The sequence below is a fragment of the Solea senegalensis genome, linkage group LG2, assembly GCF_019176455.1.
Source record: "Solea senegalensis isolate Sse05_10M linkage group LG2, IFAPA_SoseM_1, whole genome shotgun sequence".
NCBI lineage: Eukaryota > Metazoa > Chordata > Actinopteri > Pleuronectiformes > Soleidae > Solea > Solea senegalensis.
Window position 1 is genome coordinate 24,657,092 of NC_058022.1, and position 144,179 is coordinate 24,801,270.

Here is a 144,179-nt window from a genome sequence, read left to right on the forward strand (position 1 = left end):
TCTATTGTTTGCCGCTGTTATGCACGGTATTGTCTCCCTCACTTGAGGTGAACATATACAGCAACAGTCTACACCAGTGTCCACCAAAGCTATATTAGAGCAGAGCAGAGCACCAAGGATGATGGGCACACATGGGACAAGGGGCTCTGTTGTGTTAACTTCCCTCTGCTCCACTGCAGCTGAAACGGTTTCCTATTTTACTGTTTTTTATTTTGTGAGGTTGAAAGTCTCTTGAGAGTGTTGAATGTATTGTATTTTATTGTTGAAGTCGTGTCAAAGAAAAAATGATGTCACTGATTGGGACAGACAATAAAGTCTATCTATCTAAACAAAAGACACAACCATAAGACCGTTCCTTAGGTCCCATCATAGGTCCTTGACGGTATTTTGACACACAGTTTCATGAAACTGACAATGCACTTACACCCCCAATCCTTTTATTGTCATCTTTGCACCAGTGAAATCTGATTAATTGACCTGCCCTAACTGTGAGTGAACTGGACTGTGATTGTTCAAAACATCTCATAATGGGCCAGGGATCCAGAGCCTAGCGTCTAGAGCTTTTATCTCTGATTTACAGTCCACAAAGCCATAAGATTATTATAAAATTATTGATCAACAATGCCAAAAAATATCAAATTTTTCCATAATTTCTGTCTCATTCCACTTTTGATTATAAGGCCTGTGTCTGCATTTCATTACCACGCTGTCCTACTAAGCAGGTGCCAATCACTGCAGACTGACTCACCCCAAGCAGCTGGAATTCATTAAGTAAAAAAGCCAAACACGTTCTTGTGCTGACGCAGCCCATATTCATCCAGAAACCAATGTGAGTCATTCCTTGAGGCGGCAAGAAGTTAATCAGCAGGGCAAAAACAATGAGCTCAGGTCCGGCAGGTAGGCGGGGCGGATGATAGTTGGTGTCCGAGCGAGCGAGCACGAAGGACACACATTGTGGGTCGACTGTGAAATTAGAAAATGCACCAGGATAGAAACAAGGACGTCCAGGTCGCCGCAAATTTTCTGACACCAGCTTTCTTCCTTTTTTTCAGGAAAAAACATCGATGTTTTACTTTTATGCAAACCCGAATACGTATTGCATTTGCACAGGGAGAGTATATTAGTAAGTATCTGAGGCAAAATTGTCAAATGGCGATAGAGACATGGGGGCAGTAAATGGTAATGGTTTGTATTTATATGGTGCGTGAAGTGGGAAAGAGTAAGCGCCAGTACTCCCCTTATCCATGTAATCTGTTGGCATTACAATATCATATTCATATTACTAAATGCTAAATTATGAAAATATTTAGTAAATAAAAGATACCAGAAAATGTTGTTCACAACATCTCATTATTTACATATTTAGTCCATAATAAAATAACTAAAAACTAGACTTATATTACACTTTATTTTTAGATTAACCATTTCCTGTCCCAGTATTGAGCCAGTGACCTTCCAGTCACAAGCCCAATTCCTTTCCTCTTCGCCATGAGCTTCCCTAAGTAATGATGAACCCCAGGACACAAAGTAGCAATAAGTCAGTGAATAGTATTCAATTATTAATTATTAACAATATTGAAACAATGTTTAGAAACACAATAAAACACTGAATCATTTTAAGAAATATCTTCATCCACATGATGAATATGACACTCCCCAAAGCGACTGTAAATGTTGTAGTGCACATGCCAGGCCTGTACGTGGTGTTCTAATGCTGCGCTACACCAGACATGGAGAAGGAGATATTGAGTATTTAGCAGTTCTCTCTCTTACATTGTGTGATAAAATAGACTCAAACCTCCACATTTGGCTCCAACCAGCAATTTATTCTGATGAATAAACAAAACAAAATGAGATTTCTCTCCGCCAACTCCACATCAATAAGCTCCTGCATTTGCACCGGGACACAATACAGCAGATACAGGCCAAGGTATAATATGAAGCAGATGAATATAAAACATAAAGTGTGCCTGGTCAAAAGACAATCAAAATGAGGTTTCTCACAGCCAACTTCACATTAATAATCTCCAGCTTTTGCTCAAACACAGAGATACATAATTAAGCTAACTACTAGTTAGGGAATCATTTTGTGACATAATATTTCCAGAGATTACACTTTCTGCAGTAAAACTTGTGAAATTTTAGTGGACTTTATTAGTATTTTGCCTACCAAGGGGACACTATACAACAGACTGACAGGTACATACTGAAAGTTATGTAGGGATCACCCCTCAAGTCAGCAGGGGCCCAGCAGAGGTTGCTCATGTCACATGTAATGCAGTGGTCCCAGTGGGAAAATAATAGTAATACAATAAAAACAATATTGAATGTAAAATATGGCAAGTGGAATCGTTTACTCTGCTTCACGTTCCCATAAAGGATGCACACTAGGGCTGCACAACGTATCGTTTGAGCATTGTTATTGCGATGTGCGCATGTGTGATAGTCATATCGCAGGACGTGTGATATTTTCTCTGTGAATCAGTGACTCGATTGAGCAAAAAACTAAAAGAAATTGGAGAAACATGTTTTAGTTTAGCTTTTTTTATTCTTCTTTGGTACTTGCTGTTGCAGCATTTGTACTTCAGCCCATTTCTAATAGCAGCCTCCATCTATGTGGGAGCAGATCTAAAATATAATGGCGAGTGCATAGCTTGCACAGTTGGATATTTGCACCTTGGCCCATTTTAACCACTAATGGAGTAGGCCGAGTGTCACTGCAGGGCCAGTCCAGCTGTAAAACTCTCTGTGGTCAGCCTCTTATGAGATGTTAGAGGACAAGGCTTCAGCCATGGCCCGTACCACGCTCACCACATATTCCCTGCCACACAGATGTGACATAAATACAGCATATTGACCAGAGTTATGAAAACGACAACAGGAGCTGAGCCATGCAGTGTTTGTCAGTGGCTCTGGGGGCGGGGCGGGATAATTTGTTTTTAAGAGATAAGATTAGCAGTGGAAATGAAAGATACAAACCTGTAGGTCAACAATTCCCAAAGTGTAGGCCATGCCCTCCGAGTGGGCTGTGACAGTACTGCATGTGGGCCATGAAAGGTCACACCCTTGGTAAATTTTTGTGGGAATAATAATACACAACTCCTTATATGGACATCCTGGGGGTGTGTGTTGATAGGTCACATATTCAGGATTTACAAAATGTGTTTTTGAGTCAAAGTTATGATTCATTTTATATCAATATATATATGTACTGTGTATACTGTATATACATTTATATATATATCAGATGGTCAAGGTTGTGATGAAAAGAAGGATATAAGAAACTCTATATTGCACATTCTTATGGCTTCTGTAGATACTGTACATTTAAACATAGTAATGGAAAAGAGCAGCCAAAATGCTCTGTGTTCTAAGGGTTAAATATAAATAAATATGTTTTTTTAATTTTCAGTTTTGTAATTAATTTTGATGTTGCTGTAAAACATGTATGATAGATTTAAAGAAATACTTATAAGGACTAAAACAAAGCCCCAACTGTTTAGATTATGTGTTATTTTTCTTTTGTCTGACATTGTGACATTTTATGTATAAGTATTTGCACTCAATGATCATTTTTTTCATTCAGAGTTGTAGATTATTATTCATTATGATTGAAAATGATGCACTTTGAGAATGAGCACCTTGTTATGAAGCTAAACCTTACAAATATTACATGGAGCTGTAATAACCACATGCATTTGTTGAAAGATATGCAGAGTGTTTTATGCCCGTGTACACATAAAAATAGTAACCTATAGGAATTACTGATCCTTGCTAAATTTTGAGCAAACAGGCTCAAATGTTTAAAATTGTTATTCAGTAGCTATGTTTGTATGTGCAAATTTCATGTTTTGTAAAATTATCCTTCATTAAATGTAAAACAAAGGAGAAAAAACAAAGGAGTTCTTGTTGCGCATAGGTTATTATTCTATTATTTTGTTATTTTTACTGGTCCGGCCCCCTTGAGTTCAAATTGTGCTGTATGTGGCCCCTGAACAAAAATGAGTTTGACACCCCTGGTTTATATGAACAATGATCTGAATGTTGATCGGCATATATCAGCCCTCAAATTCAGAATTTCCAAATTGGATTTTCGGATTGCAATCCAGGGAGCAAAGTCTAACTGCATTTCCATCTGTTGCAATTTGTGGTCTAATTATGACAAAAGTGTTCCTGACTGAACTTTATTTAGCATAGTCACACTTGTGATAACTGTGTTATATGCCTATTTTAAAAAAATAACATACTAACATTTCTGCTCATCATTGCATTCGAAAATAATGTTAAAATTTGACAAGATTGACATTTCGACATAAAGGTCAATTTCTTCGTTAATATCTTGTATAGCTGACTGCTACTAGAAATACATTTTCAATCCCAAGATGTGTTCAAATTTCTAATCTAGAATCTAGTTCTAATCTACACTCACTTGTGTCCATTGTTTCTTTCATCTGCTCCGGCTTTCCTGTCTGATTGAATGTGTTCACCTCTTGTCTGCTGCTCCGCCAGTGCCGTCATGTTTCACAGACACACATCTCATCCCCACTCTTCTCTTGTCTTCTCTGTGTCAGGTTCTCCATCAGTTTCACTCTTGTGAGGCATGCTTTTCCCTCTAATTATAAATGACCCTCTGAGCCCTGGCCCTCTCATTCAAATTGTGCTATCACCTTTGAGGCAATGGCTCCTTCACTCCTCCTTCACAAAAGCAGGGGTTTTGTCAGTGACTGTAAATGTTACCAGATGCACAGACAGTTGCCGGGAGAGTTTGTCAGCTGTAGCTTCATCGCTTGGCTGGAAGTGTTTCTAATGTTTCTGGATGACTGTTCGCCAGATGAAACTTGAAAAAAGACATGGCATAGCAGCAGCTGTTTTGTCCTTGTGTTCCTGGTTAGACCTGCTTTGGTCCAGTTATTCACTGTTGTAAGATTTGTCATGTTAACTTAGACTGTAGACCATTAATGGTAGTTGTCATTAATGGTTTTATACCATAGGAGCTATAACTGAAAGGTAGATGAATAATGGAAGACCACTATATATAAATTTGCTCAGTTTACTGAATATTATGCAGCCAACTGCATACATCAAGGAGAATGTCTTTTAGTGCATTGCTTCGTATCTTTATTTTATTTATTCATTAAGAGCAGGAAACTGGTGGTCTTCACATACCAGACAGAATGTTGTTGTTTTCTGACTTGTTTGGCCAGTCAGGTTGCTGTAGAAATAAAGCATGGTCCTTGCATAAATTACATCTAAAAGGCTTATTTTAATTCAAAAACCCAAATAGACGATACGCTTATACAAACACACTAATGGGTAGTTTCATCAAATTCTGCCAATAAACCCTCGTAAATGTTACAACTTGGCTTGTAATTGGAGCATTGTCTGTTTGAATCCCGACAGGTCAAGGGTTGGGCTACATCTGAGTAAGATATCCAAACCCCTTTGCCCCCCATTGATTGGGTTAATTGGCCACATCTATGGGAGGGTCGCATCAGGAGGGGACCTCCTATGTGTGTAGTTTGAGAGTGTAGATCTAAAGACCAGTGCACAACACACTTAAATGCATGCAGAGCTGTTCTGGGCTCCTCCCAAAGTCATATAAGATGCGTAAGTACACCGATTAGCCACCAGGTGGCTAGCCTGGTTTCACAGAGAGCCACAAGAAGTAAAAAAGCAAGGGAAAATGTCCTAATAGGCCCACTGACGTCATTTTTTCTCATGTTTTATGTGTTGGAGGAACAGTTTAGCCCTTCCTGAAACTTCAGTCACCCATCCTAATGTCAGCTGGCTTTCAGTTTCCTTGTATCCGCCCTCATATATCATTACGTTGAACACAGACATTGTGTTACAGCTCATAAAAATGCATCCAAAGACAATTAAACTCCACAAGTTCAGCCAGGATAAGTCATTTTGATGCCAAAAGACCGCCCTACCGTGTGGGTTCCCACAGTGACCTCATGTTGCTCTAAATTTGTTGATTTGGCTCCTTTTTCTGTGGTTAGTTTTCATAAAAACCTCCCAGGAACTTTGTTGAATGGCTGCTTTCAAAGCACAAGCTGAGGAAAAACCCACAAATGGAGCGAAATGTCATTAACAGTTGTGGTCACACCCACGTTTTCATTAATTTGTCCAGAAAAAAAAGTTCTACTGCTTCTACAAAACTGATTATTTTATTGTGTAGAGTTAATGTGATGTAAGTGCAGATGAAAAGTAATCACATGACCACAAGTAGGCTCTCTTCACATCCTTGTGTGTGACACTATGGCTGCAGCTCAGTGGTCAAACTTGCTCAGAGACAAAGTGATAAAATGAAGTGACCCAGAAGTATCTCATGAACTCACCTTGTCATCTTTTCTCAAGACTATCCAACCCTAGCCCAGGTCTCACCTGTTGGAGATCCCTGACCTCAGCTGAGGCCAGGTTTCAGGTAGAGGGGACAAGCTGCTTTGACTGCCTGTGAAAGGTGTAAAAATGAAATGAAAGAAAAAGGTCCTGCATTTTTGCCAGCATTACATTTGTTCCAGCTCCTCTCCACTCCACACATCTGTGGTCTTAATGAAGCTGTCGACAAACTGTCGTTCACTCATGAGTGGCTGTGCCTTGCAGCAGGGTGGCTAACATTTCGCCGTCAGGGAGTCAGCACTGCAGGGATGATGTGAGTTCTGCCATAAAGTTTCACAATTGCTGCGTAAACTATTTTCAGCACTTTAGACATCCTTGTCTTTTTCTTTTTTTTTAGTGAAATAAAGTTGTTTGGATAAAGACAACATACAGTATATGCACAAAAGAACAAGACTATAATTTTAAATGTGTCCAATATGTGTAGTTTGATATTGTTCAGTACAATAAATCTTGTATTTACATTTTACACTTATTTTTATTTTATTTTAAAAGTTTCCATGGCCCCATAAGAGCTTTTGTTCTTTCTGTTTTCTTTAATCTTGGGTTTTTAGTTTTTTATGTCTGGTTTTCTGTTCCGTGTTTTTTTTTTTGTTTGTTTCATTACCTTGTGCATGTTGTCATTTTACTTCATATTCGATCCTCCCTCTTGATCATATGCCCCGCCCTAATGTGTTACAAAAAAAAAAAATGTTGATCAGTGTTTACGAAATCTGGAAATGATGTTATCAAATGTCTTGATTTGTCCACAAACCAAAAAGATTCAGTTTTAATGATGTCTCTGTTATATAGAGCAAAGACATGAGAAAATATTCACATTTAAGAAGCTGAAAATCACTGAAAAAAACACTTAAACCCATTCGTCCATTATCAAAATAGGTGACGATTCATTTGGTAATCAATTAATAATTGATTCAACGAATAGTCATTGCTTCCCTTACGTTTTCAGTGCTCGCCTGTTCCACATATCGAAAGGTGTGTGTTTTTTGATTGCCATTCTCTCCTGCATTAGTTCGTTTTTGCCTTTTGCCTTTTTGTTTCATAAAAAAATAATAGTAATCAACCTGCATTTGGGTCCTTCATTTTCCACTTCATCACAAAAGTGCATTTTCATGATGGGAATTTCTCTTTTTATTCGACTTTAGTTGTATTCTTCGCTTTTAATGTTCTTCTTATATAGGTTTGAATTTAATGTTTAAATTCTAATGTCTTTGTAATTTATGTTCTGCCTCTGCAGAGCTCTTTGAAGTGCTGTGTGTATGACTTTCCTTGCATTCTCTCCAGATAACAGAAAAAGCAACAGCAACAGTCCTGTAACTGAACATTCCAGTTCCAGTTTTCTTTCCAGTTCCAGAAAATATGGAAAACATGAATGCAGTTTTAAAATTACGGTTGTTTTTTTTTTTTCTGAAAATAAAACAGCTAGGTACTACAAGTTAAAGTGTTGAGTATTTAGTGTGACTTGTACGCTTACACTTTAATAACAATAGCATTGACCCTGGCTTTCTTATATCTGTAGTAGAACCTAATTAATGTTACTGTTCAAATCTGTATTCCTCCCACTATTTCATGTCAATATCTGTGGTGAAAACGTTCTATTACACCAGGTTTATTCAAGACATGCTTGAGCAGGGGTGGGCAATTATTATTTTATTTATCTAAAAAAGCAGTAAATTGTATTGTTATATCAAATTACTACACTATATAATGAATACTATTATACTATACTACTGTGACCACACCCCCATGCACGTCAGGCTTTTCAAAATAAAAGCAACACAGTTGTATTGCATGCGCAGCATAAATACTCGTTCATCTGTGTTCATGTTGGGTGGATTAAACTCATTGACAGCTTACTAACACATACACCCTTCACTGTATACCGTATACCAAGTCAAATTCCTCAGCTCCACTCCGATCACATACCCAAGAACAGTGTTTCTGAATTTCCTCCAAGTACCACAAGAGGAAGCTCAGTTGAGAACCACAGTTGTAGGAGATACTTTAAAGCAATCTTATTTAGCTGTTTTCCCATTTATTTCAGAATAATTTGTGCCAACAATCACCCTTGCACATCTATTTATACAGATGTGGTAACTCGCTTTTTGTGGTTACATTATTTTGCCAGAAAAAAAGAATCACAGAAGGCAGTTTTGGGCCCCTGAGACCTAACTGCCCTGAGTTTGCAGTGCTCATTACCAACTTGTGATTGCTCAAGGTGTGTGCTAACAACAAATAATAATAGCAAAATAGGTAGCAAAACATCCTGAGGGCTGGACCTGGTTCCTCGCCTATTTGTCTTTGTTTCCTGTTTACATCTTGTATTAGTTTTTTTTCTGAGATGGTTTTCTGTGTGTTTATTATTTTACTTATAAAAAAGAAGTCTCGGGGTGGAATGAGAATAAAGATGTCAGAGAAAGTCATAGAGCAATGGACACAAGGGATGTTGATCTTTGTTCATGTGATGTCATGTATGTCAGCAACATGATTAGCGACTACAAATGTCCATTTATTGTCCCTGTCTAAATATCGTTTGTCAAATTAAATTCTGAGGTGACTGAGCCAAGTCATTACTGGTTTTATTGGAAATAGGATTCCCAGCTTTTGTGGCAGGTGTATAAAATTCCCCCCCAGGAAATTATAGATTTTAGTGTATATTGAAACCATCAACACATCAGATGGGCCAAAGACACTGGTCTAAATTATGAATAAACAAAGTGGAATGGAAGGTTGTGGGTTTGATTCCCGCCTCTATTAGTCTACATGCCGATGTGTCAAGACACTTCACTCCACATTGCTCCTGCAGCTGTGAGTGTGAATAAGTGAAAAGATGTGTGATTAAAAAAAAAGGTGCTGCACGTAATATGCTCTATGAATGTATGAGTGAATGGGTGTGAATGGGTGAATGGCAAAAACTGCAGTGTAATGCAGCTTTCGAGTGGTCATCAAGACTAGAAAAGTGCTATATAAATACAGACCGTTTACCATACAGACCATTTACAGCAATTACAGTGCCAGTCACTTCAGCACGGGGTGGAAGAAAAAACCTCTCCAGTCACATTTTCAACATCCACATGGCTCTTGCAACAGAGGAAAGAGCTGCTACTGCTGAAGCTAAACATAAAACCATTGTTTCACTGAACAAACAGGATGTTGTTGATTGTAGAGGAATTTTTGGAGGGAAAATATCAATTTGATAGTGGCATCAAAATGTTTAACTGACTTCTTCTCTTTAAATGTTATTGTTTTGGCCAATATTAAAGAGATAGGATTTCTTGAATTGTGGTGTATGAGATATTGACACATAGTCAAAGCTGACTGCACTCTGTAAACAAGGCTGCCAGTGTAGATGGAGATTTTAGCCACCTGGCTCACCTAAAGTACACCTGCTTCAGTCTAAAATATCTGTTTTTTTATGTAAGAAATCATTCATTGGCTTTCTGACAATTAGAGTTAATGCCAATTTTCAATTGGGTGCAGCAAAGTATATAAAATGCAGTAGTTATATATATATATTTTTAAATACATAGAGGTGAAAGCACCCCCTCTCATTTTTTTGTTAAATCTAATAATAAAATAGGATATTTTGATGATATATATTTTTGGTCAATTTTCTTTGCCTGACACCAAAATTCCCACACTACTGTGAAATGTCTTGGTGGGGAGGTTTCTAACCATTTTTCCAGTGGAGCTCATTTGTACTGGGAGAGGTGAAGGGATTGGAGACTTTTTGTTTTTGCCAGATACATGCTGCCAAATGGGGATGAGTAAGCAGAGGTTGTTCTGGGCCATAAGGAGTGTGACCGCACTGACGTTAGCCAGCGCTGTCCTTTTATAGAGGGGGAGGTTAGCATTGAGCCAAGGGAGGCAGACTGAGCGAGCCAAAGCTAGCAGTGGTGGCTGTGGCCCATTCTCATCCGCTGGCTGCTAAGCCTGGACAGACACCCACAACCACAGAGCTTGGAGCAGAGCGCTGCACTGTCCCTTTCATTTAAGCAATCACTCTTTCATTTCCCCAGTTCTTGTCCCTCTCAGTCTATACACATTTGTCCCACATCCCCCATCTTTGGCTCCTTCTCTTTATTTTTTTTTTTTCCTTAGCATTTTTTGGCTCCCCTACTTGTCAATCTGGTAAATCTATTAAGTATTACAAAGAGGCTAAAAAATGTGTCGTAATGGAATAACACTCCTGTCATGGATGAAGATGAAGCTTGTCTAGTGCAGAACAAATAAACCGGCTATAAGGCTGCACCTGGACTGCGTCTGCCAGCGAGTCATGACAAGGCCGCAGAATGCAGCATTTTTCTCTCATAGCTCGGTTCCTGACGGGAAAAAAAAGAACTCGACGGTTGGCCGTAGCTTGAAAATGTCTCTCTCTGTGTGCCTGATGCACTGATGTTTTTTAAACTGGATTTGTCCATGGCCATTCACAATGTCTGGTCTTGTTCTTCAACACTCAGCTTTAATTTATTAAAAAAACAGCCTTGTGAGCAATAAAAGCGTTTTCTACCCTGTTAAAAACAAAAAGTAGCTTAACGAGAGCATTTTTTTTTTAAGTATAATGCCACTTATATAACAGTAAAATCTGTTTATGTGCATGAATTATTATATTTTTTTATAGGAAGACATTACTTTCTATCCTATAAGGTTGCAGTAACTTTTGGTGATATTTTGTTGTTGTTGTTATTATTCTGTCTCAGTTTGGTCTTCATGAGCCAAAACAATAGTTGTATGCTACTTCATCTGAAAATGAGCTCTGTCACGCAGTACTTTCAGAGACAAAATCGCAGAGCCATTGTGTTCTGTTATTATTGTGTATTTTAAGACAGTTGAATGGTTAAATGTGGGAAAACTTGTTGAAAAGAAGTCCGTTGCTGTCACCTACTGGCGACTGTGAGAGCTGCCTGAAGATGTGTCATTCTTTGATGATGTCATCAGTGAGAGCCCTCAGCTGAATCAAGGCATGGTCAGAGCTGCTGCGTTCTGCTCACGATAAAGTGGGTCTTTAACGGCATTGTCGGTGCGTATATTGCTTGGCAAGTGTTGTTATTGTTGTCAGACAGTGTTGCTGAACATTAGACATTCATGTTATGTTATTTATGTTTTCGAATTATACTCTGTAAAGTATGTTTAGCATAAGGCTATGCTCACAGCTAATATCCTGTAATGTGATACAGTGTGTTCAATGTTGCTGTTGTCAAGTGCTCATGAGGGCATTGTATTTTACTTTCAGTTTTACCCGACTCCATATGACCTCAATAAAGGAGTACAAGTTTCAACTCTCTTGTCACGAGAGGAGTTTATTCTGACTGTCGACTCTAACAAGGCGTTAGAGGCAGGGGACAGTACACATTGGGTTTTCTGAAACTTTTCTTGGGTACGTCTTTGTGTTTTCAGTCATAATCCAGCCTGTTTGTAGCCGTCTCAGTTCACTAGCACAATATTGCCGTTTATGTATGCAGAAGGGTGTCCCCATCCTTGTTAGCCTCTGTTATTAAATGTGTAGGCTCTTTTGTACATGATTTACATGATATTTACAAGAGAATGTGTATTGTTTTGTTCATATACTGTTTTTTTTTCGTGGTCCACTCACGTTCTCTACAAGCAAACCATGTCTTCTAATGCAGCCAGAAAGAATTCATCTTGTTCATAGATTTTAAACTTGTTCATACATTTATTCTTAGTAGGTTAGATTATTGTAATGGTGTCTTTACAGGTCTCAGTAAAAAAATCAATCAAGCAGCTGCAGCTCACCCAGAATGCTGCTGCCAGACTCCTGACCAACAGCAAGAAAATGGACCATATCACGCCTGTCCTTAAATCACTGCATTGGCTCCCAGGATCGAGGTTAAAATCCTGTGGTCTACAAGTCACTGAATGGTCTTGGGTTTGAAGCATCCAGACCCCTCAGGTCATCAGGGACAGGTTTACTCAGCGTCCCCAGGGTCAGAACCACCTGAATCACGTGTGGAACAAGCTCCCGGAACCTTCAGCTTGTTTAAATCAGGGTTGAAAACATTATTGTTTACTGCAGCTTTCTGATATTGCCAATGTGAACCACTTTAACGTTCACATCTGCTTGTTTAATGATGTTTAATGATTTGAAATGACATTGCAATGTTTTATTAATTTTAAGTTAACAGATGCTTTGTCTGTTTGGTGTTTCTCTGAGGTAATGGTGGACTGATTAGATGAAATGGGAAGAACAGGTAAGAGAGCACTTGTCGAGTCTTGGAGACTCGAGCTGAGTTTTCACATTGACGAAAAAAAAATTTTGTTTTTATTTCTATAATTGATTTTTTTTTAAATTGATTTTGTTTTAATTTCCACTGTATCTACTTGCTTCTGTAAAGCACTTTGAATTGGCTTGTGTAAGAATGGCGCTATACAAATAAACTTGCCTTGCCTTGCCTATCCGCCATTCAGTGGAGCACAAGCACAATCACAAGTGCTATTTATTTGTATCTAAAAGCAATGACATCCATGTGCTCTGTAGACTGTTGAAAGGCACAATAACATGTGCTGGTAATTTGCAAATAACATTGCTATGGTAACCAATAAACACAAGTTCAAATATTGTTTTTGAAGTGTTTTTCGGCATGACTTGAGAGCGGTCATAGTCATTGACCTATGAGTGAGTGAGTGAGTTGGCAGGAGATCAATCCCATTCCATGCAAAAATACTGTTTTTTTCAACAGATGCCTCCTACTGCGTGAATGAACCAATCACTATCCAGTATTTTCCATGGCCATAGTTTGTATGAAGCTTTAGTGTGAGTTCACTCAGGAAGATTAAAGATTAAAGATCAATTAACGCTGCGTTTGTGTGTGTATCTGCGTCATTACCTCGTTTATGAAACCCTAAAGTTTCAGAACAAACAGTTCAGCCACTGCTGAGAAAATAGGGTGTTATTGTTTTCCTGGGCTCTGCGAAGCGGAACGGCACTTCATATGTTGATGATGTCATCAGTATACCTCACCACTCCTCTCGCCACCGTAGCGCCTCCTGGTGCGGGCACTAGTCCGGGCACATCCAGTTGCGTACATTCAACCGCAGAAGAAGAAGAACTACTCTCGTTGTAGCTGCTGAGATGCAGAGCATCCACCGTGCCAGAGGGGGAGCTGTGTATCTGAGAGCTGGCCTACCAATGACGTCACTTCCAGGTACCTGGCCAATCACAGGACAGTGGGAAAGCTCTCGTTGGCTGGCCAATCACAACACAGTCCACGTTCTGGGGGTGTGATTTTGGTCTGAAACAGCCCGGCTGACGAGTGAGGAGATATTTTGATCGGCTCGTTTGCAGCGACTAGGAGGTTTTTAATCATGAAAACAAGTTAATATATGTAAGTAGACCTCCATAACTAACATCTATGTGCGATTCAATGTCACCTTTAAGAGATTGCTTTCACTTCTCCAACATAATCAATTGTTGCAGTCAATTCCTAAGGCTGGTATGTGCAGATCTGCTAGTCTTTATATCCACTAGCCTGGCAACATATTAACATCTATTTTAACCTTTGATCTTTCTGCACTTTTTTATTTGTTTTTTTAATCTATCTTTAGTCAATTAAAGTGTAAAACGGGTATATGTGTTTATCCAGGTACAACTCTTTACTTTTTACTGTATCACATTGTGATAAAAATCAGCATATACTGGCTCTCTGGTCAAACATCAGCTACTAAATTCCATTTTTCGGATTTCTTTGTCCATGCTTGCCTGACTGGTACACACTTTTGTCACCCACTTGTTCATTGTCCCAGTCTCTTCCTCCTAACCCAACACCAGAGTTGTCACTTTGTTGCACTCTCCACTTTCTCCACTGCATTAAGTGTGGTGTGAACTCTGTGTCAGATTTCACTACACCCCCCACACACACACACACACACACACACCCTTCCTCCCTCACTCAGCTCTCACCCCTATTTTGGACATTTTTTCACATTAGGCAGAGTTAGCCTCAGAAGAGTGGGTTGAGTTACCGTCACACTTTCATCAGATCCATAATGCATAATCCTTCGAATTATCAACGAACCTCACTAAAGAGGCTGGACCTCAAGGGGGATTTAGGTAAAGCTCCTGCAAAGTCCTTCGATCTCAATATCACCCCGTCAAAGCACCAAAGACACTATTAGGACTTTATCAACACATTTCATGTGTACAATGTGTAATAAATAATATGAAGCAGGTTTATGTTGCTGTGAAGTGTTAACACAACCTGAGAATGTTGACTGTTCTCTGAATATTGATTAATTTCAGCTGGCACTCATTTCACATCATGGGTAAAAATACATAAACCTAAACCTAACCACAGGTTTTTCAAAACCTAACCTCACTCATAAACAGGAAGTGGTCATCATCATCATCCTTGTTTCCTCAATTGAGCCAAAAGCACATCAAGGAGTTACCATCATGGTGATATGTAAGTTTGTTGACATGTAAATAAGTAACATCATTTTGGCTCAGAAACATGGGCTCCAGTGGCAGAATTTTACACCATAGCCTGGGAACAATCTTAGATAGTTAGAGAAAACGCAGCACTCCAATTTATTTCCTGTGGGCTGCCACTTAATATCCTGTTAGAATGTTAAATATATTTGGGTTTTTTATAATATAATAATATATTTTATTTTATTTCTGCCTGTTTTTGCTATTTATAGATTAACTTTGCCTCATACATTTGTATTTATTGTGAAGGACACATGATTTCTCATCAAAACAAAGACTTTTACTTTGAAATTCAGTGAAATATCATCATGAATATCTTTATTGTGACACCATGACGGAACACTGTGTTCGAATTTGAAGCTCATACTGCGCACCTCAGTGGGGTGTCTGTACATACTTTGTACATCTAAAAATGTAGTGTGTAACTTTGAAGTCTATTCAAACATCTGTTGCGGTCAAAGTGATGTCAAATGAGTTCACACGGGACAAAACATTCAAATAATGTTACATAATTTCTGTTCACAAACACTAAACAGAGGCGGAATAATATCAACAACAACAATCTCTTTAAGTTACACACTGAAGCTTTGAGCAACACACATCAAACAGACTTCCACTTCTTTATAGATTTTACAATAGAATAAAACATTACACAGTGAATAATTCATATGAAAAACAATAATGATGCAGCAATTCCAGTCCACATAAATGAAAGCAAAATGAAAGTGCGGACACAAAGTGTTATATGTTCCTAGGCAAGTCAAGAGTTAATGGTATTCTCTTTCATAAGATGTCAGTACACTCGTTTTGCTTTCTCGATCTTATTTCATTACTGTAATCCCTCTGTATTATTTCTCTTCTGCTTCTTTTCTTTTCTGCCTCTGAAATGAAGCTTAGTTTTCAGCCCGACGAGGTCAAACAATATCAAATAACAAACGAAGCTTATAGATTAAATACAGGAACAAATCAGGGATCACATGTGCAATTAAAGGCGTGTCTTGTTAGGAAACATTAGTCAACACAATTAATATTTTTTTCTTGAAATAAAATAAATTATGAACTAATTACTCATGGAAAACCCACAAAAAGTCAACATATCAATTGTGACCTATATTGTTTCAACATTATATAGACATGAGTACTCTCAAAAACATATATAATAGAAGAGAGTGAGCAAAAGTGTTTTCAAAGTCCACGTTTTATTTATTTATTTCTTTTACAGGCGAGGTAACTTGATGTGTGTTAACTAATGCGCCTCTTATCTCGCAGGCTAAATGCAATTGTAGTGTGGGCCAGATGTGGCCAGCAGGCCTGACACCAGTGATGTACACCGTGACAGCAACGGGGCAGATTGTTCTGTGGAGCCAGTTAGGGCCTCGAGATCAGATGCTCCTACATTCTCGCTACTTTTCTCTGAGGACGCACACGCAAATACTCAGAGGTCAGTCATCCATACAGATTAAAACACCCACTGAGCTCACTGTGGATGGGCTCTCGTCTGACGCCGAGAGAAGCTGTCGCTGTTTCACTGTTATTTTTGGAGCACCTTTGTCTGATCCTTATCAGACTCTCACTGCAGCATCCTGCACACGAGCTCCAGGCAGGTAACCTGTGTGCAGCTCTGTTCTGAGTAGATAACACCACATGACAAGCAGAATGTTGAAAACAGTCCAACTCTGATTTACTCAAGACGTTTTATGTGTTTGAGTGGCTCAGAGTCAAACACTTCTCATGGAGTCATTGCCTTCGGACACACACTCTGAATTCAGCTTTTACTTACACAGCCAAAATAAACCCGCAGGAATAAATGTGACTTTCAAAATCAACATTTTATTCAAAAGAGTCATTATAATATGATGTAGTCTTTTTAGGTTATGCTCATGGCTATTAATTTCTTGCATAATGTCCATGAGCGTTTGAATTTTTACACAAAGAAGCATTTAACCACTCATACTGCTGAACAACCCAACATTTCTTGCAGTAGAATTAATTTCTTTCTATCTATCTATCTATCTATCTATCTATCTATCTATCTATCTATCTATCTATCCAAATACATGTTGAGTAGAACAACCACTTTCTTTCTGAACTGAATCATCTATATTTTTTGGGTGACAGTGTTTCCACCTGTTTCCACAAAAAACATCAATAATCCACTAATCTGGGTTTTTGTAGGATTTTCTTACATAATGAGGGTTTTTTTTAGTTTGAAAAAAAAACGGACAAGACTGGGATATTAACGTGTGTTGTGATGTTTAAAAGTTACAAGTTATATTACTTTCATCAACAAGATGAACGAGCTGTGGCCTGAGAACAGTACATTTGCTGTTTTTGCTGAAGTCTGTCAGAAATAATGAATTTGAAGCCTCGCTGAGTCTTGTGAAGGAAAACACTCAAATTAGGAGCTTTGAGTAAAACATTAGCATTAGAGGTGCATGGGGAGTCAGAAATACATGAAGCCGTCACAGGCTACACACAGTCTGGTTTCCATCACTTCATGGGGACCTTACATTGACTTCCATTAACTTCCTGGAGACGTACTCTAACCTAAAACGGAATAATCTACGTTATGAGGACTTTTCCCCCATAATGTGACTGTGTAGAGAGGAACCCTAACACACACACACAACACATTTGCACAGCTGTTCTTCTTAGCACTCTGCATTGACTTTCATTCATTTGGACAGCCTAAACAAAGTGATCCTTAACTTTAACCATAACCAGGAAATGCCTAACCCTATAACTTAACCTAACCACAATTCAATGTTTACCTCTCACCATAACTAGAGCCTCAGTAATGGTGTTGTGCCTCATTAGGACCAAGTTTTGGTCTCCACGAGGACTAGTGGTCCTGACAAGATCATTATTTATACTCAAAAATGTAAAATGTGAACAAATTGATTGGACTAGAAAAGTAAATTTTCCTTCATATCCTTCCTGCATTGTTTTTTCTGTCTTGACAGGAAGTATAGGTCTTAAATGACTCTTATAATGGCCTATAATGGTCTCACGATATTGTGGTGAACCTGCTGAAACCCAGCATCAACTCAGCTTTTTTGCCTCAGCACTTTCCTAAAAACACTACCTTGGCAGGCGAGTTCAGCTTGTAGACTGGCTCCAGTGAAGTTTATAATCTGCTGGATTTTTGATTTCAACTGGACTACATTTAATCACTTTTCTCTTTTCTTGGCCAGCACAAAGGTTGAAAATGTGAGTGGACCTGGCTCGGGCTGCCTCAGGCGCTGCATGTGATTCAGGGTGTAATTTTAAAAAGTGACCAGGAGAATCAAGACAGAGAACTGTGCAGAGAAATAATAAAAAGAAATAATACAACACTGGGATGAGCCTGAGTAAAAAGCATTAAGTCGACCTCTTGCGTCTGGCTTCCTCTGGGACCTCTTGCAGAGAGCATCCGATGGTAATCTCTGCATGACTCAGCCGCAGCTCGTTCATGTGTGGTCCTCTACTGCCACCTGCTTGTCACATGTAGGAAGGGGAAAAAACCTTTTCTTTTTAGGCATTAAAAAAGGAGGCAAAGTTGCATACACACTGTATTTGCCATCATGTTCATTGCTTGGCATAAAAGGACACAGCACCCACAGTCACATGGGTTCAAAAGTGCCTTAATAAAATGATTGTAGCACAGTGAGTGGGGTTTGGACATCCTTGGATGAGGAATAATGAAGAGATTTCCACACACACTCAGACTCTAATGATAAACACATGTGAGTCTTCCCACTATCTGGGCCAATTATAGACAGCAGACACAAAACAATCTATCACAGCCGTATAGAAAAATGACCCCTCTGATACAAAAAAGCACATGAAAAATGACACTGAATGTGACACGGTGAGAGCAGATGGATTATGAACTATAAATGTATAACAAATGAACGGAGCAGGGGGGCTCAGGACTGCCAGACCTGATCCATCCATCACTGCCCTAACAAGAAAGTGAGCTGCGTGTTGTCATTTCAAAGAGACTGATTTCTCTCTCTCCCCCTTCACAGAGGAGGAGGGGGATGAGGAGGAGAGGGACACACACACACAATTCCCATCAAAAACAGATATGAGGGGGAGCGCAGTTGCAAAGATAGTCCATGGGTTGTTTGTTGTGTGGCTTTGTTAGTTCATGAACTCACGAAATGGCTTTATTTCACCCTGTCCTGTGCTTCTTTATGTCCATCTCTGTTGGTGATCGTAGTGGGTCGGTTCATCGCTGTGGTCAAACATCTTATCAGCTTCACTCTTGTATTCTGTTTCCACTACGTGCCACTATGCAGGTAACATTTGTGAGTATAGTGTCTTGACAAACATGAAATGTAGCTCAACTTCACCATCAGGATGAATTGTAACTTTGGTCATCTCCCCTTTTTCATATATCCATTAATTGTCTATCACCCAGACAGGTCGGGCTAACATATGAAGACGAACAACCAGTCTCCTACAGATATGGGCAATTTAGAGGGTGTGGGAGGAAACTGGAGAACCTGGAGAAAACCAACATACACACAGAGAGAACATGCAATATACCAGCTGACGGACAAGTAAAGTAAAGTAGGTGCATGTGGTTATTGATTAGTTTGATGACATTTTATAAATCATTAGCATTAGCATATGCAGCTGTAACACATTCAATCAAAAAGGGCAACATTGATTTGTTGGCAGTCAAAAAGTATCTTTACTTCATGTTTTACAGTTTGCAACTTAGCTTTTTATGGCATTTAAAAATCCAGTCGGCAACAGTGGATCAGTGATACATCTTTCAACTGGATGGTTGCGGGTTCAATTCTCAGCTACACTAGTCTACTTCCCGATGTCCTCGGTGTGGGGTTAAGACACCAATAGTAATAGTAGTAATAGATAATAAGTAGCAACAGCATCTTGCCAAATACTTTATCATTGTTGGTCCTGCAGCTGTAATTAATACATTTAATGAGAAATAAATATCAAAAGAGAAAGTCCATCCATTTTACACTGTAGTCACACAAACAGTACATGGCTAAAATGGAGCTCACTTACTTTAGATGTGGCTGTGTCACACAATGCCAAACTGCCAAACATTTTGGATCAGTTGCTTTAATTTCCTTGCTCTGTGTGGGGCAGAAGTTGAGAAATGTTTAACTCTCAAAGGCACCAACTCATCAAACCACGTTCACACATTTATGCTGGAACAGTAAACATCGTCCAAGCAAGTCTCATTCTCACTGTTGCCAGCATTTGTGCAACGCAATGTGTACATAAGACTTCTCTTGAGGGATCATCTGCTTACCTCTGCCTTTCCTAAGTGCATCAGAGAACTACGGTGTGCCCTTCGCATATCAGAAAGGATGCCGTTCTTTTTTGTTCACATGATGAACTTTTGCCTCAAAATGCATAACACATGCTCCGGCTGCTTAGTCTATTCTGCTACAGAAACAGGGCAGAGTGAGACGGTGGCCTTTGTAAAGCATCACCCTTGCCTAAAGTATATAAAGGCTTATTCTCAGGCTATGAAAACCAAACAAGTTGTATTTTAAAGCAATTATAGATTTATTCAAGCATATTTGTGTGTCGTATATTCAATGCTTACCAATAGACCATCCTAAATGTTACACACTGGACTTTCTTGCTGTAATCAGACAACATTTTGGATCTTGAAAAAAGCTTTATTCTTGTGTTAGTCATCTTATCCCATCTCATCTCACCTCTTAACTCCATGTCCATACAAACAGTGTATTCTGTCCCCTTTGGTCCCTCTGTCTTGCCTCACTGCCTCTGCTTTGTCCCCATATATGTAGATGACCTCGCCCTGCAGCCAGACAAGGCCCCCACCTGACATTAGCATCATGCCAAAGACGTGAGCTCAGGGGCCTGGAGGAGTTGAGAGGTTGTGAACCATCACGCGCATCCCTGTCCAATAAACACATTGTCCGCACAGGCTGTGCTGTCAGAGTCCAGCAAGTCACAATGAGCCAACAGTGAATGTGCAGGCTGCAGTAAAGCCATGGGAGGGGGACGTCCTGTCGCCAGGGGCTGGAGACTTTCTTTAGAGGCCAAAGGGAAGTGAGGGAGTGAGGCAGAGAGAAAGAGGATGGGTGGTAGTGATTTGGAGGACACTGCACTGCTCTTCACACCACCCCATCCTACACCCTGCTGTCCTCTTTACAGAGGCAGAGAGAAAGTAGTGGAGAAGAGAACAATGAGCCTGTAAGAGCACACACATATAGATAGATACAACAGGACAGGTTTTAAAATGGAACTCTGAGAGATGTGCTTCGGTTTGCAGGATACTAAAAACTCAGACTAATGAATTTTATACTCACCACAGTTACTGAACAACAGAAAAGATGGTGAATAGATAGAAATGCTGCACTAGGAAACTGGATAACCTGTAGAAAACCTATGCACACATGGGAAGAACAAGCAAGTTCCATACAGATTGGGCCCTCTGTTGTTGTTGTTGTGTGGCCCAACCTTAATTTTGTCTGACTTTAAAAGTAGAACTTTGAGGCATTCCTGGAGTTTTCCAACCTGATTTGTTTCATCCAGCCTCATCGATAAATACAGCCGTGTGCCATCTGCCTATAGCAATGGAACTGTATGTTACCTAATGTTATCATGTATTGAGGAGTATGGGCCCAAGCACTGAGCCCTGTGGGGCTCCGTAATGAACTAGTCGAGCTGGGAATCAAACTCTCAACATTGACTGAGCTATGCATGCTCCCTGCTGGCCGCCCTGTGCCACAGGCTTGGTCACTCTTACTGAAAACATGGCTGCCAGTGGGGACACGAGGAAAAACAGATTTAACAAAAAGCAACTGAACAAATGGCTCACCTAAAGACATATTCAAGTGTATGGTTTCTTAAAAGTGTGTCTGTTTGTTTGTTTTCGTCCACTCACTAAATGCGAGCATCAGATGAATAGCTACTGGTGATACATCAAAAAACAGTCCAAAATATGTGCAAATGCATAAACTCCTGTCTTTATTCATTATAAAGAGTTTGGATAAATCTCCTGTTATGCTTACCATTCATATTTAACAAATTAAGATGTGTGCCTTGAAAATATATTGGGACTTTTAGATCAACTGAATGTGAATAATTGATCTTCATTTATATTATAAAACTTACATTTTCCTCAAGAGAAGTCTTTTGTACACATTGTATTGCACATGCTGGCAACAGTGAGAATGAGGCTTATTTGGACGATATATACTGTTCCAGCATAAATATGAATAAATATGAATTTATTTTAAGTTTTGTTCATGTGCTGCATGAGAATTATTTTGCAATACGTCCTTCATTCGGGAAATTATGGGCAATTAGCCACTGTTATGTTTACAGTTGACAGTTTACGTTCTGTTTATTCATTTAAAGTTGAAATGATAAACAATTTCATGTTTTTTTTGCGTTCCTTTCTGTGCTGAAAATGTACCGAACCGTGACCTTTGCATACAGTTGCACTCCCTAGATGTCAGCGTTTGAAATCCTTCCTTCCCATTTACACGAATGAGCCAGTAGTTCCCGTGTTCATGTGAGCTGGAGATGGATTTTGGTACAGGAGGCTGAGCACTTTCCAAACTTCACTCCTGCAATGCCTTTTGAATAAAAACCCACACGAGCGTCCACACGTGCACTCATGTTCTCTGTTCCTCCTTCCCAGCTTTGCCCTGGCTCAGCTTTTATGAGAAAAGCAGTGTGAAATTGACACAGCCATTATCTCCCTGGTGTCACCCCCTCCCCTCCCTTCTTCCTGCCCATCTCTCACACAACAGGGACAGGAGTCTCATATCCGAACGTAAGATCTGAGAGCACTTTGGTAAAGAGTGTGTTTTAAGGTCACTGGTTGGGTTATGAATCCATGCTAATATCAGCAGGAGTTCAGTAAACTGGCTTGGAACAGTGGTCAGGCATGCTGTTCCAACTATTAGAGATTACGAACTCCAGGGACGACAGACTTTCTTGCCATTTTTCTGTCTTGTATTTTAAGGTTATAAGATCTTTTGGAATGTCTGTCTTCTTTAAGGGGGTAGTTTCAGTTTTAAGTGTGGTTGAGGGAGCGACACATATACCCCTCATTAAATACTGATAGGTTCATATAGCTAACTTTAAGTTAAAGGGTTACATTAGTCACACTGAGTTTCACAATAGCTGCCTGTTGTTACTACATTCTTGTTGAGTGGAGATAATTAGACGCAGAAACAATGCTCAGAACTTGCCACCATCAGACCTTAGATAGTGCTGAGAGCATATGATTACAGAGACAGTTTCCAAGTTTTAATGAAATATGTTAAGGTTATATAAAGGTTAAATAAATATACTGTATATATCAGTCCTGGCAAGCAGCTCATTAGAATCTGGGGCGATGTCCGGCTGCTCATGTCAGATGTTGCCTCTGTTCTCCTCAGGATTAACTCATCACTAACTCCAGAGACTTTTCAACAGTTTCTAAAGCTTTGGTAACAGAAACCTCCCCAACACTTCCTGGGAATGTGTTTAATCAGCATTCATTCCTGACTAAAAGGAGGTTTACGTCAGCTTTGGCTGCGACTGTTATTAATGAAAACACAAGACCTGCACTAATAAGCTAATTTCGTCTTTGTCTGCTTAGGTTTTGACAAGATCGCAGATTTGCTATTTTGTGCAGTCATTTTCCACCTGTTAGCGAGCTGTTAGTAATGAATGATAACACATACAGTGACGCAGGGAGGGAATAAAAACCACATAATATATCTGCTACTTATAAAGTGACTATGATCAGTGTTAAATGTGCTTTTTTCAAATACGTAAGTCACAAAATAACACATTTCTTCTGGATCAACAACTCCTGTGTGATTTCCTCTATAGACTTTGGTACAGGGAATGAAAGGGCTGTGAGAGAACCCAGCTAATTTATCAGTATACCTTTGTTAGCAGGCATAGATTGTATTCAGTGAGCCTTAGGTTAAGTGGCTAAAATCTGTTTTTCTTTGTGTCGTCAGTGGCAGCCTTGTTTCTCGGTCTGAGTGAGACTTGCATTGCAGTCTTGATGATTTTCTCCGTGCTTACTATGTGTCAGTACCTCATACAATGACACTTCAAAACACTCTGAACTACACAACTATCCCTTTAACTATAATAGCCTATCTATTCACTGTGAAGCCAACAGTGGCAATGACCTCATATCGCTGCACCAGCCATTCCTTTTGGTTATGTGAAAATGGAGCCCCAGGTTTCATTATTTTTATATTCCACTACTTTTCTCCTATATTTCTGTCTGGGGATCAGACATGTATCTTCCTTTGACAATTTTGGTGAAGTGGAAACCTTGCCGCCTGCAGTCATGTCACTTTTCAGACTCCAGTGTTATAACTCAGAGAACCTCTGCAGTGGTCTTTGCTTTGCTGCATCACCTTCATTAACCAGCGCGTTGGAAGCTTCTCTGTCATCCCCAGGTCGATGACTCCCCTCTCAACTCCGGCTTAGCTTCTCCCCAAGTTTATTTTTCCACTTACTTATCTGTTGTGAGGGACAGAGGGAGATGCTCAGGACCAAGGCTGTGTTTTTAATCTGTTATTCTCCTGTATTGGCACGGGCGTCTCCAGTGTGGGGATTAAGAATCTAGACAGAGTGATGGAGCTCGGAACTGACCCCGAGGGCGGCTGAAGACTGGAGGAGTTAGAGGGGAGAAACAAAATAAATCATCTCTGTGGAATGAAAGAGGCAAAGTCAGAGACACAAAGAGGCAGATGGGGGATTGTGAGTTTTTGCCTGTGTGTGTGTTTGGGACAAAGCATATAGAGAGAAGGCTGAGATGGTAGTGGTAATGGGCTTGTTGAGGTGTGGAGCAAAAAAGTTGACCTCATAAATCTGAAGGTTACCTCATACAGCTACACAGCACACTATTGTGCTGATAACCAGCTGATGGTTGGCATGTAGGAGTACCTCTGCCTTCACATGTCATTCACACAAATAAATGAGCTCATACTTTTGTTAATTTGGCAATTCCAGTTAAGAGGTGATGTTTTCTGCAACAGCTGCAGAGAGGTGCACAGTGTCATATCAGAGGGAATGGTGATTTTTAATTAGTCTCAGATGTATTTTCACATGATGTCAGGACATATCATTTATGTGCTTGATGTTTCAGGTGATTTATTGTTGGAGCAGGTAAACATCAGTTAGATTTCTATTTCCCTTGGACTATAACAGACTTATGCATCAACAGACTCTCTGAAATAAACAGTTTAGCCATGCAAACATGAGATGAACTCCTAAAGAGATAGTTCAGGGTTTTTTTAAAGTACTAACCAGTCAGAGACATGAAGGCTCACTCAAGTGAAAATATGCAATGGACACAAAGAAACACTGATTTTCGACACTTGTACAAAATGTTGATTTTTTTTTTAAGATTATACATTTTGTTAAGTATATGTTTACATCTTTTTTCTCACTCACTGTCAGGTTTTCTGTGATCACAGGTCCACAGAGATCTATGGTCTGCTATGGTCTGCATGATCCATGTCAGCAGCATAGGTGTGGACCCAGATGTGACTATGTGAGTTTTCCTATGGACTTTGATGCAGGAGAGAGAGTGGTTTATAATCGTTCCCACTGCCTATAAGCTTTATCATATTCTTAAGATATAATAGTCTTGATTTGGATGTAGATTTCATAAACTGAGGTTTTGGTTAAGTGTCTAAAATGTTTTGTTTTTTTCTTGTGTACCTCTGGTGATGTATTTCCTGTCTCAGGATGGTTCCCCATGAAAGCAGCAATCACAGGAAACAATGGTTTTGCTTCAATATCCAAATTACTCAGAATTATTAATCCAGTCTGTCTGTCTGTCTGTCTGTACAGACCTCCCAGTGTCAACCTTGAGTCTGTGCACCCTGACTCCTTCAGTGTTTTGTTTCCCCGCATTTCCTTCCCGAGAGCTTTGTTTGTCAAGATTGCTTCCTGGCTCAAGGTCGCTCCTCCACGTTCACCCTCCTCTCCTTGATGTATTGATGCCAGCAGAGTCATGGTTCTTGGCTGCTAAAGCAAAATCGATATTGCTGAGCGCTCAAAGCTTGTGCTCTAATATCCTCCAAACACCAGCTGCCAAAACATTTATGCTGTATTCATGAGCGATGCTTAAAGAGGGTCAGAGAGGAACAAGGAAATACACATCCAAACGACCTGCTAGGATCTTAAATAGGACACAATGCAGTAGCTCATGATTTATTCCCTTGGAGTTTGTGTTAAACATTGCAGAGGCAGTTCAGCTGACTTGGCCCTTTTTTGGAGAGTGGTGAATATTATTGATGAGCAGGTTAAAGCAGGTTGAATCACCTTTTTCCACGAGAGTGAGGGCAGCCATCTCTCTGATTGCACTGTTTACTTAACAGAGACAAATGAAGGAAAACAATAGAGGTAGCGAGCCAGAACGTGATAAAGGATATATTTTAGGTTTTGTGAAGTGGGGTTGTCTGAGGTAGAGATAATCAGGTCAGATTTTTTTTCACGACCGTGAAGACATGGAAATCTGAGCGTCACTTTTGGTTTCCAAATTAGTATCACTTCAGTGATGTCATCCTTGATGACAGTTCTCACTCATGTCACATGGCCACATATTGGGCATATGTGATCTAGGATATAATCTGTATGTCATCCAAGATCACATATCCGATATTGTGTTCCTTCATCTGAAAACAGGCAAGTAATAAAAGTTGTCAAGCAATATTATCAGACCTGATTGAGGGAGCATCTGTGTGTATACACCAGCTGTGCAAGGGCATGCTGGGACAAAAGGCATGAATAGCATCTCACTGCTGAACAACTGGGTTTTTCATCCATCCTGTTCATACATTTAAAGGTTATCTGGCATCATCATCCTACACTTCACATTTGTCCATTTTAGGTATTCTATCTTCAGTCTAGAAGCCACCTAGTGATGGACAGAGAAGACCAAAAATGGTCCCCTTCCATCTTTAGGTGCCACGTCTTCCACAGCTTCTGCTCCTCAATGCAATGAAGCGTACATCTTAAACATATTTGAGAATACAGCTGTGTTCATCTACGTCAGATACTTCACCATGTTTACACTGAAAGAAAGCCTCTCCATTTCAGGCTGGTTCTAGGTGCACTACGCCTCAAAATAGCAGAACTATCCCTTTAAAGTTTGCATCATTTGCTTCCACAGGCGATTTTTTTTCCACCCCTCAACATCAAATCCGTTGATAGACGGCGGATGTTTGCCACAGGTGTTTAGCCTGACAGCTCTCAACCCTGCCAGATGGGTAAACAGAGCGAAAAAAACACAGCCTGTGTTAATCTCTAGTTGTTTTTCGCCCTTGTGGCGAGTGTATGTGACAGCTGTGTGTGTCTTTTTGTATGAGGCGTATTGACAGTTTGACCTCCCGACTAGATAAAGTCCTCTTGTACTTCATCCTCCTGGACAAAACAAAACCCGGCAAGGAATAAGGGGAGGGGGCTTTTGTATTCTGGCAGCGCATGTCCCATTGTGGTCCTGTCACATCTTGGCATGAGGCGCGTGGGGTGTCGGGGCGTGTTAGGGGCTGGGTTATGGGCTTTAGTGGTTAACATGCAAATGAGCGGTTTAATGGGTCTCAAAAGGTCACTTAGGTCAACCTGTGTGATAATTCAGTGTCAGATTAAAGTGTCATCCGTGTACATGTGTGGGTGTCTTGTGGGTGGCTGCTCAGCATTGCAGCTGGACTGTTTTCCACATGCTTCATTGTCCAAAAAAGAGAAAAAAGACCACAACTGGCTATGCTACACGGTGCCCCCCAAAACACCACAAAGCCTTTCTGTTGGACATCAGTCAAACCTGATAAAAACATTGCTGACAGAAGCCAAAAGGAAAAAAGAAAAAGATTGAAGAGAGACACAAGACAAGGAGGACAGAGAGCAAATGAAGAGGGAAAAAAAAACAACTGATGATCATGGCGAGGGGGCTGGTTGTATGGCGTGGATGGGGAGGTTGTTTGGGGGCAATCAATTTTGTATGATATCTCTTTTTTATTTTATTGATATGGGCCCTGGGGAGGTAAATGCCATCATGGGCCAGCACTACAGATGTCTGCTTGGTGCACGATTGATTGGTCTGGCATTTGATCCTCTGGCTCACTGTGAAGGATTGCCTGGTGGAGTCACACGGCCACCCTCCCCTGCCCTTCGTTTCCTGCTCCTGTCTGTCCCTCGAGCATATACCCTCCTCTTTACTCCATCCACCATTTATCTCTCCCTTCTGCTGCTGTATATCCCTCACTGTCTTGTTTCTTACCCATGTGCCTCTTAAAAACCCCACTAAAGTGTGGTTCTGTGAGCTTTGAAAGGTTTTGTCCGGGGCTCTGCTGTGCTAAAAGCCATATAAATGGCCGCTGGCTGCAAATGTCCAGCTATTAAACAGCCCATCAGCTGTCCATGGTGGTGATTCCTTCTGTTCTCATCTCTCTGTGAAGAGAAAAATGTTAAAGGGATAGTTCAGGTTTTTTTTCAGTATGGCTGTATGAAGTGTACCAAAACCTATTCAAAGCTGACTGCGCTGTGTGCACCCCCTGTGCTGAGAAACAGCCTGAAACACAGAGGGTCCCTTTCACTATAAACATGGCTGTCAGTTTTGACAAAGAAAAACAAACAGGTGTTAGCACCTTAACAAAAGTTAAGGTGCTAAAACCTTCAGCTGCCATATTTAAACGAAGGATTTCAATCAGTGAAGTCACATGATAACACATTTAGGGTGCATTCACACCAGCCAGTCTATGTGTAGTATGTTTGCATAAAACTAAATAAAAACAATAACCATGCAGCTCCATGTTTTGCTCTCATGTGGCATAAACAGAAGTTGCCCTGCATTAACCAGTAAATGAGTGAATTTTCTTGTTCATTGTTACTTCACCCCACGGAGTGGAAGTGTAGTATTATTGTTAGTGGCTCTGTGTGTCTGTCCGCTTGTCTGTCTGTCTGTGTGTGTTTCCGCACTTGCCAATATGACCAACAGAGGCCGACAGAGGCATGCCTGAATTGAATTGACTTCAGGGGGGTGGGGTGAAGTCTGCCATCTCTGATTGCCTTATTTGTCTTGTCTTCTCCTTCAGTAGTTCTTGATGCAGTGCTATCTCTGGTGGGGAGGGGAGTCGATATTCAAAAGGTTTGGTTCATTTTACTTAAGTGCAGTTTGAAAGCAAACAGACCGGCCAAATGTTGCAACCCCCAATTGTACCAAGTCTGGCAAGCTATTAGGAGTGAATACAACCTTAAAGTCACTGATGGAGGCAGCGGTGGATTAACAGCCCCTGTGGTGTGATGTAAAATCACAGATTTTCTCTATTGACTTTGGGGCGGGAGAACAAGCCTCCTTAAAAGTCAGACTGAGATAAAGTTTTCAAGATAGCCATTTTATCAGACAGGCTCTTTGTTAGGTGGCTAAACTGATTTTAGCATCTCAAGCTGCCAGCATGTCCATATGGGCCCCATAATGGTTATATTCGGGCTGACAACATGGGTTTCCTTGGCGGCCGCACCTGTGTTTGCCCACTTCAAGCCCATTTCTACTTAGTATCCTTTTCAGGCTACATGGGTATTAACTGGGCATGGGCTTGAAGTGGGCAAATGATGCATGTCCTATATGGTTTCAGTAACATGGGCAAACATGGTTGGGGGGGACAAACCCGCATGGGACCCATATTGTCAGCCTGAATATAACCCTTATGGGGCCAACATGGACATACTGGGAAGGGGACATGCACAGAGCGGTAAATACTAATTATGTGTCAATACCTCATACAACCAAACTTAAAAGACTTTGTCTGGGGCTCTGTTGTGGTGAAATCCATACAAATGGCCAATGGCTGCAAATGTCCAGCTATTAAACTGGCCATCCTTCTGCCCTCATCTCTTTGTGAACGAATACATGTTAAAGTAATGTTAATGGCCTTTGATTTGCTGTTTTTTTAATTAATCCAAAGAGCATTACTCCAGCTGAAGATCTTTTAAAACATGCAACAAATATGATGATGCACTAGATGCTTCTCGTATGTGATAAAAGAGACAGGAGTGGAGAGGCAAAATTAATTACTCATTTAATTTTCCTGGTTTAACAAGGCACTCACTTCATGTGAAATGTACATTCTATTAAATTGGTAATGAATGAAAAAAGGTGCTTATGTTACCACATGGCATGTAAGAATAAAAGACTCCAGCGCAGAAGGACAGGGAGAATATGAGACCTGTAATTGGATAGGCTATCTGTGAATTAATTTGCACAGTGAGTAAACATACTATGAATCACATCAGGTCATAAAACGCAGATGGAGCAGTGGGAGGGTTGGCACAGAGTGGTGAAGGCAGATATTTCACACAGCCTCCTGAGTGATGCTTTCAGCAGTCTGCACTGCCACCATGTGGAGAAGAAAGGGGTCAAAAACAATTCTGTGTGGATAACTGTGATTCATTTTGAGGTGAAAATGAGATCCTTGGAGGTCAACCAAATGTCCTACATTTCAAATAAAAATTGATTTTCAAAATATAAATCAAATCTGGATACATTTTGGAACAGAATTCCATGGGTAGAAATGTGGGGCAACCTTTGACAAAGAGGCTAATCACTCTGTGTTAATGGACCTGACCAACACTTGAGCATGGCCATTGATGAAACTCCATTTTCCTCCGGTGGGAGTTTCAGTTGTAAAAGAATGCAGAGGGCGAGAGAAACTCAGAGACAGTCTTATCGCGTCCCACCTCATATAACCACGTTTCTGTCGACATATCTTTGGCTGCTCCACACAATCCTTAGCATCATAATCCTCAATAATCCACACCAAGAGGGTGTAGGAGGATGGATGTGACAGCTTGGACTGTACCTGTGTCTGTGGATAGGAGAGATAGGAGCTTTTTGAGCACAGAACAGCAACACAGGAGTGTTTCTGTATAATTTGCCAGCCATGCATCAATGGGAAGAATGCAGCTGAGAACAGGTTTTATGTCCCAGTGACCTGAGGAATATTAGAAAAGCACTGGGACACAGATGGAATGACGTCACACTTGTTTCAGCCTCATTACTTCAGTGTCTTTTACTTTAGTCACAAGGAAACACTTCCCATGTGATTTACAGTATGATTAATTAACATGTATGTGTTCTTGTATTTGTCACCTCTTTAGGTTTTTTTTTCTGGCATAGAGACTGACCATGTCAGGACTAGTCCTCATGGAGACCAAAACCTGGTCCTAAAGAGGCAGAATCTCATTTCTGAGGAGCTGGTTAGGTTAGATTTGAATTATAATTAGGTTAGGGGTTAGGCACTATGATTAAGGTTAGGGATAAGACTTTGTTTTCTGTGAGTGTGACTGTGTATACAATGTATACACTACATTCACAGTTGATGCTATTCACACTTTGGTTATCGCATGTGGTTATTTAATTACTCTTACCGGTCTATCATTTCAAACCAGTCTGGCAATTCTCCTGTGACTACTGGCATATTTTCTCTATTTTGGACCATTCTCTAGAAATGTGGTGCATGAAAATCTATCTATCGGTCTCAACTGGAGTTCATGTAGACACAAGTGAAAGTATATAACTGTAATAGTTGTTAGTTTTGTATGCAATCACTACTACTACTACTACTCATAATAATCAGAATAAACATAATTGTGATCGTTAAAAACAGAGTTAGACTTTCACGGTTTTTTGAAGCGGAACGTTTAACGGAAACAAGAGTGCGTCGGACTGCTTTCAGCGCTGCACGCAACATGGCAGACAGTTGTGGCTTTTACTTTTAGTTGCAACCAAACTAAGCTTATTAATGAACTCAATTCATCATAAAATGTCTAGAACAGCGGGATTGCGGTGAGTCATGAAGTAAAGTAGCTTTTCGAGCAACTGTCGTCCATTTTAGACACGTATTATCCGTGTTACGCTGATGTTTTTGCGACCAGGCGAACGGGGTTAACAGTAAAAATCTCATGTACAATTACAGCTGCAGCCGAGTGGTTTGGATGGGGGCTCTCTTAGCTAAAAATAACGGTGCATCTCTGTCTGTTCCTGTAGGCAGTTCTGAAACCAGCAGGGGAATGTTTTGTCTCCGCCTACGATTGTGGCTTCAGCCTGCCTCACAGGTTTGGGCTGCTTCTCGGCAGAACGTCCATAAACTGGCATCTCTTCAGAAAGCCACAATGATGCCTCCAAGGAAACTCCAAGGCATATTGTACCCCTTCACTGATCTGGAGGCTTACCTGGACAGGTATTATAGTTTGTGTCTATATCACTGTACGTCTCCTGCATTAAAACCCATCACTAGTTTTAATAGCCTATAGCTACCTGCTTCATTCCCACATTCCCATTTAACATTAATTGTGTGGTCTTTTCATTGACTTCCAGACTCTTTTAGGATACATTTCAAAATACTTTAACTCACTTAGAAAGCACTGATTACAGCCGTGTCCTCCTTACGCCTCTCAAAACAAATAGGGCGCTTAGGTCTACAATATTTTAAAACTGAATTTTATAGTGATACAATTAATAAGTGATAGACATTATACTTCTGTTGTGTATCTTCTTACGAGTGTTTTTATGTACATGCACATATATGTGTGTTTTCATGCATGGATTTTTTTACACAGATTTTATATGTTTAATTTTCCACTTGGATAACACTATTATAAGTATATTATTATTAGTGGTATTCATTTTTAAACCTTTTTGTGCATCTAGTTATTCCCCATATCTTTTGTCAGTTTTAATATTAAGGCTAGTGTTGGACTGCTTCTAATTTTACATACAGGATACAAGATTATTTTTATTTTTATTTTTTGAGGTCTGTGGACACGACGCATTTCCAGCTCTTTCATCCCAGTGTGGAGGACATGGTCCAATCTGAAAAGCTGTTCTCCTCTTCACCTTCTCATAAGATTGATTACTACATCTCTGCAGAGAGGATGGACCATGTACCTGTGCTGCAACAGCCAGAGGTCAGTGAACAGATCAGTTTATCTTATGTTACAAATACTGTGATAATGTTCAAAGGTTAATTAAATTGAAATGCACATGTATATGTGTTTCCATCCACTGCAATAAAGTTAATATTGGGAGTTCACTGAGATAAGTGCCGTAAGTAATGTGTCACCACAGAAGGTTGACAAGACTTGATAATGTAAATAAAAAGCAGGGAAATGCGGGAGTAGGAAGGGCATTTCACATTTTCTTATGTCATCAATAGAGCGTAAGATATAAATTCTTATTCTTAATTTAGAGGAATAATTTTTTATAGGCTATATTCAATTATTTTCCATTTGTTCCTGCAATTAAGTGGGTTGAACAAATTGGAATTCTATGTGCATTGTATAAGATTTCTTATTGATTTCCTTATTGATTTTCAACAGCAGACTTGCTCTTACAGGAAAGCGTGACTTATAGTTTAAAATATGAAATCAAAGCAAATGAACCAAGAGAAAGTGCTCAGAGAGCACAAACCTCCACCAAGTCTGCTCAATTTACCACAGCATCAGTACACTGAACACCACCAATTACCTTTCTACGACCTACCCCAGATAATGCCATCCAAATTAGTCCTTTACTTTTTGAATTATGCTGCTCACAGACAGACAAACGCTGCCAAAAACAGAACCCCCTTGTCAGAGGTGATAAGGGAATGTGTCTGTGCCAGTGTTAAGCATATAGAGGTTGTTTACATTGCCCTTTCTACATCCCAAAATGCAGACGCAGTGTCTGTGAAAAATGTAGTGTAAAGTCTTTTTACCCTCCTGGAGCCACATCAATAATTGAGTGTGAGCTGACACCCGATAATAAATGAGCAGATTTATGGTTGTACAGTGTGGGGTGTTCACTGGAGGGAACCATTGTGTTGATAGGACGACGGGGTCTCTTTGGCATGCCGACATAGTCACCATTCTGTCCCTCTGCTCCATCACACGATGATGAATTTGTAGCTTATTGGCAGCACCAACCGCCATCCATCTGTCTTGTGTCAGAGAGATGGATGAGACCGGACGTGGCCATCGTCGGCACTGCAGCGGAAAAACCACAGCTGCCAATTGCAGCGGCCCCTGACAGTCAGAGTATGTGTGCTGCTTAAAATCTTATTATTATTATTGTTATGGTTATAATAACCATAATAATAATAATAACAATGATGATGATAATAAACAAATTATATGTGATTCATAAACAGGATTTTAAAAGATAGTTAAAACCTCTTCTCTGAAGCTAACGCTGTCCAATGCCTGATTCTGAGAAATGCCAAGAAGTGGGCTCTGGCGTTTATAAATGGGGGAGGAGACTCGGATATCAAGAGGGTGACAAGGGCTTGTATCAGTGAGCCGATATGATATCGGTAATGGTCTGATATTGGTCAAAATCCGTGGATCGGATATCGGATAGATTAAAAAAAAAAAGAAAAATTCAAATCCGATACAGTACAAAAATCCTGTATATTGCAGGCAGACTTTAAAAAGGTAAATAAAAATCAGCAAGAGAACAGTGGCCCCCTCCATGTCTGAAGCCACAGCTATCTGCCAGAAAACAGTGGATTTATCTGACCAAGCAGCTGCCCCAATTGATGATTTAAGTATCTGCAGGACCTGTTTACAAATGAAGGGAGGATGGAGTGGAGTAGTTGAAGGACAGGTGGATCAATGCTACATTAGCGGTGAAGCGGGCAGTGTACCAGAGTGTTGTGGTGTAGAGAGAGCGCTAAACTGGAAGGCAAAGTTTTTCATTTTCAGATTTATCTATGTTCTTACTTGGAATGAGCGTGATTATTCAATTATTTGCTTGAATATAAAATATCAGATCAGTTACATTGACTCTTTTGTAATATGCTAAAAACATGTAAAACAAATCTTTTATCAATGATTGGAATTACATAATGTATATACAGTTGCAAGAAAATGTATGTGAACTCTGAGAATTTATCTGGATTTCTGCATAAATTGGTCATAAAATGGGATCTGATCTTCATCTGAGTCACAACAATAGACAAACACAGTCTTTTTAAACAAATAAATGTCACAAACAATGATATGTTTTCATGTTTTTATTGAACACACAATGTAAACGTTCACAGTGCTCAGTGGAAAAGTATGTGAACCCTTAGTGAACCCCAATGTAAACCCAATGTTTACATTGTGTGTTCAATAAATGAAAACATGAAAACATATAATTGTTTGTGAAGTATATGTTTAATAAGACAGTGTTTGTCCCATTTTATGACCAATTTATGCAGAAATCCAGATAATTCCCAAGGGTACACATCCTTTTTCTTGCAACTGTAAATTGTTTTACTCCAATCACTGCCAGTTTATGGTGCATTTTTTTTGTGGTGGCAGTGGCAGCAACATTTCATTTTCATGTGTGTTTGCAGAAGTGATGACATTTTACGAGATTTCTTGAATGCAACTTAAAGCTCAACACACTGTCGAGCCCACATACGGTGCATCCGGAAAGTATTCACAGCGCTTCACTTTTTCCACATTTTGTTATGTTACAGCGTTATTCCAAAATGGATTCAATTCATTTTTTCCTCAAAATTCTTTTGACAGTATTTTACAGCCTTTGCCATGAAGCTCAAAGGCACACACCTGTCTATATAAGGTCCCACAGTTGACAGTGCATGTCAGAGCACAAACCAAGGAGGAAAGGAATTGTCTGTTGACCTCCGAGACAGGATTGTCTCGGGCGGGAAGGTTACAGAAACATTTCTACTGCTTTGAAGGTCCCATAGAGCACAGTGGCCTCCATCATCCGTCAGTGGAAGACGTTCGGAACCACCTGGACTCTTCCTAGAGCTGGCCGGCCATCTAAACTGAGTGATCGGGGGAGAAGGGCCTTGGTCAGGGAGCTGATCAAGAACCCGATGGTCACTCTGTCAGAGCTTCAAAGTTCCTCTGTGGAGAGAGGAGAACCTTCCAGAAGGACAACCATCTCAGGTCTACATGGTGGAGTAGTGGCCGGACGGAAGCCACTCCTTGGTAAAAGACACATGGCAGCCTGTCTGGAGTTTGGAGGAAAATCTGCTCCAGAGCGCCCTTGACCTCAGACTGGGGCGACGGTTCATCTTTTAGCAGGACAACGACCCTAAGCACGCAGCCAAGATATCAGGAGTGGCTTCAGGACAACTGTGAATGTCCTTGAGTGGCCCAGCCAGAGCCCAGACTTGAACTTCTCTGGAGAGATCTGAAAATGGCTGTGCACCGACGCTTCCCATCCAACCTGATGGAGCTTGAGAGGTGCTGCAAACAGGAATGGGCAAAACTGCCCAAAGATAGGTGTGCCAAGCTTGTGGCATCATATTCAAGGTGCATCAACAAAGTATTGAGCAAAGGCTGTGAATACTTATGTACATGTGTACATGTGATTTCTCAGTTTTTTTTTAACAAATTTTAATAAATAAAACGTTGTCATTATGGGGTGTTGTGTGTAGAAGTATTTGAACAATAACATTGAATATTCTAATAGCATTTTGGTACAAATGCCCATCCCAAGTTCTTACCATCACCAAAGGTCAGGAGCTGTGGATGATGACGGATTCATGTGGTAAAAAAATTACTTTCTTTTCAGGGTGTCTGGTTGACAATGAGCAGCACACAGTAGAGTAATTAAACAGTGTTGTAATTTAGTCTGTAAACACCTTAGCTTCCCACAGGAAGAGCTGGAAAGTGTTGGCAATGTAGCGGACATCTGGAGCACATTCCTAAGCCTCCTAAATGATGGATATGAAGATATTCTGGCACTGTACCGTCTTTGTAAATTGAATACCAGCACAATATTACAGAATACAGCAATGTTGTGTGAAATCATTTGTGTGTATTTCCAGGTTTGCTTTATTGGCAGAAGCAATGTGGGGAAGTCATCTCTCATCAGAGCTCTGTTTGCCCTGACTCCTGAGGTTGAAGTCAGAGTCTCTAAAACTCCAGTGAGTACCCGTAACCCACAGTGAGTGAGCAAAAACATGGAGACATTGTACCTTCAAAGCAAAAAATGGAATCAGAATCATAAAAATTACAGGAATATTTCTTTTAGAATATCTTTTTTTAAAAATTGTATTAGTAGTATTAGCTTTTCTCCCATTATTTTAAATGCATTTAATGGTCATCATTACCCAGGGTGTACGTAGGCCTTGAGTCAAGGTTTATGCAAATTAATTAATTAAATTATTATTTATGTATTATTTTATATTGACATTGAAGTATGGGTTTTTGCTTTTTACCAGCACCTCTTACTTCTGTGCAGTGTTCAAAGTTTCTTCTTGTTTTTCCACATTATTCAGTATCTTGTTTGCTTGTTAGCTATTAAACATTAATATTTATATTCAAATTGTTGCAGCAAATGAATCAGTCTGTTTTTTTTTTTTTGTTTTTTTTTTAAGAAGACCTGTAAGCCAAGTCTCCTCGTGTTTCTCCATTATGCATTTTCTTCTCAGGGTCACACAAAGAAGATGAACTTCTTCAGAGTGGGCAAAGCTTTCACCGTGGTGGACATGCCAGGCTACGGACACAGAGCACCGAAAGACTTTGTGGATATGGTGGAGCCGTACCTTTACACCAGGAAGAAGTGAGATATTGTCTTTGGAAAGCAACATTTCACAGCAATGTGTGTTTACAGAGTCACACAGTGCAGTCCCGGGACAAACAGAGAAGATAAATAGTCTTCAAACGTGCATGATTGATGTCTGAGAGGCCAAAGCACAGCTGTCACTGACCATCTGTCTTGTTATGAATACAGAAAGTTTCCCGTCATGCGAGTCAGACATAAACTATGCTGCAGGAGTTGTTAAAGACCATGAAGGAACTTCCTCAGCCCCTGAGAGGTGAACAGGCCAAAAACAATAGTTTGATGGATCATCGTGTTAACATATTAATGGCTATAGTTTTCACCATCAGTTGAAAATTGTTACGAGGCTGCAAAGACAAACTAATCGCTAATTTTGTCATATATGACCAAAAATGTGTTCTTCCCAGGATGAGCGGGTTTGTTCCATCTGTCAATGGATTTTAACATCTTGAAAACATCAGATCAAATCTTCAGCTAATTGTTCTTTGGAGAAAATGACCTCCTGTTTGAAGTCTGAACGGTGACTTCCTTTACTGGAAAAGTTATCCAAATGTAATGCTAGGGTCTAGCCTGGCTAACAACAGACTGCATTCTGAGTCTGGAAAGGGTGTGGTCACATCCCACTTCCACGAGGCATGACCAACAGATGTAGATGAGAAGGCCTCTGTATGCAATTGCATAGACCTATAACAAATCAGACCAATGATCTGGATGACGTTTGCAAAGTGACTGAAAATGTGTCAACAAACATGCTTTTTGTAGTTTTGTAGGAGCGAGTAGCAATCTAGTAACGGTGTCTAATGACTGTTTCCCAGGGAATCTCCGTGGATCCAGTAACTTAGAATGGAAGCAACGGCCAACTCGAAAGAAATCTGTTCTTTAGTGGCCATGTTTGATGTATACAAAAGCTAGATGTCGCTTCACTGACGTCACCATGGAAAGCCCGCCTGTTAATGCGCCAGTGGAAAAAAAAGTTTTTGCGAAATCAAATCCCTTGTAGACTGGGCTGAGTTCACCCAGGTCAATGCTACACATACTGCAACTGAATAGAAAAGAATAGAATAGCCTTCATTTGTCATTATGCAGGTAAAACACAACAAAATTGGGGAGGCGTCGCCGTAATGTAATGTTGTCCTCCATGTCGTGATGTTAGGACATCAGTGACGACTGTGAAATCCCAATGCTGATTGCTTATAGTGGCAGCGCTTCACACAATTCGTGCCTTGACTAAATATGTCATTTGGCTACAGATTTGAATCAATTTCAGTGTGAACTCATAGTACCTGTTGTGCTTGTGTTTGTCTTTCCTGGGCCACCGTACACTGTTTTTCCGTCAGTTTTTGCAAAACAATCAATCTGACGTAATTTAATTGTTATCAGCAAGACGAAACCAATTACATTTTGCAAAGATACTACAATGGCTTATGGAGTTATGTTGAAAATGTAAACGATAGAATGTGTCCCTGACTGTATCACTGTACAAAAGCTTGTTCATCAGTTTTTTTTACGTCCCTGCAGCACCTGAAGGCAACACGATATCAGGTGATTAATGGGTGTGAGAGGTGCTGCACCAGAGCACAGTGCCATGATGTGCGACTGTTCACAGTGTTCACCTCTATTAAATCACTGGCTAATGACAAACCAGCTGCTTCAGTGACCTCACACAACACTACACAGTTGTTTAAACTGGACATGACAGTTGATAACAGTCGTTATTGCACTTGTATATTCAAACAGGGACATTAGAGGTCATTTGTCTCTTACAGTTGAACTAAACACGATAACGAATATGTATCCTGCTTTTGGTTTAATGTCCCAGTGAAGATCTGGGTTGACAAACGTCTGTGGTCCCTCCCTTCCCCACTCCTGGCCAAGCCGTGGAGCCATGTCCATGCCAACCACCCACTGAGAACACACGTCTTTGTTAGCGAGCATGCTGACATCTCCAATGGCAAGCGAACCAGCAACAGACATTGTTCGTAAAAAAAATAAAAAATACAGCAATAGCAAATATCAAGAAAATGCACATACACATAAAATGCATAGATACATAGGCGGTCGTTATCTTGAAAGGTTGGTTTTCAGCTAACAGACAGTAGTGGGAGTGGAGACAGCCCCAATCTCCCTGTTAAGATAGTTATTTATCCATCACAGTGACTCCGAAGCTGTTAAATTATGGCAAAATCCTGCACAGTTCTGCTTTAAGCTGATCTCTCTGACAGAACCTTTGTTATCTTACAGTCTCGTGAGGACATTCCTGTTGGTTGATGGCAGTGTTGGTCTTCAGAAGGCTGACCTCATAGCTCTGGAGATGTGTGAGGACATCAAACATCCATATGTGGTGAGAGACTCCCACGTTTTCTTTTATACAAAGTGATTTCCGCTTTGTCGCAGCCACATACAGTACCACCCTGAAGTTGCCTCCAAGGATTTAAGATGAATGTGATGCCACGTGTGTCTTATTAGTTTCACCTGAGTTTGGTTAGCCTTACCTCCCTAGTGTTTTCGCTTTATCGCTTTGTCTCAATAGTCTGCATCCTCAAGCGTATAGTCTGCAATCCTCACACGACACAAACTTACTAAGTCATTCAACTCATTCTTTATGTTATATAAACAGGCTTTAGTTCTGCAGAATCTACATTTGTGGATTATGAATTTGCAAGAAGAAGCAGCTTGACCACATTTATTTGACCTGGTCAAACCTGTGTTTGTTCGACTACTAAAAAGAATCACCAAACATACTAATATTAGTTCTACAACTGTGAAAATGAAATGTATTTTAGATTTTATATCAGACTTAAATTTAAATATATCTAATGATGTTTGGGCTTATTAAGTGTTAAAGCAGCATGATTCAGGACTTTGAACTGTGGAGAGCAGCATTTATCCCCGCAGTGTACAGCCTGCCTGAATTTATTAGGAGAAGAATAAGGGGAACTGGTGTGCATCCGACAAGGCCACTGTCATGTCAGCCGACCTTGGAATAAGTCATTTGTTTTAAAATGGTCAAATTCTGCTCAAACACAAATAATAAGGCTTAAAATTAAAGAAGTGTTTTTTAAGGGATATGTTGTTGAAAGTCAGATGACAAATAAAAGTCTCTACAGTGACACTGACAGTGAGTCACAGCTCACAGTACGAACATCGACTGTGACTCACTCACTCAATCGTCTACCACTTTATCCTCCACATTTGGGTCACGGGGGGAGAATGGTGCCAATCCCAGCTGGTAGAGCGAAGGGTGGGGTACACTCTGGACAGGTCACTCACATATCACTTAAATAAAATTGTATTTCTTTTTTAGAAAATTGTTTGTACTATTCAAAACCAATAATACAAAATAAGACAAATGGAAAAAAAAGAATCGACTTAAACCAGCGTAATGCAGTACTCTTAATTGGCCAGGTGGTGTCAGTCTTGCTAACTCAACACAGTCCACTTCCACAAACAGTTCAGTGAATCAGTACTGTGGAGTAAAATGAGGATTTGCAAACAAACCTGTCTGTCTGTTGTCTTTGCCTTGATCGCTGAATTATTTAGTCTTGTCGAGAATAAGTCCAAGTGCAGTCTAATGGAACTTGTGTGATGTGCCAAACATTTATTTACTGTACAGATGTTGGTGACCAAGATTGACAAGTGTGGACACGGAACACTGCTGACAAACTTGATGAATCTTCAGGATGTGGTTAAAACGCAGACCAGCAGCTGCTTCCCGCAGCCATTTCTGCTCAGGTCATTGGTTCATGGAGAGATGTTGATAGTTTATTATTGATTTTGTCAATAAATTCAGGAACAAAGGGCTGAAATTGTGGATACATAGGATTGTTGTTTTTTTCTTCTTTCTTAACTTAAATGTAAAAGACTAAAATGAGCCAATTACAGAAGAGCTGTCACTGACAGCTTCCCGTTTTTACCTGTTACCTGAATGCCCATTTTTATGTCGTTTAATTTTCTAGCAACATGATCACATTGTTTAAATATTAACATAAATATTTCAAAGTCGACTTTATTAATCAGTGCAATGCAATTGCTCTTTATTAGTCTTAACATCCTTAAAGTAGAGAGTGAGCAGTGTATAAAGCAACACAAACTTCAGGAAATAAAATATAAAAAATTGAGTATTCTTGTTTCATAAATAAATTAGTAATCACTTTGTCTCTTGTATTTCAGCTCCCTCCAGTTTCGGGGAATCCACCTCCTGAGATGCTTCATTTGTCATCTCACAGGCAGCATCAGGTTAACGAACACTTGTCACACATGAGCAGAGGTCAGCTCAGTGTCACTGAATCAACTCTGATTCCTTCTCTGGTCAAAATTTGACTGCACTTTTAATGTATTTTATTACTCAGTGTGTTTAATAATGGCTGATGTGAAGGTGGAGGTAGTAAACAACTCTACTTGTCTGCATACGGCAACGTAAGTGATGCTTTTATTTTGAAATAAAATGTAAAATCCACTCTTGTTGGTTTGGCTGGTCGTTCTTTTATCTTCTAAAAGTCGTTTGAACATTAGTGTACATTCCTCCCTCCAGAATAGACAGATGACACCTAAGCATTACATCTAGTCTTCTACAGTAGGAAGATTTGTTCCTAATGTTTGCTGAAATTTGGTAGCAGATTCCCAGAAAATGAAAAACTAGTCTACTAAATATATGTTTTTATGACCCATTCATCATTAAAAGTGAAGTTCTGACTCACTTCCCCATTCATTTAGATGGAAGCGTCTGAACCTGTATTCTCACATTTGTTCTTGTGAACAATACGTCTCAGGAATTTGGGTACAACAAATAGATAATAAATATAGGTAACCAAAGGTCAATGTCATAATGCTGAAACATATTTTTCCTTTTTCTTCAAATCTTTAGATTTTCTTTTTATTAAAAAATAAACAAAAAAAAAACAGTCCAATTTGATGACAGTGAAGTATCAGGTTTCATAAAAATGATACAATAAATCTGTACCACAATTATAAAAATACCAAATCAGTCAGTCAGATATTTTTATTTACCTAAATCAAACACAGTTCATCCCCTTTGATTTTAAAATCATTAGAACATTAAGCATGTAAGTAAAAGATATCAGTTTAATCCATGACATTATACCTATATTTACTATTAATCATTTATTTCCTATTTTTGTTTTTTCTTCAATCATAAACCATGTTTAATGAATTTAAATTTCAATGTTTAAATATCACACACATTTTTGACATGCATTAATATCCGAATAATTCTCACACCTGGATTACGCAACAATAATTGCATCAATAAATGCATTCATTTATAGAAATGAAGTGCATTGGTTAAATAGGATATAAGCATTAGTTATGCACACTATATTAAATGTAACAAAATGAATGCTATGTTGTTATGTCTACATTACTTTGCTTTTTCCTCGATTACAATGTATTAATAGGATTATGCTGTTTTTTTTATTATTATTATTGACTGACCAGCTGTTCTACAAATAATAAAGTAGGTAACATGTGTCAAACACATTTCAGACCCTTAACAAAAGGTCACTGCTCACTCTCATGCACCAAAGTCCATAGAGAAAATCAGTGTTTTTAGTTCACAATGACACAGGAGCTGCTGTTCAACTGCTGCCTCGTTTGTTAAGTTTGTGTCACTGAGGTAAATCTGAATGAAGAATTCATTGGAAAATGCTGTTGAACAGTGAGATAAAGCAGAAAAGTAGAAGAAAATATAACCTTTAGTTTGTGTAGATTTATTACATAAACATATTTTTCACTGGTGTTTGTGCTGGCAGCCATGTTTTCACTTAGTGCCTATCTGCATAACTACACATTATTTAAAAAAAACAAACCATGAACTATCCTTTAATGTATAATTTAGGTGAGATTTTACTGGTCAATATTTTAATTTGAAGAACTATTTTACACTCTTTCACAGCATGAGTGGGCATGTCCTGTGTGTCCCCACCTCTCTTCATGGTGCATTCAGGGTCCCTCTGAAAGTGAAACAAACATTACAATGAAATGCACGCAGGCACACTCAGATGCTTGTGTGAACAAGGTGAGTCATGACTCACACCTGAATGTTACTTCTACTTACTTGCTGCAAAGCATGGTGGGAGCCTGTGTGTCTCCATGGTTACACTCCTGCTGCTCTCAACTGCTTCTCTGCAGGTTATAAAAGTTGGGATTTTCCACAGGTGAGAATATCATCAACTCATGTTTATAAAATATACAAACATATCATAAAGTATGAATTACCATGTGTTAGTGGAGCTGTCTCTCCTCTCCTCTGTCATCATTCAGCCTGGTCCCCCATGTTTGTTTACAATCTGAGGTCCTGAAAAACAAAACAAACATTTGAAATGAACAAATGTCTATTAGTACCAACCAGTTGCGAGCAAGTAATTTGATTGGACGAGAGGCATTCTATGCGAGGATGATTACTGACGGGGGCCCAAGAGGGTCTTTAAACCCAAGCCTCTGTGCTGCTATCCTGATATTTTTGCTACTACATTACTCTTTGTGATATTTAAATTTTTAATGGGGCCAGTTTGTTATTTACCTCTTATATCTAAAAGTGGCTACTCACCAAAATAACACTGGTTATTGTGTGATGCCTACATAGTGCCCCTTAGGCTATGTTATGAATGTGTCATGCGTCATGAACACATGATATATAACCTAAACCAACTGTGTGTTGTCTTGCAGATCTAAAAGTTCATACAGTTAGTGAGTGCAGGAAACGATGGAGCAGTGAATTCAGTGAAAGACAGATTAAACTGCTAACGCTCAACATTCTTACAAACCTCCAAAAAAAGTCTCAACAAACACTTGTTTTTACTCTGGTTGCACAATTAACATACAGATGAATGTGCATGTGTCAAAGAAGTGGACATAGCCTATGAAGCATGCAGGATAAGCTCATTGTTTGTGTTGCTAGGCAACAGTCAATTTGTTCGGGTTATGTAAATATTTATTACTTTGGTGGAGACACATAACTGGTTAAATAAAAAAATAACAAAACTTGGACCTGAGTCACTGATTTCTGATCTCACCTAAAGGAAACACGACACAACCAAAACAACACCTGATCAACGTGAAACCTTAATTTCAGGTTGACCAACTCTGAGCTGTCAAACTATGAGTTTTAGTTCAGCATTAGTTCAATCAACTCTGAGTATATTCACTCTGAGTTAAGCATGTGGGTTGGGAATGAAAAAAGCCATCATCCATGGAGATCTGATACGATGATTCACCATGGCAACGGTTAAACAAAGAGCACAGCCTCCATTTAAATCTAGTTGAGCAGAAACATTAACGCATGCCAATGACCACGACATTTATCTTCAAAAACAGGAGTGAAGAGAGGAGTCAATAAATGAACACTATCACAATTTATACAGTGTAATCCACTCATTCATCATTTAACAGACTTTAATTTTCTTTAATGGATGATAAAATTCTGCAGTCCTACCATTATGTTACATTTGATATTTATTCAGTTGCAACCTGACGGGGACAAATGCATGAGACACAAACTGAAGATGAGAATATGGATCAAACTGATAAAACATAGTTTACTTATGGACCTATAATAATAAAGTCCAACTTATGTGTCAATGTTTAAACTGACTCACTTTTTTCACTCTATTTTACATTAAAACATTTTGCTCAACACTATTTTGTGACTATATTTTGACGTGTAAATATAAATGCAGTCACTGAAATGCTGTTAAACATTAAGACTTCGTCTACAGCCACATTCAAAGAGTCGCTTCTAAACTACATTGACATTAAAGTTTTTCCAGCTGCATCAGAAATATTCACATCAGCTATAATCTCCATCATGATGTGATCTATGATAGGAACATTCAACAGTCTATAGTACCAGAGAGTGTCTACAGTGATTATTAGCCTACAGTAACACAGTAAAACAATCTGACAGGCTTACCCACAAGTCAGGGGGGCTATTTACCCATAGTTGTGACAGTGGTTGATGAGTGTAAAGCACACCTCGTCTCTGGGGCCCACTGCTGCTCCGAGATCCCCTGCAGTTTAGCCTGGGGTAATAAAGTACCCAGTTACCATGTGTGGCCACGAGGAGGCACTGCAGGAGTCTTGGTGGTGAAGAGGCTGTGTACTGGCATCGGAGAAGACTGACAACCTCGTCTCCTCTTTCCAGCCCTGATAGAGGGAGGAGCCAGCAGCAGTAGCTTTATGCAAAGTGTTGCAGCAAGCAGCAGCAACTACAAGCACTACACTACTACACTATGAGCCTCACACGCACACCCTGTGTGTACACACACACACAACGCGCAATAGCACACGTCGCAAAAGGTTACTGCACGTGACATCATGTCACGGCACGTCATAAAATGCTACAAAGGTGCATATCGCGTTATAGCACGTCGCAAAGCATAACATCCGACATCCGGACAGCAGAAAGCCTCCACATCTTCTCTTACGTCTCTACCTCAACTAATACAATGACAAAAAAAAAAGCACTTTATAGTTTGGCTTACTTGAAGCACTTACTTACTCCTAGCGCTAGTTTGTACCCAAATGTTGGAATGCACTTATTGTAAGTCGCTTTGGATAGAAGCGTCTGCTAAATGACATGTAATGTAATGTAATGTAATGTAATAACAGTGCTACATGTTGTGACATATAGCACATCACAAAACATTACTATATTACACAGCATGTCACTGCACGTCACAAAATGCTACGCAGCTACATATTGTGACATAGCACATCACAAAGCATTGCAGTGCTACATATAGCAATATAGCACTACTAGAGGTACTTAATGACACAATAAAACATGTCACAAAACATTATGGGACCACCTACATCACATCATGATAAAGCATAACACAAAACAAAACTCGATTTAAATTTTCATGATAAAGTACGTGAAAAAATATAACATCGCAAAACTTTTTTTTTCTGGGGGTTTCACAAGACAGAAAGATCATAATTTATCAATAAAAGACAAAAGTGTCAAGGATACTGGTGGAGCGTTTCCTGTGAGGTCTTGGAGGTCCATCAGGTCTCTTGGGAACTGGCTTTGTTCTCTGACTGTTCCTCTCTCTAAGAAGAGCCTGCATGTTCTTCACCCACTTTGGTTCTGGACCAGTGCAGAACTGTCGAGGCCTGGAGACTGCAGCACCTTTCTGAGGAAGAGAAGAAGGAAAAGGAGGAGGAGCAGAAGGAAGAGAAAGACGGGGTAGAGGAGGAGGAAGAGGTGAAGGTGGAGGAGCAGGAAGAGGAGAAGGAGGGAGAGGAGAAAGGAGAGGAGGAAGAGAGGAAATACGAGAGAGAAATGACAGAGGTGAGAGAGGAGGAGAAAGTGGAAGAGAAAGAAGGGAGATGGGAGAAAGAGGAGGAGAAGGCGAAGGAGAAGCAGGGGGAGAAAGAGAACGAGGTGGTAAAGGAGGACGAAGAGGTGAAAAATGTGAGAGAGGAGAACGAGGTGGAGGAGCAGAAACAGGAGGAGAAGGGGGCAGATGAGGAAGAAGAGAATTAGGTGAAAAAAAAGGAGCAGAAAGAGGAGGAGAAGGGGGCAGATGAGGAAGAGAGGAAATATGAGAGAGAGAAGACAGAGGTGAGAGAGATGGAGAAAATGGAACAGAAATAAGGGAGATGGGAGAAAGAGGAGGAGAAGGAGAAGCAGGGGGAGGAAGAAAAAGGAGAGGTAGAGGAGGACAGAGAGGTGAAAAATAAGACGGAGGAGAAAGAGGTGAAGGAGCAGAAAGAGGAGGAGAAGGGGGGAGACGAGTTGTAGGAGGAGGAAGAGAAGAAAGAGGTGAGAGAGGAGGAGGAGAAAGTGGTGGAGAAAGAAGGGAGATGGGAGAAAGAGAAAGAGGAGGGCACATTGTGCAAAGATTGACGCGAGGTTTTGACCGCGGCTGTCGTCTGATGATGATCTTGGTTGGATCATCACAGTCGACCAGAGACCAGGAGGAAGAACCAGAAGAACAGAAGAAACAGGAGCAGGAGGGAGAGAGAGAGGATGGTCCAGAGAGGGAAGAGCTGGGGAAGGAGCAATGAGATGAGGAGGAGGAAGAGGAAGAGGAAGAGGGAGCGGTTAGGGTGGAGCAAGGAGGTGTGCAAGGTGTGCATGACCTGGATAGAGAGCCTGATGAGGAGCTGCTGGAGGTGGATGGTACCCTCCGGAGAAGCAGCCTTGGCATGGCAGCATCGCTGGGGTTCTGGAGGTGGAAAGATCTCCAGGTGTACGACTTAAAAACAGAAACATCACTTTTAAACATCTGCTACTGTCACACGAACACACCATCAACTGTTTTACACTCATTGCTTTTTGAAGAAAAAAAATGGCATTACCATCATCACAAGTCTATTGCATTTGGTGACAAATTAGAGCTTAAACAAACAAATCCATTTATTCATTTATACAAAAAGTATGACAATAAATGTAACTGTTGCTACAGCATGTTGTGTTGTAGGTCAACTGATCAAATATTAGGTCTTGAATCACAGACTGCATGTTACTATTTTAAGTAATTCATGATTGGGTCAAAATTAAAACAGCTTCAATAAATATGCTTGTGATGATGTCCATTGTCTTTAAAAAGTCATGACCTACAGTACATATTAGAATCATCAGCCAACATCTGTATCATCACCAGTCAAATGACTATTAACAGCAGCTCTCTTTAAATCTGCACTTTATATATTGTATTTACTGTGTAACCGTTAACATTTCAGAGTGAGGACTGCAGCCCTCTGGTGGATCTATGTAGTATTAAAAACTGTATTTTTTATTGATTCAATTCATTATTTTCCTATATTAAAATATATCTAGTAAAATATGACAACACTTTATTATTCAAATTTTAATTATATAACTTCATTCATTACCACAATACAGGGTTTGTCAGGTATGGCACAACATTACAATCACATTTTTTACCGTTACATTGACATCGCAAATATGACTTTATGAATATTATTCATTGATTATTGGGATAAATTATTTCATTGCTATGGCATCTGGTGTGGTATATTTGATCATGTATAAATCTGGTTTTGCAGCATTTGTAAGGGGCTTCAGAGGCTCAGATATAGATCATATTGCTACCATGTTGTTGATCTAATGTTGTCTTTTGATTAATTTTGTATATTCATTTATTTTGTAACATTCTTTATGGTAATGTCGAAACGAACTGTAGTATTTTGGGTATGCAGCGCTTATTGGAAGACTGACTGAATAATAACAGAACACTAAATTAGGAACAGTATTAAAAACATTAAAACAAACACTTAATACTATATGTTAAGTGTTCATAATTATTAAAATACATAATAATTCACACGGAATGGAGAAAATAATAAACAATCTGCTCGATGATTGAAAACAAACCACTGTTGCTAGTGTTTCATATGGAGGCTAACAAGGCTAATTAAAATGTCAAAACTAGTCAATGCTAATTATTCTGTTTCAAACCTGGCGGAAACTGAGTATTTAAGTCATTATGAGTCTTTAAACTGTCAAGTTTTATGAACATGTCTGTTAAACATTATGACAATGACCATCTAACGTCTAATTGAGCAAACTCCGCGTTCATATTAGCATATCAATGCTAACACTCAACAAAACATGAACAAAATAAAAAAATAGATAATAAATCTTACATCTGCCATGCTGGAACTGCTTCACTTTGTGTGGGTGAGTATTCAGTCGATGTCCGAAGTGAATATTCCTAAGTTGAGCTGTAGTTTTTCCACAGAAACAGCAAAATTGCAGGGAGTCAGGTTTTGAGTTAGTGATGCCAACAGTCGTTAAACAACTCTGCGGACTAAAAGTCAGAGTGAGCGTTAGCGACGATGACGTCACATTGATTATTTTTAAATGTATTATTTTTTGTACAATTGTTCAGTCAGTATTTTCTCTGAATTCATGTTAAATCGTCTCAGTAAACGTCAGCTGCCCCCCATACTCAACACATTGTGCCATTTCAAAATATTTCAAATCATTCTCCATCTGTGTAACAAATATTATTTCCCATAAAGATACAATAAACAGCATGACTCAGCTAAAATGCTGTTTTTATTTATATTTTTATATTACGTACATAGTGAAGTATATAGGAGTTTTTTATTGTATTGTATTTAACATTTTGCTGTCAGTCTGATGTCCAATCCACATATCATGGTATCACATTTGTGAATCACATTGATATTTGCATCATGAGATGATAAATGTCACTGTGTTTGCTGGTGACGTGTTGAACTACTTATTTTATTTTTTATTTTAAAGGCCATGATGACATTAAAAAATAAAATGCATTTAAGGTTGAGTCTGTTTTTTTTATTTATTTTATTATTATTTGTTCAAATAAAGCTTATTTAACAGTTGATAACATCCCCGTAGCACCCGAAGGCAACACGATACAAGGTGATTAACGAGCACAGTGCCATGATGTGCTGCTGTTAACAGTTTTGACCTCTATTAAATCACTGGCTAATGACAACCAGCTGCTTCAGTGACCTCACACAACACTACACACATCAGACTGGTGCTGTATTCTGTTGTTGGACATGACAGATTATAGTGTCAGTCCTGAGTATCTACAACTCCTTCAACGTATCTCTAAAAGCGCTACAGTGTAAATACTGTTGTGTCCCATGTTTACGGTGTGCAGATACAGTTAATAACAGCGGTTGTGGGACATTAGAGGCCGTTGTCTCTTACAGTGACTTTAAACAGTGACAGTGACAGTGACTTTTGGTTTAATGTCCCAGCGAAGATCTGTGTTGACAAACGTCTGTTTCTAACATTTGTTTGTAACACATTTAAATGCCCTTTATTTAACATGAGAGGCATTCATGTCTCAAAAGAAACTTTTTCATTCCTGCGTGCAGGTTCATATTGCAATATTATCTGGTATTGGGATATAGCCTAAAAATATCCAGATATAATTTAGAAGCTGTATTACCCAGCCCTAGGCTACTTTGAATTTTCCTTACTAGAAAATCCTTACTAATTGTTCAAAATGTGGAAAGTGTAATTTAAAAAAAAACTACGTAGTGCAGTACCCTTAACTGGCCAGTGGTTGTCAGTCTAGTCCTTTTTTTATTTTTCTATCTCAACACTTCCACAGACAACTGAGGAATAAATCAGAGCATAATGAGGATTGTAAACAATATGTTCTCCATAAACAATATTACTAACAGTTTATAAAAAAAATAAAATAAATAAACTTCAGGGAATTTGATCTTATTCTGAGTATTTTGTTTCATAAATAAATCTCTTTTATTTTTTAACTGCTCCCTCCAGTTTTGTGGAATCTACCTCCTGAGATGCTTCATTTGTCATCTCACAGTCAGGTTAACAAACACTTGTCACACATGAGCAGAGGTCAGCACAGTGTAACGGACTCAACTGTGACTCATCTGGTCAAGATTTGACTGCACTCAAAGTGCAAAGTAATAATTTGAAATTCTTCAAAGTAATAACAATAACAATACAGATTATTCTTATATTTTTATTTTGTTCACCTGCTGCTCAGGTGATGCTGTAAAACTACAAAACTGCAAATTAATGTTAGTGACCCAACTATTATTGGTTAGCTAAACACCTAAGCAATGACATGGGGCAGCAAAAAAAAAATGCATATCCAGAAAAAAGTTCATTTTCTCCATTTATTAAAGATAAGTTAGAAGTTAGAAGTTAGAAAGATGTATGATATAGAACCACTACGTGTCGATGCGCTAAACGGTAAAGTGACATACAGTACATGTACTGAACAAAGCAATTGTCAGTGTGATCAGTGGCACCTGTGCTTTTCCTGTTAACGCATGTCAAATTGTCTGTTGTGCAAAAGGTCCATGTTCAGAATGGTGTGAAAAGCACAGGTATTATTTGTAAAATGAATGGTGGCTCTGTTCAATTCATCTTAGTCAGGACAGTGTGACAGAGGCAGCTGAGTGCACTCATTCATCATTAATTGTTTAGGTGCTTTTTTTGACCTGCCATTAAAAAGGCCAGGAGAAAGTTTAAATCTGGATAGTGTAGGTTAGGTTAAATACAATTATTAACAAAGTCAGACACTCCCTGGGATAAAAATATGTTTTGACCAGTTGTAATAATAAGAATTAACTATCTGTAAAAGAAATTGTAACTTAATCTCTTTTTGGAAATTATATGAGGCTGTGGATTATTAACAGTGTATGTAATTATTGTTCTTCACCTGCAGCTATGTTCTAACACATATTAGTGATTCTTAAGATAAGGGACACAACACATTTTAGATCTAATTTATTTTTAAACCATCTACATTTGAAAGTATATTTATTTAATGGTCTAGGTATCAGCCAACAGATTATTTTATGAATTTATTCAACTAATAAATTGTTTCTGACACTTTTTTGTAACTTACTAGGATATAATAAATTGCATGTTCCTTGCAATTACAGTGCCTGTACTTTAATAAATGACAATAGTAAAAAATATATATGAAATTTATGTTTCTGAAACAAAATAAATAAAGTTGTCTGGGGGAAAACAAGACATAAAATCCTGTATATTAGGAGTCTGGAAACAGTAGCAATAGCAAGCTGCGTTGAACAATGTGCCAGCAAGGATCTCTGTTGGTGATTTCAGCCATTGCACTGGTTTCTCTGACAAAATAATTCTTATCTTTCAGTCTTTTGAGGACATTTCTGTTGGGCGATGGCAGTGTTGGTCTCCAGAAGGTCAACATCATAGCTCAGGAGATGTGTGAGGACATCAGACATCCACATGTAGTAGGAAACACACAGGTTTTCTTTATACATGATTGACACAAAACGTTGATCATAGTTTATTTCATGCAGACATTTCTAAATTAAGCTTGGCTGCAGATACAGAGGCAAGAGGAAGTGAGGAAATCCTGTTTTCTGGATATATGGTCTGTCCAAAAAATATTCAGTCAAAAATGTGTAAATGATTCATTGAATTAATTAAAATGTTGCGATACATTTACATCGACAACCTATTCATCAAGTATGGCACTAAAGTATGCTGCCGTGTCACTTTTGGACCATTAAGCTGCTGCCACCTTGTGGTAAAACATTGATTACTAATCATGTCATCATTCAGTCAGAAAAGTAATTGCAGCACTTTTTGCAAATGTTTTGACTTTAATTCAGTGACTCCATATTATCTAAGGTCAGTGCTCTGTTGTTTACTTTGATTTTGTTTTTGAACTATTCTTCTAAAGATTATTTTAGCAAAAACAATTGTATTAGTGAAATAATTGTGAAATATTTCATATATCAGTTTTATTTTAAACATGTTGTAAGTTTTTATACTTATTAGTAGGAAAGAAAGAAAAAGAAAAAATCTAAATGAACCGTGTGGTGCAGTGCTCTAAACTGGCCAGTGGATGTCAGTCTGATGCTCTTTAGTAGGTGAACACACTGTGGATGAACTGATAAATAAATCAGAACAAACCTGTTCGTCTGTTGTATTTGTCTTGATCACGGCATTATTTAATCTTCTCTGAATCTTCAGGATGTGGGCACAGACCAGCAACTGCGTCCCACAGCCATTTCTGTTCATTTGTTCATCAACAGGAAACAAATATGTTAATGTTTATGTTCTGTGTGGCTGTATCAAAACCTGATATTATATCACTCTTCTGTTTTGTCTCAGTATTAGTCACTCTGTTAATGGAGGATGTGAGAGAAAATTCTCATGTTCAGCCAACTTTGAGTTTAATTACTCACATATTCTTATAACCAGACCTGGTGTACATTATTAACATTATTGTAAGACACAAACTAGGCGACTTTCAAGGTTCTTTCCTTAGATACCAAGGTGCCAGGCATCTGGACTGGATTCACTATCTCAAGTATCAGAGCTGGCACGTTGCTTGCCAGAATCTGCGACGATGTCAGATGTCAGGCTTTGTCTCAGTTCTCCTCTGATCTAAGTTGTCTTCAATAAAACCTTTCCACTTAATTCATCACTGCCTCCAGAGGTTCCATCTCTGATCATCTCACCTGATAATCAAATCTCTGTAACAGAGGATAAACACTGTATAACAGCAACATACTCATACTTGACACAGGTCCTGTCAAACTATTATTCTTTTCTGACAGCACACATTGCTCAAAACCTTCATACTGCTGTAATATTGACCACTTCACAGTGAATATAAGCAGCACATATTTCCCTGACACGCTATTAATGACAGTTAATACATACAGAAATAAAATGAGAAGTCCTCCTGCTAACAGGGTTTATCTGGAAATGAGTTTGACTCTATGGTGGGCAGTAGCAAATACATCTATTTGTAAAAGCTGCACAGCATGAACCAGTGCTATATAGCACAACATGTGTTGCTTAAGTTTCTTCAGTAGATTTAATGAAGGTGGGAGTCGTAATTTCTGCATTATATTATCTAAACAAAATGATAATACTTATGTCATATTTTTTAGTAGTATGCTTGCATTAGTCAAAATGTTTCCAAAACCCTTAAAATCCATACAAATCCGAAATCCCGTTTTAATTTAACAAACTGTTTCACCTGTCATCTGCTTTGCAGAGCTGCTGCAGGGTTTTACAGAGGGTGTGCCTTTAAAAATCCTTTAAACGCACCATGTGCTCCTCTGTACTCAATAAAATGCCTGGAATCTTCAATGAGATGCCACAGATCCACTGGTCCTGCAAGTTTTTTCACAATAAAAGCCTTGTTGAAGAAAATGAAAGGGAACAGGGAACCGAAACGCCAGAGTGCTTTGCTTGTCAGTGGAGCTGAGAGGCATTTCTACATCAGCGGTCACTGCTAAAGTGAGGCGTAATGAGAGCACAAGAGAGAGGATTGGTGTCGGATTTGTTAAAAAAAAAAGCAGATCAATGTGTGGTGTAAAAGCTGGAATAAATAATGACTTTAGGAAAAAACAGAGAGTGTCAGTCATTTAATCAGGACGTTTACCCAAGCTCTTGATCCCACGTGACTCCCCTACATCATCAAATTAGCTATGTTGTTATTGTTTTAGATTGAAATTACATACTGTGTTTTTCACATTATGTAATTGTACAGTATGTATGAAATGAGTTCACAGGAACTCATTTCTATAACCTTAAAGGTTCCCGCAGACCATTGTTCCCTTGCTTTTCCACTGCTGTTATAGACCAGAGGCAATAAGGCAAATTATCATGATGACTGTGTAAAGACTGACAAAGCTGGAAATGCACAATATACTCTAGTTACTCTTGCTGTTACTGTAGAGTCTGACAACACGTAGCAAATCAGCAGATACATGCAGTCATAAAGGTTTTATAGAGGTTATTCAGCAAGTGTCAAGGTCACATCCTGAAAACCACTGTGCATCTTTCCTTCTTCTTCTTTTCATTTCATCATCTTGTTACATAAAAGAAAAAAAACCCTGTAGGGACACGAGAGACAAAAAGTGCCTTATCGTCATTAGATTAGATCGTTATCTCGAGTCAGATCATTTTAGATAATGGCCTTGACATGACACAGACCTTCACACATCAGAAGCAGAAAGATACTTAAAAATTTACTGCAACCAGAATGACGGGCAAGTCAAATAAAGACTGATAAGGTTTCCTCTGATGATCTCCCGTACGTGTTACACTATCCCCCTTCTCTTTGCACAGTTCTGCGTGACACATTCAGAAAGATTCATATCGAAAGACTCCAGGGTATGCAAATCAATGTGTGAAGCCTCATATTTACATTTTTGTCATTTAAAACATGAACAGCATAAAACTTATTTTAGTGTTTAGGCAGTAATATAATAAACAATAACAATTAGATCTGTTTTTCACACATAAAGTAAAATGACATAAGAAAGAAAGATCGGTGGGGCCTTACATAAAAGACGCACTCCACAAAACAGGTAAAGTAACAGAATAAAAAAAAAAATAATAATAATAATACTGAGAGGTTTTAAAATGTTAGGGGGGTAAATGTTGGGTTCGGTACACAAACAATAACAGAAGAATCTCTTAAATGCAAATTTTGAGTTAACATCACTCCACAATATTTGATTAAAATATGTCTATGAGACGTTTCTCATGATGGAAGAGGGTGATTCCTGGCCTGTCTAGTTTGATAATAATGTGCTTGTGAATAAACACTAAAATATTGTCAAAAACTATGAGGTGAATCTGAATTGTCATATCTCACTGAGAAGAAAATTACAGATTTGGAGAATACTGATTGTAAATTAGAAAACAATCCAACAAAACATTTCTGAAGCGGCAATACTTAACATGGATAACATGGAACACAACTTGCATATATCACATGAAACGAGACAAAACAAAAGATTAAAAATAAAACAAACAATGTCTTTTAAACATCAGCTAAGATAATATAGGTGATTTAAAAAAAACAACTAAAAAAAACAGGTCAAGTGTTGGTATGTCAGATTTCAATAGGCAACTAATTCCGGAGTGTTTGGGCCTTGCTGGCACAAGTTTGATCATCTATTATACTAATTGGGTTAGTGCATTTTATTTTACTGTTATTTGAATGAGATAATAAACAGTAGTTGGTTAATTGTTACATAACAGTAAATTATAGAAACATTGTACATTGTAGCACAATAGTTATATGAGCCTTATAAAAGAAGGAGGAGCATCGTGGCTGCAACCGCATTGTTCTCTGTCTGCGTTGTAGAGCCATGACTTGGCAAAGATGCAGCTCAGAGGCGACTTCAGCTCGCTTTCCGTTGACGTTTTCTCCTGTTAGTGACATTACGGCCTCATGTGGTGCATTCTCTGCTGGTGTTAGTCGTGAATACACAGTTTGTGAAGTCCAGAGAAATGAGACACAGATGAATGGAATCAGTGAAATTCATACTGTAACTAATGGCTAATCATTAACAGTGAACTCAGTCGAGTCTGCCAGTGATATGATTTGGCGCTGTAGACGCGTCTGGTGAGGAGTGAGTCTGGTGAGTCTGCTGTTTTTCAGTTCGGCTGTTGCTTCCATTTTACAGAAATCACTCAATTACTGTCTTATAGTTGGAGCCTGGCTAGGGTGTGTGTGCGTGTGTACATACACGTGAACCCGATCTGTGGGCTTAACCGCATCGTTAACGTTACAGCCATTCACCGGCAGCATTATCAGATCTTGATCACGTGATTAACTCTGTAGGTACCAAACTTTGGACGGAAAAACAAGGCATATTACGATAACCGGGTTTTTGGTCGTTACCATAAAAGAACCGAAGTTTGGTACCCAGTCCTACGCAAGATCCTGGTTCTGAAGAGTCCGAGTCAGCAGCACTGATCTTGCAAGGCTCGTTTTCTGCTAACAGCTGATAGGGGGAGTAGAGACAGACACCAATGTCCATCACATTGACTCAGAAACTATTAAATTAGTTCCGCAATTAGTCACTTGCATAGTTCCACAAGTGATCTGATATTGGCTCATGTCTAATTGCGTTTCCTGTTCAATTCCTATTAAGACATTTTAGGTTATTTGTGTTTTGAAACAATCCCACTAAGCTGATTACTTCCAGCCTACAGTAGTTACATCAGCACTGATATTTATCTCTCCTCTAAGAATCTAACCTTTGACACATAGACATTTTGACATGTGCTGTGTTATTGTTAGAAGGCCAGGGGGCGGGGGCAACAAACAACACTAATGATGGCTCCTTTACAACGATGACAGGGTTATTGGTCTCACGGTCTGTGTCAAGTGATTTCCTCGGTGAACCAGAAAGTGCATATTAATGTGAAACTTGTGGCATAAATGAGGGTGATGAACAACCATTTCCTGTTTATGAATTTGACACAAAAAGACCCCAGTTGGGGCTTGCATAAGATCATGTTTTGTTATCACAGTACTGTAACAATCTGCAACAAAATGTATTTGCTCTTGAAATGTAACCTGCTGCTTGGTGGACCATCTCATTCTCTTACGCAACACCGCCAACCCCTGCTGGAAACATTTCCTTGTTGATATTATTATAAAACTTATAATAATAGCTATCTACTCAAGGTACTGTCGCCATCACTCTTAAGAAGCTCTAATTCACATCCTGAAGAAACAGTAAACAAAAAACATGTCATGTGGTATCAATAATAGCAAGGCCCCTCTGGGCCTTTGCCCAGATTTTTACGTATGGTAAGAGTATGGTAGTGTTCAAAATCTCACAATATCAAATACTCAATTGAAACAACAACGTGACAACAATAAAAACACAATGCACGACTCATGCCGTGAATGGCGCACACCCAATATACAAAGCCACCACACACAACATACCACAGCCATTTCAGCCTAGCAGCAAGACCTGTACCCACCCTTGCTTCAAATCAGCCAATGAGAACTTCAGGCCCAACTGCCGAAACTGAAGTGAACAGGTGAACTGGTGAACTGCTGTGCGTGCATTTTCACCACTTCACAACGCTGCAGGCAAAGGCCTGGGCTCTTTTAATGGTTGCTCTGTTTGGTCCTCAACCCAAAGATATTCAATTTACTGTCACAGAGGAACAAAGAAACCAGAAAATATTCACATTTAACTTTTTTTTTATTTGATGAAAAATCTCACTCGGAACAGATGAGTCAATTGTCAAAATAGTCACTGCAGCTCCAAAGGTGAGAGTGCAGACTGGAAGAAACAGAGGACTTCAGGTTTCAGCACTCCTATTATGATACAGTGTTTTGTTACAATGTTACAACGTTACAACGTTATAATGTTAAAAGTCTTTATGTTGCTTGCTTAAGTCATATCTTTATGTTGGTGTATTTCGTGGTGGTCACTTTAAGAGTCACAAGATCACATGCATACGATCAGTAAACAGGAAGTAAGTGAGCATGACTCTTATGCATACATCTGATGCCTTTTTGGTTGCATCTTGGGTATGTATATGTCATTTTATGTGTTACCTACAACCGTGGATCATTACTTTTGGGACAATGTTACAAGTTTGATGCTAGAAATCTACCGGGTTACATATACACTGTTCTTAGGCCTTTCATAAGAATTATAAATACATGAGTAGACGTGTTAAAATACATAAAACCATAAAAACAGTAAAAATATGGGTTTTGATTCACAGTAAAGACTGAGTTATGTTTACGTTTTGTTTGTGTATTAATTTAGCATTGAGTATTGATTATGTTTTTTGTATGTTTTAGTTTCACCTTTCCTTGCAACGTCATTAAACAATTGTCTTCAGAGTCTTGATGTCAGGAAGGCGATTATTTAGCTGTCAAGTTATATACGGTACATATACCGAGGACAGCATATACGGCAAGAGGTATTAAGTTCAGTATCCACTTTTCCAGCATGGCATGACCTTGCCCACGCCGGAGAGCAGTATTCTGCTGTAGAGTAGCATAATGCCAGAGCAGTAGATCGCAAGGTGATTTCCGCACGTACTCTCTGTAAGATAGAGTTCTGTGGCAAGTTGGAGTGACCCGCATTCTTTACGGGTGCACTCAAATCACCAGACAGTGATTGAGGAATTCATCCTTAATGAATTGGGTAATGTTCAAAAGCAAAAAGCAAGTATCATTCTCTCGCATAGCTTAAAAAGTAGTGTTGGGAAGTTCGACTCTTTTTACTGACTCGGATCTTTTACTCTCGGACAGTAAATTGAACAAAAGTCATTTTGTTCATTCTTACAGCGGGTGGCGCTGTAGCCCTCTTGTGGACAGTGGTTCTCAAACATATGAAAACCTAGGAAAGCAAATACACAGCACAATAAAGTGACTTGTGTCCTGTATCCTCCCTGCCATTGTTGTGACGAGGTAGTTGTCAAGTCAAGTGAGTCCTGAACTAATCATTTCTGTTTCCTGTCCTGCTGACTGAGCTTATGGAGCTACCTGCCATGTGGCGAAAGAAGGTACTGCATGAAAATGAACCAATCACTCACTGAGACGACTCATTACTCCCAAGTCATATAAAAGATTAGTTCATATTGAATTAATATTAGAATAGTTTTTGTTACTTTATTATAGATTTGTTTGGACATAGTGTGGCTGCCACACATTATTGTGGCCAAATGAGTGCCAAGGGATGCAGACAGGATTCCGTTGTTTGCTTGCATGTATTTAAGGCTCAATATGAAGTACTGCTCCTGATATTACTACTAAAACTCATCATGAATGTCAGAATGTCAACATGTTGAGGGTCTCTGTGGCTGCTGTGTGATCCCATTGAAAGGTGGTCTCTAGTTAAGCTTGTGTAACCTGCAGAATGTAACACTGACTTGCAAATTCTTCTGTCCACGGCAATTCAATGCTAAGGTTTAAGAATGTGACACATTTGACAACAAAATGCTACTAGGGGCTTTATAGCACTCCAGGGGAGATACAGTGTACTGTATATGCAACTGCATAGTGGCAAAAGTGTTTTTTTTTTATTATTTTTTTAAATTAAGTATGAATCATTCCTTTGGTTAGTGTTTGTTGGTTGTTCTTTAACTTTAAAGTTAAACATTACACATGTCAGATGGAGACAGTCATGAAGGTAACTCTGCAGAGTTGGATCCTGTGAAGGTAAGAACAGCCCTGTTTTATAATATCTTTATTGAACAGTGAACATTTCATAGAGAATATATTAATAACAAATTAAAGGTTTAGTGTAGTTTGTAAATCTTGAACTCTTTTTTTTGCTCCGAAGTAAGCAGCATCAGTAAAACCTGGTCATGTGCAACACGTTGACATAAAGTGCACAAAAATATATGACATTGGTATATTTGTTTTAACTTTCACTACATTAGAGTTGATTTGAAGATGTCTGACATAAATGTGACCCTTTCTGATTTAAAATGTATTTTAAAAAACAACAACAAAAAACACTAATTGTGGCAGTCTAAAAAGGCGTGTACTATGTTTGTGTATTTGGACACTGTAGTTGTGTTTTTTTTCACCAAACTGAACTTAACGGACTGAAGTTAACAGCTAGTTACCATAAATTCTGAGCTGAATTGAAATATGGACTCACCAACCTGCCCACTTATAAATATAAGACAATACTTTTTCTTCACAAACAAAGGATACCCCTAAACCCCTTGTGTCACTATCCGGAAAAACATTATTACCATTTTCTTTTATTTTTTTGCAAAAAAATGGAAAACATACTTACATTTATAAATTCTGTATGGAAATAAACATTTCAGGCTGAAGAGGACACATTGTGTAACAAAGAGATAGAGAGACCAAACAGTAGACAGCACAAACAACCCAGTGTGTTTTAATGTATTTTTACAGTGTTATGAGGACCATCCCCATGAGGGAAATTCAGATGTTACAGAAGTATGAAAAAAAAACCTTTATATGATAATAATAAAATAATATATATATATATATAATATAAACTATAATAATATACATTTAAACAGTAAAACATACTTGTGATTATTATTAGTATTAAAAAGCATATGTCGTATGTAAAAATAATTTTTCTTTCATATCCTCAGAATAAGCCTTTTATATGTACTGTAGGAGGGTCGGCCTGTTGGGCAGTGGCACAGTTTCAATCCCAAATTAACTTTCTGTGTGGAGTTTGTAAGTTCTGTGAGCATCTCCGGGTTCCTCCAACAGTCAAAAACAAGCAGAGGTTAATTGGACTCTCCAAACTGAATGAACAGTTGTTTGTTTAAGCAGTAGCTTACTACACAAACGATAAAATGCAACAAATGGTGGACTTCCTGATCACAACTCCTTTTCCTGTCCAAGCCTGTCAGGGAACTACGGTGGCCGTATGGTGGCACCCATTTTAAGCATGCTCTAGAGCAGCGTTTCTCAAAGTGTGGTTCCCGGACCGCTGGTGGTCTGTGAGCGACCCCTAGTGGTCCGAGAGGTTACAAGCAAGTAACATATCATGTTTTAAAATTTAAAATGTCAGTGTTTTAATTAATTAATATAATATAATTATATTTGTGTATCCCAATCATACGGAAACGCATTGCATTCATTTAAAAAAAACAAACAAACAAAAAAACGTTTTTTCTGAGTAAATAATACTTTTTTTTCCTGTTTTCTGTCTAATGTTTTTTCATGTTTTTCTGTCAATTTTTTTTCTGTTTTTTGGATTAATTTTTTTTTCTGTTTTTCGTGCTAATTTCCCCGTTTTTCGGAGTAATAATTATAGGGAAGGCGATGAGTGGAAGACGGCTTTCAACACTCCCACCGGCCACTACAAGTATCTGGTGATGCCCTTCGGCCTTACCAACGCTCTTGCCATCTTCAAAACTTTAGTGAACGATGCACTCAGGGACATGCTCAATAAGTTTGTTTTTGACTGTTTGGACAATATCCTCATCTTCTCCCGGTCCAGAGCTGAGCATGTTCACTACGTCCAGGTGGTACTGCAATGTCTCTTCAACAATTCACTCTTTGTCAAGGTAGAGAAGTGTGAGTTTTACGCTTCATCTGTCTCCTTTCTGGGGTACGTCGTGGGAAGGGGGACCGTTGAGATGGATCCTGCCTGACTCCTGCAAACAGCTTCAGCGCTTCCTTGGGTCATCACCTGGGCTACAGCTTTGTGGCAGCCCCCCTCAAGCCCCGGAGTACCAACCTTGACAGAGGGTCTGGCTCTCTACCCGTCATCTTCCTCTGAGGGTGGAGTCCAAGAAGCTGGCTCCTCGCTTTGTCGGGCTGTTCGAAGTCCAAAAGATCATCAACCCAGTGGCAGTGAGGCTCAAGCTCCCCAGGTCCATGCGGGTCCATCCCACCTTCCATGTCTCCAAGATTAAACCGGTACAAGAGAGCGCTCTTGTTCCTGTTTCTCCGCCTCCTAGCCTCATTGATGGGGGGTCCGCTTACACTGTTCGTCGTGTCACGCGGTCCCGGTGGCGTGGTAGAGGGCTGGGAGGGCTACGGTCCGGAGGAGAGGTCCTGGGTCCCTGCAAGGCACATATTGGACCACACACTCATCACAGAGTTCCATCAACACCTCCCGGATCAGCCGACCAGTACCGGGCTCCTCCACTCCACCCACCCGATGCTGATGACATCGGTCCCGGTCCCGCCCTCCTCTGAGGACGACGCATTCTCCGCAGCCGAAAATGAGGGGTTGGATGTGGAGGTCTCTGATGAGTATTTGAGTATGACCAGCAGTTCCATTCCTTGATGACACCTTATCCTGAAATATTATATTATACTATTTCCCAGTGTCTTAAACCCAGATCAAAGTAAAACTTGATTAAATTAAACAAGCCGTCCATGTTGTTATAAATCAAACTCTCAATAAAGGAATGAATGTGTTTATTGTTTTAAATAAGCTCTAAACCCAGAAAAAACATTATTCAGTAAATCATATAAAAAATTACTCCGAAAAACCAACCGGCTCCTCCTCGGAGGCGGCTGTCGTCAGAGCTGCGGGGACAGGAACCCACCTGGGGACAAAAAATGACTCTGAGAAACAGAAAAAAATAAATTACTCTGAAAAACAGATCAACACATAAATTACTCAGAAAAACAAACCAAATTTTTTTTTTTTTTCAAGTGAATGCAATGCGCTTCCGTTACAATCAGACACTCTGGATAATGGATAATTAGAAGTCAGTATCACCCAAATAAAATCTATCGTTTTTTTGGTCCACCTTTCAATTTTTTAAGCTGTAATGTTCCTGTTGTGTGAGAAATGTAAAAGTTCCAAAGCACATGACAGTTTTTATCTTTCATCTAACTGTGAGCATGGAGGAACAAAACCCTACAACTGCTGTTTATTTTTGCATATAAACGTTTTACTTTATTCTTTTTTTGTGTACGTGCCTTGGACAGGGGTTTGGGTCGGGATAGTTTGTCCATATGGACTACTATAGGAACATGGTGACACGAGATGGTCACCTTTCTTAAGCATGCCCTCGGCTAAAATACATAAATGCTTGGAAAACCAATTCCTTTTTTTTTTTCTTAAAGTAATTACTCGTATAAAGACATGTTTATGGGTAGTATATATTTCATTTCTGTCAATAAAACTGTCTCACTGGACCTTCAAAGCACTATAATGTTGACACACACGTCTGTAGGCACAACCATGTTAGTAATGTTTTGTTTTAATATCAAAGTAAAACGTTTTTGAACTGTTCAATTGAATTATAACAATTATAGGATTCAGTTTTCCATAGTTTTACTATGACATTAAATACTTTTTTTATGGCGACATAAAACTTTTATCATCTACTTATTACATCCATCCTGTGATTTAATGTTTAAAAAATGCTAAAGGCCGAAGGGTGTCATTTTTACAGGCTGAGTGAATACAATGAATACTTTGTGCATACAGGGAGTGTCCTGCAAGCATCTTCACTCCTCACTGTCATTGTAGGATGATGATGCTGTATAGTATAGCTGCCCAATAAAGTTTTAACAGCACAACGAGCAATAAAAGTTGGAGCAGTGGTGCAATCGTATTTCACATTTCAGAATGATTCTCTTTTTATATGCATGTGTTGCTGAACACTGACCCCATAAACCATTAAGTATTGGTTAATTTTTGATCTTTTTTTTCACCTTTTCCCTGCTGATTTGAAATGAGTGTGGCATAAAGAGCGGTGATCACTGTCATCTTCCTCGACAGTGGACAAGGAGGACGTGGAGCAGTGTCCTGGAATCAGAGGAACTTTTCTTCTCCAATCTCAAATTTGGAGACATTGATTATCCGTGTCTTCTGCCATCACAGTGTCCACAATGTCCACCACCTTGCCACCTGTGTGTGGCTCCTCTGCCACTGTCTGTTCAGGCAATAGCTGCCTTGTGCCTCCCAGTAACTTTAATGAAATGCTGAGCCTGGTGTTGAGCGTGGTGCTCACTGTGATGCTGGCTTTGGTTATGTTCTCCATGGGCTGCACTGTGGATGCTAAAAAGCTGTGGGGACACATCAAGAGACCCTGGGGCATCATCATTGGTTTCCTCTGTCAGTTCGGCATCATGCCTTTCACAGCATTTGCCTTGGCGTTGGCCTTTAATGTGCTGCCCGTGCAGGCTGTCGCCATCATCATCATGGGCTGCTGTCCTGGAGGCTCCGGCTCCAACATTATCTGCTACTGGCTGGATGGAGACATGGACCTCAGGTAAGAAACCAGGCGGCTTTGTTGGTTTCAGTATCATGTTAGTTAATGATGTGTGGTTTGAAAACCTTTTCCAATGGAAATTCTAGATCATTTTCTTGTTATAATCTAACATGTCACAAACTGAGTAGAACATACAGAACAACAGAAAACAGAAAACCAAGGATATACCAGGTTGAAAGTGCAATAAGAGGCCTCTCGGTGGACAGCTATTAATAATAATATCCAAAGAAATTATGAATTGTAGCAGATTTCAAATTAGCAGCAAAGCTAAATTGAAATCTGCATTGATGGCAGAATTTGACTAGGGCTGTTAATCAATGATACAAAGCTTGTAATAATTGATGTAAAAAAAAGAAAAAAAAGAAGCATATTCAAATGTGTAATAGCATCTTAAAGTCTAAAAATAAAATCACTCCTGTGAACTACAGATGGAGCTTCTGCTCATACATGCTAAATCATGAAAACCCATTCATCCCATTCATTTCCAAGGGAGATTTTGTTGGGAAGTCACCAAATACATTTGGACAAAACTTTTCTAGCTTTATATTAGTATACCATAAATAACATGTATAAAGTGAAGATGTAGATGATTTATTAAACATATGCACCTTGTTGAATTGTCTTGTTCTATTCCAAATATCAGTATGCGTTAAAGAAATGGATGTAAAAAAATAAATGAATCATAAATATTACATTATGCACAAATCTGCCCCGTCTCAATTCATATTGTGAATTGGGTTGCAATGATTTGTCATTTTTAAAAAAAACGTGGGTGAATGTGTATTCATACAGCACAAACTTATTTGATAGCTGCTTTGCACAACCAAGACAATTTGGAGAGATGAATATTTAACGCGGATGAAATAATTGTTAATTTACTGTATACAATGCAAATAAATGTGTACAAAGAACAGTAAAATGAATGAAAACAAATGAATAATGCATAAATTCATGGGTTTGAAACAGACGGATGGATAAAGTCCTTATGCCTCAAGTTAAAAAAAATAAAGACGATGGTAAGACAGAAGTGTGTTTTTACAACTTTTCTACAGCGTTTCAGTGCACAATGTGCAATATAACATACTTTGTTAATCAAGTATTCACTTGCTAGTCAGTGAACCTAGCCATAATGGTAACAATAAACAGTGAATAACACGATTTTTGAAGATTTGTGGAAACCTGAACACACTTGGTTTTCATGTCTTTCCTTGTTTTAACTTTTAACTTTTGCTGGAAGTTGATGGTTTGGGGATTTTGGTTCAGTATTGACCGTGAGTTGAAAGGCACCATAACAAGTGGCGACTACTACATTCTCAGACATGGCCTCCCTCTTATATTTAATATACATATGCTGCAAACATTATGGTGCTAAATAATTTGTTTGACCTCCACTATACCATGTCCTATCCTCCTCAGTATCAGCATGACTGCCTGTTCCTCCATCTTAGCCTTGGGGATGATGCCTCTCTGTCTGCTGATCTACACCACCACCTGGGCTGATTCTGGCACCATCAAGATCCCATTTGACAGTATTGGTAATTACAACAATTTCTCATAGTTAATCACCAGCCCTTATATGTGTTTTTTTTACAGTGTATTGTTTTATACACAACATGAGTATAAAGTGTTTTGGTTTGATAATCATAAAACTGGATGGTGAGGATTGAAATTTTGAAAATGAAATGAAATTGTGTCTCTGCAGCTATCACTCTTGTGGGTCTTCTTGTTCCTATTGCCTTGGGGATGTATTTTAAAACCAGGTGGCCCCGCATAGCAAAGAAGATCCTCAAGGTAAGAATACTTAATATTATATACACTGACATGGCCCTTTCCTAATGAAAAAAGTGTGCATGGTTATCAGAATTAGAATGGTTTATTAATACCGTACGGGAAATTGGGTGCGCTTCATTTGCTCCTTCAGAGTTCAAATAACACTCAGGAGGAAAATAAGGAATACGATTAAGAAAATACAATAGTAGCAGCAGATAAAATATATGTATACCTTAACATGAAATATAAACGTGACAAAATAATGATATGTCGTCTGGACACAGGTGGGGTCCATTGCAGGCTTTGCTCTCATACTCATCATCGCTGTGGTTGGAGGAATCCTGTACCAGTCCTCCTGGATTATTGCTCCTGCTCTATGGATTATCGGCACAATCTACCCTTTCATTGGTTTCAGCCTGGGGTTCCTCCTGGCACGCTTTACGGGTCAACCCTGGCACAGGTAGGTTCTTATAACAACTTATAACAAAAATAACTTAACTGGTCTTCATGTTTTGGATGCTGCTGGTCACTCAAACTACATAAGGGAAAAACATGTCATCCATATTGAGGCTCATCTCAAAAAAATTGTTCAGTTTATGAGGTTAAATAGTACAAAACTCATTGATCCAGAAAGCTTTGAGAAGCTCAGGAGTTTGGTCTTTTTTGCTTGTATATACATTTCAACTTGCCTTGTCTATTTGCATGTAACCTGGACCAATTTAATATACTGTTATAATTGCTATTTAAATATTTGAATGTTATTAACTCAGTGTATGAGAGCTAGTGAAAGTAATGCAGGGTTCACAGCGTGGTGAGCAAAGAGCAGCGGAACAATATGCATTCAAAGATCCTGGTTCATTTCTTCACCTCTGCCGTTTCTACAGCATGTTGGGCTCAGAGGAGCTATATATATATATATATATATACATATATATGTATATGTATATGTATACAGTATAAACATATGTTTAATAAGTTTAATCTCAGCAAAGTAAATACCCGTTGTACAAAAATGATGCTGCAATGAAGTTGAATCTTAATTTTAGTCAGCTTGTACAAACTTTTCTACATACCCTGGTTTGCATGAAGTTTCTCCCACTTCATGGCCGCTGCGGTCATTGCTATGTCTCCGCTGTTCTCCTTCCCCTTCACATATCGCTCAGTCTGTAAATACTTCCAGTTGAGCTCAGTGAACATGAGGGAGCCACAAGCAAACTGTGTTGTTCATACAGTACATAGATGAAAGTCATTTTAGTGTTTTTCACTTTTGTATATTTGACACTATGGACAAAGTTTTTGACAGTTCCTTGCTTTTTTTTCAGATGTCGAACCATTGCACTGGAGACGGGTTTCCAGAACTCCCAGTTGTGCAGCACCATCATCCAGTTATCCTTCAGCTCATCTGAACTGGAAGTCATGTTTTCTTTCCCCCTCATCTACAGCATCTTTCAGCTGGTGGCGGCAGTCATGTCTGTTGGAAGTAAGTCTGGATGCACTTCAATATCCCCTAAAACAATTTCAGCATTTCTTGTCTTCACATGTTGTCTAAAAAATATGGCTTCACGATGCACAGGAGGCGTTAATATAAAAACTCTCAGCATCTGCACCTGCTCCTACACGACTTTGTCTTTGCTTTGCGAGCTAGCTGAGATGTCTTTGTCCCGTAAATGTGTCTCGCCTGGATGTAGAAACACACAGAAAAGCTCTGACGCTATCTAAAATTCCTAAAGATGAGGAAGTAGAGAAGAACAGAAAAAGGAGCAAACTCCTTATTTAAGAGTTATGTGTTTATGTTTTAAATAACATGCATAAAATTAAGTTTTAATTCGTTTACCAAGCACGGCTTGGAAATGAGTCATAAATATTAGGTGTTGAGCATATGGCTGTAAATTAGTAGCTAAATACGCTTGTCACAATTTGTATTGACTAGATCTTCATTATTATTTATTTAAGTGTTATTTAGGTTTATGTTTTGTACCCTTTGTTTTTTGTTTTGTTTTGTTTATATCTGATCCAGATAGATAGAGTATCATATCAGCTCAACTACCAAGAAATCTAATCCCATAGATCAAGAACATTATTAATGTATTCAGTCAGAGGAATCGTCCTCCTCAAGGAATTTGAATGTTGAAGTCTTGTGTGAAAGAACCGGCATAGGTAAGAAAAGCTCATTTTAGTTGGATGTGGAGCAAGGATACCATGGCAACGGGTCTGTAAGTGGCCTTACAGGCTTGGTAACCATAGTATTTTTTACAAGCTTGGTTATAGAGTCCAGAGTCAGTACATTGTGCGGGGTCTCAAAGTGCTACAGAGATAGCGATTTATTGTTGCCCCATGAGCCTATAGCGGTGTAGGTTTTAGTTTAGGTTGTTATTGGAGCTTTGGTAAGCCTGTGGTTAATATACGGTAGCAGTTTTCTGGCTGCCTAGATTGTCCACACAAGTAACACAATTCATGTGTGTTCCAGTCTTGTACTTATTTGACTATTAAGTTATGAGCTAGTAGCCTCAGTGACTGTGGTCTATATATGTGTATCTGCACAGAAGTTGAGACATTTTCCTGAAATTGTGTGAAAATGCAAATATTGCATTGCCTCCTGCAGCTGTTGTGAGCACATTTTAAATTGTGTCTGTATGTGGTGACGCTGCAGAACATTTGCAGAACCTGTGTAAATATCAGACTTTGTGATTAACCTTCAACAAACAAACTAGCCATGCTTCAGTGTCCAGACCAATGTGAGAAATAAAGAGAGTCTGAGTTTATTTAACATGGAGGAAAAATGTTACAAGCAGAGTTCAAGGACCATGAGTTTAATGACAAGAAAGTATGTGATAAGAAGCTGTATAAGTATTATTCTTAGCAACTAACCTTAACTACTAGTGTGTTTATAGGCTACAATCAGCACGTTTTAGCATTTTTTGCATTTATCAGTTTTCTACTTTTTCCAAAAGTTGGTTTAGGGTATATTGAATTGTAAAGGTGTACTTGCTGAGTGACATCAGTGTCAGGCTCTGACAGTAAATCTAGGACAAACTTTTCCCATATCACAGTAACACTTTATACAAAGTGAAGAGGGAGGATAATGCTAATAAATATAGGCACACTGTATATGAACATATTTTAATGACATTTCATTTTTATGTAATTGTATGTGATTAAGGCTACTACTAAAATAGACGGACAGTCTCAGAGCTCTCATTAAAAGCCAGTATGACGGTGAAATTAAGAGCAAACAATAATACAGTGTGAGTGTTCTTAAAATGGATTTGTTTTATTGATCCTTGAAAAAAATCAAATACAAAAAAGTCAAATAATTTGAAAAATCAAGATCATTAAAAACCTTTTTAAATACTTTGCAAACCCAGTAGGATTGCAATTCAGTAAATTCAGTAGAATTGCATTTAACACTCCAGTTTCATACAGAAATAGAGCAGTTTAAGCTCACTATGGTTCATTGGACAGATTTTCCATGCAGCTGTTTTTTATTTTTGTGAATAATGAATAATTAATATTTGTGTATATACTGTATGTATATAAGAAATATACATATATTTACAAATATACACTCAAAAGAAGATAGATAAATCCTGTTATGAGTTTTTTTGTTAAGTTGACTTACCAGTAATCCATGTGTTTCCCTCTACAGGCTACCGGCTATATAAACGGTTCTGTGGCCGTGGTTTAGCAGATGCAGACAGTGAGGATCCACCATTGGAAGCTGATGATGCAGATCCAACCAAAGAGAAGGAGTATGCTTTGGAAAATGGCGGCTTTGAGTTTGATGGGAATGACAGCAGCAAGGAGAAGGGTAAGGGCAACACCAGGCTGTGACAGTGACACCTCTGCAGATCCCAGTCTTTGGACTGTCACTATGAACACACGCGGAGCCTCAGCACGACTGAAGACAGCTGTCCACATCAGCTGTGAACACACACTGCACCCTGCAGGCGAGAGGTGTGCAAACTTTATTCGGAGTCAGAAAGCGTGTTAGGTCCTGTGCTGATTTGATTAAAACGCTTTCAATCTGACCTTTTCATGCCATGTAAGTGGATTAGCCACATGTCAATATATACTATACTATACAGATATTTGCTGTGTTTTGCACTGAATGCAATATAAATATCAATATATTATGTTTATGAAACTGTTATAATTTTAGGTGATGCATTTCAAAACTTCAGACAATACAAAGTGTGTAGCATGGTTTTGTGTTTAAAAGTTGTACATTTCGTTATTATCCTCTGTTCTCATGTGGCAGATATATTCAGCCATCAGTTATTATAGACCAACTCCTGTTAAGTTTTTTTGAAACATGATTATATGAAGTACTTATACATAGTCAGCAGCTTATATCCACCTGACGGCATTCTGCTCACTCCCTTTACCCAAACTGTTATTTAGTTGTAATCCACAACCATTTTAACAATGTCAGGTAGGAGGGTTAGGGGTGTTAGGGGTCTACAAGATATCTCCTCTGCGGTGAGACCTGCTATGACATATGGCTTAGAGAGAGTAGCGCTGTCTAAAAGACAGGAGGCAGAGCTGAAGATGCTGAGGTTTTCTTTGGGATTGACCAGGATGGACAGGATTAGAAACTGGACCATATTTGTGGGACAGCTCGGTTTGGAGGAAGGAGAGTGATTTCATTGACAACAGATGTTGAAAATGGAGCTGCAGAGCAGGAGAAAAGGAGGAAGACCGCAGAGAAGGTTCATTGATGTTATGAAGGAAGACATGAGGAGAGTTGTGAGAAAGAAGTGAGAGGACAAGATGGAGGCTGGGTGCACTTATGCTGTGTTTCCATTATGGTACGGTTCGGTTTGGTACGGTATGGTATAGTTTGGCATGGTAAAGACCTGGTTCAGGTTTAACTGAATAGTACCTTTACTTGGTAGCCAGGGTGTGGGCTGTGCCTGATGGCTGTGTAGTGTGATGTCGTACCTACCAACAACAGCGGAGGAGCCATGAAGGTGCTTATTATGATGAAATAAGTAATATATCATTTAATGGTTTTATTTTTTATAATTTGTGTTATTTGGGTTTTATATTTTGTTACTTTTTGTTGTTAATTTGATATCACAGTAATTGGGGACGGTAACATCTAGTTAATATAATCACAGGTGCACTGGCACGGGCAGAAGTAACTAAGAGAGAGAGGGTGAGTTACTGGGAGGCTGTTTTTGCTTTTGATCACTGTGATTGCTTTTCTTCATGCTTTGAGCACATTATGATGAAGTTGTCCTACTTCTTCAATAAACCTGCTAAAAGCATTCTTAGATCTCAGCGGTTATTTTATTTAGTACAGCGCGTTGGACAATCAGCTAACACCCTACCCCGACATCCAGCAGCTCTTTTTTCCTGCTCGGTATGTGGCTGTTTGTCAAGTCAAGTCAATTTATATTTATTTTAAATATATATATAACATTTTTTATAGCATTTATATAGCCCAACATCACAAACGGTTTATTTTGGTACTATTCCTCATGGAAACACAAAAAGTACCATACTGTACTAAACTGAACCGGAAACATGTCTTGAGCTGTTTGTAAGATGCTGACTACATGTTTTTAGCTTTTTTTCTGTACCTCATAATAATAACATTATTACATTATATTACATTACATTAAATTAAAATAAACTCTTCCATGGAAGACAGGGCTTAGCACCCCTGAAGAAACCATGGTATTACATATCTGTCCTCTATATTTGTTCTTCATATATTCACAGTTCAAATAATTTATTTGCCCACTGTAAAAACTGGAACAACTCATTAACTTATGTATTTTTATAAATGAATGGCTTATTATATCATAAGTAATTGCAATTAAGAACATTTACTGTCACAGGATGTATGGTGGAAAAAATATTTCTACGAAACCTCTCTGTGTTTCTATTTTTTTTTTTATTGTGTATTCCAACACTGTTTTTGTCGTCTATTTTATTGTATTAATTAACATTTCGGTACACATACTAGTATCAGTGAAATAAACATGTTATTTGTAACCATGCCTTTGTTGTGTTTGTTTTCATTTCACGTAAAGGTAATCATTTTATTGTCATACTTCAACTGACACTGATCCTTGTTACCTCACGATGATAAAAAGAAAATTGGCACATGTAAATCTTTGTCCTTCGACTTTATGTCGTCAAATTTTAGAGATTTTTACAGACCATTCAGTACAAGGTCAGGTACATAATGCTTCGTCTCGTAAACTGGTCACATCTTTTAATGCACTATACAGTTGCAGTTGTTCAAAGTCCAAACTGCAGCAGCAGAGGCACATTTTTAGTCACGAAGCTTAGCGACAAGTGTGGGTGGTCTGGTGAGATACCTTACTCATACCTTTCAAAGAACTGGGGTTAATTTCTTAACCTAAAGTTCTTATTCAACTTTCGTTTCGGTGTCTCACTATGGGATACAGAGACTCCCGTATTGCCAGACAAGCTTATCTCGAAGACCCGTTACCAGTCAATGACCAGTTAAATAGACAGCACACATGCCCAAGGCCGTATGTCACGTCTAATTTGTAAAACCTGGTGAAAGTGTGCGGTGTTGCCCAGCTGGCAGCCGCACAAATCTCTTTAACAGACACACCGTGAAACAGCACCCAAGACGTGGTCATACCACATGGGGAATGAGCACGTACACCCGCAGGAGGATGCTGCCCCTTGCTGTTATATGTCATAGTAATAGCACCCACGATCCAGTGCGACAGACGCTGCTTCGTCAGGAGTTTCCACAAATGTGACGTAGCCCAAGATCCGCGGTCAACAGACTAGCTTGGTGCGCTACCCAGCGCTGGCGGGTCTTACTTGAAATACGGGCGCAGTGCTCACAGGCAACCGGAGATGCTAGGCCGTCTTGGGAGTGTTGCAGCCCAAGGCACGCAGAGAAAGCAGCATGGGTGTCCGCTCCGACTATCTTGCACCCACAGGCGCACGTCTATGGTGAGGAGAAGGGAACAATTAAGCTCCGTTGTTAAAAAACGAGAAGCGGTGAGCAGCTAGTATGGTGGCTAGCTGCAGCAGCTACTGTTTGGTGACAGTCCAGCTACTACACTCAGTCAGCAATGTAGTGTAAGGTAGCGTTAAGGGAACGAATTGTTAGCTCACCCTGCAAACTGTAATGCTAGCCCGTTAGCAACACCTGTCGTCTGAGAGTTGCTCCTGAGTGCGAGAAGAGGTATTAAACTGAAGAGATGACGTGACGTCAGGCTTATAAAGCAGGAGGGATTCCCTCCTCCTCCGGAGGCAGACGTCACGTCTTCCGGCCAGTCAGGACTGGCGTAATGAAAAAAAGCTTCTGGGGGACAAGTGCGGAGGGCGTGTCCCATAGTGAGATACAAAACGAATGTTGAATAACAAGTGGGAAGTCTCACTTTCTCAATTACGAAAAAAGAAATACACATTATAGCGCTCTAAATCCATCATAATGTATTATACACATTTCTGGATTTGTTGCCCTCCTGTTGATTTTGAAAGAAATTGGGTTGTTTTTTTCCCTTTTTCCTTTAAATCCATAGGGGGGCTCCAAATTGTGATATCATTGTATGAAATGCAAATGTATGAATAGTTGAAATGTACATGTATTTGTATGAACAAGTAGTTGACGTTTCTTATATTATATTTGACATTTGACAGTATTGATCTGAAAAAAATCTGATAGGAACTAGTCCCACATGTCTGCTATTAAATGATGTAGCTGTTCTTTGTTAGTTGTAACAATCTCGAGGGTGAAATGTAACTTAACATGAATTAAGGATTTGGACAAATCTACACCAACTTAAACAACTGAACATTTGAACGTAATTATTACTGAGCAGAAAGTGTAAATTTGCACCACCTTCATCAAATGAACATAGGCCCAAAGAATGGCCTTCAGGTCTTAGACAAAATGAATAGACTGTGTAATTGTGCACCAGCTTTCACAATTGAAATTGTGTGTGTTTCTGCCAAGTTGTTAGTCACCATCAGACTCACAGTGGTGGCGTGTGTATGGCACTCCTGGTGTGTAGGCTTCATGTGCCTCTTGTGCAAGTAGATTTTTTTTTGTTTCTTGTTCAGAGGCTTGCCCTCGCTAAGAGCTTTCTCTAGTGTTAGGAATGCTATCCATGTTTGCAGCAGCATGTCATGACATGAAAAGTAAAGGTGCACAGGCAGGACTGCACAGAAGCATGGTGTGAAATGATGGCACATGTAGGTGGACAAATAAACCAGATGACACAATAATGAATTCTTGTATAAATGGCATCCTGTGAGTAAGATGTATTGACACAACACTTTTCATACAAATATGTCTTCATATGATCAGATCAACAACAAGCACAATATAACGCTACAGTTCGATGAGGCTTTGTCAAGAGTACGGACACTGACCTCGGAGGAAGTGAGAGTGGCTTGTTCTTTAGTCTTTTGTTGTTATTTAATTTCACAAACAAGACAAAATATAGGATAAAACAAAATAAGCAAAAATAGGCCAAACTGATAACCTACACACTGTACTTTCGTGCTGAAGCACACTAAACTATAATTTATATTGAAGACATCAAAGATAGTGAAATCAATAATAATGAAAACAAACAAACAGAAAAGATAAGTTACATTGATGGGTCATGGAAGCACTATTAGCTTCAAATATATTGAACAAATGCAGGGCATGTATTTTAGTTTTCAAATATGCATCCAGTCAAAGTTGATAATGTTATGTTGAAAATCTGCAAGATCATAATGTTCCAAAATTCTGAAACCCTTTGATACATTGTGTACTTGTCTTTCATTGTGTTTGTAGTTTGTGTATTTATTTTATGTATTTTTATTGTCATTGTACTTGAAGACGTTGGCCTTTGAGGTGTCATATAAACCAATGTTATTCTTATTATCACTATTATTATTATTATTATTATTGTTATTATTATTCTTATATTGTTATTATTATTATTATTATTATTATTATTATTATCATCATTGTTATTATTAATAATAGAGGTGCAGGATTTGATTTCTTGCACTTCAAGTATTTTAAGATTAGATCCAATCAAAACTAAGACTACTAAATGTAAATAAAGTGTGTATTTGAGTATGATTTAGAGTTATATTTACTTATATTATTTAAAAGGGTCCTCCACTTCTGCAATAGTACAGTCCAAACCCAATTTCAATATGCTACAAGTGTTTTCACTCCCTGCCATGGGGAAGGGCAAATTACGAGGCGTCCCTGAATGCAACAGAAACCAGTAAATATACATACACACACGCAAGCAGCAGGCGAAGAGGAGCACTGTGGGTCACAGTAAGTAACACATTACTATTTACAGCAGGTTCCTGTCTATATGAAAACTATGACATACTGTAATACAGTGTACTACCAACCCGGCACTGAAATTAAAGCTGCGTGACTCTCATTTACACCGAATAACGTTTCGGTCAGTGAAGAAGCTGTGGAGAAAAAAGTTGTCATCCTCATTTCCTGTGAGTGTACTTCACCGTTAGCTCTGTCGAAATCCATATGCGCTGTGGGTGAGCTAATTTATCGGAACAACAAACAGCGAGCAGTGTTTATACAGGTTGAAGTAATGTGGCTGCTTTCATTTTTGCTTAGCTCAAGTAATTAACGTAACGTAACGTAGGAGTGAGCAGCGACTTTATCGACCGCATTCCTCCTCCAGTTTGTGTTGGTGTGGCGTTACTACGATAGCTAATGAATCCCACCCATTCCCGATGCTTTAAAAATGAGTCGAGCTTATGGTAGTGTTGGTATTGGTAACGTTGGTTCTTGAAAGTAGCACGTTGTTTTATTTCAGTCACTTTTACCAAATGGCGTTAATAAACAAGTTAACGTTAGTACGCAAGAATAGTAGCGTAGTAGCTGTAACGCTATAGCGGTGCTTCCTAAAGTGTGTTTCGTGGCCCTCTGGTGGGCTTAGGCGGTATTGCAGATACCGGGATGACAATGTTTTGTTTCAGTGTTGTCTGTTTGCTTAAATGTTGTGCTACATTCTTAGCCTCAGACATTTTGCTCAACTTTTAGGGGCCTCAAGTTTCTGGAATTCGGGTAGCTTTGTATTAAACAGGCTAGGGCTGCCACAAACAATTATTTTGATAATCGACTAGTCACCTAAATAAAGACAATTAAGATGATAGGTCATTCAACTTTGCAGCTTGTAGCAGCATTTCTGACTTTTTTTTTTATGTGATAGTGCAAAATATTTGTTTTTGCTGTAAATGTTTAGTGCATTGTAAAATGGAACCAAAAACTATGCAATATGAATATATATTATAAAACATTAGCGTCATCAAATTTCCCATTAAAACATGTCATCGCTGTTATAACGTTACAGCAATTACATAACATTGCACATTCTTCTCTTTTATTTTGGTAAAATGCTCCCAAACTTTCGAGTGCTGTTGCTTGACAGTTGATACTGACCCCAGTTACCACTAATGCGTCAAGGACAGAAAGGGAGACAAGTTTTGAGAGAAAAACAAAGCTTCAAAAAATAAACAATTGGGTCAATTATTAAATTCGGTGTATTTGATAGTCGACGTAATCGTGACTAGTCGACTAATCCCTAAAACAGACTTTCAGGTCTGACTTTAACTGGGTGTTATTGGCCCTGTAGCTGTGTCAGCATCAGACAGACGAAGATCTGCTGGGATGTTTATGTTAATATTACAGTGTTATTATAACACGTGTTATTTAGCAATCTATATTGTCACTGTACAAATACAATAACAAATAATCTAATAAGCCTTTTTTTCCATGATTGAGCAGCCCTACTTGAAACATAGGTCATAGACCAGAGGCCTGTTGGACGGAAGTGGCTATGGGAAACTGAGGGTAGTCAGCTGAATGGAATCTAAAATTTCTGCACCCGTTTATTGATATTCAGAGATATCACAAATACACAAGCCACTGACTTCATCACTAAGTCACATCAATCAAACTACATCAATAAGCACCTGGATGATTTATGGATCGTGACACACTAGGGCTGCAACATGGATTAATTGATTGTTAACCGATTAATAAATTAATCATCAACTATTTATGAATAATGAATTATTAATCAGTTTGACTGTCTTTTGTTTTTTTAATTAAACAATCTGTGTTTCTTTTTCAGCTTCTTTACTGTGGACATTTTCTGGTTTCGTTGCTTGATTTAAACTGATTAGGTTTGGCTTGTGGACAAAACAAGATGTTTGTGAACAGCATTTTAAGGACTAAGGAACTAATCGATTAATTGTCAGTCAGTCATCATCTAACCGCTTTATCCTCAAAAAAATAATTTCTTGCAGTCCTAGATTTCACAAAGCACAGTCATGAGAAAACATATTTGAAATTAGCGGTGAAACCCATCACTGATATATCAGGGAAACAAATTAACTGCGTGCTGCATGACTTATTCACTGATCGCAGCATTGTCCTCAGTCAGAGCTTCTCCTACGTTAGTATTGCTGTGCTGTCATGTCTTTTAGATGAATGCCAGGTTTTTACTCTGCAGACAACACAAACATTTACTGAATGACCCTGCAAATACACTCAGTGATAAGAAAAAGGACTATTCTCACAATACTCCAGTTAATACTTTACCAAAGTGTGACGTTGATAGTTCAGTGCATTCCTTTGCAACTTCAAAATACCAAAATTATGGGAGCTGGGAGCTGCAGCCATGTGCCAGACCTCTGCGATGGCTCTACTTTTGGTGGAGCAGTATGCATCAGCCCTCCAAGCTGTTTACAATTTACTTGTATGGAACATTTACTGTTAGAAAAAGGTCTGAGAGGCCATTGGCCCCTGGAATTCTTCACATTATTAAAAAAAAAAGTTTGGACACCTCTGAAATAGAACATGGAGATAATTGTCTTCCTAAAGACACATTAGCATGTAGACTGGAATTAAACCTTCAAACTTACAGTTGATAGAAGACCCACTCTACCATTGAGTTTATATATACGATACACATATAAGATTCAAACATAAAAAAGCATTAATGGATGTAATCTTAACAATTATGTGTGGTATTATAATATGTACAGAGTGGCATAGTATGTTATGTTATGCTGAGATGATTGTGATAGTAATGAAGATAATGAATGTGGCACTGAGTCAATAATCACAGCCAGCAGCTCATCAAGCCAAAGTTCGGCATCTCTCCTATTCTATTCTTGATGCAAATGAGTGTGTGACTATGGAGACCACAAACAGTGGCAGAAGCTGCGGCAGGTCGGGAGAAGCCGTGGCAGGCAGCTGCCACGAATAGTGTGGAAATGCCACGGATAGCTGCCACTGTCGCGATTTGAGCCAGCCCTTGCTGAAACCATGTCTACTACCAAGCATGGTTTTAATGTCTCTATATGTGAGGCCCATCTCAAAATAAAACTCAATTGTTCACTCCCATGTGTGAGTGTTCTCCATTGTTGTGTTGTTGGATTCTGTGAGCTGAACTGACCCGGAAGTTAAGGTCACTGCGTTGTTCCCCCCAAAAAACAATCTCACCATGTCCCTTTAGGGCAGGGGTGTCAGACATACGGCCCGGGGGCGAGCACTGGCCCGCCAGAGGGTCCAATCCGGCCCACAGGATGAATTTGTTAAAATTTCACACTAATCTAAAGTAATGTCAAATGCTCCAGATACCCGTGACCAAATGTTTGTGCCTTTATAGATCCAGTGTGCTGTGTAAATAGTACATTTAGGCATGATATTGTTGAAATTGCACTTATATCTCTCAAGAAATTTCATGTTTTGTAAAATGATCCTTCATTAAATGTAAAACAAAGGAGAAAAAACAAAGGAGTTCTTGTTGTTCATAGGTTATTATTCTATTATTTTGCTATTTTTACTGGTCCGGCCCCCTTGAGATCAAATTGTGGCCCCTGAACAAAAATGAGTTTGACACCCCTGCTTTAGGGGCTCCGTATTATCCAGTTTAATGCTCAACCTCTGTGCTTTAGTTGGAGAGGGCACAAGCAAAGACGACGACTTTGAATAAATATCTAATTGTGATTATTTTGACTGAATTTACTATTGTGATATGATTCACGATATGAATGGTACTTTTTTCATATCAATAACATTTAAAATCATTATTGAGTAATATCTCAGATCTGTGAGAAACAAAGATGTTTTCTTCAGTCTGTACAACATGATTGTTGTTCACTCTTGACTTTTGAGTTGACTGCATTGCTAAATCACTTCTTTAAGGAAGGAGGAATAATTGCTTACTTGTGTCTTTATGAAACAAATGAGACAGCTCAGCTTTTTCTTATACATGTGTGACTGAAGGAAAAGCCAGAGCTTGGAGTGTAATTCAGATATCACAACCACCTCTCAGGTGTTTGCTTCTCATGTGACAGCTTGTTAAGATGGAGCAGAGAGGCCATGTATGATCATGTGATGTTTGAGGCTGTGGAAAAGTTCATTGTTCACTCTGTGTCATTGATAATGCAGAGTGGAAACTTCCCATAACTGATAAGGGTAAACCATTACATATCACTTCACATGTGCTGGATCTTGTTTGTGGTTGAAGTGAGTCATCAATTTCTTCTTTGGCTGTGAGGTAGAAGCTGCAGGAAAACACCAATATTTAGTAGTTCAAGTTATTTTTGATGGTAATGATCAATAATTCCATGATAACATAAATCGGGGGATCTTAGAGAGAACTAGACTCCTGCACCTCCTCCTTTTTGCACACACACCAATTAGTGATAGTGAATTTCACCTCTGCATTTAACCCATCCTTATTACAGAACAGTAGTGAACACACTAGCCAGGAATAGGAGCAGTGGACAGCACTTATCTTTCTTGTGTGCAGGGAGCAATGGATATTGGATACTACTCAGGGGCACCTCAGCCCTGGATTTGAACCAGTGGCCCTCTGGTTACAAGGCCAGTTACTTTTCTTTTGGCCATGGGCTGCCCCTTTGATACATTTACTGTAGTGTTTCAGTGGTAGATCATCATCAGTTACACTTAGTTGAAGAACTATTATTATCTTCATTGGAGTGTGACGTATCCATGTGGTTCTGTGCTTTCTTCCGTAGAGCTATGTTTTGAGGTTGTTTTTAGAGGTACACAATGTCCAAAAACCTTTTTTTTAAAAAGACGTTAGTGTTATTCAGTTTGATGTTGTAGACAAAATTTGATCTCAGAATGTTTTTAAAAAGTTATAGTGAAAAGCAGAAAGTGACCATATATGTGGTCCGTGTAAAAACAACACATCACATATTAACAACATGACTTTTTCCAGTTCATCTGTACAAAACCATGTGTAACTGCAGAGTTTCTCCCCAGAGCAACACTCTGCTAGTTTCCTGTGGCAGAGTGTTTCTCCCCTGATGCCTGAGGCTTAAAACGGCACTCATGTGACGCTGAGTCACAGAGTCCCAGCTGAGCTGAAGAGGAGCTCAGTTCTACACAGCAGTGTCCGCCACTCTGCTGATTACACACCAGGGCTCACCCTGCCTGGTGTCTGTGCTCACTGTTGACTGTCACTGTCAGCTGCTCCAGCAGCATTCACACAGCATTTGATACAGAGGTATCAAATGTATGTAATTTTAGAGCTATTAATGGTTTGGTATTTTAATAGCCTTGGCCAATTATTATAAATGTTGCATTTTTGTGCTCAGAAACTTGATAAGTGCTACCTAGTCACGTAAACATGAGTGTACTTTATCGCAAAGTAAGTAAACTTTTACGATATCGCTGATAGCAAGCAAGGGTAAAAAAAATTGTGCTACTCCAGTGACTACCTAGTTTGTGGTGTATCTATTATCACAGTGTGGCAACAAAAGAAGCATCAGCACAGTGGCTTCTTGCAGAAATTATGAAATTTAAGAGGTTTCTCAAATGCGTCTTGAAGCTCCTCCGCTCACATGCAGTGAAGCCTAGTATATATAAAATGTACAGTAGATGTTTGTATTTGGTGGGAAAAAAAAAGAAGAAATCGGCTCAAAATATGATCCAAATAATTGGTGTCAATAATCATTAGCTCTGATTTCTAAAAATCTGCATTGTTCATAATAATAATTATTAAGTGAAAATGTGACCTGCTTTCAGACCTGTACTGATGTCTGGACATTTGGATATATGTATATAAAATACAAATGTCTGCTTCACGCATTTTCTGGAAAGTTTTGTTTATAATTCACAGCAAGTGAGTGGGTGTCTTATCGCTGGCCATTGTCAAGTTTGAAGTGGATATCACAGAGTTGTGAATGAGCATGAGCTATGACGATGTTGCACTCTACATCTTATACAATTCTTAACACTTTATATATCGCTTCTTTTAGAAAATGGTCCAGTAGGAGAGGAAGATGCCTGTTACGAGTCAGAGCAGTCCCTGTCTGTGGACGCAGATCCCTCAGAGTGGCCGGTCGCCATGTGACCGCTACAAGCACGCCTGCTGCAGCTATGATGGACATGTTTATGTCCTGGGAGGCAGAGAAAACAGCTGTGTGAAGGACCTCTGGAGGTACAGTGTAGGTAAGGGCAAACACACAAGATGAGGGCACATTTGGTCATCTTCCAACCAAAAGGTTGCAAGTTCAATCCCTGGCTCTGCTTGTCAACATGCTGATGTGTCCCTGGTCAAGACACTTAACCCCAAAATCCTCCACACAGCTGTGACAGCAGACTAGGGGTGTCACAATTCTCCAAATTCTTGAGTGAATTTGATTTTTGATTTTAAGATCGCAATTCCATATGATTCCATATCTTTTTTATTCTCTTTTAGCACAGATGGGTCTGCCATTTTTAGACTTGTCATGATAACTCATTACATTTTTTAATTCCCATTCCCAATTTTAATTGTCTACATGGTGTCATGACTGATATAATGTCCATATTTTGTTTGCAATGTAACACACTAAGGCTTTATTGTCAAATGTAAATAATTTATTGACAACATGAATGTAACAATAACCAGTTAAAACCACCGTGGTAAAACATGCCGTGGTGCAACCCCTGCTTAAGAAACCTGGCCTTGATCGTGGTGTACTAGTCAATTTCAGACCTATCTCCAAGCTGCCTTTACCTCAAAAATCCTGGAAAAAGTTGTTCATGCTCAGATGAAGTCATTTCTGGATGAGCATGATGGTCTGGAGGTCTTTTAGTCCGGTTTTAAAATACCGCATAGCACAGAGTCAGCTTTATTAAGAGTTTTTAATGACATTCTCCTTACGTATGTCTCTGATTCTTGTCCTGCTGGACCTAACTACGGCGTTTGATACTGTGGACCACAATATATAATATCTACCCATGTGCACCTAGATTCTATCCAGCTTCTCTAGGTTATCCAAGGTTAATTGGACACTCTTAACTGACTGTAAGTGTGAATGGTTGTTTGTCTCTGTGTTGGCCCTGCGATGGACTGACGACTTTGAACCCTGCCTTTCGCCCTGTGTCAGCTGGGTTGGCTCAGGCTCCCTGTGACGTCAAATTGTCAAAAATAGGTGAATGGCAAAACTGTAGTGTAACGCAGCTTTTTGTGCTGTATCAGTGCACTTATTCATTTGGTATTGAGTTCTTTTCAGGGTATAAAGTATGTTACACATTCCATAACACATTCCATAACACTGCCTTGTACTGTATGATATAGACTTAAATAAAAGCCCGGTAACACAGCCAATCAAACTCATACTTGTGTCTGACATCTTAGTATGTAACGAGTGGACAGAGTTGAGCTGCAATGGTGAAGCTGCACCAGAAGAGCTAGAGGAACATTCTATGGTGGCGTATGAGGTATGAACTCATCCAGATCTATTTTATATTATAACTTTAAATGGCTTAAAACAGGGATTTACCGTATGCTGCCTGTGTATCTACTGATGTCACACTCTGGTGTTAAATAATGTGTTAAATGGCTCTGACCTTTCCAGGGCTTCCTCTATGTGTTCGGTGGCATGTTGGATTCTGCATACACCAAGTACAAATGTGCCCTGTGGGTGTTTGACATTGGTAAGTTTGTCTCTGAAACTGCTCTTTCGGCCAAACACAATGATTCCAGTCTCCATAGTTATGTGTGAAAACTGTACTTTCACGTATTTCCTGACATACCTGTTTTGAATACAGTTTAAATGTTTGATCTACAGAAAACAATTGAACCAATAAAAGATGTCTGTATCACTGCAAAAACAGTCATACTAGAAATAAGCCAAATATTCTTAACATGAATTAACATTTTCTGATTTTAAGGAAAGTAACCTCCTATTGGGAGAGCTTGTAAAATTACAATGTTAAATGTTGTGCAAAGTAATTGTCATGTAAGAAATACTTACCTACAATGAGTTTTCCTTTGCTTGCTTAAACTGACTTTAAGAATGCATAGCATAGAACAGTGGTTCCCAACCTTTTTTCCTTGAAGCCCCCCTTGCTTGTGTCCAGGACAAACCAGGCCCCCCGACCCAAACCCTTGTCCAGGGCATGCACACAAGAAAGAATAAAGTAAAAAGTTCATATGCAAAATTAAACAGCAGTTGTAGGTTTTTCTTCCTATTCTCACAGTGTGTATAGATAAAAACTGTCCTGTGCTTGCCTTGTTTTCGTTTTTTTGATCCCGGTGAGTCTTCTGTACTTTGACGTTTCTCACACAACAGGAAAGTGATCAAGTTTTGGTGATAAATAGCTTAATAAATTGAAAGGTTGACCAAAGAAAATTATAGTTTTTATTTGGGTGATACTGACTTCTAATTATCCAGTAGAGTGTCTGTTGGGATGCACACATATAATTACATTAACCTCACAAACTCAGAGCAGTCAAAGCTCTGCGCCCCCCCCATGTGATCTCTGGCGTCCCCCTTTATTGTGTATTAACGAGTAACGAAGATGGTTAAGAAACATGTATTGGAGTAAAACTACACATTTTATTTAGGAAAATAACAGCGCCATTATTCTTTTTCATCCTGCACCGTGTCCGCCACGTTTTCGTTCAAATATCTGTTGTGATGCGTAGTGTGGGAGAACACGATGTAGTACGTACACATAAGGGGCGTGATTGAGCAGCCGAACTAGGTTGAAAGCTCAGAGAGAAGCGGTCGGCTTTATTAAATAGCGTTCGCAAGGCAACATAAACATTTTAAATAATATACCGATATGGCGACATTGTCTCAATTACATATCTCTTTCAAAAATATACTGGTATTTTCATCTAACATGTATTCATTATCCACTATGTATTACCATTTTTTGTTTTTCTTTTCTGCTTCTAGACAACTAAAACATTTGTTTTATTTACTGTATGTGGTAAAGCACAGAGAAGTTGTTAGTGAAGTAACCTCGTTTAATATACAGTAAGCTTCATTTTTCACTTTGCTTTTCTATTTCTCATTTCGTTTCCTGTGGGTGTTTTTTCTCAGGGAAGCAGAAGTGGACTCCTTGCCAGGGAAAGACAAGCTCCCCTCAGGTACAGCGCAGCTTCAAAATATACAGTATATACACAATGACCCACGTAATTTACAGTAACTTGTCATATTTATAGGCAGGGATGAAAGACTTGTGTGTGTACATGTGTTTAGAGGCAAATGCCAACCAACAGAAAAGGACACAGTGCTGTGGTGGTTGGCTCTGCCATGCTGGTGTATGGAGGTCTCGTGGACATGAAGGGGTCTTCACAGGACTTTTGGAGTTTGGATTTTGGTGAGTTTCTACTCACTTTTATTCCAGTGAATTGCTCTACAATCCACCACATTCTGAATCTCTGCATTTTCACGGATCACAACAGTGAGAGTGTCTCGTTCTGGAGTTGTCAAAGCCTTGTATTCCTGCAGAGATCACTCCACATCCTGGACGATGTTCCAGCACGTGCTTTAATTGTGTATATTTGCTCACATGTGTTCATATGTTTTGACAGACACTATGACTTGGTCTCTGCTGAGTACATTGCCGCAGAATTCGCTAGGCCCCGGACCCAGACACAGTCACTCAGCCATGGTCTACCAGGACTGCATGTACCTGTTTGGGGGCCTGAAAGGCCTGCGTGAGCAGAGAGACTTCTGGAAATGGAATTCAAGCAACCAAATATGGAGTTCCCTTAGAACCAAGTGAGTAGTTAGTGTAAACAAGCTAATGAACATTGTGTGTCGACGGTCAGATTTTAGCTGTCATACAAAATATTTCATGTAAATTATAAACTTAGCACAAAAAGTAACTAAATTGACAATAGCAGTATAAGCTTTTTTACCATTGGCAGAGAAGATTTGGCAAGTTTTTTCATGGGCGCAAGCCACATACTCAACTCTGCTCAACAAACACATGCATTTTCCTTACTGATAAGTCAACATTTAAAAGAGAAATAAACATGCTTTCCAACAGTATAAGAGTTATTGGCAAGAAGCATTGTCACAACAAACACACATTTAGTTTGGGATTTCTTTCTAACATGAGTTACCTGAACAATCAGCATATAAAACAACTGAAAACCACAAGGAAGAAAATTAAAGGAGCTGGGGCAGGGGTGTTGCTAGACTTAGAGCTTCACTGGGGCACAGGCCCCCCACAAAGCTGTTTATTTAACGCAGTTTTTATGCAAGAAGTACTAGGAGGTAAACACATAGAGCTATTATTCTGTATGATAATATTTAACTTCAAAAGCTGACATACACCAATTTCTACATAACTTTTTGTATTATTTACAGTGGAGGAAATAATTATTTCATCCCTCACTGGTTTTGTACGTTTGCCCACAAACAAACATATTAACGGTCTATACATTAATGGTAGGTTTATTTTAACAGTGAGAGACAGAATATCAAAAACAAAATCCAGAAAATCATATTTAAAAAAAGATAATAAAATACTCCTAATCTTAACTTGTTCCCTGTATAAAAGGCACCTGTCTACAGAATGTATCCAAATATATTTCTAAGGACATCAGGGATATGATTGCAGACCTGCACAAGGCCGGAATGGGCTACAAGACCATTGGCAAGAAGCTGGTTGAGAAGGAGACAACTGTGAAATAATTAGAAAAAGGCCAATTTAACAGAAATTTTAACTGTTCGCAAGCACGGCAGAGATTTAAGGTCATCCAACCAGGTTATGCTTAACATGCCAAGGTCAAGATATAAACAGTGGGGTGACCAAGCCTTTCCATTTGCCGCCGCCAGACTCTGGAATAAGTTCCCCACTGAGATTCATATTATCACTGACCTGGGCCTTTTTAAAGCTAAACATATTTATTCAGAATGGCTTTTATCATCCAGTAGTTTGGTGACAATTTTTTTTTTATTATTATTATCATTTTTATTCCTATAGTTCACTTTTTATTCTTGTGTGTTTATGCACATCGCACGTTATCCATCTCTAAATCATGGGGGGACCCTTTTCACTGCTGCACCACACATGCTTCGGGCTTAGCTAAAGAAGTAACTGGAGTAGTAGTTGCAGGAATGATCGAACTACTCCACCCCCTTAGGAGAGAACACATCTGAGGGGACCAAGAATGCATGTACTTACGTTAACAGACACAATCACTCACATGGGCACACACTCAACTGTGTCGCTTGAGCACACACACACACACACTCAGATGCGCCGCAACCTCAACCACTAGCACCACACAAGCACACACACCTCTCTCACTGGTCTCTCACAGCCATTTAAGACATGACTCCGGACAGTGCTGCTGACAAGAGGAGAATGTCAATTGTTCCTTTGGACAATTTCCGGAACATATCCAGACTTCAAAAACAATTCGAGGAAGTTAAATTAATCAGATGTAAGTGTTTGCTGTGTATAATTTGAGGATTTCCAGCTTTTCTGTGTCACAGCTGGTGATTTCACGCTATACTTAAAATTAGAAGATGCCAGTGCTCGCTGCAGTGAACAGCATGTCCTTCCTGTTAACACTGTCTGTGATTGTTTCCCTCAGGTCTGGTCCCACGAGGCTGATGGGTCACTCAGCTGTGGCCTACAAAGACAGCATGCTTCTCTTTGGTGGTGGCTTGAGCCAGAGCAGTCCAAAGAACAGTCTGTGGAGGTACAGCTTCAGCACTCAGACCTGGAGCCAGGTCGCTACACTCCCGGGCTCCAGCGCCCCAGACAAGATCCACCACTGCTGTGCTGGACTTGGTCCTAGCTACATGTTGGACACAAGCAGCCCGTCGTCCAGCTCTGGATGCCAAGCGAAGCAACTCAGGCCCTTCAAGAACAAGTGTTTCCCAGCATCGCTAACTTATCTAGGATCAGAGGGAGGCATAGAGCTGGAGACATTTAGCATGGAGAAGTGCTACAGCAGCAAAACACTCCAAGCAGCCTCAAAGCTGGACAGAGAGGTTTTGATGGGAAACGAGGAACAACGGATTAGCTACTGTTTGACTTTTGAGAACAAAGCATTCAGTAAACAGTGGAGCTGCACAGAGGAAGATCTGCTCAACCAGGAGGACAGCGATATCGTCCAGCACCTGCCTGATATGCTGCTGGTCCTCGGAGGAAGACCCTGCACCAGTCATGGCCCCATATCCATGTGGCAGATGACTCTTACTGACTCATAGCAAACTGGGAGAAAGACAACTTTTTTTCATGTAAGCTGATGAAAAAAACAAAACAGTGTTATAGTCTCACTTTGTTTACCTACGCTCTTGTAAATAATCAAATAACTGAATATATTTCTATATACTTGTGCAGTCGATTATGAATGATGTATTTCTAACACTTATCTTTTTTGTAGTTCTTAAATAAAGCTTTAGAGCAGTATGTTCTAATAAGTGCATGTAATTAATAATGGATCAGATGCCTCCACTTCCTGCCATTGTAGTCAAACTATGCCAAAATACTGCAGAAACATGCTCTACCATCCAGTAATGATCATCTAGTGCTGATACACACACTCTTGACCATCATGAGTCAGGTCTTAGCTGTCAAACGTGTTGTATCACCCTGTTTTTATTGCACTAAACAACCAAACATGAAGACTTGAGCGTACATCATGATGGCAAAACACACTTAAAATGGCAGAAACTGTATTTGAGCAAGAAATGTTAAAGCTACTCTCAGTGATGTTGTCCTTTGGCTAACCTCCTGTCCATTTCTACCATTAGCACAACCCTCCCTATGTCAATCATGAGCATGGTTGGTGAGTGGCTAGGGCATTTATTAGTTGTATAAATGTATAGTTTCGGACAGTTCTGAATCAGTGATGTTTACTACCAATTTAATGTAGAGAGACAATGGACAAACACAGTACATAGAGAGGTATGTGACATAGAAAGATGAAGCGATAAATACAGTAAAACACAAAATAAAACAACACAAAACCAGGCAGAAAAAACACCACTAACATTTGGGAGTTTGGTTTATAGGGTTTGGGTGCTTTTCAGTTTTGTAAGAGAGAACTTGTCTATAGTTATTTGAATTGTTTGGTTTTGTTTAATTTAATATTATTTTTTTAACATATGGTACAAACCAAAAGGTGAAGTTCTGAAAATATGGTTAAAGACTTTATCTCCACAACTCTATCGGCTCTAAGTTTGGCAGACAAAACACAGGAAAGATGCTCCCACACACACACACACACACACACACACACGGCTGAAGAACTGTGACTTCTCACATGAGGATTCCCTGCTATATTTGCAGCTGTAGCAGCAGTGAAGGATATCTATGCCCTCTAGTGTCTTACACACGCAACAACAGTTATGTCCGCACTGCTACTACTCACTTATTGACTTATTCCCCTTTCATGCTCTCTCTTGAAGCAATCTAACCAAGACATGTGAAAAACAATACAAAATAAGAATAAAAAAAACACTGTAATAGATATTGGAAAAATAAAAGGTGGTATTAGTAGTAGCAGACAAGTATAAGTGGTATCTCTTATCAAGATAGTCTCTGCTTTTGAAGTTTTTGAACTTTTTAAGTACTGAACTGTTCTGAGTAAGAACTTGTTTATTTGTATTGTCAGTCAGTCATTATCTACCGCTTTATCCTCCACCAGAGGGTCACGGGGGGGTGCTGTGCCAATGTCAGCTACATCGGGAGATAGGCGGGGTACACCCTGGACAGTTCGCCAGTCCATCGCAGGGCCACACACAACTAGAGACAAACAACCATTCACTCTCACACTCACTCCTATGGTCAATTTAGAGTGTCCAATTTACCTAATCCCCACATTGCATGTTTTTGGACTGTGGGAGGAAGCCGGAGAACCCGGAGAGAACCCACGCACACACGGGGAGAACATGCAAACTCCATGCAGAAAGGCCCTTGTTCCAATTGGGGCTCGAACCTGGGTCTTCTCGCTGCATAGCGAGAGTGCCAACCACTACATCACCGTGTGGCTCACCCTACTATTCCTGCACAATTCCTGCAGTATGACCAAGATGACACAAGATGGCGCCAAAGCTCAGTGCACAGTTGAACTGCTGGAGTAAAGGCTCATAAAACAATGATTCCCACAGACCAGATCATTTTACTGTCTCAATAAAAAAAAATAAAAATAATATAATAAGTAAAGAGTACAATAGAATTCTAAAATTAAAAAAGTCGGTCCCCCACATAGAAAGGTTGGGAAACGATGGGAGAGAAGTAACAAATAGCGCACGATATTGGATGTTTTGCCAATATCTGATACATAGATATATATCTATACATATTTGGATAAAGACACACATTGTTGAATTTGTGTTTGGTAAAAAAGCCATCATTCGGCTGAGAAAACAAAATGAACTAATCAGAGAGATAACAAAAATATCAGGAGTGGCCAGAACAACATTCTTAAAAAGAGGGAATCCACTGGTGAACACTGGAAGACCACAGACTACAAGTGAAGTGGATGATCAAAGAATTCTTTTGATGGCAAAGAAAAATCCCTTTACAATATCCAGCCAAGTCAAGAACACACTTGAGGAGGTAGGAGTGTCCAATCATGAGACGCCTTCATGAGAATGAAAGGAACAGCTCATCAGTCAAAGGCAGTGTTACGGCATGGACATGTATGGCATGATGTGAGTGCTGATAGAAGTAGCAGGATAACTTCTGAGGAACTATTCTGTCTGCTCAGATTCAGCCAAATGCTGCAGCAACTGATAGTATTTCACTTTACAGATGATTAATGACCCAAAACGTACTGCAAAGGCAACACTACAGCTTTTGACGGTGATGGAATGGAATGTTCTTCAGCGGGCAGTGGGCAGTCACTTGCTTTTCAGTTGCTTAAGACTAAACTGAGGCCTGACAGAGCATCTCCAGGGAGGAAACTCAGCATTTGGTGATGTCCATGGGTTCCATACTGCAGGCTTTTTTGAACCCTAATGTTTAAAAATGCTCATAATTGCAAAAAGCTTAATGCACTTTTTTGTTCAATCCCTCAAATTAAAGCTGAGAGTCCACACTTTAATCACATCTTGATTGTTTCATTTCAAATTCATAGTGGTGGTGTAACGGAACAGAACTTAATTCATTAGAATAGTATACCTGTGCGCCTCTGTGTAATGAAGGGGTTTACTCGGTAGATGGCGGTATTTGTCTTCTAATGTCTTTGTTTTTGACTTATGAGAACAAATGCATAAATGTACAACTTATCATTGTAATTAGTAGATCTCTTACTTATTTTTAATTAGGTGTATGGTTCTTATAACCAAAATAATCGACAGGCGATTTGTATACATTTGTGTATTTGTGTTTTATATATTTAGATTGTAATAGTGCCATGTCGAGTTTTAAACTCTTGTAACAGTGAATGCTGGTGACGTTTACTAGAAAAAACTCTTGTGGTGTCAATGCGCAGGAGGAGAAGAAGCAAATAAAGATGCTACCACCTCTGTAGAGTGGACCGTGTTACGATAATAAAAAGCCTTGTTGAATGAGTGGGGGAGTGTGCGTGGAGACGTTGTAGTCTTAATAATCCGTTGCGTCCAGTTGGTGGGAAATCCCCATGTGGTTTCGCTCTATAAAAAGTTTGGATGATCAGTGAGCCCCTGTAGTCGTGATTGCACCGAATAAGCGGGGGTCCGTGTCAACGTCATTGTCCGTGGGCAGCATCCTACAAGAGGACGCACGGAGCCGGTCATTCACAGAGGCGCGCCCGCGCACGAAACACAGAGTGAACACACTGAGAGACAGAGAGAGAGAGACAGAGAGAGAGAGAGAGAGAGAGAGCACACGCCGCAGTGGGAACCACTGGGAAACACTGACGTCCTCCGTGGATTGCAGCGGCACGAGTGGACATTTTTACGTGTTGCTTCGTGAATGAGGGGAAACGGGACTTTTTCCTCTTTTCTTTTTTTTTTAATTTGGAGTGACAAAAGTCCACAGATCGTACCGTAACCTGACTGCCCGTCCCGCTTTGTTTTGGTGAAGATCACGCGTGTGAAGCAAACGTGGCATGACAGGAGGAGTCGCGCGTCAACGACCCAAACAGCCACACACACATGATGGGCTTTTTGGTTTACGCAGAGCAAAGACGCACCGTTGGATGCGTGAAGCGCGCGATGGTGACAGGAGTTTAATCTTGAATGACTGGGAATAATAATTCAAAATAAAAGCTTTCATGTGGATATTGCGAGGCGTGGATGTGGAGGTGCTCCTCTCGAACTTTCAGAGGTTTTTAAAATAAAAAAGTAGCTTTAACGTCAGTGAGTGTGTGGTTTTTTTGTCTTATGCTTTTCCTGAAAAGCACCCAGACTGTAATTTGTGACTGTATGAGAATAAAAATGAGCTTCTATAGTTTGGCGCTGTCCTGCTTGGTGGCGTGTTTCGTCTCCGTGCGCTGCGGCGGCTCCGTTACCGCGGCGGAGACGGCAAGCTCCGCTGCCCAGGAGTCGTGCGCGTCCTGCGGCCTCAGGGCGGGCGATCAGTCGGAGCGGGTGAATATAGACTTCCTGGAGGCGGTGAAGAGGCACATACTGAACCGGCTGCAGATGAGGGACAGGCCAAACATCACGCACCCGATACCGAAGGCTGCGATGGTGACCGCGCTGCGGAGGCTGCATGCCGGGAAAGTGCGCGAAGATGGCCGGGTGGAGATCCCCAACTTTGAAGGACAGGCTGCCTTCAACAACGAGGTCCAGGCGGAGACCTCGGAGATTATCAGCTTTGCCGAATCAGGTTAGTGATCAATAATTCAACACACAGACACACACGCACACACACACACACACCTAACCCCTGGATGAACCCACTCAACCATGACTGTATACAACAGGGAGTTCAGGGAACCTTTAGAGCTACTAATAATACTAATAATCTCTAGGTTATAATTACTCTTGGCTTATTTTTAGGCTCCTGCATATAACCATAATTCATTCCTATCCTCTCATTTCTTCCGATGCTGCTCCATCACTTTATGGAGTAGAGTAGAGAAGAGCAATTTATATTTTCACATGTCTCACTGCGTGTTTGAGTCTGATGAAAATGGACTAAAGGGAATAAAACCTAAAGAAAGAGAGTCCTTAAATTACCCCGTGTGTTGTCTAGGGGATATAAAGAAAACCTCTGAATCCAATTTCATCACCAAAGCCGAGCTCACACTCAATACTCCAATGTATAAAAGCCCTTTTTCAAATTTGGACAAAGTCCCTCAATTGGCCATTTATCCCTTCCTCTAAGAATGTGTATCTAACTAATTCTCAGAAGTCCAAAGAGAACTCCCTCCCAACACACACACACACACACATACACGGAGGTTTGTGCAGCTATTCTTCTCAGGACACTGCATTGACTGCCATTCATTTAGACAGCATCCCTAACCTTAACCATAACCAGTTAATGCCTAACCCTAACCACAATTTTAAATAATCTTAGCCCTAAACTTAACCAGCTCCTCAGAAATCAGGTTCTGCCTCACAAGGACCAGCTTTTGGTCTCAATGAGGACTCCTGGTCCTGACGAGGTCAGTGTTTATGCCAGAAAGCGTTCTAAAGAGGCGACAAAAACACGTACACACACCTAAAACTATCTATGTTCAGAATCTAATAATAATCACTTAGTGCACTGAGAACATCTTTGACACAAACAGTTAGTCCGTCGAAAAGAAAACATACAATTAAAGACACCATAATAGGACACCCCCCCACACACACACCACACACACACACACGCACACACACATACACATACATTTTGTCTTTTTCCCATTGGCCCTACTGGTACAATTAGCCTGAATGGACTGCTGGGTTCTGCCTTCCAATGGGAATGATCTGAGCACCCTCATGACAAGTGAACAAAAGCCAGACAATTATTATAAGAGCACTATGTGTTCCTGCTGAACACAGCATGTCACCGTTAGGAAAAGGAAGAAGGGAGAGACAGAGAGAGAGAGAGAGAGAGAGAAAGAAAGGGAGGCAGCGAAAACAAAAGATATTGCTCAGAATAATGCATGAGACATTTGAGTCTGTGCAAGGGTTGGACTGCAGGAGTGTGGGTGGAGGAGCATGGCACCGGTGAAATGTGTGTGTGTCCATATTGCGGCACTGCAAAGAATACTTTTGTCGTTCTAAATGTTCCTTTGCTGCTTCTGCTTCTTCTACTTCTTTTTGTCTCCTTTGTTGTCGCTCTAGTTTCATTCTTCCTCACACATTTGAGTGTTTGTGTGGCATTGTAGCATGGAAGCTGGCTCTGATCCCTGCTCCCTGGACCTTGTCTGCCTCCCGGCCAACTGGCTCGCAGCTCTCCACCCCAAGATCAGATGTTGCCAGCCGGGGGGCATGGCTCAGAGGCAAGGTCTCCAGAAAGCTGTGAAGCCAGGGGAGCTTGTCCTCCCGAAAAAAGCCTGAATTGTTGTTGTCACAGTTTTGGACAAGGCCAGCTGGGTGGGTGGTGGTGATGCTGCTACGGCTGGCATATGTTTAGCCAACAGCAAGCCAACAAATGGATGTGGATAGGTGTTTGTGTGAAAAAGTGAGTTCAACAAATGTCTTTGCCACAGTGCCACATTTAACCACCGCTTCTTATCTCCGGTTGCAGTATAAGCGCAGAGGTATGAGGTCCCCGCGCAGGTGAGTGAGTCGATGCCAATCTCCCTTCTCCCCTGACATGCTCCCATGGGTCTTTGCTCAGAGATTCTGTGTCCCGTATCCACGGGAGCGGAGCGAGGAACACATGCAGGGAAAGAAGGAGGGAGGGAGGGTGAAACAGAGGGAGAAGGGAAGGAGAGAGAGGAGTAGAAGTTTAGATTGGCGCGTCTTGATTGTTCACTGTAGCAGTTTGGACCCAGTGAACTAGAGGCGAGTGGTCCAAGACATGGAATTAAGACTTCATTATGGGAGGTCATTAACTCCGGCCCGGTTCCTCCGGAGGATCAGTTGGCAGGTTTACTTCAGGACACAACTCTTTCATGAGGAGCTGTCACTCATGGCACTCATGGACCAGGTCCAGACATTTTCCACATTCACTCACTCACAAGTGAGTGTATGTGGAGGCCTTGCTGCCTCTGTGGAGTCTATAAATGATTTAGGCTCCATTAATAAAAATGCCAGTGCTTTAACGACAGCAGACTCAGGCCTGTATTGGTTTTTATCACTGGTCAATAGTCCAGTCTCTCTTTAACCCTTTAACCCTCCATCCTCTCCACCTCGCCCTTTGTGGAATTCCTCAAGAGCTGAGACCCGGGCCATAGGGACGGCTGCCGTACACGCATGCACCACAAATGCTCAGCACCTTGTCCTCCCGCACCGTGTGGTTGTCGACAGCGGCTTTGAGTAATGAGCAGTGATGTAGCCTGCCAGCCTACCTGCCTGCCGTCCTCCGTGGCTCCTTCCCTGACGCTGCGGCGCAGGTGGAGACACGCTGGAGCAGCTCTTTATCTTCCCAAGCCCACCCAGGTGTCCTGCCTGCTGACACTCACTCGCAACCTTTCCACTGCAGGGTCAGGTGAGGCGTGTCAGGGCCAGGAACACTGAATGAAAAGAACAATTTGTTCCTTAAGAGGAAAAGTCACGTGGTATGTTAATGTCCATGTTCGGAGGTGACATGTAAACACAGTGAAGGCATCTCAGCGTTCCTTTGTGCTGGGAAAAGAAACAGTCACATACTGTACGTCACATCTCCAAGTAGCAGTTGTTGTTAAAGCGAGACTATACAACCTGTTTTAACATTAAATCAGTGCCTTTATGAGCTGAATTTCCACATCAGAGTGTAGTCATTAATTATAGTTGTGTCCCACTCTTTATTTAACCTAGTAGTATTAACTTGTATCTTCGTATTCAAAGTGTGGTGATACTGAATTTTAAACAAATAAACCAGTTGAATGGCTTTGGTTTTTGGTGGAAATGTGTATATATTCCTTCAATGGTAGAGTGAGTCATCTTTCAACTTCAAGGTTGTGGTTTTGATTCCGGGCTATAAAAGATATCTCATAGAAAATACGGTGCACATAGATTACGCTGTGTGAATGTGTGAGTGGCAAAAACTGTAGTGTAAAGCAGCTGCGAGTGGTGGTCAAGACTAGAAAAGCGTTATTTAAATCAAAGGTTTGGTGAGCAGGTTGGGCCGCTGTGTGCACGGTGTAGATTATTGCTGGGGTCATCGATAATAATGTAAATCATGTGATTTGTGAAAAAAAACTTGATTTCTTCGTATAGACTTGTGGAAATCTGGTACATGACAGGTTGCTATTGTGGTAAAGAGAGCATTCACAATTTTAATTCAGTTCAATTTAATTCAGACTTTATTGTAGACTCATAGTCCTGTAAAATAAAAACAATACACAAACAATACACAAAACACTCCAAAAGTCATTATCATACACTATCTAAAAAGATATAGACATATAAATAACTTTACTTCTCAAAAGGAGGGATCTGTACCAATGTCTCCACAGCTGGGACTGATAATGGACAAGCTGATAGTGGACAGGAGCGAAACACTGTCATTAAAGTGCCAGGTCAACTGGTGGGAGGGGCTCAGAACTGAGAGACCCCATTCCAAACATTAATGTTCAAAGGCACAGTGTGTAAAATCTATTGGTGTAGAGATGTTGCAGCTGAATATCCCTCACCTCACCCGTCCCTTCAAAGTCATGGAAGTCTGGAGTAATGAAAAACAACTCATACAATCAGGCGATTGTACTCATAAAATATCAAACCTAATTATATCATTATCTTCAATTTCAGCCAAATGAAAATGATTTCATTTATATTTTGCACACCGGACATTTATTGACCAGTTTCATAGTGATCTTACCTACTGCAGCTTAAATGCTAGTCTGTGACTAAAACTGTGAGAATCAGTTCCACTTATGCTACCTCTGAGGTCATTTTGACTTAGAAGTCAAAACAACCTCCTCCACTGCCCCTTTGTCCTGTGGGGTCCCCCAGGGCTCAATTCTTGGGCCTATTCTTGTTGTACTTTACCTCCTCCCGCTCGGTAAGAAGCATGGTGTCTCTTACCCTATTTATGCTGATGACTATGCTCATTGTGTTTGGTCATAGTCCCTAGTCCCTAGACCAGGGGTGTCAAACATATGGCCCGGGGGCCAGAACCGGCCCGCCAGAGTGTCCAATCCGGCCCACAGGATGAATTTGTTAAAATTTCACACTAATCTAAATGTAATGTCAAATGCTCCAGATACCCGTGACTAAATGTGTGTGCCTTTATAGATCCAGTGTGCTGTGAAAATAGTAAATTTAGGCATAATATTGTTGAAATTGCACTTATATTTCATGTTTTGTAAAATTATCCTTCATTAAATGTAAAACAAAGGAGAAAAAACAAAGGGGTTCTTGTTGTTCATAGGTTATTATGCTATTATTTTACTATTTTTACTGGTCCGGCCCCCTTGAGATCAAATTGTGCTGTATGTGGCCCCTGAACAAAAATGAGTTTGACACCCCTGCCCTAGACCTGACTGCCCCTTCTCTTGATCTGGCTGCCTTGCAACCTTTTGCAAAACCCTCTTTCAAAAACCTTGGTTTTAATATGGACACTGATTTTAAACTCGATAAACAGATAAATGATGCCTTTGAGTCCATCAGCTACGTTTTTGATCTAAAATTAAACCAGTTCAACAAACCTTTCAAAAACTTCCTAACCTCTTAGAGTTGTATATTCCCTCTAGGACAACGAGGTCTGCTTAGCTACTCCTTGTTGTGCCTAAAACAAGGCAAAAAACAGATGTGATCGAGCTTTTTCAGCACGGGCACCTAAACTGTGGAATGAGTTAGCCACCCAAGTCAAACAGGCCACCACCCTGGAAACTTTTAAATCTTGTCTTAAAACTCACTTTTACTCCTTGGTTTTTAACTGAGCATGAGAATTGTGGTGTCTTTTAGTCTTTCAATGTCTTTTAATGTTAATTTTTTTGCTCTGAATCTCTGGGGGTGTATTAAATGTTTTATCTATGTACAGCACTTTGGCAACCTTGTGTTTCTAACATGTGCTAGAAATAACATGGATTGGATTGGAACGGATTGGAAGTCATAAAACGTTAGCATTTCACTGGGGCATGTTATAGCGATAATACGTGCAGTAAAATATTGTTGCTCTCGGCTCTTGACTTTGAGAACAGTAATAAAACCATCTTACCTGCACGTCCATTCGGCAGCGGTTTCTGTCGCTCATGCACCATGACCTTCATCAACAGATTGATTACAGATGTTTGAGGGGAACATCTATCACTCTATTGAAACTGGCCAACTTCCCTTTGTATTAGTATGCAAAATTCCTCAGCTCCAGTAGAACAGTATTTCTGATTTTCCTCCAAGTACCACCAGAGGAAGCCCACATACCACTGGTGGCTACATGTACCACAGTTTGAGAACCATGGACATAGGACATAGGTCAATTTCAAATAGAGCAGCCTTTGCTCCAAAACCGTGTGAAGTGAAGCTTTTGATAAATGTTTGAGCCTTATCATGACCAGAGTGACACATTTGAAGTGGATTGCAGTAAAGCTGTAGGATGTGCAAAATCACCAACATTGGTCCAAAATGGCTGTGTGAGTCAAAATGGCTGCCTTCCTGTTGTGTTTAGGTGATCAGATCTTATCCTGATCGACATGTTCGCCTAATTTCATGTGAGAAGGTGGAACTGGGTCTGTTTATTTTAAATATGCTACTTATTTAATGCTACTGTTGACTAGTGTGTCAAGTTTCATGTGTATGTGACCTTCTAACTAGCACAAAGCACTCTCTTTGGCTTTAAAAAGTGTGAATTTTGGGGGTATTTTTGCTTTTTTAGATAGTATAGTGTGAAGGGGGGGGACAAGCATGAACAAACCATAGGCCCCTGCAGTGGGCCCTTTGCCCCATGGCACCCGTTTTCTCTCTAAATGAATAAATAAAATAATCAAAAATGATATTCTAAGGCTTCAACAAAAAATTCTAATCTAATCACAGTCTAATCACAAAATAGTTGGCCACTAACCTAGTTTATAACTGTGAACCATAACCTGAACTACTAATGGATAAATTGTTGCCGCCCTAATTAAAAGTTATTTACAGCCTGACTCCAGATGTGTTTCTGCTACTGTATAATCGCAATGCTGTTCGTACGATCACATTTATCACTGTGTTGAAACGCCAAACCTGTCAGGGCTGAATCAGTTAACGCTGCTGGCTCTTAACACATTAGATTTTAGTAAGTGCATGTAGCTCATGAATGAGAAACAATCGTACAAAGTGACTCACGGCCGTGTCATGTGATCACCCCAAGAGCTGAGCGCTCACGTCCACGGTCAGTGTTATATTCCGACTCTATCTCTGTCTTTGATGTGTTTATCGCACTGTCGCCGCATGCTCACTGCTGCGCGATGATGCCTCTCTTTCTAAGCTCTGAGCTGTTCAGACACGCACAAAGCGCAGAGTGAGGTGAGGTTAGTCTCTTGTAGCCCTGAGGGGCCTTTACAGCAATCGCAGGTATGTCAATCACTTACGATGGATTTCGGTGTGTACACACTGTACACTTGATACTTCACCCGCAGCCTTTGGTGTCGTGAAGGCTGATATTTGATGTATGGCTTACCGTGGGGTTGGGTGTGTGCCTGCCTGTATGGATGCATGCACGTGTGTGTGCAGAGCTTGAGCTGGCAGCTGACAGGCCACAGAGCAGAGAGCTGGTCTCAACAGGTCTGAATGTAAAGCTGTACGTTTTTTGGAAACGAGGCGAAGGACGAGGCGTGAGGCGCCATGAAGAGGGAGGCCCCATCTTTGGTGGCCACCTGTTGACACTGACACACTAATCAGTCGGCAAACAAAGTCATTTAGCTGCTTTTTAAAGGTGGCTGCTCTGCTTGGGCACATTGTACCAAATCTCCAGAAATAGAAACCGTTCAAGTTAACCTCAGGGTAATTTGGAAGACATCATTAGGCGATGGTGAAAAAAAAAAAAGAAAAGAAAAGTGTGCAATAGGGAGAGTCCAGTGTCACCTTCAGCCTCCCTGGATCTCTTCATTGTGGCGCTGTAGAAAGTGGCCAGTGTCATGTAAATGGATTTTATTTTTGCCTCATCATGCTTTTTGCAGCAAGGCCACGCATTTCATTGGTGGGTCTCCCTCTGCCTTGCTGCGGGCTTTGTGCTGTCACTCTCAGGGTGCTTACACTGGAAGGCGGAGGACAAGTGGGGGGGTGGGGTTCAGGTTGGGCAGTAATAGCGAACTCAGTGAACCCCACCACCACCACCACCAGCCCAGCACCCCCTCCCCATGAAGGAGGGGACCGCAGCCTGGTCCGCCAGCCTCCCACCTTTTCCACTTGCATCCTGCCTTCTTTTCCTTCATCTTCCTTTTCTGTGTTCCCCAGCTCCACTCTCTCTCTCTCTCTCACATACACACACTCTCTTCCTCCCTTTTGGCCCTGTCACTTACAAAACTGGATCTTAGGCCAACTGGGCCTGATCCCAGCACTGGTTTGTCACAGCTGGCCTATCGGAGGCTCTGACAGAGATCACCTGACACAGTGATTGAGGGCGAACATTGAAAACAAGGGGGGAAAACAGAGCTTTAAAGAGCAATCTGTGCCATTCTTGGTTAGCAGGTGGGGAGGGTGGGTGTGATGGCGGCGGGGTGTGTGTCTGTGTGTGTGCGTTTTATAATGTGTGAAATACGGCTGAGCCGACACCATCATCTGTATCGTCAATGGTCTGACACTTCCTTAGGTTAGATATTGGGAGAACAAGAATAATGTAAACATGGATACAATCCATGCTTCACAAGCACAGACTGAAGGTTATTTAATTGTTAAAAATAAATAAATAATAAAAGACAGACAGCACTTTGTAAAAAGAATAGCTGTTATTGATTTTAAGCATTAAGTTGTTGAAACAGCTTAAAACAAGTATATCAGATCGTTCAGTATAATTGCTCAATGTGATGGTATAGGGATCACTATCACACACAAAAAGTTATTTGCCATTTATTAATAAAATATTATTATTTATTAAACAACCAATTATTTCACATGACATTCACATGACACGACTTTGTTTTCAGAAACTTTATAAACGTTGCTATGTCACTAAAACTTTATTTTTTTCATTTTTATGACCTATTCGATGTATTGAATATTATGTTTAGACATTGTTTTTGTTTAAAATCACAACAGCTGTTTATTGCCCTTCTTTCATGACAAAGACCCATAAACTATTCCTCTGTTTAACCTGTCTCCAACAGATGGACATGCATCAGCCAAGTCCAGTCTGTACTTCCTCATTTCCAACGAGGGCAACCAGAACCTGTTTGTGTCCCAGGCCAACCTCTGGCTCTATTTCCGTGTGCTGCCGGCTGGTCCTGAGAAGGGCCTGCGGAGGAAAGTAACTGTCAAGGTCCTCTACCAGGAAGCTGGGGCTTCAAGCAGCACAGAGGGAAGCCCAGGAGGCGGCGGTGGTGGTGGTGGTGGGGAGGCAACAGGCCGCTGGACCCTGGTGGAGAAGCGGGTGGATCTGAAGCGCAACGGCTGGCACACTTTCCCCCTCTCAGAGGCGGTGCGGGCCGTATTTGGGAGAGGCAGCCGGAGGCAGGACCTCGAGATCCACTGCGACGGCTGCGACACGGCCGGCGTGGTTCCGGTGCTGGTGGACCCAGGTGACCCGTCTCACCGGCCCTTCCTGGTGGTGCGTGCGCGGCAGGTGGATGGAAAGCACCGCATTCGCAAGCGGGGGCTGGAGTGTGACGGCACCAGTGGCGGGTTGTGCTGTCGGCAGCAATTTTACATAGACTTCCGTCTCATCGGTTGGAATGACTGGATCATTGCACCAGCTGGTTATTATGGTAACTACTGCGAAGGCAGCTGCCCGGCCTACATGGCTGGAGTGCCCGGCTCGGATTCTTCCTTCCACACAGCGGTAGTGAACCAGTACCGTATGAGAGGGATGAGCCCGGGCTCAGTCAACTCCTGCTGCATCCCCACCAAGCTCAGTACTATGTCCATGCTCTACTTCGACGATGAGTACAACATCGTCAAGAGGGACGTGCCCAACATGATCGTGGAGGAGTGTGGTTGCGCTTGACCTCCACATTGACCCTTCACTATCTGAACTTGGTCTTTTGTACAAACAGGACGTTATTGTACGGTACACATATACATTATATCTATACCTACTGTATGTGCAAGCAACACACGCATAAACAAACACTGGTGCAATCCAGCAAACGCAAGTATCGGTGTTGTGTTTGTCCGAGTGTGTGTATTTATCAGACTTGCTTCAGCAGTGGGATGAGAAGGGAACATTATCACCAAAATGATATTTTTTTTTTGCTCTAGTTTGCCATTTCTAGTCAAAAAAAGTTAAAATAATAATAATAATAATAATAATAATAATAATGGCTCGTCAACTCCTCTTGAATGAAGATAAAAAAAAAAATAAAAGCGCTTAAGGAAAGTGACAGGATCAGCCAGGAACATGATTGGCTCCACCCCCCTCACATAGTCCCAGCCCTGCTCCTCCAAACCCCCTTAAATAATTAAAGCACATAACAGACTTTTTTGTTCTTCTTGTAAAGCACTGACAATTCATTAGCGTATGAAATTCAGAACACCAGCACTTCACTACTATGCCGACAGACACAGTCTGACTGTCCTCTCTGGTGGACTCAGACGGCGGCAGCGCTTAATGCCTTGCAGGATTAAACACGGTGCTGCTGCTGCTGCTGCTGCTGCTGCTGTCACTCTTGCTGTTGACTGACAGCCCCTCAACCTCAACCTCCTGCCTGTCAAGAGTGCTGCAGGCCCTGCTACTATGACAACCAGGTGAAGATAGATCTCATAAGTGCACTTCACTTGTCCAGTGGGAGCGACAGAGACACACACAGAGAACTTCTTCTTCTTCTTCCTGGGCCCAGAAGAGGTAGAGGGGGCCCGACGAACACAAAGACTCCATTTTGGGGCCAGTGTGTCGCCACGGTGCAGTGTAGCACTTGCAGAAACTGAAATGCACACCCTGAATAGCACTTGTATAAAGAAATGCCTTCCAAGGGGTACTGAGTGTCCTGTCCTATCGCTAAATAAGTGCCACATGAGCTATGCAATGTATAGTAACCTATACCCATACTCAACATTCTCTATTAGACTGAATCCTCCTTCCATCTCTCTCTCCTCCTCCTCCTCCTCCTCCTCTCTTCTTCCTCAACTCTTTATCAATACTTGAAATGTAATCTTTCGCTTCCTTTCCAAAGCGAATGATTGTTGTGATGTTTGCACTGAAAAGTTGCAGGATTAGTGAAACAAAAACTGCCATTGAAATGTTATTTTTATAGAAGTAAATTGAATATTTGTTCAAATGTATTTTAATTAAATGGAACCAAAGAGGCCAAGATTTTAGGTATTGTATACGAAGATGGCAAGGCCATTGACTTAAGGTGTACGATACTTTTTTTTTTTTGGATTATTTGCAAAAACACGGCCTACCACTGTATCAGGGTACAATATATGATTTTCATTCTTAGCTCTATTTTCATTCTCTGTTTTTTTGTACAATAAGCAACACTTCATTTTCATCTTTAATTCTATTTTGTTTCAGTTTTCTATTTAATAAAGGTTATTTTTAGTTTCTGTATAAGAATCATTTAGTCAAATAAATTCCATCTGTACAGTTTATGTAAAATAAAATGTTTTCTTAAATATAAGATAAGACTTTGCCGTCTCTCGCCAGAATTTATTCTCGGTCATGTGAGGAAACGTGAACGTGATGTCGTCCCTGCGTGATGGTGGCTCAGTGGTAGAGTGAGTCGTCTTTTAAGGTAGTGGGTTCGTTCCCAGCTCCGTGTAGATGCGTGGAGTGAATGGGTGAATGGCAAAACTGTAATGTGACAGAACATTTACATAAAGAAAACTAAACAGCTGGATATACATACATATATATAGGTTTTTTGAGCACAATTTCCACTTCACTGCGGTCAAGTTTCAGTGCAGCGATCTTATACATATACAACTGAGCTTATACATATACAATGGCACATGCAAGGACCACCAGCACACACTAACCCACACCAGGATGCCAAACCATAATGTTAAATATTGCACAATATCCTCAAAACAACCATAGATACTGCACGTTCTGCATTAAATCATACTTGAAATGTTGCAGAGACTTTACCAAACCCATATACTGCATGTTGCAACTTATTTTCAGTGCCACAAGACTTTTTGTGTTTTTGTCTTGATGAGAAATGGGTTGTGTATGAAGCTGTCAGTCTCTCTCTCTCTCTCCCCAATGGAAGGTGCTTTGGTCTGACACCTCCTGGAACAAAAAAGGTGGGGCTAAAATTGATGAGTGTGGGCAAGAAAAACACACGCACTTCAGTCTCGTTCTCTGCTGGTTGAAACAAATAACGTCTCACTGCTGCTTTCTGCCGGGACTCAGCGTCTCTGAGGCTGAGGCTTCAGAGCAATAATTACAACTGTGGTTAACAGCTTCACTGGCATCCATCACTGCTGCCAGCACACCCAGCGTCATGTACTGGAGCTACTTGATTCCTTTTGCTCCGATGATTGTGTAATATTCTGTGTCTTGGTGCAGCCTGGACTTTCTGATAAAAAAAAAAAAACGTTACTATTTTACTTTTCTGGGTCTATTTCACTTCATGGGTCAATGGTGGTGTGTCACACAGAAAATGACAAAATGAGAGGAAGATGTTAAGTTAAGCGGCAATGTCTGTAGAACATCAGCTACAAAGTTCAAGACCAAACACCAGGAGGATTGTTTCAGATTGCTAGAGCGCAGGAACATTTCAAGGGATTTTGAGGGCCCCAGGCAAAATGGGCCCATTGATCCAAATTTACCCCCACCCCTGGGTTTCTGTCTTACATGAACCTGTTATTGTTAGCATTGAAATTGACCATCAAAAATGTGTTTTTCCTACTACAAATTTGACATTTTTCTTCATTTTAATTTATTTTTAATCAATCAAGACCTGACATTAAAACCTGTACCTGGGAACATTGTAAAACACAATGCATTTAAAAAAAATGTTAAGTGAAAAATGTGCAAGGATAAAGCGCCAGACTAATGTGACAGTGCTTATTACTGTCCTGTGCAGGATATTTACTCTAATTTAACAACTTTGGGGTCATTGTGATGGTTAAATGACTTGTTATGCAGGGGCTGTGTTAGTGTAAACCAAGCCTTGCAAGATCAGGAGGTCTCGTGAAGTCTTGTGTCTTGCAAGAAACACAAATTGCTTCATGGCACAGCTCAAACACTCCTTGCCAGGTGCTGGTTATAAGATCAAGTCAGCAATGGTGTTATTTTACAAGTTCATCACGGCAGAGCCACGGAGAAAGATGCAGAGAAAACTGTCGCTGGAGGAAGCAAGGAAGAGGAAACGTCTGACCGAGCGAGGAGGCACTGAAAAAGCACAGAAGAGAGTTTGCCACTCGGTTAAAGTGTCCCGGTGTGTTTTAATGAAAATGATTTTCCAACACTGATCTTTTCTTAGCTCGAACCAGGTGATTTTGGGCCCAAACCTAACCACATTCATGAAAAGAAGACGTATCCGTCTCCGTATTCCCTCGTTTCTGCCAAAAGTGCCACCAGCGGTTAAAACGCCCATGTGAATCATTTTGAGCTTATATTTATTAGTGGTTTTCAGAACAATTTAGCATTTAGCATTGTGACATTTAGCAGACTCTGTGACTCAACATGCTCATAACGTACATACATGTCATTGTGTTACATCACAATGACAGTGATTTCCCCTTTTCTTGCAATGGTGGTTTCTCAAGGTAGGTTTAACAGTGTGTCAACAACTTTGTGCAACTGTGTTAGGCATGTCAGACTGAGCGTCTGGCCGCCTGTGCCAACACCTACCAACAGCCAGGTATCATGTAATGTTTCTGTGAGACTCACATCAAAACACATCATGTGTCCCTGTAAAATATCAGCCAGATAATTGCTCTAAATGCATCCATTAAGATGTGCCAAGGAGTGCTATGAGATTTGTTTGCCTGCGGGGCAAATAGCATGTTAGGGAGGGATCGGTATTAATAACTTTACCTGTAGCTGGTTGGGTGAGTCAGCAGCAGCAGAACAGAAAATAAGAGAGGAAAACAAACCAATTTTCTTGTATGCACATCAAGGCTGGACAATATTGTCAGAAATATTATCACAAGTATCTTTATCTGTTTACTTGCTCCTGAGTGAAAGTTGAAGAAACCAGTTAAAGCTGCAAGAGGCAAGGTTGCAAAATCTTAAGCACAAGTTGTTAGAATATTCTCATCAGCTCATCATGGTGAAAGCTTATTTTTTCAATTGTTGACGAATGACGTCAAAAAAAACGCATCATTTTCCTGTATTTAGTAGGTAGATAGGTACAGTTAATGTGGGCAGATTGTTTTGTATAGGAAGATATATTATGTAGGTAGGTACATGACTGAATAAACTGAATAAACCAGCTTAATTCTGTTCATACATGAGCCAGGTGAGCTGCAGGAAAGTTCTCACCCTTAGATCCCTTCATTTACATAATGCTGAATCATTATTATGGAATTATTGATCAATAATATAAAACCTGCCTTTAATTGTGGTTTTTAGCTTCTTGATGGACAGAGACAAAGCATTGATAATGTGTATTATATCTCAAAAAGTGTTTGCACGATGCATAAACATTACATATTGACCCTTTTTTTTCTAAATAAAAAGCAATATTTTTTTGTTTTTGAATTATTGCATGGCTCTGAGACAAATGATTTGTCAAAAGTGATGTGAGGCTGTTGTTAAATCTCTGCGGTGGAGCCTTTACTTCTCCAAACAAACAGCACACTGTGCAGAGAGAGAGAGAGAGAGAGAGGGAGGGAGGTGTAGCTGTCTTGTCATGCTTCCCAGTGCATGCCAAAAATCTCCACAGCTGGAATGTTAATGATGCCAAGTGAGAACTGTAGGCCATTAAGCATGCCGGCGTTCGCGGATGCAGCCAGGGCCACACACACACATGCAGACAAACAACACCGGCACATCATGTGCATCCATAGACTTTGTTTGTATTAGGTGCAGCACCGGAGCATGCTCTTGTGCAGATGCCTGTGCACGTACAACCATACGCTTTCTCGCTGTCTCATTTGCATGTGCTCTATCCTAGAGTCACGCGTTTGAAATATAAACAAGACACTAAACAAAAATGTGTTCGCACACATGTACACAGATTTGCACAACTACCCTTTTAAGGACTGCATTGAACTCCATTCATCTGGACTGCTTAAGCTGTGTTATCGCTGACCTTAACCATAACTAGTTAATGCCTAACCACCACAATTCAAATCTCACTCCTAAACTTAACCAACTTAAGTAAAAGGCAACAAATACGCACACACACACATAACCAACCTCCACAACCTCTAGTTATCAGCTTAAACAAATATTGTTCCTCTGCCCTTCTACATCTCATATCGCTGCAGGTTGAGGTCATGACAGCCGGCAAGTTGATGAGGTCAACTGGTTTATCACCCCAAAAGCATTTGTTCTTCTCCGATCAGCCGGGGCCGCGTTCAATAATGAATTTATGAGTGTTCATCACCCTGGGGCCTGACATTCCTCTGCATCAAGTAGCTTTTCTTTGGCTCTGTAGCCTGGAGGTATGTGTCGATGATGAATTCTCTGATCACTCAAATAGTATGACGATCCATCACTGGTCGTTCTACAGGCCAATTTTTTTTCGATTTTGTTTTGTCGATTAATCCATCAGAGATGTTTCTCCTCGAACTGATAGCGGTTAAAGATTGACATCTGTCCCCCGAACTAACACAACATTATTTTTAATCCTGGCGATTAAAGCCTGACCCTGTGTTCCAGCTTCCAAAGATCATGTAAAGGCACTCTTATTCTAAGGATTCTAAGTATTTATGGAGAGGGCCCCTTAAGACAGGAGGCTTACTCTAGCCCTGTTTACTCCTTCCTACAACTCAAAGTGACAATTTGACCTTTGGGGCAACGTGGAGCGCGGCCCCTGCAAGCTCTCTCTCAGGCGGATTACTGGAGGAGGAAAAAAAAGGCTTTACAACTTGAAAGCATATTTTTTAGGACTAATGAGCAAAAAAACGTCATTCATCCAAGCATTCTTTACAGCTAGGTTATGTGCTGCTGCTTTAATGTTTTCTCTTTATTCCACTTATTATAATATATAATAATGACAATTGAAAAAAGGAAAGAATAAAGATTTGACTTGGATTTTACTTCCATTAGCATTAGAATGCTAATGTACAGAATGTCAGATGATTTTTTTTTCTTGCAGCCTGTTCTGACGTGAAACTGTTTGGTTCCCTTTGGAAACCACTTACTGTTCTGCACCAAAGTCCCGAGAGAAAATCCATGATTTTTACATCACAGTTGATGATCCATTGTTGTTCCAACCCGAAAGTTAAAATTGACACAAACTTAGCAAAAAAGGCAGTAGCAGCACAACCTAAAAATCACAATTTATTCCACTGACTTTAGGGTGGGAGAGTGAAAGGTTTACAAACCAGTACCAATAGGCTGTCAAAAAGCAAGATAATATAGTGTTCACATGAGCAGATTTTATTCAGATTGTATTAATTGAATTGGTTTTATATATATTTTCTTTGTATCCCTGCTTGCATCTACACCTTTTACTGATTGAAAGCACTTCTGTCTTCTAGATGCAGGGGGTGCACACACTGCGCATATAGTCGGCGCTGATTGTAAGTCGTCAAGTCACTTTTATTTTGCCCATCATCAAAAACATAATTTGCCTCAAAGGGTCTCTACCCTTAGACCCTCACATGGAGTAGGAAAACTCCACAAAAACACTTGCACAGCCTGGGAACATGGGAGAAACCACCGGAGGAAACATAAAACAAAGAAATGTAAAATGTACTGAATAGTGGAAAAATGTATTAATATTACTATCAATATTAGTATTAATGAAGACAAGCCTGTGGGTGGTTCAGAGTTGCAGGTCCATCCTAGTAGAGGGGGAAACAAGTTCTGCCAGATTTTGGTCACATCTGAACAATTTGGCAACCCAAGACACTGCCAAATGGAACAAAGCCCCCAACCACCAGGGAGGTCTGGAAAAGGATTGCAGAATATTAATTAGTATAATAGAATTGTTGATTAAAGAAGGAGGGGCTTCTGAGTCAAAGATGGAGGAGTTTGAAACTGCATGGCTTCCTTCCCGCCTGATGACCTGACCTGGTATACTTCCGTACAATGTGAATGCGACACACAGCATGGGTGCAGAAGTATACCAGGGCCTTCAGAGAGAGAGAGAGAGACCTAATATACAGCTTGGAAACAAAGCACAGCCATTACATTACATGTCATTCAAGGGAATTGAGTACAACCAGCCAGGGGCGGAGTTGAACTTGTGACCATGAGCATGCACACGGGGCACCGGTCTTAACCACGGAGGTACCCCGCCATCCTGAGACAGCAGGGGTTAGAGAAAAGCACCAGATAAATTCACAGGTAGTTTACCGTCGACAGGATAACCTAGAATACAGTACTCGTTGCAGTGCTCGAAATGTCACTGAGACCGAGACCAGCCCCTGTATTAGTCAGATAAGAACGCCAAGTGAGTCTGCAGATTTTAACAAGTTTTGATATAAAAACATTGAGAGAATCACATGGTCTGATGTCAGTGAGGAGGTTACTCCACAGAAAGCCCAAGCTGACAGCTTGAGACGTAACTTATGAGGTCAAATAGGTAGGAGAATTTACAGTTTTAACAGAAGCACCTTAAAATCTGATCTCACAAGGACAGGGAGCCAATGAAGAGAAGCTGAGACGGGTGTGATGTTCAAATGTCTTACTCCTAGAATCCTAGCTGCAGCATTTTGAACTAATTGAAGGCTTTTGGGATCGTATGAGACCAGACAATAGAACATTACAATAATCAAGTCGCAGACGTAACAAACACATGAGGGTTTCCGCGTTCTCCAGTGACAGCAACAACCTCATTTTTGAAATATCGCAAAGGCTGAAAAAATGCGATCCAGGTGATCGTGAGACTGATCATGATCAAAGGCAACACCAACGTTCCAACGGCAATAAACTTTATAACTTTATGTTATACCAGTTACCTCATTATACCGATGATTCTAATTGGCTGGACCAATAAGCAGCATCTCCATTATTTCAGCTTAAGCAGGAGGAAGTTATCATTCATCCAAACTTTTACTGCAGATAAGCATGCCTCAAGATCATTAGCATTCATGGGCACGTAAACATAGGGCTGGGAATTGATTAATTATTATGATATTGATATAGATTATATAGAACAATTCTCTTTATGCCAATTTTATGAAATCCATTTCAACAAAAATACGTTTATTGTTCTTTAGAGGCATGATTTTTTAGTGGCCAATCGTGTGCACTTTTTAAGTTATTATGACAAATTTGAAAGGGAAAAAAAAAATCCTGAATTAACCCTTTTACACAGGAGCAAAGTGCTGTTACCAGATCAGTATTTTCTCTCCCACCTGAATGCTACGGTGACAGAGGTGATGGGGTCAAAGTAGCACCGTGTGGGTTGTACGTGTGTATATTTGTGAGTCCACAGTGTCATAATGTCAGGGTTGTTCCTCCCCAGTTTAGAAAAACAACTGAAGCCTTGTCACCAAAAATCAACCCCCCCTCCACAACCATATCTCCCTGTCAGCCCGTAAACCTTCTCACCTCCTCACCCCGCCTTCCACCATCCTGACCTCCCGACTCCTGGAGTACAGAAGGCACACTCAGCAGCCACAAAGCCCTCATTTGTGTTGTCTGTGGTAACTAGTGCTCACCAAAGCATCATCTCCATTCACCTTTTGTACACAAGTAAAGGAACATGGCACAGGCTGTGTGCAGGCCAGACACTGGAACAGTGATGGGGTTGTTTTTTTGAGAGTAATGGTGCAAATTAATCTCAGCTATTTAGTTTCTTTGCTTTGAACCATCATGTACTGATTTTATTTTAGCAATCTTATTCCTCAAAAGGTGAGGGCTATCACACAGAATCTGTGTTATTGCGTGTGTATAATAAATGTATTGTTTGTACAAAATGTCCTTATAACCTGATAAGTGTGGACTCAAAATTATGTAAAATTATTGGACTCCTTTGACTACGTCCATTTTTTTAAACAATCCCTGTCTGGACTAGTGTTTCAGCTCTATATGAGAATTAGAATCAATTGTTTTTGCGCACACACCGATAAGTGATACAGGGTGCAGGAGCAGTGGGCAGCACTTATCTGTGCCCCGGAGCAATGGGGAATTGGGTGCATTGCTCAGGGTCATCCCAGCCCCTGACCTACTCTGGATTTGAACCCTCTGGTTGCAAGCCCAATTCTTTTTCCTCTTGTCCACGGGCTGGCCCATGCCCTGCCCAGAAGTAATCTGTGTTCATACTACTACACCTGTACACCTGAAAGTGTAAAATGTGACCATTCACTTACACTGGGCATGCAGATAAGGTCCCTTAATTTTCATATATATACATATATATATATATATGTATATGTATATACACATACAGTATATAATTAATTTTGTTGGTCTTTAAACGTCAGCATAATTGGAGCAGAAAGTCTGCATTTTTAAACAAAACCGACTCATCGGGAAATGAATGCAGCTTTACGGCACTATCATTATCTGCTCATCCACATTGCTTCAGCGTTTTCTACAACTGACTCAACTTCTCAATGTTTGGTATTTTAAAAAACTGCAGCCAGTGTATCCCAAACAGAGTTAATGTGGTTTAAAATAAACACAGAATAGTGTAAATGTACCCTGAAACATTGGTCTGCTGCTTTCAGATGTTTCACAAGCACAAAAACACCTTCTCTTCCAACACTGGGTGAGCATTACACCTCAAATGCTAATAATGTTGATTTTACACTTTTTTCTATACAGAATGTACAATTGTAATGTTTCCTGTGGTTTGCAGAAAAAAAATAAATATAGCCCTATTTTCCCTGGGAGAACAGGCTGCTTCCCAAACTAAATGGAAAGAAAGAAGAAAAACACAAGAAATTAATTAAAGGCCAGAGCAAAGAGGGATCCAAGGACAGTCAGAACTTGTCCAAATTGGCCTGACAATTGTGTGAAAATGGAGATGGAGAAAATGGAGGTGGGTGGTGGTTCATGCTGTACAAAGATGATAATCCCATTATTAGTCCCAGCCTACAAGATACATACTTGTGATTGGTGTGGTTGTTTTCCCAGGCGGGGAAACAGCTGTCAGTGAATGCAACACCAGAGGCATTTGAGTTGCTCACACAGTCTGAGACATGGGCTTGTGAGTCGTCTACCTCCAACCACATCACATTTTCCTCGAGCTCAGACTCGAGCCTCATTCAATCGTTCATGAAGCCAAACACATACCATAAGGCACATTTAAGGGATAGTTCAGGTGTGGTTGCATGAGGTGATGAGACGTCACTGACCACAGTGTGCGGAGAACCAGCCTGAGACGTGGCTGCCAGAAGGAACACAAGGAAAAACAGTTTTTAACCACTTTGCCAGAAGATTCACCTTATGAAGTCCATGACTGGAAACCTTGTGTTGTTTTGCTTTTTAAAGTGGTCACTCCTGCGCAAAATTCCACAGAAAACCATCAGTGATTCCGCATCACAACACAGCCGTTGTTGATCCACTGCTGCTTTTGACTTTGGTGTCAAAAATCCTTTGTCCCATAAGTTTCCTGGCAGAAATTAAGATAAGATAATGTAGACTTGGTGTAGATTTTTTTTTTTTATTGTTACCTGGCAGCATTTTCCATGAGATAATACAAGATAATACAAACTGAGAAAAGAAGCAAACTTGAACTCTTACTCAAATATCAACACCATTTCTGTTTAATCGCACAATACTCCATAAATGACTAATATTATGTAAGTATAAACAATAACTATAACTATAATACAATGCCGTTTGCAGTCTGTGCGATTATTTGGTGCAGGCAGTGTGAACAGTGTTCTTCTCAACTGTTTGAAGAAATGCTCCAAACACGTTTGGTGTGAAAACACCATGTGGTGCTATAATCCCCCCTACACACACACACACACACACAATCCCCTTCTCCACATTATTCATTCCTTCAGACATTCTGCTGTTGTTTGCTTCCCTGGACCTGCATGTTGACCCGCTAATTTTAGTTTTTTTTTTCCTCTTAAACAGCCCTTTAAAAGGGAAAGGAATCCTGGTGACTAATGTCCTGTGCACTCTTGAGAGTTAAATGTGGAACCAGTATGTAAACAGTCTGGCTTTTGTCTCGGAGGAACATAGTTTCTGTTCACGTTTAAGTGACATGGTGTATGTGATCGTCCGCCAACTGATAGGCCGGAGCAGCGGCGGTGGCAACATTTGTGAATGGACCTACTCACACACTGAGAGGGAAATTCAAACAATAATATACTCCTTCATTACAAACATGACACAAGGGGAAAAATAAAAGCCCCGGTGTTTATCTCCAACGTTGTTTCCTTGAATGTGCGTGTGTCTGTGTTTGAGCATGACTGCTTTGTGTGTGTGTGTGTGTGTGTGTGTGTGTCAGAGGGGAAATTCCAGCCAGGGGGATATAAGGTGTGGCTGAGGATCATCTCTGACCACTTAAAAGCAGGGCCATCATCAGCGTTCCTGCCCCAGCTGCATTTCTCACTGAGGGCTCATTATTTGGGCAGGTGCCCTATTGTCACATCTTTGCGGGCCTTTTCATGAGCATACCAAAAACATGGCACCGAAATATGCAGGGGGGGGTTGGGGGGTGACCTGAGTCAGAGCGAAGAAGAGTCAGGGAAAGGGAAAAAACCCAAAAAAAAAACACGGCATCAAAAGAAGAGAGGGACTTTGTTTGGAGAGAGAACGCATAACTAGAGAAGAATGGGTTTACATGTTCAGGGCTTAGAGTCCTTGGATGTGGTGATAGTGGCTATACTTTAAAGGGATAGTTCAGGATTTTTTGAAGTGTGGTTGTCTGAGCTACTGACACAGAGGCTTGCTCTCACTGAAACCATGGCGACCAACCAGGGAAAAACTGATTTTAGCCACCCAGTAAATGGTTTAGCAAATGAAATAAATGCAATCTTGAAGAAAATGTTGCTGCTGTATTTGCCCAGTGTTTTGTAAACCACTCACTCTACCGCATCATACGCCAAAGAGAAAATCATTAGCACAGAGTTGCTGATCCACTGCTGCCTCCACCAATAACTTCAAATGTGTTATTTTGCAACTTTAGCATTTGAAATCATTTGTTCTGATTCACCTAAGTGACACACACTTAGCAAACAAGCTCCCGTGTCCTCACAATCTTACAACGCTGTTTTTATAAAGGGTGGTTTCCAAACTTGCAGTGCACATATGTTTAAGCTATTATACATTTAAGATGACGTAGATTTGATTAGGTGAGGTTTTGTTCCTGTGTCCCCTGCTGGCTGCCCTGTTTTCAGTGAGAGTGAGCATCTCAAGCTGGGGCCCTCAGGGGCCGTGCTGTGGGTGCAAGTCGACTGTGTCAGAACATCATAAAACCACACTTCCAAAAAAAACCTCGAACTATCCCTTTAAGAGAAAAGGAGGAGAGGGATGAGTGTTTTTGTGAATGAAGACATGACGGTGTCCCACTTATCATTAAACTGACTGTTTTTGTTCTTTTCTAGGTCATTTCTAATGAATTTCACTCTGTTTTGTCAGTTGAAGAAATGACAATGTTGTTAAGGCACTAACGTCCCCTGCTGAGTGGGTGAGAGGCTGTGTGTGTGTGTGTGTGCGTGTGCGTGTGCGTGCGTGTGTGAATGACCTCATGGGAAAGTCCTGTTGGTCTGGAGTAAATACAACAAAGGAGCTGCTGACAGAAGTTTCAATAATAGAAAAACAACTGATGCTCTTGTGTTTTAATCTGACAATGCTCGATTGTTTGTGACTCACACACACACACACACAGGAGTGATTATTAGATTCTGAGGAAGAGAGTTATGAATATGCTGTATATGGAGAGAGGGTATATGGATGTACTGAGGACATGAAAGTGACAGGTGTGATGGAGATGGATGAGGAGGATAGGGAGTGTGGGGCAGCCACAAAAAGAACAAATGGAATATTGGTATTTGATAAATGACTACTTACTATAATAGTTACTATAACTATTATTAAAAAGGAATATAGGAATAGGAGGAAGTCAGTTTGGAGTTGTAAAAACTTTGAGATGTACTTGTTCCTGTTTGAAAGGGAACATACAGTATGCAAAACAAATGTGTTTGCATGAGTGTGTGCACATACAGCACGTACCATAGCTCGGGTCTTGACAGTGTTCCTGACAGTGCGAAGGAAAACAATTCCACGCTCTTCTCTTCTCTTCTCAAGAGAAGAAAGCAACTTATCATTGGTTTCGCAGAGTGATGAACGGTGACAGAGGAACGTTTACATTTGCTCCGTGTCCGACCGAACACGTTCACATAGCTTTGCAGGCAGTACGGCACACAGGAGGGAGCGCTTGATGGACTGACACTCCTGTTGATTTAGCCGCCTCCTTAAGTGAGGCACTGCAGAGGGTACAGAGTGAAAGAATGAAGAGTAAATGGATATAGGAGGTGTTGGGTGTGGGGTCCTCGCTTGGGCGTGGACACACGGCCTGGGCTTGTGTGTATCGGTTAGATCAAAATTAATTTTGCGGCGCCTTGGCTTGGGATCAGGGTGAGTGAGCATGCCACACACAGTCTTTGATTGTCTCTGATGGCTCAGATGATGCAGAAGTGGAGATACCATCTGAAGTTACCCACCCTCTAAAGTATTTTCCCTATACACTTGTGTGTGTGTGTGTGTGTGTGTGTTGTTTTTATCTCAGATTTCAGTGGTGGAATCAGATCCCTGCCCGTGCTGTACACACAACAAAGGCATCTGTTGTACCAGGCAGTCATTGTGTACAATTTAATGTCTCCTAAATACTTTTATTGTTGACTTTTTCAGGTACATTCTGAACATTCCTTGCTGCCGTGCCAGAACTGTCACTGCTCAATAAAAAGAAGAAGAAGAAGAAGAAGAAAAACACAGATCACCGCTGTTGAAGATGTAACAAGATGAGACAAGGACTTGAAAAAAGTTACTAATCCTGCTTATACTGCACATCACCTTCCCAAATAAACCCCCAATCTTCTCCTGCTTTGTGGAAAAAGTGTGAAATCAGTTGTGTTTGAAAGGGGACACACTCTGCTCCAACAAGAGCAGACATGACCTTTAATTACACACTAACCTGACCAACCTTTTCATAATGTGAAATTATGAGTCAAGGTATTTTTTTTGTACCACAGCAGACGTTCATAATGATGATGAACCAGTGCCGTGTGCCCAAAATAGGTACCACCTCCAGGGTGTGTGTGTGTGTGTGTGTATTTAGCTTCTTTTTTTTTAATACAGTCACCATAACATCAATCAGTAAAGCCTGTAGACTGAGGTAATGCTCTGGACAGATTCCTGCAGCCTGGCCTCATGCCCGTCTGACTGTAAACGCCTCAGTTATCTCAGCAGCCACTTCCTTCTCTTGACCACATGCATATCAGCTGAGGTAAGGACGGTGTGGCCTGGTCTCAGAGCCTGGCGAGCTGCATTACTTGGAGTGACCTGATTAGATTTGGGCCTCTATAGAGAGTCAGGTGGCACAGAGGCTAAAGTGGATCACAAGTGCAGTCAACATTCTATTTTAATAATAATGTGCTCATTTGCTCTTTATCTTGGAGACCTTATATAACAGTAGAGAGGTTAAGACGTGACGTTCACTGATGCCCTGGATAGATTTACTGGGATTCTACTAATACTGACGACCTGTGTCCACTCATTCAGCTCAGCATCACCTCCTCTCCTCTTCAAAATTGATTTATGATCAAATTAAAATATTTTTTTTGTCTTTTGACTATTGCACCATGTGAGTCTTTCATCTCATCAACCTCGTCTCCTACAAAATGATGTTCCCACACAACTAAACTGCTTCGGAACATATTTTCTAAACCCAAATTGCATTACTTTTAAAAACCTAATACTCTAAAGTTCATATGAGACTGAAGTGAGGACAGTAATAACATTTCCTGATTATGAATCTGGCTATGTTTAGGCACAAACATCACCTGGTTATGGTTAGGACAGTGTCATGGGTTTTCCATACTGTGGCAACGTTTTATATAAAGGCCCTTCGCATGACGATGATTCAAAGATTATTTGCCAAAATATTTACATATATATTTAATATGAAATGCTGAGTGAAAAACAAATTTATAACTCAATATAAGTGATAATAAAAGCATAATTACACCTGTATTATTGCATGTATAACTCATAAGCTCTTAATACAAACTTCTTAACAAATGATATAAACACTGAAAAGATGTTTATCAACAATAATTAAATAATTATAATCAAGGTAATGGTAACACTTTACAATGAGCGTCACAAGGAGCAATAATGAAGTAATGCTTAACAGGGTTAGGTTTGATTAATCAGTGCTATTATAAATAAAGTGTCCTGTGTGGCAAAATTCCTTCATTAAAAGACAGTGGAAAGTCCTCATCATAGCACTACAATTGGCAAAAAATCGAAGCTATTGCTGAGAGTGACAATAATATTGTTTATAGAGCGAAAACAAACATAATTAAATCACTATAATTAGATTTTCCCCTCAATTCTACTCCTTCCTCTGTTTTCCTCCGGTTTCATCCCTCCTGTTTTCCGGGTGTGTTTCTTTCGAGTGTTCCTCATAGGACCAGTAGGATTATGGTCCATGAGTAATAGGGCTCTCGCCAGGACAGAGTCAGATAGTTTGCATGCTTTCCCAACACCAGCAGGATCAGTGGTAACTGTAGCTCTAACTGGGCTGGCCTTATTGAGAATCCCTTACAATAACAGGGAAGGGTTGTGTTTAAGTCTATCCAAGCGGTAGTAAAGCCGCAGGGATTTAACAGAAAATCCACACAAGGGGTATCATCAACATATTAAGCAGGGGCAGTAAGTTAACACCCTCCTTTTTGTAGCAGATTGATCTGTGGAGCTGTTGGGAATGAGCTGTCCTGTTACTGATGTTTTTTGATGTCCATTTTTCAGTTACATGTATTCAGGATAAAAGGATCTACAGTGAGCTGCCACTTTATTAGGTGTCCCCTGCACCTAATAAAGTGGCAAGAATGACACCCTTTGGTGGTTGACCTGTTGTCCATTCAGAAATGCTCTGCTGCATACCTTGCTTGTAATGAGTTAGTTTTTTGTCGGGGTTCCTTTTTGACTTTCTATCATTTCAAACCAGTTTAATCATTCTTTCCTGACCTCTGGTATCAACAAGGCATTTTCTCTCACAGAACTGCTGCTTAATGGATATTTTTTGTTCTTATTTAGGACCGTTCTCTGTAAACCCTGGCGATGGTTGTGAGTAAAAACCCCACATCACCTTCAAAGTAACTTCAATAATTTTTCTTCCTCATTCTGACGCACAGTTTGAACTGCGGCAGGTGGTCTTAACCATGTCTATATAACTAAATGCAAAGAGTTGCTGCCGTGTGATTGGCTGATATTTGTGTTAACAAGCAGTTGCATAAAGGACATGAGGACAACAGGGATAAGGCAAGGCGGAGGCAGATGATCTGCTGTGACAACCCCTAAAGGGAGAAGCTGAAAGCTATACTATACACTACAGTGGTGCCGGCACAGCTGCCAGGGACAACGTGGGATTAACTGTCTTGCCTAAGGACACATAGAAAACTAGGAGAGCCAGGAAATCAAACCCACAACCTTCCAGTTGAAGGAGAACAAGAAAATGGTTATTTGAGTTCAAAGGGAACATCCCGAGTTTATCTAATCCAAAAGTGTATATGTTTTGAATGTATGCTTGGAAGGCACCAGTCATCTCCATGGTAACCAACCAAGGAAGTTGTTAGAGATACCGAGTTTGAACTGGTCGAAACAGGGGAGAAAATACTTACAGTTGAAGATCAAACATTTATACAGAGACAGTGACAACCAATTAATGACAAAACATGACACTGTTCACAACATAGAAACAGTAACAGCTGAAACATTTCTGCCCGTTTGTGATGCTTGACACATTTAAAAAAGTGTCCTGCGAAAGACGACAGACTTAACTCATGCTGCTTTAGATGATTCAACAAAGACAACCAAATGTAATCCCAAACTGAGACAATGTGGAGTGTGTAAGTCCTTGTGTGGGAATGTGAGTCAGTGCATTAGGTGTTTCACCTATCATCCCTAGGAGCAGCTGTCTTGTCTGACTGCATGGATATTGCTCTCATTTAGCTGAGTAAAAAGTCACTGGAGGGCAAAGGGAGAGGTTTTAAAAACAATTCACTTACTCCGACAACTCACGCACCATCACTGTATAACTCATCCTCATGTAGGAGGTCAGCCGAACCATGCTTCACAGAGGCAACGCTACACAGGAAGCAGTCTATATATGGTCATACTAACTAGTAAATCAGATATGACCTGTTTATATTAAAATGTAATTTAAACAAGCAGCAGCAGAGACTCTACAGATGACAACTTTAATTATAGCATAATAATACTGACAATAATACTACTGCTAGTGATAATAATAATAGTAGCCTCCAAACTGGATCTGGATCCTGCAGCCTGCTCCCATTCTACTCTTACAGACTCGGGGAACCACAAGTAAGCCTGCATTCTGTGACCAAAGTGATCTGTTAGGATGATATGGTAAAATGATGTCCTTGATCATAAAGTGCTTTGTATGTGAGAAGAAGCTAACACTGGAGTGATACGGGCTCTCTTTCTAGTTTCTATCAGAACTCATGCAGCAGCATTTTGAATTAACTGGAGGGTTTTAACAGACTTCTTGGAACATCCTGATAGTAATGAGTGGCAGTAATCTAATCTAGATGTAACAAAAGCATGAGCTAGTTTTCAGCATCCTTTAAGGTAAAAGTGTTTCTAATTTTCATAATGTTCCACAGCTGGAAGAAGGCCATTAAATTAGTTTTGTGTGTGAATCAAATTATACATCCAAGGTTCCTCACAATGAAACAGGAATTACATATGATGTCTGTCTGTCTGTCTGTCTGTCTGTCTACCTATCTATCTATCTATCTATCTATCTATCTATCTATCTATCTATCTATCTATCTATCTATCTATCTATCTATCTTGTCACGGTGTCACATGCTTATGGACTGTTTTTTGTTTATTTTTCCTGTGTTGATCTGCCCTCATCTGCCCTAACTCTCTTGTCATTGCAGATCTTGTCACTCACGTTGGCCCTGCAATCACCTCGTTCCACTCACCTGAGTCTCCCCGCCCACTTCCACACCTGGCCCTCATTATCCTCATCAGCCTCCCTTACAAATACAGCCCATTCTCATTCACCCTCTGTCAGATCGTCGTGACACATGTCCTGCCAGTTTTGCTCTGCCTAAGACTCTTGCCTGCAACTTATGCCAGAGGTTTTTCTGGACCTCCCTCCCTCAGTTAGTTTACACCTTTGTTTGCTGCTTAGGTTTTTTTTACTTTAAATAAAAACCTTTTTTGGACACTCTGAATCGTGCTCTTGGGTCCAGTGTTTTCTCAGACCTTACATATCTACCTATCTATCTATCTATCTATCTATCTATCTATCTGGCTGCCTCCCAAACAAGGACAAGGGTTAACTGGGCAAACTTCACTTGTGTGTTTATAAGCAGTTGGAATGCATGTAAGCAGCAGGACTTGTTTGTGCCTTCGCAGTGGGGTTCCCTTAAAAGCCTGAGACTTTTTCAAAGGTAGCATTGTGTTTCCTCAGACACAGTGTTTTCCTTGACTCGCATGTATTATCAAGCGAGGTCAGCAACCAGCACCGAGAATGAATTGACAAGTGTAACCAGCCAGGTCAGGCCTCCAAACGGATTCATGCATGCTCAACACAGATGTTGACAACTGGGTAAAGGAGGACAGAGGACATGGTGGAGAGCTGGAGTTAGCCACCGCTTATCACGGGCACATTACTGACAGCCATTTAGAGGTGGAGGGCCTCATGTGCAGCTCACTAATCCACTGCTATGAGTGACTTTGGCAGTCGGGAAAACAAGCACTGGAGCCAGACTGTATGGTGTATTACCATTAAGGGGCTTATGCAAACCCGTGGTGGTGGGAATGCTGTCATAATGGTTACAATGCGCCCTCCACCCCCCTCCCATTCTCTGATCCCCCCCCCCAGCTTCTTTTAATGTGTGTTTTTAAAACTTCCTGTAAGTCACTCTCCAAGGCCAGCCACTTAAGAGACCTTTTTAGATAAGGTTGTTAAGATCCGCTCTCCTTTCGAAAAGTGCACTGCCACATCTTGTAAAATGTTTGCAGACAGAGAAACATGTCCTGACACCCGTGGCTTAAAAGGAGCTGCTGGAGAATGCAGTGAATGCCAAGTTTGTGTTGCATCCTTTAAGAAAAGTGCGCTTTAGGTTCCCTGGCTAGAAGCGAGCTCATAGTTGGTGGGCTTAAGATTGCCAAACATGATGTCTCGGCCCTGATCCTGTTATCCTTTCACACTGCCCTGTCACACTGGATGGGATACATAATGCCATACTACAACATACGTGTGGTTATAAACATATTTTTTTTTTACACGGAATTAATGATTAAAACTCATTAAAACATTTATTCTTCTTTCATTTTATTCTTAAAATTAATATTTTTCCAGACATTAGTATTTGTGGTCTGCTGTTAGATTTGACCAGCATAAAATAAACATTTTCATGACATTTTTCTGGGGATGAAGGATCTGGTGCAGCAATGATATTTTGTTTTTCAACTTTTTAACATTTCAACATTTGTGTATAATATAATATAATATAATATAATATAATGTAATGTAATATAATATAATATAATATAATATAATATAATATAATAGCAGAGATGGGAGTAAGTCACACATTCTTCTTTTCACCCACCTCTCCTTCACTAACCCCCTTCCCTCTCCACTTCGTTCTCAAATTTCTCCACACTGTTGCCAAGTACATGCTCAATGTGTTCCTGTTAGTTTTCTTTTTTCTTTAATTGTAAGACTTGACCTTACCATGAAAAGTGCCTTGAGTTAATGTATTTTATGAATTTGAATTGAACTAAATATGCCAATCATAAGCAACTCTCAAGTCTGAAGCAGGTCCAGAGTCATTCTTTCAAGAATCAAGTCAAGTCAAGTCAACGTTAACGTCAAGTCATATTGATATAGAAGATGAAATACACTAAAACAATTATTTGGAATTTGCCATTCCACATAATTGAAGTCCATTTTACTTTCAAAGCCAGTTCTAACCAGTACTCTAGTACGGGTACTTTCAAAAACAAATTCTAATGCTAACTCTAACCTGAATATTTGATAAAAATGTAAATATTCCGGAGATATAAAAAGTCAAGTCGTATGAAGTAATTTTACTCAAGTCTAAGTTGATTCTGAAGTCTATGAGTGTAAAGTCGAGTGTATAATAACAGCTTCAAAAACAGTGACATGGGAGAGCTTTTACTCGTATGCTACTTGTGCTGGTATGGGTGGGTGATGGGTGTGTGGGAGTGAGGGGGCTTTGTTTTTATCATGTGAAGCACAGTGCGTTACATCACTAAGTATAAAAAGTGCTATATAAATAAGTCAGATTGCTTCCTTGCTTGCTTTATTGATTAATTGATTGATTGGTTGGTTGACTCTAGTGGCACTGTTTGCAGATGTATCATATTATATCACACAATTCTAACGTGTAATGAGATAAAATGGCACAAACGGAGAGACTTTCAGTGGCGTTACAAAACAGTCATAACACTGTGTGACAGTGAAAGACTTCTGCCAGAAGTTATCATTTCAGCAGGCTGACTATCTCAGCTCTCCTTCTTTGAACTGAAGCTCTTGGACTTTGGTAATCTGCTAAAATTGATTCCCAACTGTCATCTGTCCAAAACAACACTAGAAGAAGCCATTGGAACATCTGCATGTGTGGAAGAGTATTAAGTTCTGATGATGACATATTCTGGCTGTACCCATGAAGGGTTTATATCATGTTTATGCAACTGTCTTTGCACTGTGCATTGATAAAAGGTTATTGATTTTTCTCAACTGCCAAAGTGTTTCTATCCAGAAGAACGTTGAAACGTATTTATGCTTATACATACTTGCCTTTCATTTTGTCCATCCTTGTGCACCTCACAGGAGGGCTTACACTGAGGGAAGAAACGATAAAATACCACTGGAAATCATGGGGGCAGTATAGTCAGTGGAGTCAATAGTCCAATTGGTCAGAAAAACAATGAAGCGGAAATTTAAAAATGTTTTTGTTGGTTAGTTTGGAAGAAACCATCTCTGCAAGATGGTGCAGAATTATATCCATCTCTATGATGTTAATGGGACGCTAAAAAAAGAAAGAAAAAAGAAGCAACTAGCGACAAATCAATCTGACTTTTGCTGGTGTTTTTCTGGAGACTCTTCAACTTTAGGAGACTCTGACGTGAAAGCACTTCTCAATGGGCAGGGGGTCGCTGCCGTGGGCCCCTCCCCCCGTCGCAAAGCACTAACAAAGCCCAGTCCTCTCCTCATGCATCAGTCCCTCCCAGCTGCAGTGAGTGCAGGAGATGTTCACCCCACCACGTCCGGACTGCAAATTAATCACGCGTGCGTGAAGCTGACTCTGGCTGACTTATCCTGGCTCCGTAAATGTAACATTTTCACTGCATATTTTTGTGTCTCTTTTGGGACCCACTTTTGCTGGACCCAACCCCGGATAAATGTGAAGGTTTTGTTCATTTGTAGTTGTAAAGAGATTTAGGATGTTTTTAGCCAATAAAGATTGATTGGATATGGATTGACAGGAGACCACAGATACACACACAGAGCAGAGAGAGAGGAGAGAAACGCTCATCTCGCATTTTCGGCGTACTTTATGGTCAACTGCAGGAATCATTTAGCAGTCATTTCAGTTTCCCACAAACCGAATGTCATTATTTTCAATTCCCCAAATTTGAGTTTGAGGGGGCAAGACTCTTGACTGCCCCCTTTTGCACCCCCAGAGGAGCCTGCCCTGTCCCTGAACCAGGATATATATATAGTCCATGGTAAGCATAGATTCAAGAAATCCTTCTTTTACTGTGAAGGATAAGATAATGTGTAAAAGTTAAAACCAACATCTGTCACCATGACCCTCAAAGTGACATAAAGTGAGAAAGCTTTCTGTAATAATTGCAGTACAAGGAAATTGACTCAGGATCTTCCAGTTGCTTCCAATTTACCACCATTTTTGTATGTAAGTAAGTATGACCGTGATCAATCTGTGACCTTTGACCCCAGTTTGTTATTGCAACAATGACAACAGAGTTTCCCTAAGCTCACCATGAGAAGTGCTTGTTTTAATCCAAGCGACATTTCCTTTGTCACTATTTTTCATGATCCAACAATAGAATGGTTTGGAAAGACATGATAATTGTAGTATTTTTTTTGATCCGATGGTTATTTAATTTGAACAGAGGACCAGTGGCTTTAGATTTAGTTTGTCCTGACTCAGACTCTCAATAATGAAATAAACCTGTACTCAGTATTGTTAAATTGACTACAGCAGTGGCTGTAATTATGGTTTTATTACATAGTATACCCATTCCTTGAAATTGTGAGTTTTATCATAGAACCTCTCACTGGGGAAGAGAGTTTCCTGGCAGTGGGTGTGTATGTATGTGGTCATCTGGATCTAAAGAACAGCTCTATTGTCTCCATTCAAAGGTGAGGGGGACGGGGACCTGAAAAGCACCTCTCATCCAAACCCGTCCTTCTAATGGCTACACTTGACATGCAGGGGACAATTCCGTCAGCAAAGAGTGAAAAGGCGCTGGCCAGCTGAGCGGGACACTCAGAAAAAGGAAGGAGAGACAGAGGTTTGAAAGAGGAAGAGGCGAAGAGTGGGATATAGGGAGAAGCTAGAGGTGGGGGTGTGTGAGTCAAACTAGTGCATGAAAAATAATAATATGCGAGCATGTTATTTTGCTGCTCAGTCATTTCTATGCACAAACTCACCTTGTGTTGGGGTGAAATGAAAGGTGTGTTTGTCAAGTAGTTTGTGTTGCATGTTGAGGTGAGTGGGGCCATTATAGGAGGGCCTGGGATCTTTAAAAGCACATCCTCTAGAGCCTGGGGCATGCTATGAGAGGAATACCAAGCTCTGGAAACAATGAGGAAAGGGCCGAGTCACCCCTGCTCACCAGCCTTTCACCACACTGGCCGCTGCATAGCCGCACTGGCAAATAACTGGCCACTCTTTCTCACCAACCTGCAACACAATGACGCACGTCTGTCACGTAACAAAGGTAAAGCTGCATCATGACATACGAGTTCTGATTTCGCAGCTATTGCCATTATTATTACAGAAGTGTTTGCAGTAGGGCAATGTCGATGTTGGCTCTGTCTGTCTTGACATAAAACAGCATCACTTCCTGTGTGTGGTGACATCTCAACACTGCTATACTGAGAAACACAGAGTTATGTTCAGCTGATAGGCATAATCAGTGCAATTTCTTTACTCTGGCTGATGCTTGGTGTTGATGATAGACTGGTTTCACTGAAGCCAACGTGGATTGTCTGAAATTTGTATTTTCTTCAACGACAAACATGTCCTGGGCTGAACTCCAGGTGCCAATATAGCAGGTAAGAATGCATCTCATCTTCTGTAGATATTCTCACATAGCACTCAAGTCTGTGTCCGACTCAAGCCTTGATTGTCAGCCTAACACCCCTAGATGCATATCCACATGACCAGCCACGTCTACTTGATTGTACTGTTTTTAACCATGGAACAACAAAGCTAAACCATAGTTTTCACAGTAAATACAGTATCTTCATCTAGCCACGGTTGCAATGAACACTCTACATGGACTATGTGGGCCATATACACTGACTGCACATGACCCTGGTAGATAAATACACAGATAGAATAGAATGTGGGACCAGATATATGCATGCATGGTATGTTAGACTGACATGGCCCGTCATCCAAGAATGGTTGGACCTGCAGGTGACGTGTGTCCAGAACACGTACACAACTCCCTGTGGACACAGAGCGTGGAAAGTATGGAGAGGCCTTTAGGCTGCATTGTTGATGCTGTTCGGCTCAGCCCCAGCTATGCAGTCTTAGAGACAGGTCATTAACATGAGTGACAGGTAGCAGAGTGGGAAAGGTAAACACTTACTTCTGTTACATATTGTGCATTTGGATGTGATTGTAGGTGGTTGCTCCTCACAGTCTCAGAGGGTTTATTAGAATTTTTAATTATGATATACGTGGAAGTCTAACAGACCCATCACTTTTATTCCTCATGTTGTCCATCCATCCATTTCCCACCACTTTATCCGGCATATGAGGTGGAAAGCCGGAGCCAATTTCAGCTGACATATAGCATGAAAGATGGGGTACACCCTGGACAGGTTGCCTATCCATCACAGGGTCAACATCCAGAGACAAACAATGATTCACTTTAGGTGAATCCGCAAAAAAAAAACCTGTGTTTATCCTGTCAGCTTTCTATCCACATGGAACTGACGTTCCGGGGAACACTAAAAATGCTATAGAGTAGGATAATAATTTTGTTTAGACAATCAATATGCTACAATGGGAAAAGGAAGATGTTATAGTCCCACCTGTCTCTTGTTCGGGCATTCGCTGTCGCCATTTGTCATCGTCCTCCTCTTGTGTTTGGAGATCGCTTTGTCTGTTTTATGATAGCTCTCAGTGTCTTTCCTTAGTCGCCCCGGCTTTCTTCATTTTGTCTCTGTTTCTGTGATTGTGTACTTAAAAATAAAACAGCTTGCACACAGAGCACATGTCTTCTTCTGCATTTTTTGGTGTAGCAGCACTACACTGCCACACACTGTATAAACCACAGCAGCAGTTAGAGTCGTTTTGGGGGTTGTGAGTGGATAAAGACATTTGTTGAAAGATGGTAAATGATTATGGAAAACTTTTTTTTTAAAATGACAAAGAAAAAGATCCGGTTTCCTTGTTAATATCTGCATGTTTTTGGACTGTGGGAGGAGAGAACCCCCACACAGGGGGAGCACATGCAAACTCCACACACGCAGGCAAACTCCCTCGGTTGAACTGGGATCTGAGCTGGTGACCTTTTCTGCTGTAAGGCAACAATGTTAGCCATCGCATCACTGTGTGTCCCTGTCACTTCAAAATACTCTACCAACTTCTTTTTCATTATCCCCCCTCCTTTTTCTGCCACACTTCCCTTAATTCCAAACCAAAGACAGCATCTCTTTCATTTGATCAATCCCATGCTGCTCATGATAAGAAAGACTGCTGGCATGCTCTTGGCAATTCTCACCAGTACTAAGGGCTCATATTTACATACAACCCTCTTTATCTCAGCATTGGGCTTGTTTTTTCTTTATTTGTGGTTATCTCCTCAAAGCATTTGTTGAGATCCAAGGCTTGTACAGCTTGTACTTAATTACTGTAATTTCTAACATTAAAAGCTTATGGCTTGCCACTGCAATAATAAAAAGTGTGCTTTGTCTGTCAAGCCTTTTGATCTCGACACTTAAAAAAAACAAAAAAAAAAACAGTCCCCTAGGATACCGACAATGAAGCCAACTGACGTGCCTGTTTGTAGGCTGTGGAGAAAAGAAGATTATTGCTCTTTGTCGACATGACCCCATTTGTCTTTTCAAGAGATTTGAGCTGTCTTAGAGATATTTGGGGATGTAACCCTCTACCCATGTTTTCAGAAGGAATAAGGAGAGGCTCTAAAGAGGGTGAAAGCCACTCAGAATAAGATGGTTTCTTCGTTTCCCTTTGATCACACTGTTTGAGCACAGTGGAAACACAGCCAACGCCATTTATATTTTGTGGGCACTGATGGAAAACATAAAATGAAAATGATTCTCAAATCATTCCGATCGCCTTTGCTCGATTTATCGAATAACACATTTGAGTTGTTATTGACAGGGAGACTCGGCACACGTCCACAGCCACTTATGATCACGAGAAGAAGAGCAGCACTGGGTGAAGCCTGGGGCACAGGATTTTTGGAGCGAGAGGCTGTCATTTTGCTTGCTGACATTATGCATGCTCGATGTTTGCCATGCTGTTTATTCCCTACTCAATGGGGTTAATTTGGGACACAATAAAAAACTCAACCGGGTAACAGAGCCCCCTTTGTGGCATGGGCCCCTGGAGGGCCGCTAATCTCTGCCAAGGAAAACAATGGCTCACTGCTGCACCAGGGCCCGCTGCTCTCAGAAAAGCATCAGGTTCAAACACATGCTCCTTCTCTCTCACACACACACACACACACACACAGGCAAATAAACAGCAGGGACGGTGGGTGCCCGTTCCTTGTCCTGTCAACTACAAGAAGCAAGTACCCGACTCACAACCTGACTGAAAAAAATAAAACAAACTTTACTTTAACTAACTCCTGATTTGAATCAAATTATTGATGGCAGAGCTCCAATCAATTTCCAATTAGGCTGCAAGATGGTCCCCACATTGTTCTGACTTTCATGAACTAAACAGAGCCATTCTTAATGTGATTGGTAACACCTGTGCTTTTCCTGCTAAAACATGTTGTGTCATGGCTGGTGTGCTAAGAGCCTGTAATATCAACAAAAAAAACAAAAAAAACCCAAGTTTTAATTATCTGTAATATTGGTAACTTGGTAATTTGAGACTCTGTGATAGGCTAATGTCAATACATATTCTTTGTTGACACAAAAACAAGGAAGCCTGAAATATCGTAGCACTTTTAATGGACTGACTCAAGTGTCCATTTTGAAAAAAGGTATTTGTTTATATATATATATATATATATATATATGTATATATATATGTATATATATATATATATATATATATATATATATATAATTAGTAACACGGTTACTTTATTCAGTAACTAATAATGTAACACGTTGTTTTTTTAAATTCAGTAACTCCATTTCTCTTACCAAATCACGAGAAATCACGGCTAGAGGGGAACTCAATCAATCAACCGTTATTTAATGCGAGCATTGGAAAAACGTTTTACAGTAACTAAAAAGTTACTTTCTCAGTAACGCATTACTTTTTGTTTTAAGTAACTGAGTTACTTTTTTACAGAGAAACTAGTAACTGTAACTAGTTACTATTTTTCAGTAACTAGCACAAAAATTAATATATATGTATGCATATATACATAAATGTATATATAAATGAAATGAAATGAATTTTATAAATGAAAATATATAAAATGTTATCAAAATAATAATAACTAATAGCAACAACTTAAGCATGCTGGTATGATCGAAACAGAGCTGTCAAACTTGCAGCCCACAGGCAAAATGTGGCCCCCCAATCCATTTCATGTGGCTTGCTACTTAATATCAAGTTATATAATATTGTGATGTCATTTTAAGCTCATATTGTCTGCACTTTAGATGTGTCTATTAGCACGGTCATAGATGTGTGTCGTAGAACCACATAACAAAATAGTCTTCAAGCTTCCTCAGAAGTAATAATATAGGTTAATAGCCACTTGTTATTTTCATTAACAAGAACAGTACATGTTTTTTTTTTCTCTGAGGAGGTAATGGTCTTAAACGGTAGATTCAGGTCATATTCAAAAGCACATGATACGGATTTTGAAAATTACGTTATGTTAAATTAGTTCCGATTATTATTGGTGACATCACAGCTGTTTGCTACTTGGTATAAGGACAGGGCTTGACATAGGCAACATGCACCTTCCTAGAAATTCAACTATGCAACACAGTAGCAGCTGTGATTGGTCGGCATTGTATTTCTTCCAACGCGTATCCAGCTGCCGGACCTAAATCAAGTTCAACAAAGGATGGATCAACTCAAAGAGAGACTTATGGAGGGAGTGTGGTGATATGTACATTTGTACAAGTTGTTGACTTCTCGTCACAAAGACTCACAAATGGCAGAGCCAATTCAGTCGCCATTGTTTGTAGTAAGTGGGAGCTCCAGGTAGAACTCCGTAGAAATCCTGTTAGACAGGTGGTGCAGTTGCAGAGCAACACATAAACTTCAGCATACAACCATGAAACGCACACAACAGAGATGGGTGTAGGCAAAAGTGAAAGCTAAGAGTGACAATAAATCAGGCTCAACACTGGTTAGAAATCGTTGTAGAAAACCTACTTAAACAATGATACAAAAATTGAACTTTAAGCAATGACAATGTAATGAGTTGAATTAGAACAGAAACCAAAGCCTGTACTCTATGTGTCCTTTTTGCGTGTAACCTTGATCTGTTCTTTATTGGTTAACCACATTTGTTACAATAGTCAAACCACATGTGAAGGACTGTATCAATGAGAGTGGGTCATCAGTCAAGCTTGTGTTTGCTGATGTTTCCCTGCCTTCAAATGAGAGCCGGGATCACTGCTGCTGATAGGTTGAAAAACAAGGGTTTATTGTGTTTATTCACAATCCAGAACATGGTGACTGGACACTCCACAATTCATATTTAGACTAACAGTAGTTATAGATTGTCTTAAAGGTATAAAATATTTTTCATATCCATAAAAAGTTGATAGGTAGACATATTCTATTCTCATCAGGAATATAAAGTTGAAGTGAGTGAGACTGAGACAGTGAAGAAGAAAGTGACAGAGAAAGATTACAACGTAATCACTGACCTCAACAATGTCTTAAAGCACTTTTTCAAAAAAAAAAAACACTTCCTCTGCATGAAGTGACAGTTAAAAGCTAAATTAAAATGACTACAAAGAAAAAACGAGTTGCAAAGAAACCACCAACAGCCACAAAATGAACACAGACAGGAAATTGCTACAACGCGAGAAAGAGACCGAAATGGCACAAAGATGCACAATAGCAGAACCTGACACAAGGCAGCCAAGAATAAAAATGAATGTGTAAATGTAAATCTATCAGACACACAATGATCTTGAGAAATCTGTACACATTGTATGTGTAAGTATGACTGTTCACTCCTGACAATAACATGTGTGTGTAAAATAAATATGCATTAATGCAGTTTAAACATAAACAAGTGAAAACGTCCGTCTGTAACCTACCTTTATTTGGTTTGGTATCAGTATGTTACATGCTAAAACATATGTTATACTGATGACGTTACAAAAAATGTCTTACCAAAAGATTTGTAACATTTTACAGATACAAATGAGATTATTATAAGTCATGAGGTTCAGGAATGCGAAAGATCTAGGCTTCCACCATGTGCCACTTTACAGTTAATCACTCATGTGATTTCGGGGCTCGACAGTATATCCGGATCACTCACAATATTCAATATTCAAGAATTTCAACAATGAAAAATCAACATGATCATCTTATTGTGTATGTTTTGGATTGCAATGTGCAATGATATAATATAATGTCACATCTCTCATCAGGTAGAGCGAGAGAAAAAAAAAAGAACTGGTCATGAGGAGATGCATAATGAAGTCTAAGCGGCGCAAACCAACAGCAAAGACAAAAAAAGAAAACTTTTTTTAGAATCTTGTCTCATGATTTATTTTTATAGTTATGCTTTCATGGTCTTTTATTTTTTATAGCTATTTACTTGTGCCGCGTGCTTCTTCCACCTCATCTGCTCATTCTTGACATAAACATGAGTGCATAGGAATGTCACCACAAACACAAAAACAACAAAAAACTGCTATACAAAGAAACACAGCGGGAGATGTGTGGCTTAATCAGCACTGTGTGTGTGAAGTCATTTGGCTAAGTATTTGAATGTAACAGACATTTGTTTGTATTTAAAAGTAACAAATGGTTTTAATGGCCGTTATCATCACATGATGTGTTACCTTTGTGATGTTGTGTTCCGTTTCAAAGTGCAATATTAATAAACACATGAAACCTTTGCATTCTTGTCATCCCTACTCTGATCCAAACAATCCAAATGCTTGTGCATATACTGTATAACGACTCTGGGGCAAAATAATAACATACCCTCATTACCCACATGTTACACTCACTTTAGACCCTTGCATGTGTTATCAATAGACATTCAGTGGAAGAGGATTAAACCCCTTGTTCATCCCCTTGCAAGGGTTTTGTCTTGACGGCAGAGGTTGTCAGACCCAGCTGGGAGTCTTCACTGTGCCTGCCTATGTTGTGACACCAGCAAAGTGCAGCCCGAGGAATCAAGCTGTCAGGCTACTTTGAAGATCACTGGCTATTATCACTCAAGTACCCACATTGTTCTACGCTTGAATTAGTGCACCTGAATCCCCTAATCGATGGTTGTTTGTTCTGTGCACATGAATGACATGTGAGGGCTGCTAAGTGATATTTGAGTGTTTCAAAAGGAGCGAGGCCGCCTGTAGTTCAGTACAGCCGGACGTCTGTCTTAGTTGTGAGTCCATCATGGACTCAATCTTTTCTTCATCTCTTCACTTGACAAAACTTTCCAGTTGATACTCAGTGTACTGAAGTTGAATAAAAATAAAAATGTTGACTTTATTTGGAGGGTTCACACGGTGGTGTAGTGGTTAGCAGCGAGAGGGTTCGAGCCCCGGTTGGAACAAGGGCCTTTCTGCATGGAGTTTGCATGTTCTCCCCGTGTGTGCGTGGGTTCTCTCCGGCTTCCTCCCACAGTCCAAAAACATGCAATGTGGGATTAGGTAAATTGGACACTCTAAATTGACCATAGGTGTGAGTGTGAGAGTGAATGGTTGTTTGTCTCTATGTGTGTGTGGCCCTGCGATGGACTGGCAAACTGTCCAGGGTGTACCCCGCCTATCGCCCGATGTAGCTGAGATTGGCACAGCACCCCCTGCGACCCTCTGGTGGAGGAACACTGGGCAGCCCAGGGTTGAGTGGATGAAAATTGGGCTTGTAACTGGCCAGATTAAATTCCTGCCAGGTAGTGCTTGTTGGATCCTACTCCTAGTTCTGGTCCCAAGCCTGGATAAATGGTATGGTTGTGTCAGGAAAAGCATTGTCAGTGTAAAACTCTCTGCCATGTCACTCTTTTCCCAAGAGTGGGAAAAGCCAAAATATTTAAACTGTATATAATATATAAATATTTAAAATTTGGCACCAAATATCAATAATTTATTATAAAAATGTGGTGTTCTAACCAGATTTCACTGCAAATGTTACTCACCAGTGTCAATACTTCAGATCCCTTCAGGTGTGACACTTGTCACAGGAATAAGGATAAGATGAAGAGAATTTAACTTGAAGCAAATAAATTGACAGTGGAATGCTGGCGATACTAGTGGGCATTTGGTATTCTTCAGCTACATAGATATGATGTAATGTTGCATTGTTGTCACAGAATTGCTATCTTGTGATATTGTTATTATCACGTATCATATTGTCAGTTAAACTGCAATTCAAATAATGTACAACAAGGCAATCAGAGGTGGCAGACCCATTCATGCAACAAGCCTCTGTTGTTCATATTGGCAAACACAAACAGACAGACACACAGATCCACTAAAAACAATGCTTATAATAATAATCATGCACACTCTATGCTAAGGAACTTTGATTGCAAAGACCCAGCTGAAATAGTACGTAGCTAATGACCCATATCAAATACATTTTTATTTGTATAGCACAAAATCACAATAGGCATTATTTCAAGGAACTTTACATAGTAAGGCAGATATGTTTTAATATTATAGAAAGAACAACAGTTCACACAATGAGCAAGCACTTGGCATCAGTGGTGACAAAAGACTGCTAGTTTTCTGTAAATTGTTTTCTGAACACCACTTTGACAGCCAACTATTAAATGATGACATGTGGCTATACATATTATGACTGGTCACATTTGGGAAGAGGTTTAGGGAAAACCACTATGTCCGACTTTGATTTCGCATATGTGCATACCAATGCAACATCAACATTGTGATGTCCACTTGGTGAAATTGGATGTCATTTTTTTGTGATTAACATCCATCCATTTATTTTCTACTGCTTTATCCTCCACATGATAATACTCATTAGGCAATCCATCACCCCGTGGCCAAGTGGAAAGGGAACTTGGCTTGTAACAGCAGGGTTGCCGGTTCATGTCCCCACCAGGCCAAAAGGGCTGGGGTACCCCTGAGCAAGGTACCCAACCTTGCTCAGTAGTGCTACCTGGGTGCTACTCAGTGTGGCAGCCCACTGCTCCTAATTCTAGGATAGGTCAAATACCCAAGGGGATTAATAACGTATATATTCTATTCAATTGTTATTTCAGTATTTGTTTTACAATCTTACTTTAAACAAATGAAAAAGGGGTTGTTTTTTGTAGAAACCTGGATATTTAATTTCTCCCACTTGTCAACCAGAAGTTGCTATTGATGTCTTCTTCATGTGCTGTCTGGGAACTCCATGGTAACTCCAAATGGTCTAAGAAGTGGTTAACCACTTCTTTTGTTACTTGATTTAAGTTTGTTACTTGATTTATTAAGTCAATAAACATGTTCCTGTTGTTTCCTGATGTTCATTGTCTCAATCACTATTTCTGGGTCTTCTTCAGTTGCCCTTGATGATTACATGTCTGCAAATAATCCCACCTAAATGTAACACACTGGACCTTTAAGAGTGAATCAGAATGTACACATGTACTGTGCAGCGAGGTTACACACACATCAATCCATACATCCAGTCAACTGCACTAAATCAACCAGTTTCATGCTTAAACATGGCTGAAATTGAATCAGCATGGGTCACAGCAATGACATTTTTCCCTGAAGTGTTGATGAATGTTGTGACAGCTTCTTCATCTTGAAGCAATGTCCTGCGGCATCTGCATTCTAAGCAGTGGCCGGCAAAGCCTCTGATCAGCAGGCAGAATGCTGTGTTCTCACTGCGTAATAGACATTTACAAATCTATCCTAGGGGGACTGGGTGAAGAAACAAGCTGGAGGATGAAGCTGGATAGGGGATTTGGATGAATGTGTAGCCCGTGGTCCTTATGCAGTAATAAATATCAGTTATAGACACACAATGGGAGGTGTGTTAGTATAAGTTGTCACAAAGTGATAAACTGTGTCATGCTACAAATATAATGACAGGATGAGCATGTGCTGTCTCAAGTTTCTGCGTATTTCTGGATGTCATCTTACTGGTACTTTTAAGGTAAATTCTTCTCTTAAATTATTTAGTGTGGGGAACTGTGATGACCTCTTCAATTTTCTTGCACGTCATCAGATGTTATGTTGTCCCACTCAGCTGAACTGGCCTAGATTAGGTCATAAGCACACCTGACCAGTGTCTCTTGCAGCGTTACATTCATATCAGAACTCCAGACTGGAGGAGAAGACATCCTCCGAGTTCACCGTTTTCCATATGAGAAGTTGGAAAGCCATTGTTAGCAATACCAGTCAATAACAATATTCTACGTGGTATACAATGTAGCATCATGTCTACAGATAAAAATGAAACAGCACTATATGTATGACTGATTTACTGCGAAAACATATAACACTAAAAGAAGCAGTGTTTGTATGGTGGTAACCATCTTGGAATCTGAACTTGGTTGTGAGGTTGAAAATGTAACTTTCTCGTGGCTGTCCCTTGAGGAGGCAGTGGTACTGTTGCTAAAGCTAAACAGAAAGTTCTCTGGTGTCACTATTCCACCTAACAGCATCCCTCATCAATGTATGCCATTTTTATGTCTGTATGTTACCCTGCGTCAGAGCAATGTTATCCTATTGGCCAACATCCAGGAGCACATTGCAGGAGATGTCAGACAGGTAAATGGAAAAAAAAAAATGTACATGCTATACTACACATCTTGTATTAATCTAATACCTGTTTCTGTGTAGAAATAAATCACAGTGTTCTGATTCAAATATGATGTATGTATTTCAAGCAGCAGCAACAATTTGTTTCCAACTAGTTTGCAGTTGTTCTATGAACCACTGTTTGGCCTCCAGGTCCTATATGGCCCACATGACAGTTTGATTTATTCTATGAAGCAAATACCTCATAATGTAAAAAAAAAAGTTTTTCTAATAATAGTCATATTTTAAAAAATCTGCAGTTAAGACGCAGATCATTTCGCTGTCTGTTATCTTCGATGAAAATGAAAACAAGAGCAAGAGCAAGTTTCATGTTTGTATGTGCAAGAAGCACATTTCATCAGAGTTCATTAGCCAATAGAAAGGATGACATGGCGATTTTAATTTACAACAAATAGTTGCAATTACATCAAAAACCAAATAATTTTTTTACCTACCATTATTACATTATTTTTTAAAAATGTAATGTATTACAGTAGTGATATTAACCACATTAAATCTGCACCTGGTATTACTAAGTGTCTCTTCATATCTTCCTATACAAACAATACAGTGAGAAATTGTATTCTCTTGAGTTGTAGGTATTCTTGCCTTCACTCTATACATAGGTGTCTAGAAAACCATGATGAGACAACTACTGCAATGGCTAACAGCTGCTTCCTCTCTCACTGGTTTGGAATGAACATCTTCCTCCACGTCACTTTTGTATGTGGACTGACAACAATTATATGGGTTCAGTAAGACCACAATGTGTCCCTGACTTAGCTTCATACAGTAAGTGGTTTGGCTGATCACAACACAATCCATCCTCTCTCAGAAGATGAAGAATGAGTGATTTATGATGACTGGGAATTTTATGATGAGTGTTTTATGACCCTTTTGAGTTATTAAAACATCACTCAAATCACCAGTCAACAAAGAATAAACAAGTGTGAACTTAAATTGACAACAAGACTGTTCTGTAGTACAAAACAGAAATTGAGAATTTCCTCTCATCAAAAGGCTGTTTCATTTTTTTTCCATTGAGTTGATGACGTGTCATGAATGAGCTAATGTTAAATACCAGTTCCAACCCTGAACGAAACCAGAGACACAATCGTCTCTTTTCTAAACGTAGCTGCCTTGATTATGTTGAACAAAGTAACCTTTGTGAGCTACTTAAAATAAACCAGCAGAGGTAAAGCAAAATAAAACAGCTGGATGCTTATTCATTTCTTGTGGGATCATATAGCACAGTGAGAAAAGTATGACAAAGTTAATTTATGAAATAACATGAAGGGATTTTCTTTAATTGAAGGTTGTGCTGGACACACAGCAGTTTCTGTCATCACAGGCTTATCTGGAATTGGCCTGAACACACCTTCTCACGATCCAAACTGTCATTAGATGATAAATTATGTCTGATTTTACATAATCCCAATCTGTATTTAATAAAACAAAAAAACATGGATATTCTCATGAGTCTTGTGAATTGCAATTATGTGATAAAATTTACAGGTGTAAATTTACATGTGATAATTTATAAATTATTACCTAGTAAGAACATAGAAACATGCTAGGAAACTAGATGGTAATACAATCTATGTATTAAGAAAGTACCCATGCAGAATGGATAGTAAGTACTAAATTATTACTTAGTAAGCACATTAAAACCTTCAAGGAAATTTGATGGTAATACAATCTACGTACTGAGAAAGAACTCATACGGAACAGATGTAAGTACTAAGTTATAACATACTAAGTACATGGTTGCGTCAACGAAAGTTCAAAATTCAGAACGGAGATGAGGCAACGCTCTATTTACACTGCTCTGGCTCCGCCAACTTTGAACTTCGATGCTAATCATTGTGAAAGTGAGCCAACACCCGTTTGTATTACTTTAGTCGGAAAACAATCTAAAACTCAAAGTTAATGTATGTAAATGACATAAATGTTGTCTTACTTTTATTGTGGTAGGTCATCTGAGCGTGATGCTTTTATTTTGAAAAGCTAAAATACCGGAAGTAGAAAAAAAACGAGAGAAACATGGTGCCAATTAAGTCTGCAAACAGTCTCAGATTTCAAAACACAGGATAAGGTGTTAGCATCCTTTGTGCAAACACGTTGAAAAGTTTACAGGGAATGGTTGAGGGTAGGTTGGTTGAATTGGTGTTCCTCTGGCTCATAGGATGTTTTGGCCCTTTCACACTATACACCCTCACCAGAGGCGGCCAGCTGCAGGGTGATCAGTCCTGAGCCTGCGTCCCATGCCCAATTGTTAAGCATCACATCAATGTTGCTAGCTCCATGGGGGCCCAGCAGGGGTCGTTCCTCTTTATCCAGAGCCACTGCTACTTCTCTCTGCTGCCTCTGATGCAGTCTTGTTGGCTACACGCTGGCTCTGGCCCCTGACTCCCTGGTTCTCAGCAGCTTGGTGGTAGATGTTGCCACAAACCCTCTACATCCAACTTCCACTGGCCGGACTTCTGTGTTCCAGCTGCGATGTTGTGCTTCAGCAGCTAACTCAGCATAGCACTGGTGTTTTTGCTCATATGTCTCGCCCACAGAATCCTCCCAGGGTATGGTGAGCTTGATGATATAGGCCTTCCTTAGAGAGACTGACCAGAGCACTACATCAGGTGTTAAGGTGGTGGTGGCAATCTCTGGGGGAAACTTCAGTTGTTGGTCAATATCCACCAGCAGTTTCCAGTCCCGTGCTGAGCACAGCTGGCCTCTCTCCAATGGTATAGGGATGCTCCTTGCTGCTATTGTCCCTTCACAGACAAAGGCATTTGTTAACAGGGGGGTTGGATACTGGCGGTGGCAAGGAGTTGGTGGCAGCTCGCTTTCTTTCCAGGGTGGTCGCAAGGCTCTTAAGGATTTGGTTGTGGCGCCAGGTGTACCATCCTTGGGTGAGACTGGTCTTAAATCCTGTTAGTATGTGCTGCAGCTCTGATGGAGAAGTTCAACCTCTATGCTTCCATGGCCCACACTTCCCTCCAGCTGAGCTTCCTCCTTTCCACACTGTCCACCGTGTCCACTATCCCTATTTGCCAAGGGAGACCGCTTTGGCCCACCTTGCAGCCTCCTCCTGACGGCGTATTTCTTCCACCACTATTGTCCTCCGCGCTGGTGCACTGGCCTTACTCCAAGCTGGACGACCAGTGGTTCCACGCTTCCACGCTGAACATTCCCCACAATGTCCGCATGTCTGAGGGCTGATGTTGCTTCCTCCACTGCTGTTGCTGGCGTCCAGTTGCGCTTACTTTTATTGTGGTAAGTCTTCTGTGCAAAGGTGATGCTTTTATTTTGAACAAGAAAGGCAGACAGTGCACCAGACATGACAGAAACGACAGAGACCCCTACAGAAACATGCAAACAACTGCAAAGTGTTTCTTGAGTCGCGTCAAGATGTTCCGTTGAAGTTTTTGTGAGAAAACGGTTCTTTGAAATTATTGTTTTAGTTTGCACGTCCATGTAGGTGGATTGTTTTTTGATTTCAAATCTCTTCCCCCTGTATTCACAATACAATAAGTAATTCAAGCCAGTGAAGCTAAGGCCATTTTGCCATTTCTATTGTATATACATGTACGTATTGTGGTGTTTATTAGTAAGTATCATGTACATGTGGGGTAATAACTTAGTACTCCCTAAACATTTATTTGGGTACCTTCCTAAAGAGGATATTTTTTTTACCATAGCTTTGTAGTATGTTTCCATGTACCTAATAGATAATAGCTTTGAACTTCCCATCCTATTTTTATGGGTACTTTACTAATACATATCCACCTAAAGGTTGACTGTGTTTATTTGGTAAGAAAGTACGGTATCAACACACAGTATACTTTGAACAAAGAAAAGTATATTAAGATGATGATGATTATTATTGAAATACTGCCCAGGCCCACCTTCAACACAAGTACTTCTGTCATATTAATTAAAGTCCATGTTTGAGTGAAACCCATTTTACGCAACATTTATCTGCACATGAAATATGAGGATAACCGTGGAAAGTCCCTGAGGGAAAACAATGCATTATGCACAGATGTGTAATGTAATGTAATGTAATGAAGGGACATTAACTGTAACTTATAATGTCAACATAAACACTTGAAATAGTTGTGTGGAGATGAGTGTGCAGCTAAAGGACAGTGTATGTGTATGTGTGTGTGTGTGCGCGTGTGTTTGTGTGTGTGTTGGGGGATGCAGGCCAGGCCTAAAGCTATGTAAACAGCCATTAGAAAATTACAATCTCAAACACAAACATTAGGTCCTGTGATTTAAACAGAAATCAACTGGAACACACTCAAGCACATTGCTTCCTCTGCTGCTGCCATGATGATGCATCAACCCGTGTTTGAGAGTGGGATGTTTTCATTTTACCTATTAATAGATGAGCTTGTTCAAAGCAGTGTGTTGCAATAGCAAAGCCACAACTTGTGTATCATCCAATGCCCATGAGATATGTCACACTTTAAGGGGTAGTTTTTTTTTGTTTTTTTTGTATAACTGTGGATGTATGAGGTAATGACAGATAGACACACTACAGTATAAATGAAACAAAGAAAAACAAAAAGCTCACCTAATAAAATCAATGCCTGCTTAAAGAGTAAATAAACCCCTAAACCACTTTTTACAGGTTAAAACTAGTGTATATGGTTATCTAGTAATGTTATTCAGTAATCAAGGTCCAACTCTTGGTAGTTTTGTGAAAAGTATTTGACTTATGTACTTCAAGTTAAAATCATCCCAGGCTTTTGTCATTTTCCCAGTGCTTCGTCACCAACTGTCTTCCTCTCGCTTTATCGAGTCGTGTATTACACTGTGTGACCGCGGGTGAATGTGTGTCTTCGCGCAGGTGCGGCACTCGGAGTTTATGGCTGAATATGTGTGGTGCAATATCAGGTGGAAGTAGTGTGAAGGCTGTACGTGTACAGAGATGTTTGTGTTAACACTTACCTGTCTGGTCCGGTGTCTGCTCCAGGGTCCGCGGCCAAAAGATTTCCCTGGGGGCATAGGCACTTTGATAAACGTTCCGGGAGAGACCAAGTGGCCGGATAGGAAAGGGGGCGAGGGATTTCAAATGTTTGGTGGTTCTGTTTATTTATTGTAAACATATTTTATAGGTTTATCGGCAGGGGTATATCAGTAACAGAGGAGTGTGGACGATTAGGAGCTAAAGGTAACCATTTGATAATAAGTTTACCTCAGTGGTGGAAGAGTCCAGTGATAGTTACTTGGTAGCACAGTATACAGTATAAGGCGCCATTTTACCATCTGTCTGTGTTGCTGGTTTAACCTATGACGCTCACCATCATTTTCATCTGTTGCTGCTATTGGTGAAGTAATAAAAATAATTGTGAAATGGGGAAACCTGACCAGTTCTAAGACTTTTCTTTGACATCATCCAGCCGCTCACGGGTCGCCTTTCACAACACCACATCGTATTTCACGTAACTACATCACATACATTTTGGTTGATAGAAATACTGCTCCGTTTATTGTGTTTACAACATTTACAGTGTATTTCCATACACACTAGTCTCGCGACTCTGCAACCAGTGTATTTACCTGGCAAAAATAAACAATGTTTTCACAGAAACCGAGACAGAATTAAGAAAGCCAGGCTAAGGAAATAAAATAAAAGTGATCATGAAGTGAACAGACCAACCAAATCTCCAACAAACTTCAGTTTCCTGGTAATAAAAGGCTGTCTAATGGCGAGATAAAACAGCAAACATGTTCTTAACATGTCTCAGATGTAAGCTGATGTAGAGTTCATTAGGTGAGGCATTTAAGTGGCTAAAATTTGTTTTTCCTTGCGTCCCTGCTGGCAGCCATGTTTTCACTAATAACATGCCTGCCTGTCTCAGGCTGACTGTATATCAGTACCTCCTACAAGTGCACTTAAAGAAACCCAAACTAGCCATTTTAACATTTGACACCCAAACTAGATCATGAAAAAAGCTGGGTTCGAGTTTGATTGTATTTAATAGCAGAACTGTATATTACTGAAACTGTTTAATTCTTTTTGATGTTGGTGTTGCTGATGTCTCAATGTGTCATAAATGGAGGACAAAAGAAATGTGTATGTGTGTACAACTGAGTCATCCAAGGCCCATGAGAAATGTCACACTTAAACATTTGACACCCAAACTTTGACAGGCCAGTAAAAATGGTGAATACAACAATGAACTCCATTATTATCATACACGGTCATGGGAGAATGGCAGGAAATCACCAGTGGATACATACATCATCTACAGTATCACTTTCCAAAATGCACAATGTGTCATTTGTCATCCCATTTACTGTACAAACAAATCTTTTGAAACCTGACAGCAACATGAGGATGTACAGTGGAGAAAAAAAAAAAGTTCTCCATGCAGTTAAAACTACAACAAATGTCCAAACGGTCCAATTATGATCAAACAAGAATGCAATAAAGAAGATTGAGTGGTAGGTTAATTTGTCACATTCTTCGAGCCAATTATGGGGCTGTGGTCAGGCACATGTTGTTGTCTGTAAACACATAGAAATATCTGTATTTCATTTGACTGGGCTTCTTTTGTGGCCACTGAAACTTGACCTCAATGCCGGAAATGGGGAATTATACACACACACAGACACACACATTCTTGTATTTCCGTCCCTTTTAAGATTTGCATTGACTTCTATTCATTTTATCCCTAACCTTTACCATAACCACTTAATACCTAACCCTAACCTTATCCTAACCACCAGTTCTTTAGGAAGGGGTTTTGGTCTATATTGGGACTAATGGTCCTGACAGTGTCAGTGTTTATGCCAGAAAATGTCCTAAATAGGTAACACATACAAGAACACACACACATTCTTGTACAGCATGCCTAATCCTAACCCTTAACCTAACCTAATTCGAAGTCTAACCATAAAACCAAGCCTTGACAAATAAACACCCCTCTTAAGGCATGTCAATGAGGACCAGCCAAATAGTCATCACTTTCACAAAATGTCCTCGTTTCAGCTCCAAGTTCTTTGTCCTCAATACACACACACACACACACACACACACACATTGCCTGTCATCTACAGAGGCTGTGACAGGCTGTAATCTAGTGTATGGTTGTGTAGTGAGACATGTCACTTACATAATGTGAGAACATTAAACTGTGGGCATGCTCACACATGTTCATGAGAGTACATTGCCATTTAGCGTCACAGCTATTTGTGCTGTTTTTCCCTGCTTCCCACATGATAAAATTCATTTAATTCCGATAAAGGTACTGTGCTAATTTATGATATTTAATTGTATAACAATATATTGTATTCACCTGAGATTTAATTGTAAGTGTTTGACACTGTTTGTTGCCTTAAGGAAGTGTATTTTACATTGTTAACCTTATTAGTGCATGGAAAACCAAATGGGTATTTACACCAAATGTAACACAAATATTCTTAATGGAAATAGATTAAAATGAAAAATCAGTGCATCTCTTGTGCACACGCAGTAGTCAATTAACTTGAGTGAAGGAAATGTTTATTTAAAACGTAACAATGAAGATGATTGTAGTGATGTCGGTTCTCCCATAGAGACGGTCCTTTGTATTTCACCATGTTCTTATCAAGGTATGTCTGACAATACAGGGAATGATGATCATTGTAGTGAGTTTTTTTAGAGTGAAAGATCTCCCTCTGGTCTGAGGTCAAAGGATTTCATTTTTAAAACAAACTTTAAATCAAAAATCTTTCGTACCGAACAATGGGGTTGTTGTTTGTTTCTGTTTTTGTATATTTACATCTGTTGATTGTTACTGATCACAAATGTATTTTATCTATTTAAAATGTGTCCAAATAAAATTTCATTCAAAATTCAATGTTCCCCATAACTGTGTTGCCCTTAAAAGTTGTCCAACAATATGAATGTAATATGCAGACATTTAGTTCAGCACATGTAGTTTAACAATAGACAACATTTAAGTGTGTGTGTGCACACACTTAAGTTTCAATGTCCCAAATCCTATTTTTGGAGGCAGTTCTGCCAAAAGTTGGAATTCCTGAACCATGTTACCTTCTGCATAGAAAATGTGTTGTACTCTTACAAACCTGAGGTATTAGGGCTGTTGTAAACACAGGAGCCGTGGACAGATTTAGAGTGGACATTGAGCCAGAGGGATTCACTTGGCAGGAGCAGGCTGAGTGCTGCCTGTGGGAGTTTGTCCACACAGAGAAGAACAAAGGTCATGACTCAGAGACCAAGGTCTATGCCCCATCCCGTGGTGGTAGTCGTGCTCCTGCCGAAATAACTACAACCTCTATGTGTCTGCAACACTCTTCCTGTGTCATTGTCCTGTGCAACAATGCTAAATGTTGCTCCTTAACGCCGGGTCATTTATTGAAGGGACAAATTTGGACGATTGGCCAGAGGTGTTGATTACCCATTTTATCTGGCCCTTTGTTGGGTGCATGATCAAAGCCATCACCCATTATCCATCATGTGCTGTTCTTCTGCCCCCCCTCTGCCTCCTTCGAAAACTTTGGCACGCAGCCACGCACCAGCCTACTTTTTCTTTGTTTTATCACTTCAAAAGGTTTGCACCTCACCCCATTCATCACACAGCGCTGCTTCCGTCAAAGCTGTAACAGAGTCAGATTGTTCAGGAATTTGGGCACCTGACAGAGCAATGGTCAGGATCTGCAAACCTGATGTAATTCAAGGAGGGATAATTCAGCTCTCTCCGAGTCATCTTTGATCTGTGAGCTGTACCATATCGGCACCCACACTTGTTCACATTGTCATGCACTATTATGCTTTTGATATTTCATCTCACCAAGCCCCATTTCAACGTATCACCACAAATTGTCACTGTGATGTGAAATAACCCTCAGCGATGCCCTTGTTTTTCACTTCTTTCAAGAAATTGCTTTGATACGTGTTGATACTTGTTTACCGTACATGCTCATTTTTATGTTGTGAAGCTCATGTTATCCAAGAAAGGACAAAGGAAGTGGAAAATATCCAGAAGGGCT

At 40.0% G+C, this 144,179-nt stretch overlaps 4 protein-coding genes and 3 long non-coding RNA genes across 9 annotated transcripts; 5 read left to right on the top strand and 2 right to left on the bottom strand.

Annotated features, from left to right (window-relative positions):
- The first annotated feature begins 11,286 nt into the window (after nt 1–11,286).
- LOC122765233 lies at nt 11,287–11,678 on the top strand. Its single transcript, XR_006359943.1, has 2 exons — nt 11,287–11,419; nt 11,633–11,678. It is a non-coding gene; the product is annotated as an uncharacterized LOC122765233 (long non-coding RNA).
- Nucleotides 11,679–31,543: 19,865 nt separating this feature from the next.
- Nucleotides 31,544–41,832, top strand: gtpbp8 (GTP binding protein 8 (putative)). Its single transcript, XM_044019946.1, has 8 exons — nt 31,544–31,655; nt 31,857–32,049; nt 32,623–32,776; nt 36,640–36,738; nt 37,246–37,376; nt 39,618–39,717; nt 40,990–41,108; nt 41,547–41,832. The coding sequence occupies exons 2-8, from the start codon at nt 31,880–31,882 to the stop codon at nt 41,635–41,637; spliced, it is 864 nt and encodes a 287-aa protein (XP_043875881.1). The 5' UTR covers nt 31,544–31,655; nt 31,857–31,879; the 3' UTR covers nt 41,638–41,832.
- A 1,303-nt stretch (nt 41,833–43,135) lies between these two features.
- Nucleotides 43,136–43,635, bottom strand: LOC122786117. Its single transcript, XR_006362401.1, has 3 exons — nt 43,611–43,635; nt 43,450–43,517; nt 43,136–43,345 (listed from the first exon to the last, which is right to left on the bottom strand). It is a non-coding gene; the product is annotated as an uncharacterized LOC122786117 (long non-coding RNA).
- Nucleotides 43,636–56,240: 12,605 nt separating this feature from the next.
- slc10a2 (solute carrier family 10 member 2) lies at nt 56,241–72,154 on the top strand. Of its 3 annotated transcripts, none has more exons than XM_044019942.1 (7): nt 56,241–56,291; nt 63,885–64,377; nt 65,794–65,912; nt 66,080–66,168; nt 66,432–66,607; nt 67,470–67,627; nt 69,794–72,154. In XM_044019942.1, exons 2-7 carry the CDS (start codon nt 63,995–63,997, stop codon nt 69,976–69,978), a joined length of 1,110 nt encoding a protein of 369 aa, XP_043875877.1. In that variant the 5' UTR covers nt 56,241–56,291; nt 63,885–63,994; the 3' UTR covers nt 69,979–72,154. The 3 variants fall into 3 exon arrangements, with proteins under 3 accessions (XP_043875877.1, XP_043875878.1, XP_043875876.1); XM_044019943.1 differs by lacking the exon at nt 56,241–56,291 and adding an exon at nt 59,822–59,854; XM_044019941.1 differs by lacking the exon at nt 56,241–56,291 and having other exon boundaries at nt 63,212–64,377.
- LOC122765591 lies at nt 64,301–69,839 on the bottom strand. Its single transcript, XR_006359982.1, has 3 exons — nt 69,767–69,839; nt 67,221–67,618; nt 64,301–64,354 (listed from the first exon to the last, which is right to left on the bottom strand). It is a non-coding gene; the product is annotated as an uncharacterized LOC122765591 (long non-coding RNA).
- A 3,225-nt stretch (nt 72,155–75,379) lies between the features above and the next one.
- Nucleotides 75,380–88,888, top strand: si:dkey-3d4.3 (ras guanine nucleotide exchange factor F). The gene is made up of 8 exons (XM_044019471.1): nt 75,380–75,436; nt 81,436–81,628; nt 82,803–82,885; nt 83,023–83,101; nt 84,499–84,545; nt 84,658–84,778; nt 84,993–85,182; nt 87,012–88,888. The coding sequence occupies exons 2-8, from the start codon at nt 81,460–81,462 to the stop codon at nt 87,631–87,633; spliced, it is 1,311 nt and encodes a 436-aa protein (XP_043875406.1). The 5' UTR covers nt 75,380–75,436; nt 81,436–81,459; the 3' UTR covers nt 87,634–88,888.
- A 2,058-nt stretch (nt 88,889–90,946) lies between these two features.
- On the top strand, nt 90,947–101,781 carry LOC122783902 (inhibin beta B chain-like). Its single transcript, XM_044048863.1, has 2 exons — nt 90,947–92,185; nt 100,683–101,781. The coding sequence occupies exons 1-2, from the start codon at nt 91,738–91,740 to the stop codon at nt 101,516–101,518; spliced, it is 1,284 nt and encodes a 427-aa protein (XP_043904798.1). The 5' UTR covers nt 90,947–91,737; the 3' UTR covers nt 101,519–101,781.
- Nucleotides 101,782–144,179: the final 42,398 nt, after the last annotated feature.

Bases quoted from the DNA above. Each gene is read 5' to 3' on its own strand.
- gtpbp8 (XM_044019946.1), top strand. From the start codon at position 31,880: ATGTTTTGTCTCCGCCTACGATTGTGGCTTCAGCCTGCCTCACAGGTT. The intron at 36,739-37,245 runs GTGAGTACCCGT...TTTTCTTCTCAG, and splicing joins TCAGAGTCTCTAAAACTCCA to GGTCACACAAAGAAGATGAA. The intron at 39,718-40,989 runs GTGAGAGACTCC...TTTACTGTACAG, and splicing joins ACATCAAACATCCATATGTG to ATGTTGGTGACCAAGATTGA.
- slc10a2 (XM_044019942.1), top strand. From the start codon at position 63,995: ATGTCCACCACCTTGCCACCTGTGTGTGGCTCCTCTGCCACTGTCTGT. The intron at 66,169-66,431 runs GTAAGAATACTT...GTCTGGACACAG, and splicing joins TAGCAAAGAAGATCCTCAAG to GTGGGGTCCATTGCAGGCTT. The intron at 66,608-67,469 runs GTAGGTTCTTAT...CTTTTTTTTCAG, and splicing joins ACGGGTCAACCCTGGCACAG to ATGTCGAACCATTGCACTGG.
- si:dkey-3d4.3 (XM_044019471.1), top strand. From the start codon at position 81,460: ATGCCTGTTACGAGTCAGAGCAGTCCCTGTCTGTGGACGCAGATCCCT. The intron at 84,546-84,657 runs GTACAGCGCAGC...ACATGTGTTTAG, and splicing joins GAAAGACAAGCTCCCCTCAG to AGGCAAATGCCAACCAACAG. The intron at 85,183-87,011 runs GTGAGTAGTTAG...TGTTTCCCTCAG, and splicing joins TGGAGTTCCCTTAGAACCAA to GTCTGGTCCCACGAGGCTGA.
- LOC122783902 (XM_044048863.1), top strand. From the start codon at position 91,738: ATGCTTTTCCTGAAAAGCACCCAGACTGTAATTTGTGACTGTATGAGA. The intron at 92,186-100,682 runs GTTAGTGATCAA...TGTCTCCAACAG, and splicing joins TATCAGCTTTGCCGAATCAG to ATGGACATGCATCAGCCAAG.